At 32.0% G+C, this 122,735-nt stretch overlaps 4 protein-coding genes across 6 annotated transcripts; 3 read left to right on the top strand and 1 right to left on the bottom strand.

Moving 5' to 3' along the window:
* Positions 1-9,219: 9,219 nt before the first annotated feature.
* On the top strand, positions 9,220-35,762 carry LOC134711720 (dihydrolipoyllysine-residue succinyltransferase component of 2-oxoglutarate dehydrogenase complex, mitochondrial-like). The gene is made up of 13 exons (XM_063572536.1): positions 9,220-9,346; positions 24,918-24,954; positions 26,364-26,409; positions 27,095-27,165; positions 27,483-27,557; positions 28,051-28,106; positions 29,069-29,177; positions 30,127-30,371; positions 31,278-31,375; positions 32,659-32,857; positions 34,143-34,226; positions 34,832-34,999; positions 35,288-35,762. Exons 1-13 carry the CDS (start codon positions 9,263-9,265, stop codon positions 35,420-35,422), a joined length of 1,407 nt encoding a protein of 468 aa, XP_063428606.1. The 5' UTR covers positions 9,220-9,262; the 3' UTR covers positions 35,423-35,762.
* Positions 35,763-47,767: 12,005 nt separating this feature from the next.
* Positions 47,768-71,915, top strand: LOC134711719 (exportin-1-like). 3 transcript variants are annotated; one of them, XM_063572534.1, is made up of 25 exons: positions 47,807-47,900; positions 50,871-50,972; positions 51,735-51,887; positions 52,239-52,413; positions 52,920-53,026; positions 53,968-54,083; positions 54,441-54,555; positions 54,885-55,004; positions 55,532-55,586; positions 56,350-56,423; positions 56,811-56,969; positions 57,294-57,494; positions 57,885-58,023; positions 58,576-58,679; positions 59,060-59,137; positions 60,724-60,880; positions 61,236-61,399; positions 62,063-62,302; positions 62,912-63,097; positions 66,118-66,240; positions 66,513-66,660; positions 67,071-67,298; positions 67,803-67,965; positions 68,427-68,523; positions 69,016-71,915. In XM_063572534.1, the coding sequence occupies exons 3-25, from the start codon at positions 51,756-51,758 to the stop codon at positions 69,160-69,162; spliced, it is 3,228 nt and encodes a 1,075-aa protein (XP_063428604.1). In that variant the 5' UTR covers positions 47,807-47,900; positions 50,871-50,972; positions 51,735-51,755; the 3' UTR covers positions 69,163-71,915. The 3 variants fall into 3 exon arrangements, with proteins under 3 accessions (XP_063428603.1, XP_063428604.1, XP_063428605.1); XM_063572533.1 differs by lacking the exon at positions 50,871-50,972 and having other exon boundaries at positions 47,768-47,900; XM_063572535.1 differs by lacking the exons at positions 47,807-47,900; positions 50,871-50,972 and adding an exon at positions 50,420-50,801.
* Positions 71,916-75,686: 3,771 nt separating this feature from the next.
* LOC134711718 (dynein axonemal light chain 1-like) lies at positions 75,687-84,060 on the bottom strand. Its single transcript, XM_063572531.1, has 10 exons — positions 83,982-84,060; positions 82,143-82,184; positions 81,197-81,306; positions 80,610-80,665; positions 80,335-80,390; positions 79,863-79,952; positions 77,510-77,563; positions 76,937-76,973; positions 76,208-76,294; positions 75,687-75,788 (listed from the first exon to the last, which is right to left on the bottom strand). The coding sequence occupies exons 1-10, from the start codon at positions 83,982-83,984 to the stop codon at positions 75,751-75,753; spliced, it is 573 nt and encodes a 190-aa protein (XP_063428601.1). The 5' UTR covers positions 83,985-84,060; the 3' UTR covers positions 75,687-75,750.
* Positions 84,061-93,607: 9,547 nt separating this feature from the next.
* LOC134711715 (basement membrane-specific heparan sulfate proteoglycan core protein-like) lies at positions 93,608-113,259 on the top strand. Its single transcript, XM_063572527.1, has 12 exons — positions 93,608-93,700; positions 96,706-96,839; positions 98,140-98,439; positions 98,931-99,227; positions 99,912-100,214; positions 100,813-101,118; positions 102,063-102,365; positions 102,562-102,858; positions 103,254-103,559; positions 103,878-104,180; positions 104,676-104,981; positions 112,043-113,259. Exons 2-12 carry the CDS (start codon positions 96,782-96,784, stop codon positions 112,468-112,470), a joined length of 3,207 nt encoding a protein of 1,068 aa, XP_063428597.1. The 5' UTR covers positions 93,608-93,700; positions 96,706-96,781; the 3' UTR covers positions 112,471-113,259.
* Positions 113,260-122,735: the final 9,476 nt, after the last annotated feature.

Here is a 122,735-nt window from a genome sequence, read left to right as displayed (position 1 = left end):
TGTTGAAAGCCGTACGGTGACCTATGGTTGTAAATGTCTGTGTCATTTTGGTCTCTTGTGAAGATTTTGTCTCATTGGCAATCTTACCACATCTTCTTTCTTATATAATAAATAACCGGCCGCTGCTGTAATTTGAAATAACAGTATTTTTTTCTAAAAAAAAAAATTACTAAAAGGTAAATCAGTGTGCTTTGGTTTCGTAAAAAAAAATTATTTTTCAGTTGAAATGTATTTAAAGAAGCACTAGAGAAGTTATAAGGAAATCTTTTTAAGAGAAGTCAAGACCATACCAAAAAATAAAATGACCTAAAATATAATATTAATGAGGGCGGGTGGAGTATTCGCAGGGCGATGATCGGATTTGTTTTTAAAAGGAATTTCGTTTTCGTGAAGTTTTTTTTGCTTGATCATAAAAGGTCGTTAACTATACAAAGTGGAATGGCTTGATTGATTATGGATATTTTTGCCAAGAAATTCCTTAAAAAAAACCAGCTAACTGTTCACTTGGAACTTCCTCTAAGATGGGGCGGGGGTGGGGGTGGTGGCTCGGGGTTGAGTGGTCTAAGTAGTTACTACTACCTAGCTAGCCATTCAACACTAAGGTTGGGAGTTCGAACCCCACTCGTGTGAGAGCACTCGATTCCAACCTTAATTGACAATGATTGTCAGTTTTCCTATCGAAGATCGGTTGTTTCTGCAGGCACTCGGACTTCCTCCATCAATAAAAACTGACCGCCTCTTAATGGCCTCTTAAAATCCATGTTTCAAGTTCATTTCTCTGAATCTATAGTCATCGATAAAAATGATAGTTTAAGTGAAATACCAACTTAATTATTTGAGCTTTGTAGTTTCTTAGTATTTGTTTCGTACTAAAATACTAAAATCAGATCAAGAATCTTTCAGCTAACTGCTTGTTAATAGCTAAATACACAAAAAATACTTTTTAAAGTGATATTTATGTAGTGGAAAACATGTTGTTAAGTTTGATTGCAGTTGGAATGACGGATTCATGAATACAAGTTAAAATAAACTAGAGACTCTAAAGAGCCTGTGTCGGTCACCTTGGTATATGTGAATATTAAACGAAAGAAGCAGATGGATCTATGACAAAATTGTGTTTTGGTGATGATGATGTGTTTGTGCATCTTACTTTACTGAACATTCTTGCTGCTTACAATTATCTCTATCTATAATGAACTTGGCCCAGTAGTTTCTGTGCGGGAAAATGTTAGTAAAAATTTACAAATTTTATGAAATCTGTTAAAAGTTGACTATAAAGGACAATAACTCCTTAGGGGGTCAATTGACCATTTCAGTCAAGTTGACTTATTTGTAAATCTTACTTTGCTGAACCTTATTGCTGTTTACAGGTGATCTTTATCTATAATAGTATTCAAGATAATAACCAAAAACAGCAAAATTTCTTTAAAATTACCATTTAAGGACAGCAACCCAACAACGGGTTGTCCGATTCATCTGAAAATTTAAGGGCAGATAGATCTTGACCTGATATTTTTTTACCCGTTGTCAGATTTGCTCTTAATGGTTTGGTTTTTGAGTTATAAGCCAAAAAATGTAGTCTACCCCTATGTTCTATTTTTAGCCGTGGTGACCATCTTGGTTGGATGGCCGGGTCACCGGACACATTTTTAAACTAGATACCCCAATGATGATTGTGGCCAAGATGGTAAAATTTGGCCTGGTAGTTTCCGAGGAGAAGATTTTTGTAAAAGTTAACTACGACGGACGCAGAACGAAGGACGCAGGACGACGGACGCCAAGTGATAGGAAAAGCTCACTTGGCCTTTCGGGCAGGTGAGCTAAAAATGACACTAGGTAAAAAATGGAGTATATCTAAACTACTAGTATCGTAATAAAAGAAAGACAACTCCGAAATATTTAATTCAGAACGCATTCGGAAAAACTACACGAAACTATCAATATGTATACTATACAAATCCATGTTATCTTGTTTAAACCTAACAGTTTTTATATAGTTATACAAATTTTAAGATATCTTCTTCTAAAGGATATAAGATATCTTGTATTCTTCATGATATATAAAATTGAAAATGTAATGGGGAATGTGTCAAAAAGACAACAACCCGACCAAAGAGCAGACAACAATGGATCTTCAATGCAGCGAAAAACTCCCGCACCGGAGGTGTGCTTCAGCTTGCCCCCTAAACAAAATTGTATACTAGTTCAGTGATAATGGACTTCATACTAAACTCCGAAATATACACAAAAAACTAAAATTAGAGGCCATAGACTCCTGACTAGGGACAGGCGCAAAAATGCATATGTTATATCATTTATAAGATGTCATTTTAAACAAATACGGTGTGAGATATCTTGTATAGTTTATATGATATATATAGTTTTGAACTGTACAACATATCGTATTTACGTTATTTGATATCTTAATAATCTTATAAAGTAGCTTATATTAATCTTTTTTTTTACTTGAAAATCTTATTAATCTCATAAGATATCTCAATTCTCTAAAACATATCTCAATTAGTTTATGGAATATATCATTTAGGTTATAAAACATGAATATGCAAAATAGATGTCGTATATTTTTTGCCTCATCTGCAATACTAGTACCAAATACAAAACTTTTTATCAAAAGATAGTCAAACTTGTGCCTCTCTTTGTTCTTTTGTTGGTAGGATCAGAAATATCAGGATATGGTCTGTGTTTTTTTCTTCAAATAATGTGACGTGGTTTCATTGCCAATGAGACACCTACATCAAACTCCTTGGTATGTTCTGTCTCTTAATAATCGGAGGTTATCAAAACCAATCATATAAGAAGATTAACCAATCTGAGTCAAGATTGAGACTTTTATCGGCATTTCCTGAAATTAAAGAGACACTAGTCTGTGACTTTTTTGTCCCCTATATACATTAATATAACCGTAGACAACTGCATGTGTGCGATTGGCCGATAACTACGAAACCCTGTGTTTTTATTGAAACGTGCTCGAAAGGCACACGTTTACCAAAGGAAAATTATAAGATAACTGCAGAAGTCGTCATCTAGTTCGAGGAAAAGGAAATCGTACACGTTTGACACCTTAGATAAGGAATCATATCGACTTTATAGTGACGGAATAAGAAAAAAGTCGATTAATATAAGAGTTTAAAATCACCTATTATTACACGGTGAAACTTTTACAGTCATGGAAAAAATATTTTACTCTATTCATGGAAGTAATAAATAAATATTGCCTCCATGCTATATTTAAGAAAGGTCGTCATATGGTGCTGTTTTTTGTTAATATATTCTATTCAGTTAGCGTTTTTTGCTAGAAAAATTGGCAATATTTGTGAACAATGGGTGCCATGCTTCTCGATTTGCTATTGACAGTCTGTTAACAAATCTGTTTTGTGTTTTAATTTTTTATTCAAACCTTACGCATACTGCTTTATTCTTTAAGCGAAAAGGCTTATCAAAGAAACCTTTTGATAAAAAAAAATGTCAGTACATATAAATGTAAACGGGGAAATTTTATCGTTCCATCAGATTCCAATATCATACAATAAAGCTTGTGTAAAAATATTTTATCACAACTACTGTAAATCAAGAAAATAGCAATTTCTCTTTTGGACCCAAGTTTTCATGAAATAAGGTTATCTAAAACGATTTTTAAATACTTTCAAAATATCTGCATTTCATTCATTCCAAAATGTTGTGTCAGGTGCATGATTGAGCTTCATACTTAGTTTTCCCTTTATAGTCTATATCAGATCTTTACTAAATAAACTCAGACGCAGTAACTCCGCTACAGGAGCATCAATTATACATATAGTACATTAGTTTCTATGTCATTATTTCATTGGCGACAGCGGCGACGACGGCGTAAAGTATATAAAAATCTGTATATTTCAAAAGTTAAAGACATTGGTGCTTTTATATCATGATTAAATGCAGTTACCTTATGTTACATTTTTTTTTCTGCCATATGTCCCTTGTCATTGACCTCATTTCCATGGTCAAATGACCAATTGAAGAAATCTTCTTGCGGTATGAATGTGATTTACTCACTTTTTATCAAGTAATAAGATAACCAGTCTTTATAATACATTGGTTCCTTGCAATGTCCACATGTCTGTCATCAGAGTTAACCTGACACCGACCTCGTTTCATGGAGCAGTTATCAAGGTTATGTTTTCGTGGTCAAGTCCATACCTCAGATACTATAAGCAATAGATCAATTATAATGTGTACTATAATATATATGCAATGATTGTAAGGTGTACATGCCAAACTGGCGTGTTTCAATTAAACTCGATCTTAAAAACAAATTCCGATGATTAAACAATGTTTAGTTATTTTTTTATGATTTGGTATACTATAAACAATATGGCTACTATAGTTGGTGTATATGTAATGATCAATATATATAAGATGTACATGTCTGTCTGGCATGTTTCAAATGGCATTGACCTCATTTCCATGGTTCATTTCATTTAGTCAATGTTAATTTTTCATTTTCAATAGACCAATCATACATTTGTCAATTTGGTGTATATAATGATTGTTAGGTTTACGTGTCTGTCTGGCAGATTTCATGTTACCTTGACCTCATTTTCTTGTCACCCAATAACCCACATGTCATTTAGTAATAAAGGATATTATCAAACTAGAATGGCTGCTTAATAAATTGGCATTTCCTTTGACATTGACACATATAGAGGATTTAAATCAAAACCAATGACGAACGTCCTTACTGATTTCAACTTTCTTTCGAATTGACAAATTTCCAATTCTCAACAGAACCATATCCTCTATTCCATATCGTATGGACATTAAAGATATCTATTAATACCAAAGGTGGGTCCCGTAAGTTCAAAAGGGGGTTCCAAGTCCAGGATAAAGATAGGTTCAACTACATGTCCACATTCAAAAGCATGGTCGTCCAACCTCCCCTTTTTTGAACCCGCCATTGAATACGCTCGTTCAATATACTGACATAGTACCGACTTCAGTGATATGATGGGGTTCCTCGCACAATGCTGCTATACGAATCGGAAGATACCAAAGATATTCAAACTTATTTATAGTCGGAAGACAATCGCAAAATCGAGAACAACGCTAAGACGAACAAGTGAAACTGCGAGCTACTGTGACTACGAAACTATTGCTTTCTAATTGATCTGGCTTCATTTGTCATTTGTCCTACTACACAGATGCTCCCCCTCCCCCAAATCAGTGTAGACACTAAACCGATGGAGTTTGGCAAAAAACAGAGGCGGATTTTGGGGGCAGGGGCTTGGGCTCCCCCTTTTCTGGGAAAATTTGGTTGATTGTATATATAGGGAATCACTGAAGCGTGACCGGAGCGGGCCCAGTCAATGGGCCCCATTTATAAAAAAAAATGAATGCGCCACTGAAAACCGTATTCTGATATGAATGAACTCATCATAGATACCAGAACTAAATTTTGTATATACGCCAGACGCGCGTTTCGTCTACAAAAGACTCATCAGTGACGCTCGAATCCAAAACAGTTTAAAGACATGTCTTGCATTGTTATATGATGTTTTTCTGTATAGCGATTTACGCCTGTAGATGAAGCGGATGAAATTGAATTGCGGGTGCTGGACAAAAATCACGCTACGTGTTGTACACAAAAAAATAGCCATTACTCTTTTCCCCGGGCTGCACTAGTCAAATATCCGAAGCTGTACATTCTGAATCGCAATACTAGTATATTATTGTGCTTTGTGGGTTTAACCAGCTTGAAGCATTTTTTCGTGTTTCTCATCCACCATCGTGAAACTTTGGACCAATGTTGATACCTGTGATCTAACTATACAAGATAGTCAACCACCTCGTTGGCATCCCAACAAAACCATAGGCTTATTCCAATAGTGTTTCCACTCGAGGACATAACATATCAGATACCCCCAACCACACTGTCGAAGCATAGTATACCAAAATTCCTTCTTCCCGATTGCTATCCAAATTTTGAACTACCTGCCACAGCCACTTATCAGTTTGCCAAACCTCAATGGGTTTTCACTGATCGCTACATCCACCATCTCATAAATTGTAATTATTGGATTTTAAGTTTTTAACTGTAAATATTCGTTTGTTTACTGCCGGTATATGGAGGGGTGCTATGGTACGTATGTGTCAGTGTGAATATTCTCAAAATGAGTCCTACACTTAATCAGAAGAAAAAAGAAGATGTATGAAAAAGAAGATGTGGTATGAGACAACACAAGATACCAAACAAAAAAAGGAAAAGAAAAACAAATATGTAACACATCAACAAACCATGACCCCTGAATTAAAGGCTACTCAGTGACTTTGGACAGGCACATACATATATAATGTGTTCATATTGTGATTGTCATTTATTCCGGGAAACATCTGTATAATTATTTCATAAATATATGTATATCATATTTATATCCTTTTATATTTTCATTGAAATTGAATACACAATTTTCGGGTGAATGCCACTGTCACCCTAACTAAACCTTTGCCAGTTTATTGTCTCAATACTGTATGTCACATCCATTTCATGTAAAGAAATATTGTCTGTTGTCTATTTTTTCTATACATTTCGCCAGGAACATATATAGATATACTGTTCCCAGATTTCGCGGCATAATTTTGACGGATCCCGGTTGTATATTGATGATTTGTATAAATGTATAGGTATATCCCTAACTATTCAATTTATTAGTTGAACCTGGGACATAATATGTTATAATGGGGTCCTTGTAATAGTCACAGGTTGAAACTGGGACTACTAGTTTATAACACATACTAGTAGTAGTCTGAGGTTGTACTATATAATATCAGGGACGTATATAAGTCCTTGATAATATGGCTTACATGCTGCGATGATTTGAATTTGGTGGGAATTGGTTGGCGACCTTGGTCTTGTTTTCTGAAGAAAGAAAAAGGACCGGATAAATATGGTACATCCATGTAGTAATTCTTACGATTAATTGTAGGAAATTCACTGAATATTTGACTCTGGTGGAACATTAAATTTATCAGTTTGATTTCAGAGCGTTGCACTGGTGGTCCAAAACAAAAAGATTTCTGGCCAACAATCAAACCTTTTTTAACAAACAAGGGTAGTCATTTTGACAACAATATTGTTTTATGTAACAACGATGAAATAATTAATGACCAATCAAATGTTGCAGAAATTTTTAATAACTACTTTGTAAATGTAGCCAAAGATATCGGCAATGATAATTGTGAGGTAGATGATAATCATCCAAGCATAAAATCAATAAGGGAAAATTGTAATGTTGATGGTAGTTTATCTTTTATAGAAATTAAAGATGACTTTGTTGAAAAACAAATTAATAAGATCAATGTAAACAAAGCTACTGGCTTTGATGGTGTATCAGTAAAAATCTTGAAAATAGCCAAACCAGTAATTGTTAAACCTATTACTCAACTTATAAATATGTCTATTAAGAGTTCAGAATTTCCTGACGATCTTAAGGAAGCACAGGTAGTTCCACTGCATAAAAAGAACAGTCAGTTGGAGGCAGGAAACTACAGACCTGTTAGCATTCTTCCAGTGGTTTCAAAGTTCTTTGAAAGGGCCATATATCAGCAGCTAATAGAATATTTTAGTAAAATATTTCATCCTTCCTTGTCAGCTTTTAGACCTGGCTATGGCTGTAACACCGCCTTACTAAAAGTCATTGAGGACTGGAAAAAAGCAGTCGATCAAAATTTACATGTGGCTGCTGTGCTAATGGACCTTTCTAAGGCCTTTATAGCTGCTTACCCCATAATTTACTTCTTTTTTAAAATTGAAGGCATATGGCCTGTCAAATGAGGCACTTAATTTAATTGATAATTATTTATCAAATAGGAAACAGTGTGTAAAAGTCGGTGCATATTTTAGTACCTGGCAAAATATCTATAAAGGTGTACCGCAGGGCTCGATTTTGGGTCCTGTGCTTTTTAATATTTTTCTAAACGACATTTTCAATTTTGTGAAAGAAAATGAACTGTATAATTATGCAGACGATAATACATTGTCACGCTCAGGACCCTACCTAAATGGATTAGTTAAATCTTTGGAAAAGGAAAGTGTTGTTTTAATTGATTGGTTTGCTAATAACAAAATGAAAGCTAATCCAGATAAATTTCAGGCTATTGCTGTTGGGAATAAATAAAAAAGTGGGAATATTAAATTCAATTTGGATGGGAATTAAATTTTATGTGACACTGAGGTAAAGCTCCTGGGGGTGACAATAGATTATCAACTCAAGTTTAAAACTCATATCTCTGATATTTGTAAAAAAGCATCAAGGCAGTTAAATGATCTTAAATGTTCTTAAAAGAATTGGAAAACATCTATCTAAATTGGGAAGGTTAACTATTTATCATTCATATATTATGTCTAATTTCAATTATTGTCCTGTGGTTTGGCATTTTTTGTGGGGAGGGTACTGAATACTAAAAAGATGGAAAAAATACAAGAACGTGCCTTGAGGTTCATATATGAAGATTTTGATAGTGATTATGAAACTCTGTTGTTAAAATCTGGTTTACCTTCTTTAAAAATAAGACGCCTAAGAATGATGGCAATAGAAACTTTTAAAATATTACATAAAGAATCACCGGTGTATCTCCATGATATCACGGCATTAATTTTAAAAATGTATCTTATACTTTTAGAAAACAACAAACTGTTGAAATTCCACAGGTGAGAACCACACATTTTGGCCTTCATTCATTAAGATATGCTGGAGCTACACTATGGAATGAGTTGCCTGACACGATCCGTGCACAGACAAACCTAAACCAGTTTAAAAGTATGATCAACAACTGGAATGGCAACTCATGCAGGTGTGGCTCCTGCAGATCTTAATACCTTTATTTTATTTTGTGTTAAATGTTTGTTCCATGCAGCTTATAGAAATTAGTTTGCTTTATTTATTTCATTCTGCTTTGCATGTGCTTATGTTACAGTTTTAGTGCTTTGCTTGCATGTGCTATGCTTTTTATTTATGAACTTTTTACTTGCAATATAGCTATCATAATTTGTATGTCTCATATGTGTGTTTTATGTATCTTAATATGTGTGTTGTTATTGTTATTAATGTCGGCAAAAAGCTCTACAGAGCTTATGTTTGTATTTGATGTAACCCGACTTAAAATAAAATTTCTATATATAGTGGGGTACGGATTTACACGAGATTGAAACCGAAATTGTTTTTTTAAGTTGTGAACGGTACGCATGCGTAGTTGGTAAATCTGTTCAATGGCTCTGTTACTTTTTCAGCGGTGTTTACCGCGACTTTCATCACGATTTTCGACCCAAAATGTCAAGTATATTACAACAGAGGTAAATGGTCACAACAACTGTATCTATATTATTTCGATAAAACCGTTTGCTAAACAGATCTCCCTCAAATCTTTACAAAAACACCAACTTTTTGTCAAGGTCGTTTCGTTAGCTGAACATTGGCATAATTTGCAACATTTTACAATGTTTACAGAGTACATAATGTTTACTTTAACTTGTCTAGTTCTAGAGGAAGGATATTCCTTCCATGATCAGTTTGCATCACAGGCACTTGTTTCTATCCATTGGAAGAACCACTATCAACGTATATTTACGCGTAAATATACGTTGATAGTGGTTCTTTCAATGGATAGAAACAAGTGCCTGTGGTTTGCATGCTATTTATAAACTGGTTAGAATTAAACATATATGTATATCGTTCTCAACATTTAAATGTATCTACTTCAGTACTAGTCCAAATAATTATGACGTCTGGCAAGGCTATTTTATTTTTTTTCTGGGACGCCTTCCTACGACGTCATAACGCCTATAGTCGCCGTCAGCTAAAATTCGTAGCGGTTATCGGTAAAAATAATCTAAACTATCAACCGCGTTCTCTCGAGATATAGTTTTTCTCATTCCATTCATAAATCGCAAAAAGAAAAACCACTACTGACCTACCTTTTAAGTGATCGCACTGTAATAATCCTGACCTTCACATTTTCCAGAATGTTTTCCATTGTAATTCCGCCATCTTCGTTTCTATGAGGATCATTTGTTTACATGTGAAATTCGTCATTTACGCAGTTTCCTGAAATGTTCTTTTCATTGATGTGATACGGTTTCCCGCGCTTTATGCAAATGTTATGAAATTGAACTCCAGGAGAACACTTCCGGAAAAAACAATGGCGGATTCCACCATTGAAAATAGTCTTGGAAAATGTGAAGGTCAGGATTATCACAGTGCAATCACTTAAAAGGTAGGTCAGTAGTGGTTTTTCTTTTTGCGATTTATGAATGGAATGTGAAAAACTATATCTCGAGTGAACGTGGTTGATAGTTTAGATTATTTTAATTGATAACCGCTACGAATTTCAGCTGACGGCGACTATAAGCCATTTTTTACGTCTAGAGTTTGAGAGCAAATTTTGGGGGGAACTTTGAAACCTAATTTTGACAAGAAATTTTTATTGCCGGTTAGAAATTTTTCCGTAGTTACAAAGTCCTACCTTTTTTTGTGCTTATTGATGTAAAATATTTCCAGAAATATCCAAAAGAAAGGATAAAACAAGCTACAGTTCCATTTGAAGTGGGGGAATATTTATTTTGTTTGGCCAAGATTTCCCACAATTACCAAGGGCATGTGACTTCCGGTGAATATAAAATTTAAAATCCGTTAAAATTTGACAGACCCGAATTTCCGGATAATGTAAATCGAACATTCCGTAAATTCGGAGCCATTAAAATCTACCAGATTTTAAATTTTATATTCGTTCGCCCTGAGTTCGTTCGCCCAGAAAATTCATTCGCCCTACTAAAATATATTGATATTCAGGGTATTGAAGTTGAAAAAACTTATTCAAATATTTCTATGGTATATATTCTTGAAATTTAAGGAATGGAAATATTTAAAAGTTTATGGCTTGTTTAGGATTGTCAAAATAATTCAGATCACTGATTATTGTGATACTTATTAATAAAAATCAAATGTAAAAATAAACAAAATGATGTACATGTACGAACTGTAAATCATGAAACGGTCTTTAGTCTTTAGTCTTTAGAAGTGTCAACTTGACACTATAATCTCTATGTAATTTGAATCACAATAAATAATTAATTACCCAAAAAAAATAAATTAAAATTGAAGAAATAATTAACCCTCATAAAACCCTAACTATCTATTTTGTGAACCTTCCAGTATCTTTAATAAAGACCCCTAACAAATGTTGAATATCTTCTATGTGATGTTTGTAATTATCATTTTCTGTTGTTGCTAATAATACCTCAGATTCAAGTGTTAGTTTTGCTGTTATGAAGTAGAGTGCTGAGCGGAGTTTTTCTCTAGCCTCCTCATAATTTTCACAATCCAGTAGGTAATGATCAACTGTTTCTACTTGTCCACAGCTGCACTTGTCGATGAGTGTTGGGCAAATTGTTGATTTGTAAGAGTTTAAATTGAAATATCCTGTTCTTAAACTAGTAGTTATTCTATATGTATTTCAGTTGACAGCTTGTCTTTTGGAAGTATTTTTTTTTTTCATTTTGTTGAAAGGCATAATATCTTCTTTCTTTATCTCTGGTGTCCCATCGGTTTTGCCATTTTACCATAACACTCCCTTTTTGTATATATCTTGTTTTGTAAATATTGGAATGCTTTGTATTTTTTCTGCCTCCTGTGCTGCTTTTTTAGCTAGTTGGTCTGCTAGTTCATTACCTTGTATGTCAGCGTGTATTTCCATTGGGGTCCATTCAATGGAAACAATGATTCCTTCAGATTTAAGTGCCAATATACCAATTTTAATATCATGAATAGTTTTGCCATAATTATCTGATTTCCAATTTAAAGTTAAAATTCCAATTGCTGATTGGCTGTCTGAGAAAATTTGGATGGATTCAGTGTTTTTTCTGTTGTTTGGAATTATAAGAAAATCTATTTCTAGCTTGATAGCTACTAATTCCCCTAAAAAAATAAATCCTCTATTGGAAACTGGCTGGGTTAACTCCACATGTTCTGTGCTGTTTGATATTAAAATAGCTGCCCCAGCACCACATGGACCTGGATTTCCTTTGCAGGAGCCATCAGTGAAAGCTAATGTTGTATTCTTTTTAAGTTGATGTATTTTTTCCAAAATAACATTTTTTCCCTGAAATGCTTGTTCCTCTGATCTAGACTTTGAACTTCCGAGATTTTTCCAATACTCTGGTGGTGATGTTGAGGCTGCTAACCCTCGGAATTCAAATTGAGACTCTTATACAGTCAGAATCAATCTCTGTTGACCTTTTCATGTCTTCAGCCTGTAATACCATTCTTCCAATTGGTGAGATTATTTTTTCAGGTTCTTTTATATTTTTCCAATCTTCAAAAATTTGTTTAACATGTTTGATAGGGATAGTGATTTTATATGATTTTATTTTTGCAATTTGTCTGATACCAGCTTCTTCTCTTTTGAGGTCCAGTGGTATTATTCCTGCTACTTCTTCTAAGGCTTCTATACTAGCTGTTGCTGGTTGGTTGAGACATACAAATGTAAGGCTAGTCCTTTTCTTTGAATAGCATTTAATTTATTTATATGGCTGTTGTTGTTGATTTGCCATACACTGCTAGCATATAACATTGTAGATAGAACTATACTTTGATATATTTGTATTAAAATTTTTGTAGATACCTTTGCTATTTCCTTGATGTTTCTGATTATCCCTAAGGATTTTTGTGCTTTTTGCTCAACAGTGTCTATGTGTTTGTTGAAATTGCATTTTCCATCTAAAGTAAGGTCCAAAATTTTGGGGTTTGGATTGTATTTTAATTCCTTTCCTTGTAACATTATCTTAATGTTTTCCTTTGTCATACCATTTCTGGGAAATACACAAAATTCTGTTTTTTCTATACTATGGTTTATTCTCCATTTTGTTGACAATTCATTGATAGAGTTAATATCATTTTGTAACTCTTTACTAGTTCATATTTGTCTTTGCCTGTTTTCCAGATTGCCCCATCATCAGCAAATTTACATTTGTTAGAGGAAATTTTGGCAAAAATATCAATAATAAAGATGTTGAAAAGTAAGGGGGATATTACTGAACCATGTGGAAGCCCAATTTGAGTTTTAAACCATTGTCCCTGATGCTTGTTTATATTACATCTTGCTTCTCTATCTTTTAAAAATTTTCTATCCACATCCAGATTTTACCTTTTATTCCATATCCATGTAGTTTTGTTAAAAGTCCTCCTCTCCAAATACTATCATAGGCTTTTTCTAGGTCAATCATTAATGCGATAGTACTTTCATCTTTATTAAATCCATTAAAGATGTTTTGAACAAATGTTAATAAAGCATTGTCGGTGGAGCGGAAATGTCGAAAACCTTCTTGTTCTTTATCTAATATAAATTTTGACTCTACATAACCTTCTAACCTTGATGTTACTATTCTCTCCATTAGTTTACCTAGTATGCTTGTTAAGATAATTGGACGATATGATGAGGGATTGTAGTAGTTTGGTTTACCATTTTTGGGGAAAGACGGCTTCAAGCCGTCAATCCCCTATGGGGTTGACCAGAGTGACACTCCCTCACATCATTCATTTTGTTTTTATACATGTTATAGTGTGGAAAACCCCCCAAGTTGTGACAACAAATCTTACCTAGATTGAAGAGAAGGAGGCCCAGAAATGAATAGTTTAACTTTAAACACTTTTTTTTACACATTTCCCTTCTGTTTCTCACGAAATTATGAAATTATCGTATCTTGAACTCTCCTTTACACTATTTACGTTTATTTTATAATCCGGAAAAATTAGTATGACGAGATATTCTAAATATATCCAACCTACATTGTATTTTACAGTGACGTCATTCTTGGAAGAAGCAGGGATATCCTTCACCAGTTCACTGGTTATTTAAATCATTCTTAGAGATCATGCACTAATTACAAATTTGTATTTGTTAAATCTAAACATAATATTGTTTACTGTAGATGATTTAAACATCAACATGCAATACTTTAATTTGAAGGACAACAACTTTCAAAATAAACAAAGATCGTGGGGTTACATGAGACAGGGGAAAGAAACGATTTCATGACTTTTTTCGGGTCTCACTTATTAGAGACAAAAAGCGTTAAGAAGCGTCAAGAAGACTATTTATCGACAAGAAAAAAAATATTCTTCTTGTCGCTTCTTGTCGCTAAAATTCTTCTTGTCGCTAATTAGTGAAACCACTTTTTTTCTGTAAAAATTCTGAGAATCTTCCTCCAAATCAGGAGCACCTCAATTGATGAGTAATTAACCACTAAAATAAAAGTTAATGTATTTAAACACTTCAAATGTGACATTTCATTGGATAAGTAGTCTTCTATTAAAACTAAATTTTTGTTTACCTACATAATCATTGTAATGGTAAAAAAAAATTAATAAAAATTTGATTTTGTAGTTTAAACATTTATTATTTACAAATATTTCAAAATTAAGATTTGGAAACAAGCTTCTCACAGTTTACATCACTCATATTGTTTTTTTTATTAGTACCTGTTACTCTGTGATGAGAGTTGTAACTGGGAACTTTAACAATGGAAATTTAAAACTGAATAGATTTTTCAGTCCACACTTTCCAAAGAAAAAACTTAATGTCACAAAAAATGGAAAATGGCCCTAGCCTGCAGTTCAGTGGTACACAATCAAGATTTAAAAAAATATTGAAGTTGTTGTGAAATGACAGAATTCAGTTGAGTTTTAGATAATTAGCTATCAACTTTAATCAAATGTTTAGATTTAGAAGATGCAGATCTCTTCCATTGGTCCAAATTGAATCCTAAACTAAGGAAATGAAATTACATAAACAACAATTGATTATTGATTTCAATATTGTCAACCTTTCTACATGTCTTAGCTGTTATCTTTTTCATTCTTCATATGAACACTATCAAAAGATACCCCCCCCCCCCCCCCTTTTTTCAAAAACATAATTAAATAGAAACAAGGGCCGTCTTTCCCCTCAGAGCTATTCAGCTCTTTGATTTTTTATGAACTTGACATTTGCTTGTTTCCATGATTTTGGTAAGGAACCTTCATCCCATGATTTGTTCATTATATATAATAAAGTGCTATACAGATTATCAGGTCCTGGACAAGTTTCATTTTTTAGTCTGTAAACTGCACCAGCCAGCTCATCTTGTTCTATGGCAAAGTTAATATCAATATCATTGTCATCCTCTAAATGTTGTTCTTTATCTTCTGAGATTGAATGATATTTGTCCATAATTTCTGTATAAAATTCTGCATCAGGCCATAATAAATAATAGGTTTGTTTGCCCAAACGCTACCTACCCAGAAAAAAGCTGCCTACTCAAATTAATTTATTGTCCTGATTTGAAGAAGTTATTTTTTAATCAAATAGGCATGAAGACTAATAAACATCTGATACTTCAATTTCTTTTTTTGAAAAAAAAAGAAAATGCCTACCTACCTACCCACTGTCTCAACCTTGGGTAGGGTGTTGGCAAACCAAAATATTTTTAAGTGTGGCCTCAAAGGAAATGGGATTTAAGTGTTTTCCCTTGAAGAAAGTTGTTTCTAGTTGTTGACATTTCTCTTCTTCTTTAAAAGTTACATTTCCATTTCCGTCAACAAAAGGAAGTACCATGTTATTATTTTGCTTCTTTGTCATTTTTCTAAATACACTCCATTTGTTCTTGACATTAGATGCTTTTGATAGCTTTTCTGCTAGGTTGTTTCCCCATTCCTCTTGGGGCAAATCCTTTACTTTGTTGAAATTAATTTCTGCTTGTTTAAGATTTTCAAAATTATTTGGAGTACTTTTAACTTTGAATTTACGTTGTGCTTGATTAAGGCTTTTTTTACTATCTTTTACGGTGTCATCCCACCAAACCGGGTGCCTATGAGCAAAGAACTTTTTTTCTCTCAATTTTTGGAATTGACACTTCCATGCATTCCATAATTTCCTTTTCAAATCTGTTATACAAATCTAGTACCTTTTCCTCTCTATTAAATATAAAATGTTGGAATCTTTCTTTTGTTGATTCTTTCCATTTTTTCCAATCTGCTTTTTTTAAGTTCCAGGTTTCCTCCATTTCTTCTATTTCAACATTTTCTTCACTTTGGATGTTTAAGTATACAGCAATATGGTCTGATTGTACAGTTTCATGAGTAAGAGTTATGCAGTCTGAGACAGAATTGTATATTTCTTGTGAGACAAGTACTATGTCAATTACACTTGAACTATTTCTTCTAGTATATTGTCCATCATTTGTACATTATTGAAATATTTTTAATGTTTTTAAATACAGTGTTCCAGCTAGGCCGTTTTCAGAGGGTGTGGCGCCCTGTTCCCTTTTTACAGTTTCCAGGGCGCCCTGCCTTTTTTTGACGATCGATTGCATATTAATTTGTTCGTATATAATTAATATGATACGCTAATTACTAAATTTTACCTGGGGAAAAGTTTGACTTTGTTTACAACCCCAAGCTAATCAACGGTTACAACTGGTGTCATAATCTGTTGTTATAGGTGATCCGTTTATCGGATGGGTCATTAGTGATCATCAACATTAATTCATTCAAATAGAATTGGTCAGTCGGCAATTATCTTTGAAGAAATATGCGTACAACAACTTGGGCACAATTTGCGATGTTTGCCGTAGTTTCATGGAGGAAACGTAATGACAGAAAGTTGAAAACCATAATAAACTTGTTGAAGACATTGTTTTACTTGTTTTCCATGAAAAAACAAAAAAATCAGACGTATTTGTCATTGACTGCCTTCATTTTTGATACGAAAATAACAAAATTGGCCGCCATATTGTGATCATATTTACGTGCTGTTTATAATCCTCAAAAGAAGGAGCACACCCGAATAAAGAAAGATAACTCAATCTGATTTTTTTCCTAGCATTGAGTAACCCATTTACATATTCTAAAATATGTCTACATACTTCTTGCTTAAGAATATATATGTTAGGTATTTATTTTGAGTTATGGGAAAAGTTAAAGAGGGTCTTAGTAGCAGTGTTGGTAGGGTGTCTTGGTCATTTTTTTCTGTATTCTTTATTTTTTATGCAATTTTTCACTGTTGCTATATATCCTAAAGTTGTGCAATTTAGTGATCACAGCTGTTTTGTGCTGTATTGCCATTAAGCACAGCAGGGGTAGAAAGGTGAAACTGGTAAAATGTGGCAGACCATAGAAACAGTATGAAACAGGTCACCTTTCAAAACATACTGCATATAAAGCTCAACCATGCCAAGCAATGATAAAAAAACTTGTGTGACAAGCTGCTTGACAAGTTTTTCAGCCTTATAAGTAGAAAGATAGAGTTCTATATTGGCTAATGATGTTGTTCTTGTATAACCTGTGATTCAACAAATAAACACAATGTTTGATTGACATCTTTTATTAAAATATGCCCTTTTCATATTATCATAACGCGCGTTAAATGCCCTTTTCAGGATTGACACCCTGCCCTTTTGAAATCCTAGCTGGAACACTGAAATAGTTTACCATGTGAGTTTTCCTTAGGATTATTCCATTCCAATCTTTTTGCGTTTAAGTCACCTAATAAAATTAGATTTTTCAATTTTTCTTTTTTAACACATTAGAAAGTTCCTCCATTAATTTAGGTTTTTCTGGTGGAACATATGGGACCCAAATATTAAAAGGTTTTATTTGATCTATCTTTTACCTCTATACACACCATTTCTATTGAATCAAGTTCATATTCTTCTAGTAACAAAATTTAATGTTGGTTTGATGAAGATGGCAGATCCTCCTCCAGTTTTGTCTTTTCTTGGTGAAGAATAAACTTTCCAGTCTTTGAAATGTATTGGCGAGTTTGGTTTTTCAAAAGTTTCAATATTGTATTTTTCTACTATGTCATGTAATCCAAATGCAGTTTTAAATGACTGAGCGTTTATAAAGAGAATCTTCATTTTGTACTTAGTCTGACTGATTAAATCTGTTATCGTTAACACATTGGAGAAATTTTGGACACTTTGATGATGAAGGTTTATGATTTCCTGAGCAAGTTAGTATTATACTCAGAGACTAGTCTCAGTTATACTGCATACAGCTATGATTGACTGAATACAATTATTTTGTTACTGTGCTTATCCAGTGACCTTTGGGGTATCACATTTGCAAAGACCAAAACAGTTTACCAAATTGCAAAAAAAAAAAAAAAAATTATCAACCGACCCTGTTTTTGACACAGGCTTCTGATAGATGAAATAATATTTTTTCTCTCTTGCTTCCTCTTGCATAGAAAGCCAGTAAAACATTTTATTAATGTCAAAAGGTATTCCAAATAGGTTAAAATCTAAGAAATTTGCACAGCAGGTGCTTCAAAAACATTGCAGATGGCACACTTTCGGTTTTTATACGACCGCAAATTTTGAAAAAATTTTCGTCGTATATTGCTATCACGTTGGCGTTGTCGTCGTCGTCGTCGTCGTCGTCCGAATACTTTTAGTTTTCGCACTCTAACTTTAGTAAAAGTTAATAGAAATCTATGAAATTTTAACACAAGGTTTATGACCACAAAAGGAAGGTTGGTATTGATTTTGGGAGTTTTGGTCCCAACATTTTAGGAATTAGGGGCCAAAAAGGGCCCAAATAAGCATTTTCTTGGTTTTCGCACTATAACTTTAGTTTAAGTTAATAGAAATCTATGAAATTTAAACAGAATGTTTATGACCACAAAAGGAAGGTTGGTATTGATTTTGGGAGTTTAGGTCCCAACAGTTTAGGAATTAGGGGCCAAAAAGGGACCCAAATAAGCATTTTTCTTGGTTTTCGCACCATAACTTTAGTATAAGTAAATAGAAATCTTTGAAATTTAAACACAATGTTTATGACCATAAAAGGAAGGTTGGTATTGATTTTGGGAGTTTTGGTCCTAACAGTTTAGGAAAAAGGGGCCCAAAGGGTCCAAAATAAAACTTTGTTTGATTTCATCAAGAATTGAATAATTGGGGTTCTTTGATATGTGGAATCTAACTGTGTATGTAGATTCTTAATTTTTGGTCCCATTTTCAAATTGGTCTACATTAAGGTCCAAAGGGTCCAAAATTAAACTTAGTTTGATTTTGACAAAAAATTAATCCGTTGGGTTCTTTGATATGCTGAATCAAAAAATGTATTTAGATTCTTGATTATTGGCCCAGTTTTCAAGTTGGTCCAAATCGGGGTCTAAAATTGAACATTGTTTGATTTCATTAAAAATTGAATAAATGGGGTTCTTTGATATGCCAAATCTAACTGTGTATGTAGATTCTTCATTTTTGGTCCTGTTTTCAAATTGGTCTGCATTAAAGTCCAAAGGGTCCAAAATTAAACTTAGTTTGATTTTAACAAAAATTGAAATCTTGGGGTTCTTTGATATGCTGAATCCAAACATGTACTTAGATTTTTTATTATGGGCCCAGTTTTCAAGTTGGTCCAAATCAGGATCTAAAATATTATATTAAGTATTGTGCAATAGCAAGTCTTTTCAATTGCACAGTATTGCACAATGGCAAGAAATATCTAATTGCACAATATTGTGAAATAGTAATATTTTTTTTTAATTAGAGTTATCTTTCTTTGTCCAGAATAGTAAGCAAGAAATATCTAATTGCCCAATATTGTGAAATAGCAATATTATTTTTTAATTGGAGTTATCTTTCTTTGTCCAGAATCAACTCAAATCTTTGTTATATACAATGTATATTCACTTTTTACTACCAACTGATAAATTAAAATAATATTTACCATTCAGTGATAACAAGCAGTTTTTTTACATCTTAATATTTTATGATGTATTTAAATGAGTAGTTATTGTTGCAAACTCCATTAGAAATTTAATTGAGATTAATTTGAAATAAGGGAAAGGGGGATGTGATGAAAAAAATTGGGTTAAATTTTCTCATTTGAAATGAAAAATTTTGACATAAATTTTTTTTTGAGAGGATTAATATTCAACAGCATAGTGAATTGCTCTAAGAGAAAACAAAAATTTTAAGTTCATTAGAACACATTCATTCTGTGTCAGAAACCTATGCTGTGTCAACTATTTAATCACAATCCAAATTTAGAGCTGAATCCAGCTTGAATGTTGTGACCATACTTGCCCCAACTGTTCAGGGTTCAACCTCTGCGGTCGTATAAAGCTACGCCCTGCGGAGCATCTGGTTGAAACTAATTACGGATCCGGACTTGAAAAAACATGATAATTTTCCGGATTTCATTTACGGTCACGATGTCAAAACAAAAAAAAAAGAAAAAAGAATTCCGACCTACCGACCCTATTTTTAAAATGATGTTACCGGAAACACATATCTTTTTTTTTTAGGCCTGATTGACATTACATTAAAAAAAAAGCAATTTTAAACTTTACTTTCATATAAATTTGATGTTTGAATGTAAACTGTTAAATTGGCAGTGCATCATTCAAAATGTGCACATCAGCGTGCTCATATCTGCCTTAAGACTCTATTTGTGCAAAATGACATTGTCAAAAATTTGAATTTCGTTTTGAAAATGAAAATCACATTTCTAACAGGATGTTGACTTGAAAATGGTAAAACCTGGACCATAAATGGATACGTAAATTCCGTGTACGGTTTACAAAGCATGACTGAGTGAAGAAGCTCCTTCCACGCTATTTCTTCAATAAAATACTTGAAATGAACTTTAGATACAGGTATCAGTGATAATTTTAGCATTTTTGAAGAAATTTAGGATGCATAATTAAATTTCTCACATGCGCACACATGTTCTAGTTCAAACAACGTAGTTCTGACAATTTTTAATTTAAAACCTTTTTAGCTCACCTGGCCCGAAGGGCCAAGTGAGCTTTTCTCACCACTTGTCGTCTGTCGTCGTCGTAAACTTTTTACATTTTGAACTTCTTCTTAGAGAACCACTGAATGGAATGAAACCAAAAATTGCATGAATGTTCGTTATGAGGAGCTGACCAAGATTTGTTACTTTGTTGCCGATCCATCATCCAAGATGGACGCCAGCGTGGGACTTTGTTTAACATAGGACCCTATGGGAAATGCATACAAATGACTTCTTTTAAGGAACCACAGAATGGAATGAAACCAAACATGGCATGAATGCTCCTCATGAGGTGCTGATCAAGTGTTGTTACTTCGTAGCTGATCCAACATCCAAGATGGCTGCCAGCGGGGGACTTGGTTCAACATAGGACCCTATGGGAAATGCATACAAATGACTTCTCTAAGAGAACCACTGAATGGAATGAAACCAAACATGGCATGAATGTTCGTTATGAGGAGCTGACCAAGTTTTGTTACTTTGTTGCCGATCCATCATCCAAGATGGCCACCAGCGGGGGACTTAGTTTAACATAGGACCCTTTTGGAAATATATACAAATGTCCTTTAGAGAACCACTGAATGGAATGAAACCAAACATGGCATGAATGTTCTTAGGCAGCAACCATTTGATTTTCTGGGGGGGGGGGCTATGTTTTTTTTTCTGTGCAAACTTTTTTTTTTCGCCTTTGGCGAAGAACAATTTATTTTTTTAGCAACAAACCGAAAACAATTTTTTTCTTTCAATTTTAGCATTACATATAGTGGCAGCTGAGGGTGAAACAAACAAATTTTTTTTCTCAGGGTCCAAAACAAATTATTTTTTTCACCAAAACATGGAAACAAACCATCAGGTGAGCGATACAGGCTCTTGAGAGCCTCTAGTTTAATTTTTCATCAAATCATGTTGATAAACTAATTTCTTATAATTTTAATCTTTTGCCTGAAGTTTTGGACTAAATCAATTAAAAACAAACCGCTGAAATGTAAGAAAATAATTGTGAATAGACCGATCAATTTATACGATGTCCGGTACGGGAAATAGTTCACCTGTCACCTAAACAGGTAGATTTCAGCTGTTCAACTACTAATTAGCCTTGATTAAAATTAAAAAGTATTGAAGTAGGGGTTGTTTTGATAGTACAAAATGTAATTAATCATCATGTCACTCTTATATAGATATAGGAAGATGTGATGTGAGTGCCAATGAGACAACCATAATTATGACCGGAAATGTGTTGATGTTAAAAGGCAAAAGGTTGGGTCAAAAAGATCGTGAATTATGTTAAAATGACAGAAAAAACCTTGAAAACTAAAAAGTATATGACCGTTTCATGCTCTGCCCGGCCGGACTTTTATCGGACATTACACAAATGTCCGGAATATATGACAGTTTTGGAAGCCCTGATAGGAACAAATATTGATAGGTTCAAGAATTAAAACCTAAGCCAGCTGAGGTGTAATTTAGCCCTTATTCTTTGTTTTCTTTGGTGCAAACAAACAAAAAACTCACGTTCGCACCCACTCATGTTCGCCCCCTTTCACTTTCAAACCCTACATGCCCAACATGTTTGCACCCTATATGTTGGCGCCAAATTTTATTGGTTTTGTGTTTAATAACTTTGTAATCAAGTTTCGGCAAGTGTATTCCTATAAGTATATATATTTGTTGTCATTGTCTCATTATAAAGTGAGACAGAATTATTTTTTGTGTTGAATAAATCTTTTAATAATAAGTTTTACTGTTTAAGTGAATGGATCTCTATAAATTTTTATGCCCCACCTACAATAGTAGAGGAGCATTATGTTTTCTGGTCTGTCCGTTCGTTCTTCCGTCTGTTACACTTGAGGTTAAAGTTTTTGGTCAAGGTAGTTTTTAATGAAGTTTGAAGTCCAATCAACTTGAAACTTAGTATGCATGTTCCCTTTGATAAGATCATTCTAATTTTAATGCCAAATTATATAGAGAATTTATTCCAATTTCACGGTCCAGTAAACATAGAAAATGATAGTGCGAGTGGGGCATCTGTGTACTGTGGACACATTCTTGTTTTAAGATGGTTCAATACCTTAAAAGGAAGGATTGGATGATTTGGGGGATGATAGTCCCAACCGTTTAAAACGGCCATATATGCATTTTTTTAGTTCCAGGATAAGTTGTTTACAAAAGGTATTTCAATTGCTCTGAAATTGTTCCATAATGTTAAATATCACAAAGGAAAGACTGGGATTGATTTTGGTGGTAATGACCCCTAACGTGCAGGAGTTAGGGGCGAAAAAGGCCCAAAACACATTTTCATACATGTATGACCACAAACATTTTTGGATTACCTCCATTGCACTGCTTTAAAATTTTAAAATGGGTAATTATGGTTGTAAACTCCATTGACAATTTGAATTGAGATTTTGACCATATCTTGAGGGAAAGATTGCTCAAAATAAAAAGGTGGGGGTCAATTCACATCAGCATGTTGTTTTGCACAATAGCAAAACATTGAATATAAATTCAAATCAAATAACCAATTCTAAGTTCTTTGAATATACAGTTATTCTGTGTCAGAAACCTTTTATGTGTTAAGTTCAGACCTGTATCAAATGCGAATATCCAATATTGTGTCCATTTTTGCCCAACTGTTCAGGGTTGGACCTCTGCGGTTGTATCCAGCTGCCCTCGGCAAAGCAATTTATTCTAGTTTCTTGTCAATAACTTGAGTTTTAGTGTATGGATCTCTTTTAAATAAGACTACAAGGTTCCATACTAGAAAGGGAAGACTGGGGTTGAGTTTGGGGATAATCGCTGCCCAGGGCTGGAACTTGTATTAAGTGCAAAAATATTGTGTCCATTTTTGCCCAACTGTTAAGGGTTCGATCTTTGTCGTCGTATCAGGCTGCGCTTAGCAAAGCATTTTATTATATCTGTAAAAATGGAAGTCATTGTATGGGAGTCAGGCTGCTTATTTGGCACTTGGAAATGAGCATCATTCAATGGACTTAAAACTATTGCCTCGTCAGTTGTTAGATGGAATTTTCAAAAGTTAAAAAATCATTTAAATAAATGATAAAATCTGAATTAAATATTTCGGTGAAGGGCAGAATTATAATTTTGTTGAAGACTATAAACCCTAGATATCACACAGAATAAATAGGTATTCTTTTTTCTATGAATCTTTTTAAATGCACAGTTTGTTTTAGACATTGTCCACATATTTCATTATTCCGAATATTTGGAGTTTGTAGCACTACCAAGTTTTGACAGTATAAAGGCTCCTTCTTATGATGACATTACAATTATTGTAAATGGAATTTTCTCATTAAGTACACATGAAGATGTTTCATGATGTGCAGTTACTAGATTTAGGTTCTGTTTGTACTGAATGAATTGTGTAACAGACTTTTAAAGGTTGTAAATTTCTTATTTTTCATGAGTATCTACATTAGCGCTAACATATTGAAGAGAAAAGCATTTTCTTGTAATTTCTATATTCTTTTATTGAGAAGAACTCTTGGCAACTTCTATGACATTTATGACAAAACATTAAGAGTACTTTGAATGGATTTTCATGCCAATCTGAAGACAGTTTTGATTTTAATCATAGCTAAGTGTCTGTAGAAAAATGGATTTTTGACGGGAGAAATTACACTTATACATGATTAGCTGCTATTTGTCATCTGTTTAGCAAAATAATTCACTTTATTTCCTATAGTAAATATTAAATCTTAAGAGTTGTTTGGTATTGATTATTCATTACACAACAAGCGAGAAGGAAATCATCCCTAAGCGAACATTAAAGGTTTTTCAGATAAGGAAAAGTTAATGATTAGAGCATCCTGTTTTACTTAAGATTGTGGCTAATACTTTAATGTAAAACCAAAAAAACTGTTAACAATTGAATTTTGATGTCTCTAATTACTGTTGCTGTTGTGTTTGATGAGAAATGATGCATGTTACAAGTGATAGAAGTTTGTCTGTTTAATTTGTCTTTTGATTGGGATTTGTTTATACAATGTGCATTAAGTGACTGAACACAAAAACTTTTTTCTGCCTCATTAATGCTAATATTGCATGTCTTCTTTCTTCTTTCAGACAAGCCAGAGTTTAAGAGTAAAGAGTCATATCTGCTGTAAGTCTAAGAATTGATGTCATTACAACATGAAAGGTTAAAGAAAAACATCTCATCTTCCTCATAATTATGTACATTTCAATGGAGTTCATGCCAGCGATAAATGTTAATGGCTTTCTTTTTATTTTGGTCCATTTCCTATTGACTACCTTCTAGAATACCACCCTATTTCGTGACTCATTAACTTGGAAAGGTTTTACAGTGATTAATTACTATTTTCAGTCAAAAGACACTAAAATTACATAAGGGCATAATTAACTAGCATCCGTTCCCACACTTAATATTTTGTACTAGAGAAAATACACGAGAAGGGAAGATAAGATACTGCAACCTTTCAGTTGAGGTTACAAACTTAGAATAAGAAGGAGGTAAAATACAAATAAAAATTATATTTATTTTTCTGCGAAAATCATCAAGGACAATTTTCGGCCGACCCTTGAAAATGATACCTTGGGAAAAATGAAAAGAAATAAATATAAAACAGAAAAACTGGTCAACTAGAATTTTAAACTGTTGGGATATAACTAAATAATAGAAAAATTTGCATGACAGTATCAGATGCTTGTGGAAAATACTGACAGATTGTATTTGGCAAAAATGTTTTTGTATAGATAGCACCATATACATAATTAGAGGTTGAAAGTGTTTCATCATTTGAGAATCCTGCCATACATTCATATACAAAATGCTAAGTTATTTCCAATGTTTTGAAATATATATTTACAAAAATTTCTGCAGTTTCCTGCAACAGTAATGAAATATACATATATTTATGATTTACATTTTTAAGAAAATCTTTAAGAAGATGAATAATAATTTCTGCACAAAAAAATATATGGCCATATACATGATATATGTAAAGGAAAATATGATTTTTCTTATATTTGTATACAAGTAACAACATGTTAAAAAAAAAAATTGTAGTAACTAAAAATTGCTGTATATATTTACATATTGATCAGTAAAAATTTCATCAAATCAGATTAAAGATAAGTTTTTGGACAATGTTTAAAGAAATGAATTTTATTTGAAAAGATAAAATGGGAATTTCTAAGTGTTGAACCACTTGACCTCTGAATGATTGTTACTTCAAGTTATCAATGTGATCGCTGATCAGTGACAAAATATGTTTTAAACATTTTAATAACTGAAGAATAGGGAAGGCCATTTTAAATTGTTAAAATTAAAATTCTAACAATAGTTTACCGGTACATTTAAAAAAAATAATCTTATTATGTAGGTTATTTTACCTTTAAATATTTTGTTGTCAAACATCTTGTTCTTCAAATTTTTGAAAGGAGAAAAAAAGCAACCAGACAGGGTTTACATTGTTTCAAAGCTTTATAGCTGTTAAATGGTACAGATATATGTATTTTGATTAATAAGAGAAAAAATATTTCTTATTTTAGGTTTATCACAATGTAACAAGAATACAGATATATTAAATTTTGACAAGTGAGTAATCTGTATTATATACCTAGGTCTTCTTCTTTTTCTGAAAGTTATAGATCTCTAGCTATAGTTTTCATTTCACATTGACTATTCCATGAGAACACTGTTTTACACTATTACAAAATCAATTGAATAATTCTTATGTCGAATTCAGCCTGTATGAATAGACAACTTTCAAGTTTGATGCATTTCCGTCAAAAACTTTGGTTTTAGTGAACGTCACTCGTGCAATTGAGTTGAGTGAATGGTTGAAAAACTATAAAGTTATATTGCACGAATAATTCGGCAAATCAAACTCTCATAATTGACAATCTGCACTGCTGTCATTCTGGAATTGTGATTAGTTACTTACAGAACAAATATTATTTCTAGTTTATCCTGCACAATGACGAGCACTTAGATGCTTGATGAACGTTTATAGTGCAGGGATGCAGACGAGCCCCTCTGTCTGGTAAATGACTTCACATAGGCTCGTATATTTGACGAGTTTTCTCCGGTGATGAATGAACTCGAAAGTGGTCTATTAACATTGATAAGACAGCAACACAACAACACAACAAAACTGGAAAGACCTACAGAGAAGCCATAACTCAGCAACTCTCTTATGATAAATAATTGAAGTTTGGTAAAATATGTTTCATATTTTACTATAAATATGAATTTCATGTATTAAATGATTTATTTACAGAATATCAAAGTCATGTTGCAACCACAGTCAGTTTATTTTTACAAGGAAATTCCATGTGTCTAATAATTATTGTAAGTATAACAAAATTAATGCACTACCTTAAAAGTAATAACCAATGTGTAGTGCCTTTCTTTTAAATGTAATATATTTGAATAGAAAACTCATCCTAGATTGGAGCTAGGATAGTTTAAGAATGTCTGATTAAAAACTGTGGAACCCAAGGGAGGCTCTCACAATTTGAATCAATTGATAGAATTCTAGATAGTTAACATTTAAAAGAAACACAATGAGTACCCGTAATTTCTTTATTATTTTATGGCATGCTTCAATATCTTTATTTTGTATTACCTGGATAGAACTGTCATAATAAGATTTGAATCTCTTTCAGATAATGAAGTTGTGGTAGTAAATACACCTAGCTTTGCTGACTCTATATCTGATGGAGATGTTAAACTTGAAAAAGGTAGAAAACTCATTTAAGGATTTCATGGTTTACTACAGCCAAAGATTTGATTGTCAGAATTCTGAATAATGGTGACATTGTATTATAGGGTTTAGCTCAATTGAACTCGTTGAAATTTATCATTATATAATGAAGTTTTATAAATAACAGATTTTTGCCAGTGACAAAATATTGTTATTATACAATCATGACCATTAGCTTTTTCAATTTGTGTCCTTGTAGATTTTATTCCAGGCAACACATGTTACCTCAATCCAATTTGATAAAATAATACAGGCTAGCAAAGTATAGAAATATATGCTTTTTACCCCCAAAAATTCTGATTGACTCATTTGACAAGTTCTCTTGGTCTTAAGGATTTTTTTATCTTATTAGAAGAACACATTTAATAAATTTGAATTCTCTTGAAAAATGAAAAGCACATATTCCAGCTGTTATATTGATTTGAGAGAGTTGTTTATTGGTATACTAACTTTATTTTATCTTGTTTTAGCGGTTGGTGACTTTGTAAAAGAAGATGATGTTGTATGTGAAATAGAAACAGATAAGGTATTCATTTGTAAAATATATATATCAGGTTTAAAGTTGTTCATTAAAATGGTTCTGTAAAAGAATTTAGGGAAATGAAAAATGCTGTTCAATATAATATTATACTTATCTTACTTTTTAATGAAACCGTTTACTCATAAAATAGCTCTAATATACACTGAATTGAATCTTTGCCAAATGTGTTTTTCAACCACCATTTATTCTTTTCTTTTTTTACCCTTTTCCACAAAGAAATTTTAACATGATCCTTATATTTTCAACATATGCCAGAGCATAGTTAGACTTGTTTGATCTCTACCACTCCGCAGCTATAGAACGATGAGGAGTAGCATTATCAACCTAAAATCTTCATTTCATGACAAATGGCAACAAATTTTCCTTCATAACTTAATATATTTTTGTGAATTTATACATACTAGAACTGGTACAAATGTTCATCATAGGGGATCATCACCAAAACATGAGACAAAAGTCCTACTATTAAAAAAAGAGACAGGGTCAGAGTGTTCACAAACACATTAGGGCAGCAATTTTAATTGTCTCTTTATATTTTTATATTGCAAAATATAAACTGCAAAAGTCAATAGTTATTATTAATACTCAGTAATACCAAAGGTCATTTTAATTCAAATTTGAAGCCCAGTAGTCAGCTGATATTGTTATATTTATAAATTAGCTGTTTACAAAATTTTGAAATACTAAGGCTTTTCTACCTCAGGCATAGATTACCTTAGCTGTATTTGGCAACACTTTTAGGAAATTTGGATCTCAATGCTCTTCAACTTCGTACTGTATTTGGCTTTTTCAAACTTTTTTGGATTCGAGCGTCACTGATGAGTCTTTAATAGACGAAAAGCGCATCTGGTGTATATATAAAATTTAGTCCTGGTATCTATGATGAGTTTTTTAAACTGATTATGAATTCATTTTCTTTTTATATTTTTTCTATTTATAATTTTCAGACATCAGTACCAGTTCCCTCCCCTAAAAGTGGAATAGTAGAAGAATATCTAGTTGAAGATGGACAAACTGTTACAGCAGGGACACCTCTTTTTAAATTAAAAATAACAGGTAAAAATTACCATGATAACACATAAAAACTACATTTTGCTGAAAGCAAAAATAAAAGAAGAGAACTTCAAAGAGACTATTGTTATGCTGACATAAAAATAACAGATAAGGAATACCCAAATTGCAGATCAGATTTATAATCATTTTGTCTGGCGTATATACTTAATTTAGTCCTGGTATCTGTGATGAGTTTATTTGTCATTAAAAATGATATAAAAATTGTGAAAATTACCACAAAAAGAAACATTTGAAAAAAAAATTATGGTGACAAAATTTAATTTAATTTAATTTAAGTGATTTTTTACAAAATATATGATTGATATGAATATATATTTATATCTGTTGACCATTCTTTCCGTATGAAACAAAGTTTTACTCATTCTTTTAATCTGTCAACAAAGAGGGATACTTATCTACTATGCTGTCAGAGCACAAGATGAAAGGTTAGAAAATCCAGCCTGACCACCCTCCAAAAAATGGATGAAACTACCATACCAAACCCTTCCATTAGTAACCAATTAGAATGATGCTGTAAAAAAAATTTAAATGATAATGTATGAATATATTCATTTATACTCTAACATATGATAGATATGAATATTTCTTTCTTTTAATCTTTGCAAAAAGGATTCTTATATTGTTTAAATTTTGCGACAATAAATTAGTAATTAGTGAATGTACAGTATGTATATAGAGAATATCATATGGCGTTTTCAATATCGCATCCGTATCAACCCGAGACACCAATATAATCCCAAGAGCGCTGCTTATATTGGTGACTGCAATTGACGACTTGACGTCATACAGATTAAAGGTGTGATAAAGCTTTTGCAACCGTGCTGATATCGATATCATCATGAGTGGCTGATACAGCAGGTTTGCCAATGATTGTATTAAACATACAATTTATCTGTATTTACTGCTAAGTATGTATATGTGTTTATTTCAGATGCTCCTGCCGATTCAGCACCAAAATCAGCTCCTGCTGCAGAAGCACCAACACCTACACAACAGCCACCAAAAGCAGAGGTAGCACCAGCATCATCAACAAGTGGTCCTATACCAACTACACCTCCACCTGCCCAACCCCTCCCTAAAGATCCAATCAGTACTAAACCCCTAGACTCAATTAAACCAAAGTCTGCACCTGCATCACAGAATGTTCCACTTTCAGGATCTAGATCAGAAACAAAAGTAAGCATTTAAAATAACAATAATCAATAAAAAATATGGAGGTGGAATTTTATTGAATCTTTTTAAATGATACCAAGACTTTAGCACAGAAAAAACAAACTTCAAAACATACAATTCTTCAGGGTGCTTATCAGAAAAAGGGCAATTTTATGCATAATGTCATTGAAAAAGGGCAATTATTCAAACTTCATAATTAATTAGCATATAAATCGGGCACTATGGTAAAATAAAAAAAAGTTTCAGTTAAAATGGAGAATTAAATTCATTACTTGTGGCACAATATTTAATATTTGACTTGGAAAATCTCCTATCATACTGCACACACACTCTTACACAGCTGAATTTTAGAATTAAGGGGACTTTTGCTTCTGTTGTATATGATACTGTTTCCTCAGCAAATTTAGAAGGTAGAGGTATTCTTCTTTTGAAAGCTTTAAATTATCACTTCAATGCACTTGGTAGATCAATTTATATATAATAAAGGATGTGAACTCATTTTATTTTTCTGAGTTATGGAGTTTTATTTATTAAATAAGGGGGATTTTTTCCAGTTTTCAGACAATAACTCAAAATTGCTTTTAGCAGTTTTCATGAAACCTTTGGTAGGTTGATATCTATTAAAAAAACCTCCCTGTAGTTTTTAAGAATTTTTTATATGACATTAAGGAGTTACGGAACATCAGTCTTTGTAAAAGCAAAGGGTGTATCATGTGTTCATGGAACAGCTAATAAATAGGGCTTGGAAAAACAAAACTATGTACAGGAAAGTGGCTTCTTCACACTATTTGCCCCTTAGAATGAACCGGTTACCCTGTACTTTAAATGAAATAATGTATGCTTTTACTAGAGATTTCAAGACATTTAAAAAGACAGTTTAAATTAAAACAATAAATGATTTGTTTTCAGGTTAATATGTCTAGAATACGATTGAGAACTGCTCAAAGGCTAAAACAAGCACAGAATGAATGTGCTATGTTAACAACATTTAATGAAATAGATATGAGGTATGTTAAACTTCTATCTGTAACAATATGATATATAAACTTAGAAATAAAGGTTTCTTTAGATTCAAGTATTAGTGCTATTCAAGATCAGTTCAGTCAATCTAACTAAGAACAATCAGAACTAAGATTAAGGGATAGGTGTCAGGCCTTACTATAGCAGTCGGGGTTAATTAGAGGTATAGTACAGGGCTGTATTTTATTGATTTTATTTTGTTTTGTGTGATAAAGAAAATTCTTGGGGAGCTGTTTTGTTGGTTTCTTTTCCTTTTCCCTGATGGTTGATTAATTAATTTATATGGGAATGGTTAAAAACTTTCTGTTACAGTGTACATTGTATATTTAAAAAGTTTGTCACTCAAGCTCAGTGTAGACTAAGAAAGTAAAAACAATGGTGGTCACTTTTATCAAACCAGCTTGTTTCCTTCAATTGTCATACTTACACCTTCGATGTTTTTTGTAGCATATCAAAAGTAAGTTATAAAATTGAGAATTACCTTCATGTATTTGGCTATTGACAATCATCTCTTACTTGGATATGACCAAATACAACTTTAGGGGTCAAAATAAAACAGACACTAGAAAATGTAAAAAACATAACAACTATTAAATGTGTTTAAATGATTTTTATTTGCGTATAACGTTACAAATCATACACAAGAAGGTACAAGCATACATTTTAAACATAACAACAATCAATTAGCTTTGCAACGGAAATATTTTCTTCCTGACCACCTGGCTGAGTTTTGTTCCTGAAAAAAATGTTTGTATGCACAATACAGACCCCTACACAGAAATCTATCCAAGGGTAAAAAATATGTGTACTACACTTAAAAACGCTATAAACAGTCGAGGTAAATGACTGAGAATTTTGTTGTTTCTTACAAAACACACTTGAATTAACAATACAAATAGTGAAAAAAACAGTACCTTTTAATATCTAGTGAGAACAACAAAAAAATATTATTTTCTTGACTAGAATTGCACAGAATATACTACATACAATAATAAGTTACTGCATGACATTAAAAATAACAAATCTATTAATTTTCTTGTATTGAGGAAAGTTTACATTTTTTTGGGAGAGTTGATTTCATGGTTTTTGACAAAGTTCCTATACAATATTTGTATTTCAATGAGCATTTAAATATTTGGTTCTACTGTACCCAAGATATCCACAAGAATTGATAACCAAAACAAAAATATTTCACAATATATTATAAAAAAAAAGTATGATAGTTTTGATCAGAAACAATTAGTTAAAATTGTCAAATTGTATTTTTCAGTAATGTAATAGACCTGAGAAAGCAGTATAAAGATGCCTTTCTAAAGAAATTTGGACTTAAACTAGGATTCATGTCAGCTTTTGTGAAAGCCTCAGCTTATGCTCTGACTGATCAACCCGTTGTTAATGCTGTGATAGACAATAAAGAAATTTCATATAGAGACTACATTGACATTTCTGTAGCAGTATCAACGCCAAAGGTACTCCGGAAAACTGTGGATTACGGTTGATTTATTTCTTGTGTAACTTCTTTCAACGAAGTTTAAATAACATCGGCAAAGAAGATGGTCATGAACATAAACTTAGTTGACCATGATTAATGATCTGGTTTCTTTTTAAGAACTATATCAGTAGATACTTTATAATCACATGGTTTGTATATCAAGGTGATAAATACTAGGTCAGTATTCAGAACTTTTCCCTTTCCTATATAATATTAGGGAACTCAATTTTTGTACAAAATATTTGTATAATCTTTTGAATTTTGATAACTTTTGTTGCTAAATTCAGAAAACTAAACCAAGCATGTGAATATTTCGTTGTGTGACTAAGGATTGAGGGAAGTTATACTATTAGAATCAACTTAAATGACGTGATTAATAAACAAAGACTATTTGTTAAACAAACTAAGAGTAAGAGTATTATAGGAAAATTGGTTAGATGAACCCGCAGTAACCCACAAGTTTAAAGGCATGATAAATTATGCTATCCTATTTTGTACTAAATCTTTCTTAAATTCCTTATCATTCTGTATACTTTTTCTATTCTTATCATTTAAAACATCATGTCATGACTTATTTAGTTTGATTGAGATTTAGGATTTATTAGTATGCAGTTATTTAATTAACACTTCAAAACCTTTTGTATTCCATTATCAATATTATAAAATGTTACCTATAGGGACATCTAAAAGATTTAACCTAAATAAGAGTTTATTTTTACACTTTCTGCAGGAACAATAAAAATGCCCATCAAAATCCAGGGAAGGTACCGTAGTTTTAGTCTTTTAAAGGTTTTATTATTGTGCATAGGTATGAATGTACTCAGAGTAGATTATGTGGTGTAATTTTGTTTTTGTTTGTGTAAAATAGTTCAGATGAACCATAACAGAGTACTATTGTTAGTCTCATATAGGATAGAGGAAATTTAGTCACTTTAGCCTAACTAGTAGAAACTTCACATTACATTGAATATTGCTGTCAAAAACTTCCAATTCATTTTTGCAACAATGCAATTCAATAACAAGAAATGTTTGCTATACCATGTTTTGCTGGAGAGAAGGATAAATCACTTCTGGGGCCCTGCTTAATAATTCTATAATTGAAGTGAATGATCTTATGTTTGTCAGTTAACAGCAATATCTGTTGTACTTGGTTACACAATGATTTATAAGTTGGCCATCTAAATCATGAGAAATATAGAAACCTGATTTATATTTGTATTTTTTATGCACATATTTGTAACATATTCACATATATTTTTCAGGGTTTGGTGGTGCCTGTTATACGAAGTGTAGAAAAAATGAATTATGCAGATATAGAAAAAGAAATAGCATCATTAGGTGAAAAGGTAAAAAGGACTATTTGCATTAAAGGTGTTTTTTTTTTTTATCAAAATATGGCACAAAGATATCCCAGTAGTCAGTAGACAAGATAATATTACAATGCCATTACCGGTATGTTAAGTTATGGTAAGAAAACATTCTTTATCATAAGGTAGGCAGGCAACAAAGAAAGAACAATCAAAGTAGCAAATATTGAACTTCAAAAGAATGTGGATTAGTTTTTTGTTCATTTTAGGTTAATTTTTTTTTTTTTTTTTTGTATGTGTCTTCGGGAATAATGTTGTATTATATTTATATCAAAGAAGTTACAGATAGGTTCAAATTTTGTTCTGGTTGAGGTATTATTGTGGATGTTGATTAAGTTTGAGTGAGTGTTTTATTTTTAGGGTTGAGCAATTTATGGTGACAATTTTAGCTCCAGGATATTGAAAATTACTTAAAAATATGAGTACAATGTATCAACAGAAACTAAAATGTTAAAATTTTAACCAAAGTTGACATGAATGATTCTTTGTTTGTGCAGATTTAAGTTTGAGAATTATATTCCCATCTAACTTCAGCTGCAAGAAATTTATCAAAGGGAAGTAATTCCAGTTCCTTTATTTTTCAGGCAAGGACAGGAAGTTTAGCAATAGAAGATATGGAAGGTGGAACATTTACAATTAGTAATGGCGGTGTATTTGGTTCTCTGTTTGGAACACCTATAATTAATCCACCACAATCAGCTATTTTAGGAATGCATGCTATAAATGATAAACCTGTCGCAATTAATGGAAAGGTAATATGCTACATTTGAGGGTGTTAAATTTTGCGATTTTCATTGAATAAAGTATTTAAAATATTTTGGCGGATTCAATGTTTTTTCAATCCCTTTGCATGTGCACTTTCATATTTGCACAATTTATTTTGCGAAAATTTACACCCCAGGAAAAATAACCTGCTATACAGTAATATATGAAACCAATCGATAGGTCAGTAATGAGTGTACATTGATACATTTATTTCAATCTTGAAATACACAAAGGAAAATTAACAAGTAATGTGATCTTAAATTTAATTTTTACAGGTTGAAATTCGACCGATTATGGTTGTAGCCTTGACTTATGATCATCGACTTATTGATGGCAGAGAAGCTGTTACTTTCCTAAAGAAAATCAAATCAGCAGTTGAAGATCCCAGAGTGATATTGTTAGACATATAGTATAAACATTAAATTATATAATTTTATTTATTAAATGATTAAGGTATTAGCTCCTTGATGTGGTGCATTATATAATAATAATTTAAAAACTAAATCTTCTTTGATGAAAAACAGATCTGAAAATATTGGACATGTTTATTATTAGAACAACAGGTATATATCAGACATCAGGAAAACATTTATGCATTTGTAGTTCTTTTATTATTAATAAGCAAATTGGCATTGTCACTTATCCTATCAACAAGACTTCATAGTTATTATGTAAAATGGATATTTTTCTGTTCTACTGTCTGATTGAGTTTTTTATAAAAATAGTAATAAAGATATATGCTTTGTTGTACATTTATTTAAATCTGTCTTTTATATCCTAACTTTCTTAATTAGACAATTTCATTCTTAACCAATACAAGAAGTGATATATATAGTCCCTTGTAGACTTTTGTCTAGCAAGTTCCCTATTGATGAAGAGGAAGAGGACTTTAGGTTTGCATCCTGTCCGTCTGTCCATCTATCTGTCAGTCCAGCACATCTGTTTTCAACACTTTCTTCATGCTTGAAGATATCTATTTGATGATTGCTATTTTGTTGAACCATGACGAGTTACAAATCAAGTTCAAATTTTGTTCTGGTCTGATGATTTTGTGCAAAGTTATGGTCCTTGGACTTAAAAAAATCACTAAAATAATCAATTTTCCTCACTCTTTTGGTTATGCTTGAAGATATTGATTTGATAATTGGTATATTGAATTATCATGGCAGGTTAAAGTTCAAGTTTGAATTATGTTCCAGTATGATGATTTTGTACAGAGTTATGGTCTTTAGACTTAAGAAATTCATACAAATAATTAGTTTTTCTCACTTTTTTTCGTCATGGTTGAAGATATTGCCTTCTTATTTGTTATGTAGATCACACCATCACAAGTTACAATTTTTTCCGACACAATAAATATTTAACTGTAGGGTACTCATAGAATGCTTGTTTCAGATTCAGTAAGGCAGAGTAATGACATTTGTGTTGTATTATATTTCAATGGAATAGTGCATATAGAAGAACTAATTTTAAATTTCTATGTAAAAGCAAAGTCATAATAAAGATTGTTATGAAATTTTATAAAAATGGGTATGACCCTAAAAATTAAATATTGATTTGTGATAGAAAGATTTTCAACAATTGTAACTTACTAGTCATTTAACCTCCTTAAAATGCACCATTTATTTTGATTGCAATAGCATTATAGTGGTAATTTATAAGGTCTCATTTTGTCCACTTGGAAACCTATGATCACCTGTGGTATGTTGGTCTGTCAAAGGAACATTTTAGCCAAATTGACCTGGTGAGCGGTAGTATTAATTTGGCATCTGTTGTTTATATATTATCATCTATTTCTGACATACCTTCTGTAAATTCAGAAATTATTGCTGTCATATGATATTGTGATTGTTCACCAAAAGACACAAATCTTTGTTTTAATTATTTGGGCTTGGGGAAATGATGCATCTAAATGATTCAACCAAAATAAAAAAATGTCAGTTTTGTTGTATGACATTCTAGCTCGGTTAATTATTAGGACTTGAGAAAATGCTGCATCAAAACGATTTAAAGCTAAAAGGAAAAATGCTTTGAACTATAGGGGATTGAATGATTCTCTACACCTTGTACTCAATTAATGTTGATCACATTGGCAAACAGCAGCATTGATGACACATTGTTTCGAGGGGGGAATTGGTAGGAAATGCAATCAAAATCCTATGGTACTGATTTGATATTCAAATCTTCAAGGTTTCCATGAACTTTTTCATACATATATCCATGAAATAAAAGCTCAGATATTCAAGTTACATAATAATGTTATACTTTTGAGAAAATTTCATAACTTGTGCAAAATGCAGGAAACTAACATCTGTTCTAAAAATATCCTTTGTCTATAAACACTTGTTGTGCCCTGTGGCATTGGCATGTGTTTTTTTTTTTTTTCAAGTTAAGTGATCTGAGAGATATATTTGTAAAGTGAGTTTTCTATCAAATGTCCAGGGTACTAAATTGTGGAAAGATGGCACTTCTTCCTGTTCAAACTTGTAAACAGAGGTCCTTACCTTACTTATTTTCTCCTTAGAAGTGGTTTTATGGAATTTTTATTTTTTTATGGGAAAAAAAGGAGTCTGTACAGCTTCATTGCATGACTTCTTTTCAAAATTATGTTCTCACTGGAAAACGTTGAGGGATATAATAATACCAGGCTGTATCCACTCAGTCTTATTTTTTATGAAACTCAAATTGTAGGTTTATATCAGCAGTTAGGTATGATTGTCTATTTTTTTTTTTTAAAGAAATTTGCCCCTTGGAAACATTAACGATATAGAAAATTCCATTGCTATAACTCTCATGTGTACAATTCTTGACAGATCCGATGTATCATGGATAGATAATATATTTGCAATGTGGTAGACATTGGAATTCTGTTTTTTTATAAAAGTTTGTTTCTCTCTACCTATTATAATTTTCAAGATGATATGAAATAATTTTAAAAATGGTAAAATGTGTCATTCCAGGGCAATAACTCCTAATATGTTGTCTGACAGATCTCAGCCTTCTGACCATTTGAGCCACTGTCTAGCAGTTTTCAAGATATATAAACAAAACATGTGTTTTGTATTCTATTTTAGTCATTTTGGTTGATATGGAGGTTACATTGTCCGAAGATAGATGGTTTCCAGATAATAACTTTAGTATAAGTAAATAGAAATCAATAAAATTTAAACACAAGGTTAATAACCACTAAAGGAATGTTGGGATTGATTTTGGGGGTTATGGTCCCAATTTTAAAATTGAGAATTGAAATGTGTAGAAATAAGGACCCAAATAAGCATTTTTGTAGTTTCCAAACAATTACTTGTGTTAAATGGTATGAATCTCTGAAATTATACCACAAGTTTCCATATTACAAAGGGATGGTTAGGATTTCCTTTTGAGGTTATGGCTCAAACCATTAAGAATAAGAGGCAAAAAAAAGGAGGAAACAAGTTTTTTGGGGGCTAATGGACAATTGAGACAATTTAAAAGCAGTGTAACAGAGGTAATCCTTTATCAATTTAAAGAATAATATTTGATTATCTACCTTACACTGCTGTGTATTAAGAAATGGTGATTGTCTTGAGGTCAGATTATCTGTCAATTTATTTTTAGCAGTTACTTTTGATTAATATTAATTTTAGTCATGACTATGTATACATGTCATTTTATATTTTAAAAGTTCTATGATATATTTAAATGGGTGATTTTGGATGCAAACTCCATTAGAAATTTGAATTGAGATACTGACCATATCTTGAGGGAAATAATTATTTTTTTTGGAATAAGGGAAAGGGGTAGGTGAAACAAAATTGAGGGGGACATTTTTTCTCATTTCAGATTTCAGAAATCAAGAGTTCTTCAAATATGTTTTGGGGGGTTTATATTCAACAGCATATAGTGTATTGCACAAATGCAAAAAAACGGGGTATTTTTTTCGGGGGAGGGGAGGGGATCAAACCGAAACAGCATTGTGTATTGCACAAAATCAAAAAAATGAATGTAAATTCAAATCATATAACCAATTTGAAGTTCTTTAACTACAGTTATTATGTGTCAGAAACCTATCATGTGTCATAAAAATTGCAATCCAAATTTAGACCTGAATTAAGCGTAAATATTGTGTGAATTTGTGTCCATTTTCATGGTTGGACATCTGCGGTCGTATTCAGCTGCACTCAGCAAAGCAATTTATTTGTATACATTTTCGTAGTATGATTGTAGCAAAATTGGGTCAATGTCAAACAAACTTTTTCTGACATTGGCCTAGTATTGTATATATATCGCCGCCAGTTCACTGACATACCGTAATACACATAGGGAATTGTAACAATTACTGACACTAGAATACATAGTACATGTACAGAAAACGAAATGTGTAGATGTATACTTCAGTAATGTTTTTAATCCAATATTATGCAATAGAGAATGTAGAAGACTTGTCATATGGGAAAAGCTAATGACATACAATACAATATACATTACACGTCAAATTCGATACAAGTGCTCAGTAAACGTAATACATGTTTATGTAATCTCTGATAGAAGTCGGTTAAATGTTGCTCGAGTTATATCAATAATACATAACAAGTAGTTCACGAATAATCTAATCAGGCGAATTTTGTTATACGTTATGCTATAATTAATAAACTACTTTTAAAAAAACTCAAATTTTTGATGCAATATCCGAAAAAAAATCTCTTAAGTTTTGACCCACTTTTAAAGTGCTTTAAGGGGGGGGGGGGGGGGGGGGGGGGGTCGTTTTTATTATCTCCCATCGGCTGTAACCAGGTCATAAGGTTAGTAGGTGTGACCGTTACAAATATCATGACTTGAATTATGACAACAACTTTAGTGATCAGAATACGCTTCACTATAAACTACCGTTGTATTTGCTGAGCCTGTCATGGAAGATTGGTTGTTGGTTGCATAAAGTCCAGTGGCAAATATTTCCTGCATGTTCAGGAAGACTGAGCCTGTCACGATTGATTGATTGTTGGTTGCTTAACGTCCAGTCGCAAATATTTCCTGCATGTTCAGGAAGATTGAGCCTGTCATGATTGATCGTTGGTTGCTTAACGTCCAGTGGCAAATATTTCCTGCATGTTCAGGACGATCGAGCCTGTCATAATTGATTGATTGTTGGTTGCTTACCGTCCAGTGGCAAATATTTCCTGTTTGTTCAGGACGATTGAGCCTGTCATGGTTGATAACCGTCCAGTGGCAAATATTTTCTGCATGTTCAGGAAGATTGAGCCTGTCATGATGGATTGATTATTGGTTGCTTACCGTCCAGTGGCAAATATTTCTTGTATGTTCAGGAAGATTGAGCCTGTCATGGTTGATTACCGTCCAGTGGCAAATATTTCCTGTATGTTCAGGAAGATTGAGCCTGTCATGATTGATTGATTATTGGTTACTCAACGTCCAGTGGCAAATATTTCCTGCATGTTCAGGACGATTGAGCCTGTCATGATTGATTGATTGTTGGTTGTTTAAAGTCCAGTGGCAAATATTTCCTGCATGTTCAGGACGATTGAGCCTATCATGGTTGATTACCGTCCAGTGGCAAATATTTCCTGCATGTTCAGGATGATTGAGTCTGTCATGATGTCCAGACTTTTTTTTTTATTACATACCTTAAAGGCGATTCCGAAACTTTTAAAGGTGTCGGGGCGTAATTCTCTTAAAATATTTACAAAATGGTTTTTTTTTAAACGATTTTATGCTACAAAAATGATAAATTTTTCAATCAAAGGTATCGTAAAGGGCGTATATTCCCTTTTGAGAGTTGGAAAATTGTAAACATTTTCATTTAATATGCAACTGTATCCTGCATTCAAAGTTTGGGGCTATACATTATTCATAACAAACTAACATCACCATATAAAAGTGTTTTTTTTTTTATTATGGTCTGAGTTTCTCAAAAATTATGCCCCTTTCATCTTTTAAAGCCGTTTACAGAAACGACCTTATTGCAACTTTCTTGTGGTTTGTCGCATCGCATCTATACGAATTCTAAATTGTAAGATACTAATATTCATGTGATCCGAACATCAAGTTGATAGGCGGTTTTCGTGCACTGGTTTGCACCCCTTTCAATTTAAGACATGTTAGCCCTCTGCAGCAACGACCTTGTCATTGCAGCTCCGTCGAACCGATGAGAGTCCGTCGGAAGGGGACGATAAATGGCTGACCGTGTTAAGAGAGAGCCATATCTCTTGCACGTAAAAGAGATTTTAAAAAAAGAGTAGACTAATGCCGCTACAAGGCAGCACTCGCACCCGCAAAGTGGAAAGGGATTAATATAAGTTGCAAAACTTGTTTCCTAATCCACTGTAAAAAAAAAATAGGTTTAAACTAATCGCAGCTCCTCTCGTATATAAACTTGGAATATAAGGTCCGGCAACTCAAAAACAAATAGTTTCCTAGTGTGCCTCAGTCATCCCCTAAATAAAAATGTGTACCAATTCAGTGAAAATGGACGTCTTACAAAACTCCTAAACCATGATAGATGACCTGTAAATTAAAACATACAAGACTTACAAAGTCCACAAGCTCCTGACTTTGTGACAGGGGCAAAACAAGAGTCGGGTTGAAGATGTTTTGTGATATTTCAATCAATTGTATGGATTAGAGCAAGACAAAATATCAGAGAAAAAAAATGCTAAATAAAATCCCTCCCCCCCCCCCCCCTACCATCCCCCCTAGAAAACACAAAGATGAAGTATATGGGGTAGATGTTATTTTTCAGCTCTTATCCATACAATATTACAATGATAGTAACTTATATATATTCTGCTGTTCCATCTAAAAGCTCCGTTAGTGTAGCGATAAGTGAACATAACAACAACAACACCCGTCCAGTTTATACTGGTATATGCTGCCACAGAGACTCTATTCTAAGGTCATTCGTCAATCTGCAGTAAAAAGCGCTATTAATATCTCGAAGGATTTAATATTTAACAGTTCGATAAATATGATAAAAAATATTGGCTCTTTGAGCATATTTTGATTTAAAAGGGAAAAAATAGAAATGATAATATTTTTACAAAATTATTCTCTATTCAAAGATTTTACTATTTTCATTATTAGCTCACCTGACCCGAAGGGCCAAGTGTGCTTTTCTCGTCTCTTTGCGTCCGGCGTCGTCCGTCGTCGTCGTCGTTCGTCGTTGGCTTTTACAAAAATCTTCTCCTCTGATTAAATCAAACTTGGCCGCAATCATCATTGGGGTTTCTAATTTAAAAATTGTGTGACGTGACCCGGCCAACCAACCAAGATGGCCGCCATGGCTAAAAATAGAACATAGGTTTAAATGTAGATTTTGGCTGTGGTTAAAAAAGTTTTGTATTAATTTGTCTCCTAATGTGAATTCAAAATTGATAAGCATTGCTGTGTATCTTTCCAGTTTGTTTTGTGTCTTTTTTTGGACATCTGTGGCCTAGCTTCATTTATACAGAGATGGTGCGTGTTCGTTAGACCAAGGAAGAATGCTAGTTATTCGTCCAAGGGCGGATGCTAGTTATTCGACCAAGGACAAATGCTAGCTATTCGTCCTTGGTATGACAAATACAGTCGCTTGTCGAATAAATTTAGCGGTTTAAAGTTATGCAAGTGACATACATATACGGAAATACTCACAACCATGCATTATACTGACATAAGAAATGAATTTGAATAAATTTTAATTCGGTTGTATGCCTTCCTATTTACTAACAGACACTTAAATCGAGGAGTTATACACTGTGTAAAACTATTTTAAACTATTCAGATATCAATGTGTCTGTCCTAAGTCAGTTATCACGTCTGTACCTGTCTATATTTATTATATAATTAATTATTAGTGTACTGGGTGTTGGAGGCAAATCTTCTATTATTTTTTTCTTTAATATATCCATTAATTATCATCCGAGACTCGGTATAATTGTGAACTTGACATATTGTTCATATTATACAAACATGCACCTGTTCATTGTTGAAAGCTGCTCGTTGTCCTTGATGGGTATATTTGTGTTACTGTTGTCGTTGGGTTGTCGCATTGACATTACTTTGTATATAGATGCCTTATGTCATGAAGCTTCAGTCTGCCATATGTCCATTGACCTAAAACCTTATTTTCAAGGTTGAAAAAAAGTTAAGATTTTTAGTATTCTAAATTTTTCTCTTATTATGAGTAATATAGCCATTAGGATAACTATATTTGTGCGTACCTTCCACGGTCAATTCCATATCTCAGATACTATAGAACCAATAGGTCTACTTTATTATGGCGCATTGCATTTGCGCCATTTTTGCAAAATCCAACCTTTCATTTGCGCTACAAGATTATATTTCATTTGCGCAAACAAAATAAACTACATTTGCGCCATTTTACAGGCAACATATAACGGATTTTTTTTTAATTTGCATTGCTACATTGTGAATAAGTTCTCCATGGGTAACTAAGTAAGTTCATACTCATTTCTTTTATAAATGTGAGAGTTACTTCAACTTTAAACTATATATATATATATATAGTCTTTACATGTTATAGGTGTCGGGGGTGTTTATGGTCGTCTACGGTCTCAACATTTGCCTGTTAATAATAGATATATTGTTGTGCCTTTTTTATGTGTGTGGCTCTGATCTGGCTGTGGATTAACATCTAAGAATTGAAATAGTTAAATTCATATTTATGACTTATTACAACATTATTGTAACAATTATAGAAAGCATTGTAATAAATTAATTTGCTCTTCATGGGCCCTTTAATTGGAATAAAAATATCTTATCGTATCTTATCTTATGTTTACCTTACAATGTCCAACAGACAGGTATCGTCTTACCTTGACCTCATTTTAATGGTTCAGTGGTTATACTGTAGCTATTTTAGTCTTTTTTTCCAGTACTGTATGCAATAGGTGAACTTTATTTTGTGTATGGAAACATTTGACTATGTATAAATGTGGTTCATCAGACCTTGACCTCACTTTCTTGGATCCTGTTAAGTTTGTGTTTATATTGAAACACTTTATAATAAGTCTATCAACATAAACTCAATGTATGGTTAGTAAAGCAGGCTATACATTTCAGCGCATGCACTCTTGTTAACATTGGCAAACCAATTTTAGTTCTATTTATACCATAGATGCAGCCTAGAAGCTGGATTTATAAAGACTTTCAAGGAAGACCATTAAAGGAAATATAATTCGTCCAAACATCAGCCCAACAATGTTAAAGCTGTAAATTTGCTTTCACATTTTTTTCCCTCGCCGGAATTCAAACTAATTCTACTGAGATATCGTGGCACCAAATCGCCTTGCACTATGCCTGACACGCTAGGCCACTCGATCACCTAGGCTCTACAATAATAAAGCTTTCGGTGGCCGGGTGTTTCCTTTCCTCGTCAGTTTTTTTATCTAGCGTCATGACACAGTACATGATAATCATATATAAGGCATGAAGATGGAACTTTTACAGATCAGCTGAATGATCTATCCTAAAGAATCTTACAAATTAATACAGGATCCAGTCACAGAAATAATTATATTATAAGTTCGTCTGAACTAGTAACAAAACTCTGCGACAGATTTTATAAAATTTATCACCAAGCTGTTTTTTGTTAAATTATCTGTAAGTTTTCTTTAAAAATAAGTATCCTATAAATTTATGAAATATTTGTTTAGAATTAACTAAAGTTTATTAAATTTTCATTAATGCGGAAAAAAAACATAATTTTTTGCTGTATATTTATCAAATTTAAAAAAAATGCATCATTGACTTTTTCATGAAAGGGGTAGGTTCAGTAAGACCCCTGTTTGACCCCAAAATATAGCAGTTTAAAAAAAATGTGAAAATGTAATGTTTTGGATATTTGTTAGAAAGTACAATACTTCTGCTACACGAATATGGGCTGTTTTTTGACAATACAATGTACATAGTTCGGGTACTAACATCATTTAGTCAGGCTAAATTACGAAAATCTTCACAATGTTAGCATTTTAGTTAAATTTTAGACGGTTTCCGTCTTAAATGAAAGTGGCCGCATTCGTGTTCATTCGTGATATTGAAATGTAACTTGTATTTTAATGATAAATATATATAAAGGTTGAGGATGAACACGGATGCGGCCACTTTCATTTTTAACAATACCCATCAAAAGAGTGACGATTTTTTGCATACTTAATAGATTTTTCTGGAATCGGAGCGTTTTTAATGACTTAATCAGTTAAAATCTTTCACATAAACTAATTGAGTCAATTGAAATAGACACTTAAAGTGTTTAAAAAGTGTCCAAGATATTTCGTTAGATAAACATGAAATTTGAGGCCAACAATCGGCCTACTCCAAAGTTTGTCACAAATAATCTTCAAACATAATCAAACCAAATGTCATTTTAAAAAAGAGGAGACCATGAACGCGTTTAAAAGTTATATCAGTTTGAATGATAAAAATCAGTCGAAAAAATGCATCTTTTCTCGATATGTTACAGTTTGGCGTCTTGAAAATAACATTTTACGTTAGCAACAACATTGATCATCATTAGCTCCCCTGTAACTGTAACATATGCCTTAAACATTCAAGTTTTGGATTCGAGCGTCACTGATGAGTCTTGTGAAGACGATACGCGCGTCTGGCGTAAATTTAAAGTTTTAATCCTGGTATCTACGAGTTTATTTGTTCATTTAGACAAATGGTAAACTGATGACGCTTTCCTGCATCTTTCTTACTGAATACATTTTAAACTTAAAAACGCATATATACGGGGTTACACTCTGGTCGAGGGGTGGTCAAACCGAGTGAATTGACTGTTCGTGTACACTGTTTATTAAAAAAAAAAAAACACTGTGATACTACAATTTAATCTATACCCAATTCGAGTTTCAGAGCGAAACCGCGTAGGTATAAATTTCAAAAGTTCAATCACTGAAATAGACATGAAAAAATCTAGGTAGTAGTAGGTAATTCATGTGTAAGAACTTCCACTTCGATATAGAAAATGACATGTCTTATCATATTTATGGTTGTATTTTACAAAATACAGAAAACATTTGTTTAAACATTTTTTTCCCAAATTTGCACCATAAGGGGAGGCAATTCAGATGCAAGGGCAGATAATTCAGATTAAGGTACTTTTACAATAGGAATTAAGCAAATTTTAAAATGTAGCAAGAAAACGGGTCCGGTGACCCCATTTTTTCTTTTTCTAAACTGAAAGCATACTATTTAAGCCATATTCTCGTATGTTATCTCAAAATTCTATGGTGTAGATTATGCTTTATTGCAGAAAATTGGGTTTTCCATGCATAATCTATACAAAATTTCTCAATTTTGAACACCGTGTAGCGTGAGAATAAGCCCGGTGACTCAATCTTTTTATCATTTAAAAAAAAAGCATGATGTAAACTTCATTTTTGCAAATTATTAAAAAAATCTATGGATTATAATTTAGACACCCCATCTACCTTAAGGAATGATTTGTCCCGGTTCGAAACGACAGTCAATACTGAATAGTTAAAACTCTTGCATTCAACTCTTCTGTGTGTGTGTGTGTACCCGTATGTTCGTCTATTATATACAATTCTAAGGAAAATTGGACAGAACACAGGACTGTTGAGAAACTGAAAACTTTACAACACAGTGTCAGTATGTGCTTAATATCCAGCAGAGCTTCCCAGTTAGGGGAATGGATTTCGTCTCAGATCAGGGCGCTGTTCAAACGTGTTGGCACATTTTTTTATTAACCTACCTACGACCTGCCATAAGAATAGAAGGGCATCAAAATAATTAGAAAGCTAGAGCACGTTACATCATTGAAGTGAAAATTGGTAAGAATATTTACAAAAAAAGCAAGAGAAATATTTAGAAAAAGAGTCCATTTCAGACAGACAGTCGTTTGTTTATTCTGGTACAAAATTAGTTGCTCGGAAAGAAGAAAAAACCGCTACAGTCATACTGAACATTCTACTTTTTGACAATGTTTTATAACAATTATATCTTACATGGAATCCCGCGCTATGATGATTAATTTTTTTAAGTCAGTAATTATTTCATTATTATTTTTTTTAATTTCAACAATTTTGAAGTACTTGATTGTCCATTAGATCTATGATCATTAGTTACTTATAAAAATGCCTGTACCAAGTCAGGAATATGACAGTTCTTGTCTATTCGTTTTAGATGCGTTTTGTTATTTGATTTTGCCATGTGATTATGGACTTTCCGTATTGATTTTCCTCTGAGTTCAGTATTTTTGTGATTTTACTTTTTACTAGAAATTGCAAAGCTGTCTCAAATATAACCTGAACTTGGCTTGGATAAAAAAAATGGGACAGCAATCTTCAGTCTAGCTCCTTACAAAAGCTATTACTTGCATTTTGATTGAGTGACCGATTTTTAAAATCGAAAGTAAAAGTAGGTCAAATATTGCGTTTGAGAAACTGTATTTGATTGGATATACGATAAAAAATTTCCATTTGAAAATATCGACGTATTTTGCTAATAAGTGGAAACAAGAAATTTCTTTTAGATAGATTAACTGTCTAACTTTTTAAAATATATATCTATTGACTTACAAATATGTGTTATTTCTTAATGAAAATGTTAAATGTATTTTATCCCTGCGAGAGCACAAACCAATCAAAAAGTTGCTATCAAAATATATTTTTACGTTAATTAATGAGTTAATGAAGTTTTTAATTTGCCACTAAAAAAATATTTAATTATAATTTTTTCTTATATACTATTGAATAATTGCCAGTTTACTATTATTTCGTTGTTTTTATTGTAGAAATTATTTAAAGTTAGAAAACGGATTTTCCCGAAGGCCATACAGAATGGCGGTTCCTTGCCAGTTTCAACCGGTTAGTCAATTTTTGATGCTTTCTCACAAGAAGTTGGGTTTGGCCAGAAGAAGAATTAGAAGAGGTAAAATTGGCTATAAGGGGAAGTTTTTGTATTTCGTTGTTTCATTGTCATGATCTAAACATTGTCATAGTTTCGTTAAACACGTTTGAAATTTCTCACATGGAGGCAGCCATATTTGAAGATACAAACAAAAACAAACGGAAGCCTGTTTAGTCATGTGATTTGCGACGTAAAATTCAAACTGTTCAGCGCCAGTGTGGTGGAAAATTCCACTATCAATATGCTCATAAAATTAAGTTTAATTATGTTTTTCTTGACTAAAAGTTTATTTCTTAAAATATAGAAAGGAAATTATTCATATCGTTTTCTTATTAGCATTGTTTTTCATCATCCAAAAAGTTTCCTATGGACATGTTTTCATAGCTTCTATACTATTAAACGAGAAGACCTCATTTTGGGTGTCGCTTCTCTTCTTTCCACAATAAATTAATCAACATGCCTCTGTGTCCTATGGGTACAGTGCATAATCGCATTTGTCATCCATTCAGTTGATTATTCAGATTGAGTTATTTTGGGTGAAAAACGAGAAAAAAGACGTCCGGATATGTTTCCGTCATTGGGCGAAATTTTGAGTCAGATTAGACTTCCGGTTTGTGTTTTTCTGTATACTTTGAACATACATTATAAACATACTACGAATACAGTGTATTTTCTGTCTGATATCCGTCATTGGACGAAATTTAAGTCAGATTAGATCCTCCGGTTTGCGTTTTTTGTTTACTTTGAAACAAATACATATATACTACGAATAAAGTGTATTTTCTGTCTGATATCATTTTCAAGTTTACTATCCACGGCAGTCACAGGGTTTATTAAATAGAGAGGGTCTGAATAATATATCAATGACCGCTGGTGAATCAATTATTAAACTGAGAATTTAAGTCAGATTAGATCCTCCGGTTTGCGTTTTTCTTTTTACTTTGAAACAAATACATATATACTACGAATAAAAAAAAGTGTATTTTCTGTCTGATATCATTTTCAAGTTCACTATCCACGGCAGTCACAGGGTTTATTTAATAGAGAGGGTCTAAAATATATATCAATGACCGCTGTGGATCAATAATTAAACTGAATATTGACTGTAAAAAAAAATTACACTTTCGGGACGTCTGGAACGGGTGTTTTTAAGATCGAAATTTCAGGATTGACCATTTCGGGATCCGGGATTTCTTTTTTCGAATTTCGGGATGCCGAGATATTTAATTTGTATAATATATTCAGAACCTCGGGATTTCATGTTTTAAAGCCTGAGATATTGGGATCAGGGCCCCTCGGCAGTGGCAGATTCAGAAATTTTCATACGCAGGGGCCCGTTGACTGCCTAAGAGGGGCCCACTCTGGTCATGCCTCAGTGCTTCCCTATATAAGCAACCAATTATTTTCCAGAAGGGGGGGGGGGGGGGGCGGGCCCCCTAAATCCGCCTCTGCCCCGACCCCCCCCCCTTTATGAATGTTTATAATATACAGATAAGCAATAAAATTATTCATGTGTCATTAAAATTAAAAGAGAACAAACAAAAAAAAAGGGATTTTTTTATGGAATAGGAGAAGCCGGGCTAGAAAAACAATTATCCTGTCCCAAATTACCTATGACTTTTGATACCTTTTCTGAAATTCAAGTCACTAACTGTTTTACAAAAAAAAGAAGATGTGGTATGAATGCCAATGAGACAGCTCTCCACAAGAGACCAAAATGACACCGAAGTTAATATTTAAAGGTCACCTTACGGCCTTCAACAATAAGCAAAAGCCGATACTGCATAGTCTGATATAAAAGGCCCCGAAATGACAATGTAAAACAATTCAAATGAGAAAACTAACAGCCTTATTTATGTACAAAAAATGTATGAAAAACAAATATCACTGAACCACTGAATTACTGGCTCCTGACTGGAATGTTCATAATACATGTACACTAAATGTATGTTCATAATGAAATTAATAGAAAACAAAAAATGGGAATTTTGGAAATAAAGGAGGAGGGTTTAAAAACATTTTCCTGTCCCCAAGTACCTATGACTTTTGATACTTTTCCTGAAATTCTCAAGTCATTAAATCTTTTACAAAATTCTTCCTACAACACTTTACATCCTTTCAAATACGCGCTGAATGCCCGCGATTTCGCGGGTGTGTTCTAGTAGTCTTTTAAAAGAATATATTTAAATAGTTTGTTTTTCAAAAAAGGATTTATGTCGGGAGTGAATCGGTCACATACAAATAATTTTTGATGGTGATGTTGCAGAGAAATTAAATATAATCCAATGAATGTATTTACACTGTTGGTATTTTACCTCCGAATGACCGTATATCACCTCCGAATATAAACCTTTTGGCGTCAAGTAACAATCACTTTTGAGTTGTGACATCAAATGTTTTGAATTGTGATGTAAAAGTTTACAGGAACCTGTGTGATGTTATGTAATGGCGGACAAATTTGCATACAAGTGTAAATACTTCTATTGTTCTTATACACCTTATCACTATTTGTCCGCCATTACTGGATATCACACAGGTTCCCGTAAAATTCTGACGTCATAAAACAAAATTCTGACGCTACAATGGAAAAGTGATTGTTGTATGCATCAAAAGGTCAAGCGGCTGAGTAAGCTATTAGCGATAAGGTGTATTGTTTTCTGCTTCACACTCGCAGGCTGATTCAGTAATTAATGTTGACTGCCACAGGCTGAATTTCTGCTGAGGTTTTTTTCCTTGCTACCTAGGATATAATAGTGTACAACAGTGACATAGGAACAAGTGTTCTTTTGTGCCCCTGGGAAAATTCATCCATATAAACTGAACACTGCTTACACTTTGAATACAGAGTAACCAATTGATGCACTCTAAAATGTTTTTAGACAAGAGATGAACTACTCTAGATAAAGACATTTAAAACGTCTGGTATACATTTAAAATGCATTTACAATTCAGAATATTAAAAGCTTATTTTGATTTTGGATTCCTTTTTAGCACACTTGACCACAATCATCTGTTGGGCATCTGGTTTTAAAAATGTGTCCTGTGATCCAGTTTGACCAACAAGGTCAAGATGGCTAAAAATAGAACATAGGGGTAATTTGCAAGTATTGTCTTGTAATTAAAAATAAAATGTGAAATGATTGTTGGTGAGAAAAATATCCACAATAGTTAAAATCAAATTAAATATGCAATACTACTAAACAGGCCTCCACATGACCTTCAACAATGAGGGAAAACCCACATTGTATAGTCCGTTATAAAAGGCCTGAACATGAAATAATGAAAAGAGAAAACAAACAGCCTGATTTGACATACTACAGACAACCACTGTACTTTAGTTGGGAATATAAGCTAAGATATATAGTTATTTACTGTTACAGATGGAGAAAAATAGCCTGGGGCAGAAAAAAAAAGTTCATCTTTTTAGATTTTTGTATAGATCAAGGTGACCAAAACTAATTACTCTCCGCTGAATTTAGAATTGTCTAAATTGAGTATTAGAATTTTTTTTAAAATTTTGCTATGTATCTTGTAAACTTAGATGAAGAGCCTGAGAGAGACACTTTAAAAAAACCAAGCAAAAGTGATCAATCAGACAAAATTTACAAATAAAGCAACTTGACCAAAGGTAACATAAGGTGATTTTTTACACCTGATAATTATGCGAAAAATGCTATTGGGTTAGTCAGCATAACAAGAACCTGATAGTTTAAATACATCCTTATACAGCTTTACCATTAATCACAATAATTATTCTTGCATTTTTGTTATTCTTCCAACTTCACAATTATAAATGCAGATAATAATTTCTAAATCAACAGTCCAACTATACTTGTAGAACTATTTTTATTTTAGGTCAAGATAAAAAAATTGTGAATGCCGCCCATAGTTATGAACTCGGCTAATTTATCCGATGAGGTGTCCAAGCTTCTGGACTTTAGCCAGAAGCTCGATATCAACCTTCTGGACAATGTGGTTTCCTTAATGTACACTGGCAATGGCACTCAGGTATAAAGTTTATTTATTTATTTCTCTTATATATGTTATTTGTCATCAAATACACAACATCTAATCAGATAATAGAATAAGTTGATGGTAATCTGCATTCTTGTTTTAGATAAAAAGTCACTTAGATTTTAATGAAGTAATAGAATTCAGAAGGAAGTCATCATCAAATGATTAAACCAATATATTGTTGTTTACATGTATTCAAGATTTATCTTATCAAAACCAAAAATATTCTTTAGACTTTGATAGGTCTGTTTCTATTCTATGATATGTCACACTTATTAGTTGTGCAATGTATGTTTTTCCATTGCTAACTATCTATATGTCTCTATTTAAAAAAAATATTTTTAGCAAAAAATGGCACAACAAGTTTTGACAGCATTAAAAGAACACCCTGATGCATGGACCAGAGTGGATACAATTTTAGAATATTCTAGTAATCAACAGACTAAATATTACGCACTACAAATATTAGAGAATGTTATTAAAACACGATGGAAGGTTCTTCCTAGAGCTCAATGTGAAGGTATGTTGATAAAAGTGCTAGTGAATTAAGAATTTAGGGTTTCATTTATATTAAAAAAAATGTTAGGTAGATGCATTTTGTGTTCATAAAAGCGTTATAGTTTATAGAATTGTGCAAGGTTTTCTTCTGCAGTGAAATGTATGTTTATGTTTACCCACTGACCCCAACTTATATTCACTGAAAAAATAAGCACATTAATTAACCTTTTAATCTTCTTGACAGCCATGTTAAACACAAAAAATCCATATCTGACTGACAAATATAACTTTAAGAAAATGCTGCTAACCAGATATATAGTTAATGCAAAACTGGGTCTGTAACCTGATAAGGCTATTTCTCAATTACTGACCTAATAAAACCAAAAAAAAAATTAGATTTGCTGACCTTATGACCTTATTTTTTTTCAGCAGATTGACAGTTGATGCACATATTATTATTTTTTGTTCTTACAATTTCAAGAAAACATGTGGTGTTAAAATGAAATCTGAAAATGTTGTATTTTGTAGGAATAAAGAAATATATTGTTGGTCTCATCATAAAAACATCATCAGATAGTGCTTCACTAGAAAAGGAAAAGGTTTACTTAGGCAAACTTAATATGATTCTTGTGCAAGTAAGTATTAATTGTCCAATAAAACATTTTAAAATAAACTGATATAACTAGCTATAGTCTAGAGAATATATATACAAATCACTGTTTGTCAATTCAAGTTAAGAAATTTTGTCATAGACTTTTACCAATAAATTTCCAAAAAAACTAAGTTGGTTGGAAAAAAACAAAGAAAAGTTGAACATGTATGACCATGTCAAATGAATTTATAGAAACCAAATGCACAATGTTGTGTAAAAACATCAAATATTTACTGATGCAACACCACAAAAACTTAACTTCTTACCAGAGAGAACCACATTATAGATATAGGAAGATGTGGTGTGAGTGCCAATGAGACAATTCTCCATCCAAATAACAATTGAAAAAAAGTAAACCTTTATAGGTCAATGTACGGCCTTCAACACGGAGCCTTGGCTCACACTGAACAACAAGCTATAAAAGGGCACCAAAATTACAAGTGTAAAACCATTCAAACGGGAAAACCAACGGTATAATCTATATAAAAAAACAAGAAACGAGAAACATGTATAAATAACATAAACAAATGACAACTACTGTACATCAGATTCCTGACTTTATATGCCGACATCAGTGATTGTTCTTTTATTTTATGATTTGTGTCAAATTAAAATCTGGAACTTTCAACCATGATTCTTGCTTTTAAGGAAAAGTTATGAAGGGAGCTAAAAATGCTAGACACCACCAGTTATTTGATTCTTTAGAAAAAATTCTGTCTAGGGAATTTCAGCAGATTTACCCTTAATGATTTGGGAGTTGTTACACAAAACTTGAATACCAGTCACTTTACATTGTCTAGGACAGTACTTAATCCATACTCCCTTTTGCAAGCTTTATTTGTTTTGTTTTTTCAAAGCATAGCCCTTTATTTTTCAACTTTATAATCTATTTAACACCGCTAACCAATGTTTTTCTTTTTGCAGATATTAAAATACGAGTGGCCAAGAAATTGGCCTTCTTTTATCAGTGACATTGTTGGTGCTAGTAAAACAAATGAATCGCTTTGTCAGAATAATCTTACAATCATGAAATTATTAAGGTTAGTATTTTAAATAACTTCTGGTAATAATTGTTAAGCTCAGCCTACAATAGTCATTATTTTATTTTTTAGGTTTCTGTACTTAGTTCATCCTTCACATTTCAAGTGAAAGTTTTGTAATTTTATCTTTAAAATCAGTATTTCTTTGAATTTATGAAAATTTAATAAAAAAAAATAACAAAGAATCTCACTCCTAACTTGAAATCAGTAGTATCCATGTCAATTTTTTTTTGATATTTTTTTTTGTTGATAATCTTTAAATATTAAGTGGTGGAGCATTTATCACACAAAGTTTATGGTTAACTTAAGATATCTTTAGTTGGATTAGTTAATAACAATGTTGTGTATTTTTTCCAGTGAAGAAGTATTTGACTTCAGTAGTGGTCAGATGACACAAGCTAAGGCAAAACATTTAAAAGACAGTATGTGCAGTGAATTTTCATCAGTTTTTCAACTGTGTCAGTTTGTTATGGTAAGTAGACTTTGGCTCATCCGTGAGTACCATATAAGTAAGTTCTGTTATAAATAACAATTTCACTGATAAGCAATACATTTTCATTGTCAGAAAGTTTGTTGAAAATTTAACATCAGGAGGGGTAAGCTGCTTATAGACATGATAGAGGGTACAGATAAATTTGTATAATTCAGCAATGGTTGATTTATTGGATTTACATTCTCACATACATGATAAACAGGAAAGGCTTTTCAGAATGACAAAGAAAAATTATTTAGTCTTCTATAAATTGTAAATGTTTTGATGTACATAAAACTTGCTGTAACTTATGTCATTTTAATTTGTAGGAAAACTCCCAGAATGCTCCATTAGTAGGATCAACATTAGAAACATTACTAAGATTTCTTAATTGGATTCCATTAGGTTATATTTTTGAAACAAAACTGATAACAACTCTTATTTATAAGGTAAGCATTTATTTCTCATGCACATAATAAAAAGGGAGACAGTATGGTTTGCTCTGTCAGAAGAGAACATTTTTTCTCAACAAAATCCATAACATTATTATGTGACATAACTTGTGAGCTAGAGCAATATATGACAGAATATATTTGGTTTCTTTCCTATATGCCATGGAAGAAGGAAGAAAAGTGTTTTTGTGTCAAATATCAAACACAAACAATCAATAAGAAATAAGAGTACAGGGAAAACAATATAAGTAAAACTGATTGACCTTTTTAATGCTAGTTGGTATGTAGTCTGTATAAAATATCAATGCCCTTTGGTGTGTACCCACAACAGTCACATGATGTTCTTTGAAATCTGAAGTGAGGCTACTTTACTGTAGTTTCTAGTATCTCTTTTGTGTTGATTGTTTTACCTTTTAGTTAAGAGTACACTTGTTCTTCCAAATTTATCACTGGAAGTACGGTTGAAGTAGATATGACAATTAATTACATAGTATGATGCATTATTATTATATTTTTTATTTCAGTTCTTGTCTGTGCCAATGTTTAGAAATGTCACTTTAAAATGTCTCACAGAAATAGGTAAGATAGGAGTTTGTTTTGCTTTTATTGTATATATACTATAAAGTAGTAAAATAGTAATTTAATAACTGAGCCTGAAGAATATGTATGTCAGAGGCAGTATTTGAATGTAGCCCAAGTTCCCCATTACATATGTGAAACAGAATATAAGTAGAATTTTCCATTTTTATGAAAGACTCCTGTTGCACTTGAGTTAACATAAATCATTAATCTTTTTTCATAACCATTGATTAGTATTGGATGCTGAACATTCTGAGGGAAATTTTTCATGCCCATCTAGATCATATATCAGGAGGATGTTTGATCTAGATATAAGGGACATAGCTTTTTTTTTACAGTTACTATGAAACATGGTTCTTTGTAAGAATATCCCATACCATTCATAAAAGTGTTTTATTTTTGGGGTGTAGGGAAGTCCAAAAGCAAAATTATGCAATTTTGACATTTGACAAATGGATTTGTAAGTTATAAACTTCTAATTTATTGTCATTTGTTGCTAAAACAGTATGTTGGTTTTTTTTTTATCAAAAAGTAACAACATTTGAATTATTTTTTGTCTTTTGAAATCATTCGTTTTGAAGAATAGAGTTTCAGATGATGTTAATGTAAATAAAGTTAACTCTCATTTCATATTAAATTGTGGGAAACTGTTTGAAGTTGAAGTTTTCAATTTCTGTGGTTTTGTGTATGTTATATATATTAATGTGTGATACTTTGCATATCATGACAATATGAAAGAAAAAAAGATTCATTTTTTTTGCAGCTGCTGTACAAGTATCGCAATATGATGAACAGTTTATCCAGTTATTTACTCTTGCCATGACACAACTCAAACAGGTAAGTCAAAAGTCAATTACTATGTTCAAGAGATTTAAGCATGTAGGCACCTTCAAACTCAAGCATTGGATCCAGTCCTTATCAAACCATGCCTTATGCTTGGCCATTGATCAAATTAAATGCTGGTTGAATTTCACAAATATTTGCAACATTATTTAAAAAAACAATAGATCGATGTCACTGTGCAGTTCCAGTTGTGTTTAATCTTATATGATATCAAGATAATGGTTGACTGAATTCATTGGAAAATAGTTATTTACATATTACAATATTTTGTGTTTAAATTGTTTACTTATGTGTTTTACTATGAGAAAGATGAGAATGTTGTTATTTTGTTATTATTTCAACGTGTTTAAAGAAGAGTGAAAACAAATATATATTTTGCAGGTTTTACCTTTACAAACAAATTTGAAAGATGCCTACCAGAAAGGAACAGATGATGAACAGAAGTTTATTCAAAATCTCAGTCTTTTCTTGTGTACGTTTTTAAAAGAACATGGCATGTTGATAGAGAGAAAAACAGAATTACATGAAGAATTGTTGGAGGTGAGTGTTCTGATTATCCCTTATACAAAGCAGTTTAATAACCTTTATTTGTACAATTGCCGACCAATCATTGTGTCTTATAAATTAATTAATTTGGGGCTGCTTATATCAGAATATATCAGTTGTTGATCAATCCTTTTATCAACCTCTTCAAATTTCAACAATTGTTTAACATTTTTCAAAGTTGTGCAATTTAGATTAGTGTCATTTCATTCTGTGTTCAAGTTAGCGATTGAATGTTAACTTGAAATAAATGGAAGAAATAAACTTTGAAAAAAATTGTAATTAAAGTAAAAATATATGAAAATATTTATTTTTTTGTAGGCATTACATTATCTCATCCTCATCTCTGAAGTAAAGGATGTCGAAATCTTCAAAATAGTTTTAGAGTATTGGAATACTTTAGCATCAGATTTGTATAGGGAAAGTCCATTCACAACATCTACATCCCCATTATTAATTGGAAAGTCTCATCATAATGAAATGCCAGCTAGAAGGCAGTTGTATAATCAAGTTTTATCTAGGGTTTGTATTTAAGTTATTGAGTTTTAACTGGTTCATACTGGACATTTCTTGTTGATAAGTGATACAAACAGTTTTATAAATCAAAGTGAACACAACAGATGTCATTCAAGCTAATAAACATACAATTATTTCAAACAGTAAATTACTGTATCATAAAATTTCATCTATAGTAATAAATATTCCTAGCAAGACATATTATTGGATCAGATTTTATTCATTTTGTCTCATTGAATTTAAAAAAAGCGAGATTCTTGTTATTGGAAAAAAAATCTGTTTAGAAAGCTTCAAAATATACTTCATCTCTTACATGTTGCAAAAAGATTCCTTCTCAACTTTTCTACTGGTTATTTTGTTTTGCTTTATTATTATAACACTATATTATTTTAACAGGTAAGGAGAGTTATGATATCTAGAATGGCTAAACCTGAAGAAGTATTGGTTGTGGAAACTGACCAAGGAGAGGTTGTCAGAGAATTTTTAAAAGACACAGACTCTATTAACTTATATAAAAACATGAGGGAAACATTAGGTATGCTTAGACATCATTAATAAGAATTTATATTATGTTAATTTTTCTAGGTAATTTGTGGAAAGGCATATTTTAGTCCTGTCTGGCAATTACTAGGTCACCACTTTGTAATGAAGCCCCTTTTATTTTATTTTTTTATAAGGATTTTAGGTTATTGTATTGGACCCAAGCTCGAAAGAAACAAGTGTAGTCTATAGTTTATACCTTGAACAGATTGGTGTATGGGTTTTCCAATAGCAAGACATGGACCCTGCATACAAATTTGTCAACACAAACTCATGCAAGTTTCATTTGGTTGATTGGAATGAAGATATAAAGCTTGAATGAATTGATTCATCAATGATGTTTTGTGCAGATCATACAAATTTCTATAAGTTGTATTTATTTTGGTAATTTGGGACGAAAGAAAATCGAGACATAAAGGTGAGTCATGAAACAAACTTTTAATTGGGTACATGTTTTAACATAAATTTGATTTGGTACATTTGTGAATTAACAAAAAATCAAAGCACTTTTGTTTTCAAGAGAGTAAATGTATGTTTTGTTTTACAGTATACTTGACTCATCTTGACTACGCAGACACAGAATCAATAATGACAGAAAAATTACATAATCAGGTCAATGGTACAGAATGGTCGTGGCAAAACTTGAACACAGTAAGTTGCTAAAATATTATCTCAACAAATGTAGCGAGAAAAGGTGTTAATTTCTATTGTATTTTTATGTAACAGTTATGTTTTCATTGGCAAAGATTTAATGTTGAATACCCAATGATCACGTTGTAACTAGATTGAATTGCCTGAATCAACAAATGCACGACTACTATGAACATTTATTACAACATTTACCTCAATAACACCTTTTATATGTGATAATATCAAATTTTAAGTTTTATTGGAGTGACATCATGTAAAGCCTTGAGAGTTACGTGCCAATATCATTATGTTCACAGCATTAATTTAATTTTAATATGTTTTAGTTACATGAAAATACAAACTTTGACATCTAAATAAGTTTTGAAAAATTTCTTTTCTAGTTATGTTGGGCAATAGGCTCAATAAGTGGGGCTATGCATGAAGATGATGAAAAAAGATTCTTAGTAACCGTTATAAAGGTAAGAATAAAACCAGGTGTTTGTCAGATTTATATATCTACATGAACATTGTTTACAAGACACATTTGATTGTTATTTATGTTAACAGAATGGAATCTAGTGTTGGATATCTTTTCATGAAAACACTGAATTCTAAATGTATATTATATCTCCTTGGGTGGATGGAAATATAGGGGGGAAAATGTTTTGTTTACAGTGTTCATGGTACTGGTTAGGCCAGATTATTTAATTCCTTTATTCTCATATCATTCCTTCCATTTTTATCTGCAGATTCAATCTCTTGTTATTATTGATAGATGAAAGAAAAGCATACATTTTAATATGTTAATTGTTCTTTCCAATACCAGAAAAAATGAAACAAATCTGCATGACTAAAAATTGAAATGAGAATCATTGAATTATTTTGTTTGGCCTTATTTCTGTTGACTATAATTGGTGCTATCAGTTCATAAGAAATCCATATTGTAGTTGTGACATCTTTTTAGCAGACCAGTGAGTACCTGTCTGGTATATAATATCTTGATTAACTAGATTAACTTATATACTTTTATGATAAAGTTTTCACAAAAAAAAGTAATATACAATTCAGAATAAAACTAACTTGAGGTTTGAAGATCTGATTGCACCAATAATGTACTTTATATGGCATGTATATATTTTTCTTAAACTATACTTCATCACTTGTAAACTACGCAAAATTCAAGAGAGATAAACTATAACTTCAAACATATTAATAACAAATAGTTTACAAGAGGTGAAATAGTGACACTGCTACTGTTTCTTGCAGGGTGACTGGCTTTTTAACTGACTGTGATGGAATGGTTTCTGCTAATTAGTAAATATATTACATGTCATCATGTTCAGTAAATTAGAATTAACAATATAAAACGAACATATTATATGGGAAAGACATTTTGAGATTTTATGTATGGGTTGGTTCTCCTTTAGAACATTTTCATAGTACCTTCCCTGCGGCCAATAGATTAATGGTACAATAAGGCCGAGATTTTTTTTTAATTTGTGGTTTACAGTTCAATTTGAAATCTTCAAGACATCTGCTTTAGGCGGAATTGGATTAGACAAACGTAAACAGCTTAATAGTGAAACATGACAAGAAAAAGAAAATGACCAATTTATAAAGGTTTCTTATGTTCAATGGATAAAAAGCTTTAAACTTTTGATTTTTCTTTTCTGAAAAGTAGAAAATTGGCAGATCTGTAAACCAACAAATAAATGCCTTGCATTAAATTTGTTTTTATGTGTGAAATATTTATGCATACACAGAGGTTTTCTGAATTGACGACATTTTCTATATAAAAGAAAGCATGAATTTAATGAGTGCAATTTGTATTATATAGGTTGCTGTTCCGAAAAATATAAATGTTTTGGTTTTCAATATTCTTTTGTTTTAAAGTAAAATTTCTTCACTGATTATATATTTCATGTTAAAAGATAGTTTGATTTATTTTAATAAAGATAATGGAGAAATTTATGTTCTTTTTGTTGGTATGATTGTCATGATTTTCAGTGTTTTGAGTTTATATGCATGGTTCCAAACTTTGACTAATATATATTATGCATTGTAGGACTTGTTAGGGTTGTGTGAACAAAAAAGAGGAAAAGACAATAAAGCTATAATAGCTAGTAATATTATGTATGTGGTGGGACAGTATCCAAGATTCCTTCGTGCTCATTGGAAATTCCTGAAAACAGTAGTTAACAAATTGTTTGAATTCATGCATGGTAAGTTACTATTTTGTATAATATTAATGTGGATAACTGTAATACACTATCTCTTTCAATCTCACCTAGTCCTTTATCCATGTGAGCTATTGTTATCATTTAGCATTTGTGATCTTAAATTTCTCGGAAATCTCCTTGGAAACCATAGAATCTTTCAAACTTGTGATAAATAATTCTTAGAATATCTTATTCAAAGTTTTGTGTTTTTGTCTTATTGGAATGTGATAGTGCAAGGCCATCTTGTGATCCTTTGGAAATGACTGCACTGTGTGGCCATGGCAATGCTGTTATTTGAATTTGTACATGTTGAATGTTTTGTCACGAGTAATTGAAGTTGTATTGACATTTATTTCAGAGACACATGACGGTGTGCAGGATATGGCATGTGATACATTCATCAAAATAGCACAAAAATGTAGAAGACATTTTGTACAGGTTCAGGTTGGAGAAGTGATGCCATTCATTGAGGAAATATTAAATGGAATTAATACAATTATTTGTGATCTCCAGCCACAACAAGTAAGTTGTTTGGTAATGATAAAAATTATGAAAAAAAACAAGTATAATTTTCAACTGAAAATATGTTTTAACAAAAAACATGTTGGAATCAATAAGTTGACTCAAATGTCATTGTTGTTCTTTTATTCAGTATGTATTGCTACCCATAAGTCTATTAAAAACTGCCTTTCATAATATCATGATAAAATAATTTCTAGATAACTTGTATCCGTATTTTTGCTTAAACTAAAAGGGTCATATTTTTATGCCACGTCCTGGCGGAAGTGGTATAAAGTTTTACTCTTGTCCAGCAATACAAAACTTTTACCATTCTAAAGTAATGCCCTTTACAAATGGAAAATGGCGAAATTTGTAGTCTATTCTCTAAACTTTTGATAAATGAATTTTCCAAATTCACATTAAACATAAACACAAATTCAATATGTTGTGCACAACCTTGTTTTATTTGGCAAGTTTTAAAGTGCATACATGTTACATCAGATGTGTAAAGCACTAATTTAACTCTTTATTTGAAAGACTATTTGCATGCATAAATTTAAAACACAAAATAAAAACTGATGGGAACAAACACCTAGCTAAAATTTCATAAAAATAAAGACTGCAAATTAATGAACTGCAGCTTTTTAGATAAACAAGTAGGTGATTTTTTCTTCTCAATTTTAGGTGCATACGTTCTATGAGGCAGTAGGTATGATGATAAGTGCTCAGACTGATCAAACAGCTCAAGAACACTTGATAGAACGTTATATGTTGTTACCTAACCAAGTGTGGGATGGTATCATTAACCAAGCAACACATAATGTGGAAGTACTGAAAGATCCTGATGCAGTCAAACAGTTAGGAAATATCTTAAAGACAAATGTCAGAGCTTGTAAAGCTTTAGGACATCCATATGTTGCACAAGTAGGTTTATTTAGTTGATATGTCAAAAAATAAGTTGTGATTTTTGAATTTATTTAATGAAGAATACTCAAAATAAAAAAATTTAAAGCAAAGAATATATGAATGCTTGGAAAGCTATATGACCAAAAAGGAGATACAAGTATAGCAAAATACATGTTCAACATATGTCAGCTTTGCCTGTGGGAGTTAGCTTAGTTTCTTTTATACTTAAATCAAATTGAAGGTGTTCCAGTAGCCCAATGATGTAGAACTTTAAAGCAGAGACTGTATCAGTATGTGTTAATTACAACAAATCTACCAAAAAATAAATTTTTTGTTTTCATTATTCATTCTTAAATTTTACCATACTGTTTCTTTTGATATTCCAGATTTGTTGTAGTTATACATCACTGTTGGTCAGTGACAAGTGATTATGAGAGCTGAGGGCTTTGATTTAACAAGGAAAATGAAAAAGCACATCTTTTTTGGGGGTGAAATCAAACAAGGAATACCTTTCACAAAGCACAGTAGTTAGTTGATGAGCCATTTAATATGAGAGTATGCTTAATTACATGTATAGAATAATTTTGCACATTTCTATCTCTATTAATAAAATTGTGTATATTTCAGCTTGGAAGAGTTTACTTAGATATGCTGAACGTTTATAAAGTAATGAGTGAGAACATTAGTAGTGCAATAGCCAGCAATGGTGAAAGTGTAACCAAACAACCTCTCATTAGAAGTATGAGAACAGTAAAGAAAGAAGCGTTAAAATTGATCTCTGGATGGGTTAGCAGATCAAACGATCCTCAAATGGTATGATATACATGTAGTGTAAAGTTGATAAAGGGTTTCTAGGGTATATGATTGAAAAGGATGACATAATGACATTTTGACTTAACTTGTAATAATAAGAACTGGTCTGCATCTATCATCCTTAATTTATTTGTTGACTAAATATGTTGTTGGGTGATATAGTTGATAGGGTTCTGTAGATACATTATATTTCCCAGCTTGTGGCAAAAATGGAAAACAAATCTTATCTACCAACCTACCTTATAACATCTACAATGGTACCAAAGAAATATTGCTTTCTGTTTGGGATATTTTGAGCACAATGTTCATTCAGCTTCTCATTCTATCAATGTATTGTTTATTTAAGCATAACCATTGTGCAATATAACATACCAATATGTTAACTTAAAAGTTTTGATATTTGTTGGTAAAGAACCTGAAATTAAAAATTCTGTCTAATAAAAATTTAGGGAAGAGAGGAAAATTTTGTAAGCCCAATGATGTAGAAATTCAAATTGGAGACTGTATCAGAATGCTTAATTGCAACAAATCTACCAAAAATTATTTCCATTAAAGTTATTTATTATTTTTTAGTTTCTAGCAAAATTACTTGCTGTTTTAGATTTGTTGTAGTTTGACATCTCTGTTGGTCAGTGATCATGTGATTATGAGAGCTGAGGGCTTTGACATTCTTTTCTAAAATTTGACAAGTTCTGTATCCTACATAAAACAGTTATGGTTGCTTTTATAGTTGACCTACTGTTCTATTGAATGTGCACGAAAAGGATACTGAAGCAACAGTGTGAGACTCTTTGAACCCTTTGAAAGTTGTCCCCAAACCAATTAGGATTATTTTGCATGATGCTTACAAATTGTTGCTAAATAAAATTCCCAAATTAGCTCTTATAACTAGATCTTTAGATCCCTTTTAAATACTTCATTGGTATTCATTATGATTTAAATCTTGATGAAAAACAATTGGTTAGTTTTTATGGCCAATGTGATTCGAAAGGGAACATGTATGAAAAAACTCCAGAATTACATAGTGTTTGTCCATTGTGATATAGTTACCACAATGTTGCATGCAACTTCACATGCTGTCATATATAATACAGATTTACAGATGATTGCATTGAGTGTGTAGACGGTTGGTTATTAGGACGACTTCAGTGACTGGTTACCGTTAATTTTATGAAGAAGTGGAACCAGTTTTGTTTTCTTTTCGAAAGTCTACACATAATTTTGATCACAAACATCGTTTGATATACATGGCTTCACTGTCGGAAAGTGCGAGACCATGAAAGGCATTAAAAAGGCTGTCTCGCAAGTCTCACCAAGTTACGGAGGCTAAAAAAATACGAGGATAAACGGGTCCGAGAATTTATAACTCATTGGACGGACAGTCGTCCCTGACCATGGCTCCAGTACGAGAATCTAGTTATGTTGTGAAGCTACTGTAAGGAGCAGGGAAAAGAAGGCAAATTTGTATCTGTATTTGTTTTTGAACAGTAGTTGTTTAGCAAATTGAAAAATAAATATGAAAAATCATGAAGAATAAAATTTTAACTGATTGATTTTTTTGGATATTTTTCTTTTCTTGGCCTGCATTAGAAAGGATGATCTCTTTAACTTCCAAAGTCAAACTTGAATGAGAAATTGATTTAAACAAAATGTGATGGCAAGGGGTATACATTTATTTTACATGTATGTCTTAAATTCTTGTCAACAGTTTTGAGGGTTTTTTTTAAGGAAAGTAGAATTTTTTATATTACATGGAGAAAAAACTCTATATTTTTGAAAAGTTATATACACTTCCAGATACAAAAATGTAACCTCAGAATGCAGGATTTTACATCTAATATTCCAAAATAATGACTTTTTGGTTCAGCGAGCAAGCAAGCAACCAAAGGTATTACCTTCACCTACACACTCAATGCAATCGGCTTTATCATTGCCAATAAATAGATATTTTCTGCTCAGTAGAAATAGTAATCATGAAAATTTGTTGTAGAATTTGAAATAAGTGCTCTGTTATATGGAAAACTAGGGAATAGAGAAAAAAAACTATATAAGCCCAATGATGTAGAAATTCAAATCAGAGACTGTATCAGTATGTTATAATCACAACAAATCTACAAAATTAGTTTCTTCAATTTCTTATTTAATTTATTTCTGACTTCTTTTTTTCGAAAAAGACAGCTTGCTGTTTTAGATTTGTTGTAGTTATACATCACTGTTGGTCAGTGACAAGTGATTATGAGAGCTGAGGGCTTTGACATTAAGGAATATTCATAAGTATGAATCTTCTTAACTTTATCTCACATGAAAATGATCATTGTGCTTAATTCTAAATTTATTTCAAACTGGTTTATGAGAAATAAGTCTAAGTTTTGTTCAATATTTCATGCAGTGTATTATTTGTCAGCTATAGAATGATCTATGCTAAATTTTTGATTAATGATGCATACATGATTCCAACAAGGCATTCACTGTTCAAGCTAGAATCTGTTTATTAGCAGAACTGACTAGTTACAGTCTTTGATTGTGGAATTATAATTTATAGTACTATGGGGAAATAAGAGGATAAAAGGAAATATATACATGTAACAGTTGAGTCTAAATAGCTCAGGCATATGTATGGTTTTTTTTAAAAACCTTAAAGACAACCGTTATCATGTGTGAAGGAAACCTAAACATATATACATTGTTTTTTGTTGTTGCTGTTTCTGTACTTTAGAAAATTGGGGTAAAAGGAAAAACTTTGTAAGCCCAATGATGTAGAAATTTAAATCAAGAGACTGTATCAGTATGTTATAATTACAACAAATCTCTCAAAAAATTGACTTACTTTATTTTTCCACTTTTTGTTACTAGAAAAAAAACAGCTTGCTGTTTTAGATTTGTTTTAGTTATACATCACTGTTGGTCAGTGATCATGTGATTATGAGAGCTGAGGGCTTTGTAATTATTTTTAGAAGAATGTTGTGTGTTTTCCTATAAACTGCACTTTAGGCATTCACTTAATATTGTTGTATTTACAGGTTGCTGTTAATTTCATCCCACCATTACTAGATGCTGTATTGTTAGATTACCAGAGAAATGTTCCAGCAGCCAGAGAACCAGAAGTACTCAGTACAATGGCCTCAATTGTTAACAGATTAGAGGTGGGTAGAAATTTATTTTCTAGTCAGTAGGTATAAAATCTGAAGTTTTCAAAACAATGTCCTCAGTTGTAAATATTATAGTGTTGTTATTTGACAACATTTGAATAGTTAATTGAGTGAGTTCCTCTTTATACACAGTAATATAACATGATATTCCTCAGGTATTTGATGCAATATTGAATGGCTTGATATTTGTATTTTCAGGGTAACATAACTAATGATATTCCTCAGATTTGTTTCAATATTGAATGGTTTGATATTTTTATTTTCAGGGTAATATAACAAATGATATTCCTCAGATATTTGATGCAGTATTTGAATGTACATTAGAAATGATCAACAAAGATTTTGAAGAGTTCCCAGAACACAGAACAAATTTCTTTCTGTTGTTACAGGCAGTCAATACACATTGTTTCCAAGGTAATTTTCAGAAGTCCTAAAATCAAAGACAGAACTTCTTTTTAAGTGCTGATTGTACATTCACACACTTGACAAAGCACACGACAAAGGAACTGATTTGATTGCTGTTCTCAATCTTTAGGTCATTGTTCGGCCACAAATATAGAGCTAACTAAAAATGATGTAATTGTTCTTTATTACTTGAAACTATTTTTAAAGATAGTTTAAGAAGAAAAAAAACAGTATGCAAACTGTCCTTTTATGTTTTGTGAAATAGACTTCCTAGATACGAGTAAATATCCTGATGATTGCTTTTTTTCTTCTTCTTTTTTTAACGTTTTCACTTGATATAAGTATCTTAATATGTTTAAGTATGATGGCCATCTTATAATTATTTAACTGAAGATATAAACTCACACTTTCTTTTTCAGCCTTCCTAAATATTCCACCAGCACAGTTCAAATTAGTGTTAGACTCTATAATATGGGCATTCAAACATACAATGAGGAATGTAGCAGATACAGGCCTTGACATTCTCTATCAGTTATTACAAAATGTGGCACAAAAGGAAGAGGCAGCTCAGAGTTTTTATCAAACTTATTTCAAAGACATCTTACAACATGTTTTCTCCGTTGTAACTGATAGTTCTCACACAGCAGGTAAATTTACATGTAACTTGGCTAACTTTGGCAAACTTACTTTAAAGACATCTTTCAACATGTTTTCTCCATTGTAACTGATAGTTCTCACACAGCAGGTAAATAACATGTAACTAATCTATCAGATGATCTTGGGCAAACTTACTTCAAAGATATCTTACAACATGTTTTCTCCGTTGTAACAAATTATTCTTACACAGGAGGTAACTTTACATGTAACTCAACTGTCAGAGTGGGTTTGATTCCAGACTTAATTCACTGAGATCATAAAGATTGGCAGTTTTCTCCTGAAGTTCTGTTGTTCTCTTGAGACACTTTGTCTATCTCTACCAATAGAAACTGACTAGAAAAATGATACTTAAGTGCTGTTTAACAACAAAAAATCAATCAATGATTTAAAACTCTAATTACACAACAGGATAATTTCCCCAGTTTCATGTTAGTATAAAAAAAAAAAAAAATTGCCTTTTAAGAATAAATATAAGTTTGTTCTTTGCATTTCAGGGTTAACCACACAGGCTACAATATTAGCATATATGTTTTGTTTGGTTGAAAACGGTAAAATTACTGTGGCTTTGGCAGGCAGTGGTGACAATTCACAGAATGTTCAGCATATTATGCAGTTCCTGTTAGAATTACTCAAGCATGCCTTTCCACATCTAAATGAGTAAGTAAATAGTTTTTGCACAGATGTAATATATTTTATATCCTTTTATTGAAAAGAGGATGCAATTCCAAATTGGTTTTAATTCACACAAGAGTTGTTTCTAGTCAAATTACTATGTATTCTTGAAAGTGCTTTATTTTGTGTTGTCAGCAAAGTTTTTTCGCCACATTTGTACACAATGTATTAATTGCTTAAAAGAAACCAAACTTACCATAGCTACATATTAATGAAAATTAAAAAGAAAAAAATATGTAAACTAATTAATGAGAAATTTCTAGTCTTAAAAAATGCTTTATAAATCATTGTCAATTATTCAATAACAGCTTTCAAAAGACCAAAGGTAAATGGTTTTAATACAGAGCCATCTTGATTTTTATTGACAAATTATGTGTTGAATTCAGTTTTGCTTTATTCAAAAGAAGTAGTATAATGTGTAAAAATCATTTAATATATTCTTGTAGGCCACAAATCAAAGTATTTATTGAAGGACTGTTTAGTTTTGACCAAGATATTCCTTCTTTCAAAGAACATCTGCGAGATTTCTTGGTTCAGATCAGGGTAAGTACTTTTGTTGATTAATGAATGAATGTAAGAAACTGCATGGAAATAAAATTTTATAGGAAATAGAGCAGTTCTTCCTTTAAAGGTCTTACAAAAAAAATAATTCTGTTTCAAAACCGCATATTTCATTAAAGATCAATATCATTACATAATCTAACTCACATGTCACCCCTAGCTAATCTGCTTGGATCAATATTCTAACTTTTAAGTGTTTGACAGGTGACAGTAAGATACCTTTTGAATTATCCCAGAGTAATGTAAAAGTCAAATTTAGATCAATTTTTATTTGCCTATAGATGTCTTCCAGCAAGCTTTTCTGTGGGGTAAATTTTCTATACATTGATTTATTGCTTTCTACATTGTTCCATTTTATTCTTGCAATATATATACAACTTGTGTATCTCATGCTCCTAGTGGAAGTGTTTATGGTTTAATATTTTGTTTTCTTTAAGTAAATTAAGCATTTAAATTTGGAATTTATGATTTTAGGAATATGCAGGGGAAGATAATGCTGATCTGTTTTTGGAAGAACGAGAGACAGCAATCAAAAGTGCACAAGAAGAAAAACGTAAACAGCAGCTAGCTGTTCCTGGTATCATTGGACCACATGAAATCCCAGAAGAAATGCAAGATTGACATTTTATTGATTATTTCACCCCATGAAATAATATTTTAAATAAACATTTACTTTTGAAACCTTTAGATATCTTCTTTCAACTTGTATGCATGCCACATATACATGCACTTTGAAAATAACTGTTTGATATACATATAACTTTTTACCTGAGTTACCTGAGTACACATATTTCATTTTGCCTTTTTTTAATCAAGAGGTAAATTATTTTATCAATTGAGATAGATCATGTTTATCTCCTGTTAATATTTTTTTTGAAAGACTTTGTTCCTTTCAAATATATAATAATACTTCATAATGAAGTTCAATTATCAATGATCATTTTTGTTAGTGCCATTTTGTGATATGAAATATCTGTACATCATGGTAGTATATTTCCATTTGTTTATATTCTAAAACATGAGATGTTTCAGTGCTTTCATTGTGTATTTAATGGCATGTACATTTTTTGTGTAAATTTGTAAATACATAAACAAGTAGTATATATGTATATAAGTGTTCATTCTTCATGTAGGGTCTGAATTGGCAATGCTTGTGTCTCATAAAACATGTCCCTGGTTATCTAGCCTTCTCTAGATGTCATATCATTAGATAAAGCTCTCACAATACATAACATTAAAAACTGCATAGCAATGTCATTTCAGTTGGTATTTAACCTATAAGATGTAGCAGATCTTGATAAAGACACTTTTTTTTGTTATTTTTTTCCCTCCATTATAAACAACTGCCAAATTTAAGTTCCTTTAGTAGTTTCTTAAATATCTATAAAAAGATATAGTTATCTGTGGTCTGCATTAATTAGTTAGCTAAATTTGAAGAAAAATGAATCCTTTTAAAGTATATAAAGTAAGCTTGAAAAATGTTTATAAATAGAAGCTTATTTATCAGATTATAGATTAGGTGTCAGATTAGTATGTGATGATGAAGATAATTATTGTTTAATCTGTATCAAATGTTTGACCTGTTTATATGGAAAGGTCAGTTTTCATGATGTCTGAAGTAAGGTTGTATATGACAGTAAAAAGTTAGCCTCCATTTCAATCTATTTAGTCTGGTTTGTTTATATGCAATTTCTGTTTAGCTGAAACAATATCCAAAAACATGTTCTTCAGTTAATTTTTTTGAATCCAATCTATCAAATCAAATCTTTGCTTAATAAGCAAATTTATGAAATGTGTTAAACGTTTGGTAAATAGCTATTAAAGCATTCTTTTTATAAATATTTATATTTAAAATGCAATGTTTAAAAGATTTGAACTTGTATATCTGTTTTGGAGGGGTAATTTGCATACATTTTGGTCTAGTTTTAATTACCGTATTTAGGAGAAATCATGTACACTATAAATGTTCTTGTGAAAAAGTCCTAGATATTATTATATGATGATGCATATTAACCTGAAAGTTGTCATTTTTACTCATCATTTTATTCATAGTATAGTTTTCCAATAGCATAAGACATTACTTATAATATACCTGTTACAGTAGGTTATACTGTATATGTACTTTTTTTCATGTGTATTTGATATTTGCGGTTTTCTAAAAAAAAAAGGGTCTTTAAATTAAACAAAACGAAAGAAACAGAGATTATTCAATCATCAAAACAGTCCTCAGTTGGATAGAGGTTATCTGAATAAGTTATTTATAGTAACACATTTAATTGTCATATTTGGATTTTGGCATAATTACGTTTAATCCTTCTATCCTTTACCCTTTTACCTACAGATGACGATTAGTCATTGTTTTCTGGGATCAAAACTCATTTTATACTTCCTGTTGAAAAAACATTGCAAACAAGTCTTCTTTGTTTATTTGTTGTCCATAATAAAAGTGTAAACATGGCACTTCTTATGGTTGAAAATGATGGGAATTTACAACCTTGTAAAAAAATCAAACTTTTGGGTTAAAAACTATTTTGTGTCCAATGGACAAATTTACTGTGAATTTTATTTATTGCAATGCTGAAAATTTTATCAAAACATAAAGAAAACAAAGTCCATGATGTAAGTGAATAAAAAATGAAATAAATGAAAAGTTTAAAAAAAAAAGTTCTTCCACTTACAACCAAGGAAGCCATCGTCTCAGAATAACTACTGTCAGGGCAGCTATCAGTGAAAGGGTTAATTGATTTTTTTATGGATCACTGTTATATCATAATCACAGTTGAAGTAATATAAACAAATTAAACATGCATGTACAATTGGTTATTCCGGTGTTATTTATTTAATCAATTGTATATGCATGCAAGCTGTTTTTGTATTCACATGTACATAATTTTGCAAAATTCAGGAAAATAATGCACAGCGGAAAATAGTACACATACAGAATAACATCTCTAAAAGAAATGCTTGACAGTTGAATATTTGTTTAAAATCTTGGTTTCTTTTCACACAAAATCTTGTGACAAAAATTGATAGTTTGTTATACTAAAATGTTCATGACAGTCAAGTATTATTTCTTATTAGATGTTTTGTGAAATAAGTCACTGGTCTCAATGAAAAAAAATAGAAAATAAGCCAACAAGATGTTTTTATTACAGTTTATGATGAAAGAAATTACAGTAGTGTAGTAAATATAAGAAATTATTGTCAAGATTTAGGATGGTGTATATTTGTGATTATGTCCCAGGTTATAATTTTTGTGGTCATATTTATAGTACATGTAGTCATACACTTTTGTTCATCATGTGTTAGTTATCTACATTTTCTAATAGATCTGTGAAAATTACAGACAATAAAGTATTGAAAACCCTTTAAAATCAGAATTGTTATTCCTTGAGTACTGTCGTCAAATAGTCATTACATTTCAAGCTTTGAAGGAATCAGTTTACAAGAAAAAAAAACCTAGTGCTCTGTAAAGAAAGACTGTTTTCCTGTTCAGGTTAGACATGTAATGGGGTTCAATGAAAACATAAAAGACACATGGACACTTTTAAATCTCAGACTATGGGTGGTGTCTAATACTTTTTTGTAAAAGGGGAAAAGCAGGTGAAATTCTTGGCCCACAACTGGTCAGGGTTCGACCTCTGCGATTGTATTAAGCTGCGCCCTGTGGAGCACCTGGTTGCAATTTGGTCTGATTTTCTTCATCTGTATACAAGAAGTCAACCATATTTGATTGTAAGGTGTACATATCTGACTGACAGGTGTCATCTTTTCTTGACCTCATTTTAATGGCTCAGTGGTCTTAGTTAAGTTTTTGAGTTTTAGTATTTTTTTCTAAAACAAGATCAAAAGGTCAACTGTTTGGTGTATGGAAATATTTTATAATGAACATGTTAGTCTCACCGGTTTTATTTGACCTTGACCTCATTGTCATGGTTCAATGCTCATTGTTAAGTTTTTATACGACCGCGAATTTTGAAAAAATTTTCGTCGTATATTGCTATCACGTTGGCTGCGTCGTCGTTGTCGTCCTCCGAATACTTTTAGTTTTCGCACTCTAATTTAAGTAAAAGTGAATAGAAATCTATGAAATTTTAACACAAGGTTTATGACCATAAAAGGAAGGTTGGTATTGATTTTGGGAGTTTTGGTCCCAACATTTTAGGAATTAGGGGCCAAATAGGGCCCAAATAAGCATTTTCTTGGTTTTCGCACTATAACTTTAGTTTAAGTTAATAGAAATCTATGAAATTTTGACACAAGGTTTATGACCACTAAAGAAAGGTTGGGATTGATTTTGGGAGTTTTGGTTTCAACAGTTTAGGAATTAGGGGCCAAAAAAGGGCCCAAATAAGCATTATTCTTGGTTTTTGCACAATAACTTTAGGTTAAGTAAATAGAAATCAATGAAATTTAAACACAATGTTTATGACCACAAAAGGAAGATTGGTATTGATTTTGGGAGTTTAGGTCCCAACAGTTTAGGAATTGGGGGCCAAAAAGGGACCCAAATAAGCATTTTTCTTGGTTTTCGCACCATAACGTTAGTATAAGTAAATAGAAATCTATGAAATTTAAACACAAGGTTTATGACCATAAAAGGAAGGTTGGTATTGATTTTGGGAGTTTTGGTCCCAACAGTTTAGGAAAAAGGGGCCCAAAGGGTCCAAAATTAAACTTTGTTTGATTTCATCAAAATTGAATAATTGGGGTTCTTTGATATGCCGAATCTAACTGTGTATGTAGATTCTTAACTTTTGGTCATGTTTTCAAATTGGTCTACATTAAGGTCCAAAGGGTCCAAAATTAAACTTAGTTTGATTTTGACAAAAAATGAATCGGTTGGGTTCTTTGATATGTTGAATCTAAAAATGTACTTAGATTCTTGATTATTGGCCCAGTTTTCAAGTTGGTCCAAATCTGGGTCCAAAATTAAACTTTATTTGATTTCATCAAAAATTGAATAAATGGGGTTATTTGATATGCCAAATTTAACTGTGTATGTAGATTCTTCATTTTTGGTCCCGTTTTCAAATTGGCCTACATTAAGGTCCAAAGGGTCCAAAATTAAACTAAATTAAATTCTTGGGCCTCTTTGATATGCTGAATCTAAACATGTACTTAAATTTTTTATTATGGGCCCAGTTTTCAAGTTGGTCCAAATCAGGATATAAAATTATTATATTAAGTATTGTGCAATAGCAAGTCTTTTCAATTGCACAGTATTGTGCAATGGCAAGAAATATCTAATTTCACAATATTGTGAAATAGCAAATTTTTTTTTAATTAGAGTTATCTTTCTTTGTCCAGAATAGTAAGCAAGAAATATCTTATTGCAAGATTTTTTTTTATTTGGAGTTATCTTTCTTTGTCCAGAATCAACTTAAATCTTTGTTATATACAATATACAATGTATATTCACTTTTTACTACCAACTGATTAATTTAAATAATCTTTACCATTCAGTGATAACAAGCACTTTTTTTTACATTTTAATATTTTATGATGTATTTAAATGAGTAGATATTGTTGCAAACTCCATTAGAATATTTTAATTGAGATTAGTTTTGGAATAAGGGAAAGGGGGATGTGATTAAAAAATTGGGTTCCATTTTTCTCTTTTGAAATTTCATAAATAAAAAGAAAATTTCTTCTAACATTTTTTTGAGAGGATTAATATTCAACAGCATAGTGAATTGCTCTAAGAGAAAACAAAAATTTTAAGTTCATTAGAACACATGCATTCTGTGTCAGAAACCTATGCTGTGTCAACTATTAAATCACAATCCAAATTTAGAGCTGAATCCAGCTTGAATGTTGTGTCCATACTTGCCCCAACCGTTCAGGGTTCAACCTCTGTGGTCGTATAAAGCTACGCCCTGTGGAGCATCTGGTTGTGTTTTGGTATGTTTTTCTTAAACTATAGCAATAGGTCAACTGAAAAATTTTTGTATAGAAGGATTGTTAGCTGTAAATGTCTGCCTGACATGGTTCATCTGACCATGACCTTTATTTCATGTTTAATTGGTCAATGATAAGTTTTCTTGGTTAAGTATTTTTTTAGAAACTATAAGCAGTATGTCAACTATATTTAGTGCATTGGAGGTGTAAGGTGTACATGTATCTTGTTTGTTTTATATGACCATTACCTCATTTTCTTTGATTATATTAAGTTTATGTGATAGTTATAGTAAAGCTTGATATATAGGACTATCAACATAATACCAGTTGTTAGTAAATAAGGCAAGACATTTCAGGCATAAAAGTGATGGCAAGAGCTCATAATGGCCTTTTGGGCCAAGGTGAGCTAAAATCCAAACACATATTTCCAAAATCCAACAAATATTCTTCATGGTCAAATAAGAATGATAGGAAAGAAAACAATATAACAGATGGAATGTTTTATTCTTTCTCTTCAACAAATAAATATCAATACAAGAATATAAGAAATTCTGGAACTGCTTCCTTTGTAAAATAAACAGCATTTGTTTCATACCTATGAATAATATAATATAACATTCATAATTTGACTTGAAAATCTTAAATATGTTATACATGTAATATTTAAACATTATATTTGATAATGAAAAAATTATCTGGTACATTTGTAATGATAATAAATTTTAAAAAAACGAATACCTTTACTAATTGACTTTCAAGTGTTAATTTTCCTGAAATGGTTCATTTAGTCAACTATTGTAGGATTTCACAATCTGTTAGCAACAGGACAGATTCATATAAAAACTTATGAAAATAAAAAAAGTTAATATTGAAAAAGTAATTGAATGATGCTTATTAACATCATCAACTATATCTGAATAATTAATAACAAAAAAAATTATGAACAGAACAGAAACATGAATATAATTAAAATGTTTTGTCTAGCTTAAAATGCATCTTAGAAAAATAACATAAAATAAACATAGTTTGTCTGTAAAAAGAAGACAAGCAACTGAAAAGAAATCCATGAAAGGCAATGGAATAAAAAAACCCACATCATTTCTCAGTCCTAAATGTCTAAATGTCACATGATATGTTCAGCACTTATTCTTGTCAGATAGTCTCCAAACTTTATTTTTTTATCACATCTATGATGATCAGTCTTAAGAATTCCCTAAATTTTAACATATATAATTTCATCAAAATTGGTTGATAAAAATAGGCACATTATGTTATCAATGACAAGTTCAATCAGGTAAACAAAGATCTTTAATCTTCATCATCTTCTTCTCTAATTACTGGTACACCTGTAAGATACAATTATATGTATGAACAAAAGAAATGTATGTGCAAATTCAAATTTTATAATAAGAATATTTTTTTCCAATAGCTATATACAAAGTTACATTTTTACAATATAACATAATAGTATAGTCTTTGCAATGATCCATTTGGGATGGATTAATCCCCTTTATTGTAAAGAGTAAGGCGAGATAAACAGATAATATGAAAACACAGAACCCCCCACAATCCATCTCATGCTAAAATATTGAAATGTACATAACTGTACCATTGCACCAATTTCTAGAATCAGTTATGTTCTTAGTTACTTATCTTTAATTATATATTTATGTATCCATGTAATCTATAAATAGCATAATGAGGTTAAAATGATTAAATAATAATACAACTAGATTTTTGCTAACATGAAGTGTACTGAACTCACCATCTAATTTTTTCAACTTTGGAAGTTTATTAGCCACATCAGTTCTGTAAGTTCCTTCAGCGGTCAATCTTTCTTCTAGAGGATTACCTGTAAAAACATAATTATTAGTTCCTTTTGTCTCAATGTCTATTGTTAATGTACAGGTCACTAGGTAAGGCCTAAAATAAATATTGTTCATTTTCCCAATCCCGACCGACCCTGCAAAAATGGTGCTACTCATAAAATTTTATTGTCAAATCTAAGTCGAATATTATTTTATTCATTTCTGATTTTTAGGCTTGCTGGATCATCTGATATTGTTCCAGCTTTTGGAAAAATAAAATTATTTTCCTAACCTACATTTACCTACCCACACCTGGCTTGGCAGGATTGGGATTGGGGAAACAAACAATATATTAATTTAGGCCTAATACAATTATGGTACATGGTATTTATATTTATGGTAAATAAAGTTAAATGTATTACAAATCTATATTTATATCCCTTCTGTAGATGTTATTCACTTATGAAAATTTCAAGTTCATTGAAATCTTGTGACTTCACTGCAAATATGTGCATATTTAACGAATCGAGATATGTACATTTCATAAATAAGACCTCACAGAACATCACCATCAAAGGAAAAGTCTCCCCCTTATTTGTTACATGATTCTTAATCAATGTATGAAATTTTCCTTATCTATGTTTCAAAAAAGATCTATCAAATGAGAAATAATAAAATAATCTTACCTGTGAATACAAGTTCCTCAAGGCATGGTAAATCAGCCTGTATTAATAAAAATTAAATAAGCATGAAACTTCTCATTTTTATATTAATAACTCATTATAAAATTTAAATAATTTGCAATCTCAAATTTAACAAGTGAGTTTTCTTTTCCTTTGCAGAAGATAAAAAAGATTTGACAGGACACACTAACTTGCATTAGACAAAATTAACATGAATTTGAAAATGTTGCTTGTGATTCTTTTTCGAATAGTCCATTTGCCAATTCCCATAATTGACCCTGTAATTAGAGGTTCCTTTCTTTATTGTCTGCCATATGAGGGACATAAATTTGCATTGACAATGGAGAGCTAGGGAAAAGAGCATATTTACCTGTGCGTAATGTGAGTAACCTTTAAGTTTTTCAAATCTTTAAATTACATCAATTTGTTGTTTAGCTAAATACTTTTGTCACCATAAGTTATTTTACATGTAAAATTTGTAAAACAGCTGGTACATCACTTTTAATTTATCATGCTTTGCTAATTGGCAAATGGACTGATCACCCATAGAAACAAATACATGCAATATATACTCACCAATTTTGAAAATTCAGCCATATCTTTTACACTGTTGTTGGACATATATAAAACCTTCAAAAGTTAAGACATCATTGAAACAAAATATTTCATTTTTGATTATACAATTATTAACAATCATTGAAGAATGGTTCTAATTTTAAACATCAATTAATCCTAGGTAAAATGCCACCAGATACAAGGCTTATAACTCTCATTGGTTAATAAATGGTTCTTGACAATTAAAGTAGTCAAAGTAGTAGGTCCGGTAAGGGCCGATTTTGGCCTCAAATTTCAGGTTCATCTAATAAAAGATTTTGACCACTTTTTAAACACTGAAGTAGATATAGGAAGATGTGGTGTGAGTGCCAATGAGACAACTCTCCATCCAAATAACAATTTAAAAATTAAACCATTATAGGTTAAAGTACAGCCTTCAACACGGAGCCTTGGCTCACACCGAACAACAAGCTATAAAGGGCCCAAAATTACTAGTGTAAAACCATTCAAACGGGAAAACCAACGGTAAGTGTCTATTTTATTTGAATCAATTAATTTATGTGAAAGATTTTAACTGATTTTGTCTTAAAAAACGTACAGATTCAAGCTGAAATATGAAAAATCTACCAAATATGCCAAAAAACGTCACTTTTCAGATGGTTTTTGTCAAAAATGAAAGTGGCCGCATCCGTGTTCATCCTCAACCTTTATATATGTAATGTATTATCATAAAATACAACTTTCATTTCAATATTAAGGATGAACATGAATGCGGCCACTTTCGTTTTACACGCAAACCGTCTAAAATCTAACTAAAATGCTAGAATTATGAAGATTTCAGTACTTTAGCACGACTGAGTGGTGCTAGTACCCACTATATGTGCATTGTATCGTCAAAAACAGCCCATATTTATTTAGCAGAAGCATTTTACTGTCCAATAAATAACTAAAAGTTTACATTTTAACAATTTTGTAAAACTGCTATATTTTGGGGCCAAAAAGGGGTCTTACTGAACCTACTCCTTTAAAAAAGAGATGATTTCAGCATTCCAATTGTGAACTTTCCATTTTTAAGTAGCAACATTCCAGCAGCACCTGCATACGGGGAATATATCTCCCAATTGATACGATATTCCCGTGCTTGCATTTCCTATCATGATTTTCTTGATAGAGGGTTACTGCTCACAAGGAAGCTATTAAACCAAGAGTTCCAAATGGTGAAGTTGAAATTATCCCTACGTAAATTTTACGGACGCCATCACGAGTTGGTTGACCGTTATGGAACAACCGTTTCACAAATGATATCGGATATGTTCCTTACGTCGTAACTACAATCCCCTTCCCTTTCATGAATTTGACCTACCGAATTACTTTTTACCGGATTTGTAATCACATAAGCAACACGACGGGTGCCGCATGTGGAGCAGGATCTGCTTACCCTTCCGGAGCACCTGAGATCACCCCTAGTTTTTGGTGGGGTTTGTGTTGTTTATTCTTTAGTTTTCTATGTTGTGTCATGTGTACTATTGTTTTTCTGTTTGTCTTTTTCATTTTAAGCCATGGTGTTGTCAGTTTGTTTTAGATTTACGAGTTTGACTGTCCCTTTGGTATCTTTGGTCCCTCTTTTAAATAACATAATCAAAATAAACAAACAAGAAGCTATCAGTTGTTTAACTCAAAAATATAATGATTCATAGATTTTATAGTAATTTAAATATTTCAGCATACAAATTTACACTTTTCACTCACTCACTTTGATCAATGAACCATGAAATAAAGGTCACACCATCCTTCTGACATATGAGTGATTGAATGAATTTGTTTGTCAGCTAATGAATATTCAAAGATTTTGTCTGATATACCATGAAAGTGTGGTGTAGATAAAAACCAAAGATGTATATATATACATTCTTACATTGATACCAGTGAATTATCGGATTTATCCAATCGAGATAGTTAAATTATCAATTTTAAAGTCCGAGCCGCCTCGGCTAGGACTTTAAAATTTATAATTTAACTATCGAGATTGGATATATCCGATAATCCACGAGTAACTATGTAAGAATCAGTTTCTCTAATGATAAAAAAGACATTTTCTTTTTTTGTTAACCAAAAATCCCCTTCGAGTGCCTTTCACATTGCACGAAGTTGTCAATTTCATTAACACCTGTTATCATATTTTGATTCATTCAGTTGGCTAAAAAGGTCATGACCCTTAAAATCATCCAATGATCTTTTGAGATCACTAGCAACCACACGTTGATTAATTTTTTTTATACAATGGGTTTCGGAAAGGGATAAATTTCCATAGAGTTAGAGAAATTGCTTTAGCAAACACATGTGGTGTAATTTGAATTTTCTTTACAATACTTACCTTTAGTTTTTTAAGAACGTTGATGCCTTTCAGTTTTTCAATCAAATTATATGAGATCCATAGCTGTTCCAAAGTGTCCCCTACAGCTTCCTGTAAAATGTTTCCATTCAGTTCCAATATTATCTTACATTTAATGTTTTTACAATCATTTTTTTAAAGTTTAAACAATTGAAAGTTTGACAAGATGATAGCCTCAAATCATTTAGGTAAGTACAGAATCTACATTCACTTAATTTATCTCTAAGGCCTGGGAACAGTTATTTTGTAGTGTATTTTTTTTTTTTTTTTAGACAAAAACACATATTAAAAAAATTGGGAGCTGCTCTATACCAAAATGATTAAAAAAGGAAATTTGTATAACACTATTTCACTTAGCCAATTTTTTAAATGAATATATTTTTTTTAAGCATAAAAATAAATTTTTGAAAGAAACATTTATAATTTTATAATAAAAATTATATAAAAAACCTACCAGTCCTGTTAACGACTTTATACTGTTTCTTCCCAACGACAAAATTTTCAAATGTTCTGAAAATAAATAAGCAGAGTTGTTTTTCAACAATTTCTTTCAGACTCTGTAATATAGAGTTGTCTTTTTTTTTAACAATTCTAACAGCTTAATTGTTTATTGGAAAGTATTTCAAAAAGATTCCAATTACCACAAGTTAGTATATGTGACATCAATCAATGTATGTTCATTCTCTTTTAAGGTCAAATACAAAAAATTATAAATATATAATAACTTACTTAAACCATTCAGATTGGCAATCTTTTCAATAGTATTTGTTGAAATTGACAGCTGTCTGAAAAAGATCAAAGAAAAAAACACATTAGTTCAGTGCATTTGTGTGATTGGTATATATACCCCTTACAATAGACATACAGAGCAAATATAGTTGACCTATTGATTGTAGCAACTGATTTACAGACATTATCATGAACATAAGGTTTAGGACTAAAATGATGTGATGTTAAATGTCAAGTACGGTTGATCTTATTGCAGCTAGTAACAGTCTAGTTAAATCTGCAATTCAAATTTCTGACAAAAATATTTGCTTATGAAAAAATGGAGCAAATTGTAAAGTCATTTGGAAAAGGAAAAATGAAGTCCAACAAAAATGTTAAGCCATGAAGAAACTTATAGGCGCTATAAAACAAGGGGATTTAAGTCATAGACTTTTAACTTTTTTTGCAATTGATTCCTTAGGTTAAAATTAAATTTAAACGAAAAGAAACCATCTGATTGAACATAAAAGTCAATGTTTTGATGTAAATAATAATGACTTGTGGTGGTTTCAATATTTAAAAATTTAGTGCAAAAAGATAACACCTACTCGCAGCATGTTAGTGTGGACAGAGAGGCATCCATCTTTTCTATTGGTGGAATCTGACCCAACAGTTTGACAATCTTTGCTTCCTCTGCCTTACATTCACTCTTTTCAGCCTAAAATGTAAGAGTCATATCATTTAAAATTCACTTCATAACTATAAGTATTATTTAAATAAACCACTCACTTCTCTGTGTTGCATTATTATAATGCATCTCAAAATATATAAAATAAAACATTTATATTTATGTCTGCCCACTTGCTCATCCAATGAGTAATAAACTACATGTATAATGGGGTCAGTTATCTGTTTGTCAACTCCAGATGTGTGTCCTATGATCTGTGAAAGATTCTTTGTATGCCTCATCTAAGAGCATGACATGTATATATGTTTTTCAGTCTGTAAATCCATTTGTTCGTCTGTCCTTATAGTTCCTGAATTACATGAACAGTTTACCAAAAATGTATATAGACACAAAGATGATCAAAATCATCAGTCAACAAACACAATCTGTTGTCCTAAAATTGGAAAGTAACTTTAAGTAAAAGGTGTTTTTTTGCTGTCTCATTACACTTTAACTCATTGGTTGAAACACTATCTATAAATCAGTCCTTTACTGGTACTTATACTCTGGTAATTGAAGATAATATGGTATAATGGAGGTCAAATTTCAGAAATCACAATTTTTACTAAATTTTTTTTGTAATTGTAAAATTTAAGTACATGTAAATTCCTGCAAACATTCATTTACGTAGAAAAAACGATTCTGAATATATATGATAGCAGATACTTAAATTAAATCAGTATTAACAATTTCCTCAGATTTCGCTATAATCGATCCCTAATGTTTGACCATTTTTCAAAAATAGCAATGATTTTCTGAATTCATATTTTGCCATCTTTATCACTAATAGAGGACACTCTGTATCAAAATATAACTTGTTTAATTACCCATTTGGCCAAGGCTTCCTTGATTGTTGTTGCTTTTGCGGCCTGTAAAGGAAAATATCAAATGATTAAAAACGTTTCGTTTATTTTGTGCTTTAGCATTTCTCAGCTCACATACTTGTAGTGCCAAACTGGTATCAAACATCCTATCATGTAGATCCAAACTAATGTCTTATGAAGAAAATTCAGAAGAACATTTAAAATTTATGATAATGAAGGAATGAAAATATGTGAATTCAAAATGATTTAAGGCTTTAAGTTTCTGTATTCTTTTTTACAGTACATAATAAGTCTGTCATACCATATGATTAAGTTTTTAAAAAGTGTAAGTTCTTTGTTCTTTGAGCTATCTATTGAGTTATATTGGGATTATATTGAAACAGGCAAATAAGGTATAACATTACAATGTAGTTGTTTTCAAACATAAATGGAAATGTATTATTTCACAAAAACACTCAATTGCAAAAAAAAAAAAAATGTGAAAGCTCCATGTACAAATGTATGACCAGTACAAAGACGTGTTTTTTCTAATTCCATCCTGCAGAACACAAATAAGACAACAAGCATTTTTCCCATGCACAATTAAAATCTGGAACAGCCTTCCCCTGAGTATTGTAATGAGTGACTCTATAGAGTCGTTCAAACAAGTCGTCTCAAACTACACCTAAAGTCAGTAAATTTCATCATGTGTAAATAGTTTTATTATATACTTAGTAGTAAATACAGATAAATTGTATGTGTAATAAATCATTGGCAAGCATGCTGTGTCAGCCACCAGTGATGATATCTATATCAGCACGGTTGCATAGGCTTTATCATACCTTTAATCTGTATGACGTCACATCATCAAATGTAGTCACTACTGCAAAGGCTTTATCAAACCCTTATCTGTATGACGTCATGTCAAACCTATAATCTGTATGACGTCATGTCACATAAAGAAATCTACGTGAAGTATATATGTATATAATAAAGTGTATATGATATGGCTTTTTCAATCTCACACACCATATCAACCCTCAACCAATATATTCCCTCGCGCAGAGCTCTTTGGATTATATTGGTGTCTCAGGTTGATACGGATGTGATATTGAAAAAGCCATATGATATTCTCTATTTAATTTATCTTAATATATTTTTAAAAATAATAAATTAAAAATATGCACTACCATTATGTAAAATTTGGTTTGTTTGTTTATAATCACAAATTTGTTATATTTCACTGTATATATGTCTTCACAATGCAAATTATGTGCAGTACAAGTGATGTAAACTTCAACATGTTGAAGGCGGTCATTATATAGTAGAAGAACTTAGAAGTAGAAGTATTTCTAAGCCCTTAAATTTGTTGCATCTCCAAATGCACGTAATCATCAATGTTTAAAAGTCACCAATATGTGCTAAAATTAAAAGTTCAAGTTTTATTCGGATAAGTTATTCTGTCAATCGTGTTTCCCATTAGGTTCATCATGATCAACATGATCAACTCAATGCCAATGGTAAAAAAAAAGCATTTTTATCTGGGTATGTTTTACGAATTTAACATCATGATAAACGTGTAGATTAATTTTATTGATCTTGCAATTACAATTTTACCAGAGGCAGATTGAAAAACTTTAATTTTAACAAGGGTACTTGTTCTAACATAAATGATAAAGCATATCAATGCACATGGGATACGTCATTTTAGTACTCAACTGTGACCCTTTCAGCAAAACACACATTTTATCAAATAAAATACGAAATTCATTTTGTCCCCGAAATAATCACACAAGCAACAGCTGGCGGATTTATATGATACTGCGAAGTACCCCGTTGTAATAAAACAATAATAATACCCACCATTTTGAAGCGTTGTTGTCGTCAAGATGACTGGTACCTGTTGATACGTCATATTGTACGCGGAAAAACACAAAAATAAATAGAAACCAGTAAAGTTGTCAAGGGCACAAATTTTAATACATTTTTATCGAAATGTCCTTAATTTTAACACATTATTTTGAGTGTCTATCTACAAAGATTAATATTAAAAGATTGATAATTAATTTAAATATTTACCAAAAATAATTTAAAAAAAAGAAGACAACCACGACCCGTATTCCACACATTTTATTCAATAAAATATCAAGCATATAAATTGATTATTACAATACACAATATATACTATACATACGAAAGCTCCAAAGCTGGTTTCCAATGGGGTCCCTTTATGTAAACGGCTTATAGTTTCGACATACAAAAATTATCAGTTTAATTAGTTATCAAAGGTACCAGGATTATAATTTTTTACGCCAGACGTGCGTTTCGACTTCATAAGACTAATCAGTGACGCTCATATCAAAATATTTATAAAGCCAAACAAGTACAAAGTTGAAGAGCATTGAGGATCCAAAATTCCAAAAATATGTGCCAATTTAACAGTGTGCACCACATTTTTTTTTAATATTATTTCAAATAAACTGACAAAATATTACAGTTATTTTTCATAATTTCATTCTTAAGGTGGTATGGGTGTCTTCCGCCATCTTGGATTGTAAAAAACAGAGAATCTAAGGTCCAGATTTTCTATTAAGTTAGCAAAATTAAATCCAGGACTGTAGATATTTAAATTAAATATGAATTATCATTTAAAAGAACTAATTTATAAGAATATAACTTATAAATATTAATGTTTTTACAAGTGTTGATATTTTTTCGTTGTTTTTAAATGTTTACAAAGTGGCCATTTTAAGGGGAGGTAACTCTAAAACAGTGCATTTTCTGAAGGATTGTACATGGAATTTTTCTATTTTGTATTTTAGCCGGGAAAAAACTCACGGTGACCCTACCTTTTCTTTTGATATTTTCAAAGCATTGTATGAAAGCTATCTTTTCCTCATTTATTTTACAATTCTATCATTTTGTTTAGTTTCTAATTACAAAATGGTGTTTTTTCCTGTATAATCCATACAAAATGTGTCATTTTGTCACCACCTGTAGCTTGAGAAAATGCGCTGTGACCTATCATTCTTATTATATTTTTGGACATATATCAATAGATACTAAGTTTTGACAAAGAATGAACAAATATGATAGAATTTGTTCATACTTTGCCAAAATGTAGTATCTATTGATACATGTTGAAAAATATTATAAAAATGATAGGTCACCGTGCATTTTTTCAAGCTACGGGTCGTGACAAAATGACACATTTTGTATGGATTATACAGGAAAAAAACACCATTTTGTGAATAGAAACTAAACGAAATGATAGAATTGTAAAATAAATTAGGAAAATATAGCTTTCAAACAATGCTTTGATAATATCAAAAGAAAAGATAGGGTCACCGTGCGTTTTTCCCGGCTAAAATACAAAGTAGGAAAATTCCATGAACAATCCAACAGAAAATGCACTATTTTAGAGTTACCTCCCCTTAAAATGACAATTTCAAAATATTTAAAAACAAACAAAAATAATCTACACTTGTACATATATTTATATTTATAAGTTATATTCTTATAAATTGGATCTTTTAAATGTAAAAACACATGAAAAATCTGCATACTTGCATCAAATTTTGCTAATTTGATAGAAAATATGGACCTTAGATTCTCTGTTTTTTACAATCCAAGATGGCGAAAGACACCCATACCACCTTAATTGCATTTTAAACCGGCGTAAATCATGCAAAAACGTTGATCACAAAATTGTGTCTATGATATGATAAACAAAACGACGTCAGCCAATCAGAAGACGCGTTACATTCACAGTTATAAATTATATAAAAATAAATCTAATAATATAAAAAGGAGTCTGATGAAGTCGCACAATAACTTTTGGTCAAGTACTCCTTAAGCTAATTTCGAGTTCCTTTATTTTCTTTATTTTTTTTAACATTTATTGGAAACATATTCCATTAAAGGGGCACTAGCTACGAGATATATAAAAAAATCTAAAGTTTGATTTTTTTTTGTTTAATCAATAATGAATTCTTATACGGTTAAAAGCAATGAGAAACACCTAGTTTTTTTAATCTATAAAATAAAACCAAACAGACCTATAAAAATCCAATTGGACGTGTTGGTTTAATCTATTCATATCTTTATTTATGTTTACATCACTTATATGGTCATCTGAGGTCAAATCGATAGTTAATTAGATGGCGTCTAGACTGAAATACACACGAAACGAACCTATATTTTATCTACCCCATGCTCTGTAAACTGTTTATTTTAGACTTTTGATAGTTTGGATAAATGTTTTACATTGTTATAAATCAAATACGAATATGAGAATTTGAGTCAAATCAGTGACCATGAATTTGACAGCTAGTGCCCCTTTAAAATAAAATGTATCTTTTTGTTGACTCTTTTCTGTTGGAACCCAGATGTTATATTCACTATTCCGTGTGAATTGATGATGTAAATGTCTCACCTTTGTAAAATATGTATACATATAATTATGACAATGTTGATAATAAATATTATGAACATGGTTTAATCTCAATTGTTTAATACGATTTTCAATATTAACATAATCAATACTGTTCATTACATTATGGTAAACTTTTGATCTATATCCAGTTTTTTTTTTATTAATCTAACACATTTCGTGACAGCACATGGGCTCGAAAATATGTAGCATCATTCGTGTGTATTTAAGTCTGGACGCCATCTAGTTAACTATCGAGTTGATCTCCGTACAACTCCGATGAACATATAAGCGATGTAAACATACATATAAATATAAATAGATAAAGCGAAATTGTATATTTGAATTTTTCTAGGTGCGTTTAATTTCATATTGTAGAATAAAAATACATGTTAGACATCGTTTTTACCTGTATAAGAATGATTTTAATTGTAGATTGAATCAGTCAATCAAATGATTTACATTTGTTTAACTTTTAATGTTGACATTATTTCCCTTTAAATAACTTGTCACGTGCAATTCATGCGTTATCCATCTCTAGCTGGGGAGTTAAATTAAAGTTCACATGCATACAGATTCAATGAGGTCGAATTATTCACCTTTAAAGCTTGCTGTTCGGTGTGAGCCAAGCACAATAGATATAGTGTCCTGCTAGGATCGTGGTTTTTCGAGTGATTCGGTCCGTTTTTTGGAGTATAGTTCGGGCTTTTTTGAATGATAAACAAACATGCGATAAGGTCAATTAACTGCTGTTTCGTACTGCTGTTTCGTAATTACAATAGTTTTTTTCATGACTACCCAACTTATTTTGATTACAATACATGTTTTGATCAACAATGAAGCACAATTTCCTGGTATCTAACAATTAATTAGTGTTTATTATTGTCTGGGCTTTTTCGAGAGCAACTGTGAAATCATTCGGGTTTTTATAACAAAAGGTCCGGGCTTTAATCAAGAAAATTGTGATAAAAAAGGTATTCTTGACTTGAAAAAAAAACACCTTTTTTTAGTTTATAACTGTAATCAAACAAAAGAGGGATGAAAGATACCAAAGGGACAGTCAAACTCATAAATCTAAAACAAACTGACAGCGCCATGGCTAAAAATGAAAAAAAAAACCAGACAAACAATAGTACATATGACACAACATAAAAAACTAAAGAATAAGCAACACGAACCCCCAGGACAATATCATACCGGTATCTTCCCAACAAATCACAAAACCATATTACTACGATGATTAAAATTAACCTTTTTCAATTCAATACTGAACGGAAAACGTTCTACGACAACGTTCAAGTATTAAATTAGAAATTATTATTGGATCCTTTATAAAAAGTCTTTAGAACATAGTACAGGAGACTCATTATCTTTTGAACATTATTTCATGTTTTTTTTGTTATTTTGGTATTATGGAATACCGTTGTCCGTCCGTCGCCAGCAAGTCGGGAAACAACTCAAAAACACTGTAACCAATTTACATGAAACTTCAGAGAATTGATAATATCTATTGAGGTATACACCCATTTCGGATTTCATAAATTTTAGATTTGATTAAAAACGAGATTAAAATTTTACACGAAACTTTGGTGACCGATAAACATAGAACCTCCCTTATGTTTTTGTTAAATTTTTGATATGACATTCAGATATTATTGATAGGTTTCATAACCAGTGAGAACAGATATCGCTTGATATCAACTCTAGTTATTTAACGGGGAGTTCATTCTATTTGATTTGGGTAAGCAAATCAAATTTACGCAGATTTTCGTATCACTTTTTCGTATCACACTCTGTGCAGTGTGCTACGAGAAATGTCTATTCATGTAAGATATAGCTAATAAGCCACAACCATAAGAGAATGAACTTTATTTTTGAAAACGCTACGGACGTTGCATGCGCTCATGGCGCAGCTGTTTTTCAAAAACACAATGCTATATATTTTTGTCGTAAGGAAAATACACTTAAATTGTACTAATAATTGTTTTGTCATTTGACAAAGTTTCGTGCAAAACCGCGGAGATGTATACGTCAATGCTGCTTTAAATCTTTATAGGGGATTTCTTTTTTATTTTGCAAATCCATGATATTAAATAAAAAACAAATTACGGAAATTTATTTTAACAATATTTCAGCAATTTTTACAGATCTTACATTGCTTTATTCAGTGTGCACCAATTTTTTTTAAGGTTATTTCTTCATAGACAGAAAAAATACTGCAGTCATTCCTTAAATGTAAATAATGTAAACACAAAATATTTTTTACATTGTATACATCACGATGTCAACGATAAAAACTATATATAAGAGTTAAGGCAATGTAAACGATGTTGACACAACATTGTGTTAACATTGTAAACATCGCGATGTTAAAAAGGTCAACGAAGTAAACAATATATAAGAGTTGAGACAACGTAGACGATGTTAACACAACATCGTGTTAACATTGTATGCATCGCGATGTTAACGGTGTCAACAATGTAAAAATATATAAGGGTTCAAACAATGTGTACGATGTTGAAACAACATCGTGTAAACATTGTTTACATCGCGATGTTAACGATGTAAACAATATATAAGGATTGAACCAATGTATACGATGTTGACACAACATCGTGTTAACATTGTATACATCTCGATGTTAACGATGTCAACAATGTAAACAATATATAAGGGTTCAAACAATGTGTACGATGTTGAAACAACATCGTGTAAACATTGTTTACATCGCGATGTTGACGATGTAAACAATATATAAGGGTTGAATCAATGTATACGATGTTGACACAACATCGTGTTAACATTGTATAGATCTCGATGTTAACGATGTCAACAATGTAAACAATATATAAGGGTTCAAACAATGTGTACGATGTTGAAACAACATCGTGTAAACATTGTTTACATCGCGATGTTAACGATGTAAACAATATATAAGGGTTGAAACAATGTATACGATGTTGACACAACATTATATTAACATTGTATACATCGCGATGTCAACAATGTAAACACAATATATTTTCTAGATTGTATACATAGCGATGTTAACGATGTCAACGATGTCAACAATATATAAGGGTTCAAACAATGTAAACAATGTTAGCATTGTAGATATTGCGATGTCTACAATATTGATTAATCATCGCGCACTGGACATGAATGATTAACTTAGCTGGATTTGGCAACACTTTCAGGAATTTTTGTCCTCAATGCTCTTCATCTTCGTACTTTATTTGGCCTTTTAACTTTTTTGGATTCGAGCGTCACTGATGAGTCATTTGTAGACGAAACGGGCGTCTGGCGTATATACCAAATTTAGTCCTGGTATCTATGATGAGTTTATTTACAACCACTGGGTCGATGCCACTGCTGGTGGAGATTTACTTCCCTGAGGGTTTTACCAGTCCAGTAGTCAGCACTTTTTGTGCTGACATGAATTATCAATGATATGGTTATATTCATAAATTAACGGTTTACAAAATATAGAATTTTTGAAATACTAAGGTTTTTCTACCTCAGGCATATATTAACTTAGCTGGATTTTGCAAAACTTCAAGGAATTTTGGTCCTCAATGCTCTTCATCTTCGTACTTTATTTGGCCTTTTAACTTTTTTGGATTCGAGCGTCACTGCTGAGTATTTTGTAGACGAAAAGCGCGTCTGGCGTGTATACACAATTTAGTCCTGGTATCTATGATGAGTTTAATTACCACCATTTCGTCCAATGCAAATACAAACAAGGGGCCACAAACAAGTACAGTGGTTCTACTACATCTGTACCATCACTGTTCATATCAAGTACAGTGGTTCTACTACATCTGTACCACTACTGTTCATATCAAGTACAGTGGTTCTACTACATCTGTACCACCACTGTTCATATCAAGTACAGTGGTTCTACTACATCTGTACCACTACTGTTCATATCAAATACACAGTAAGGACCATGAAACTTGCCATTGTTTTGCAACTAATGCCTTTGGAACAGGAAAAAATTAGCATTGTATTGGGTGTAAATAGTAGGTGTCATTTATTAATATTTAGGATTGAGTGTTCATGATAAAGGTAAATTGAGAGAAAAAAAATGCTCTGTAACTAAATTATTAGCGTGTTGTTTGATTTCATAATTGATTTTTTTTTCAATTTTAGCATTTAGTCCGTTAGGAAACACTTTAGTTGAAACGATGAATATTGATTTATTTTCCCCGAGGGTATCACCAGCCCAGTAGTCAACACTTCGGTGTTGACATGATTATCAATAATGTGGTATTTTTTTTTTTTAATTTCCTGTTTTCCAAACTTTGCATTCACCGAAAAACTAAGGATTTTCTTACCCCAGGCATAAATTACCTTAGCCGTATTTGGCACAACTTTTTGGAATTTGGGATCCGCAATGCTCTTCGACTTTTTACTAGTTTGGCTTTATAAATATTTTGATATGAGCGTCACTGATGAGTCTTATGTAGACGAAACGCGCGTCTGGCGTACTAAATTACATATTATAACTATTGAGATCCTAAAAAATGCTACCGCTTTTGAATTCTAGTACTATACGTCTCACAATAAAAAGCAATCTGACTGAGAGAACTACAGAAGCTAACATTATTTCGAGTGATTGACGCTCTTGTATATAGCGACTTTTGTTAAAAACAAACAAAGCTTTCTGTCTTGTTGGTTCTAGTTTGTTCTCAGGAGTTTAGATCACCATCCCAAATGATCTATTTCAAATCCAAAAAAACAACAACAAGAATTTGATAGAACCAGCGGTTTTTTTCATATGCTAGAGGAATATCTAATTCCTTAAAACCAGGCCAAACTTTTCATTATCAATTTACAGTACTGTACAGTGTTCCTGTCTAACCTGCTATTACCAATCATCAAGGGATTCAGTTTATGAATTGTAAAAAACAGCACATCGATGACAACAAGCCAGTTTTACAAAGAGTAAATTTAATGACAAAAGGCCCATTTGTAGGCATTAAGACTGTTTAAATTAGATACTGTCCCTAAAATAAAATCAAATTAGACAATCGTCGGGACGACGACTTAGTAACATAAAGGTGGAAAGGATATCTATCTTCGCAATATTGGCATTTTACCTAGTTAACTTTTGTTTCTAGTACTTTATTAAATCAGGATAAATTGGCAGTGGAATTTCTCTATCAATAGAAGTATAAACACTTTTGTCGAAAGGATGGGACAGATGTTAATTGAGTCGCTAACCACTAGATGAAAGCTTCTTAATAAGTCAGTTTGTAGTAAGGGATTCCCCTTTTTCATTGATATGGTCATAATTATAAGTAACTGTTTAACAAACTTTGATTTCTTGAAATAGTGAGGCTTATCTGCCTTAGAAATAGATTACCTTAGCTATATTTGGCAAAACCTTAAGGAATATTCGGTCCTCAATGCTCTTCAACTTCGTACATTATTTGGCTTTTAAACTGTTTTGGATTCGAGCGTCACTAGAGAGTCTATTGTAGACAAAACGCGCATCTGGAGCATAGCCAAAAGTTCACTCCTGGTATTTATGATGAGTTTATTAAAAAAAATGGCAGCAATTCTGATTAACTGTACTTCCTTCAATTCTTTTTCTCCAGTAAATGATATTCATATCCATGATCATCAGGTAGACTTTTACAATTTGATGACAGTCATTTGCCCTCATAGTTTAGTTTTTTTACCGAATTCAAAACCATTATAAACAATTTTGTATCGTGTCTTTTCAGAAAAAAAATCGTACAAGTCATTTAAATTTGTCGATATTACTTATTATTTTTTAATATACGTAACTAGATTGTTTTATATCTCTATTGACATCCGTTCTATTAGTGTTGCCGTCAACTGTTAAGCCTTTTTTTCAAAGCAACATATTCTTTTGAAAATTATATAAAAATTTGAAGAGACGAAATGACAACCGCTTGCAGTATGATGTCCGCTACATTTTATGCATTTATTTGCGCACCGACAATAGAGATTTACGCATTTCTCTTTGTCATTGCATTCATATCATTTTTCATATCCAGGTTTAAATTCTAAAAAATCAACGATGCTGCACGGACAAGTAGGACATATCCAGCTCTTTTTAATCTTTACTGTTGGTCAGAATCTCTTCAGCCAATATCATGCCATTAACTAGCTTTCGATCTAACAGTAAACATATATTTTAATACACCTGACGTAATCGGTGGATGTTCAGAACAATACATGGTTGTGTATGTAAGAAATGTGCCAATCCACATATCAATGCTAATTATATTCTTTACAGATTTATCTTTCATTATCAATTGACCATTTGTATCAACAGACAAAGGATTAAAATAATCAGTACTTCATTTTTCAAGTATTGATTACAAATCAAAGTTTTCCCCGTTGATTCTGTTCTTTAATCTGTTGTGATACTGTGACACTAAGATCGTCAGTAATGATTATAATATTTGCAACCTCAGGTCGAGTAGCAATTGTGGTAAATGAAAAAAAAAGTTGTACCTGAGGCTTTTCTTGTTCTTGTATGTGATCTGATGATCCCCTGTCAAAGTTCAGAGACTATCTGTTCTATTTCTGTGTTGTAACATGATTATATCAGATGGGACCAAGGTCAAAGCTCACAAAAAGACTTTAAAACTGATAGAATAATTACCAGAAAAGCTTATGATTATATCTGTCTTTACTTAGTGGTTCAGTTTTAAAGTAAAATGTTTATCAAAACTTATCAAATATCAAACAGATTTCGTTTCGAAAACGCCATTTGAAGTTATATAACATTACACGGATACTCAGGCACTTTAAAGAAGATTCTTTCTAAACTCATTTTGGTTCAGTTCAAAAAGAGATTTTTTAAACTTTTTTTTATTTCAATAATACTACAAAATAGAGACTGAATGATGACAAACTTCTATAATTGACAACATTGAATTTTAAATATTGCACGCAAAAAGGTATTTAAAAACATCTATAAATAAATATATTTTAGATTTAAAGCGAGAATGAAAACTATTTTAAAACTAAAGTTTCTTTTGAAAACTGGTATTGTATCTAGATACTATATATAGACATTTGACACATTTTTTGATAGAGTTAATGGGGTGTACATAGTCAATTTCAGGTATACAGGTTTTTTTAGATAGAAGTCGCCTAGATCTAACCAGTAAGTTTTGTCTAGATTTATGCAATATTTGTTTTACAACGAAATTGTATTTTAAGCTCAACTGGCCATTGGGCCAAGTTAATTTTTCTCATCACTTGCCACCCGTCGTTCGTCATCCGAAGTCCGTTCACTTTTACAAAAATCTATTCCTCTGAAACTACTGGGCCAAATTTTATCAAACATGGCCTCAATCGTCATTGGGGTATTTAGTTTAAAAAAGGTGTCTAATGACCCGTCCAACCAACCAAGATGGACGCCATGACTGAAAATAAAACATAGGGGTAAAATTTTGATTTTGGCTTTTATCTCTGCCCTGAAAATTTCAGGCAAATCAGACAACCCGTTGTTAGTTTGCTACCCTGAATTTTCCATCAGGTTAAGATCTATCTGTCGTGAATTTTTCAGACGAATCAGACAATCCGTTGTTGAGTTGCTGACCCTGAGTTAGTAGTTCAAAGGATTTTTTTGCAGTTTTTTGTTATTATCTTGAAATTATTATAAATAGAGATAAACTGCAAATGGCAATAATGTTCAGCAAAGTAAGATCTACAAATAAGTCACAAGACCAAAATGGTCAATTGACCCATAAGGAGTTATTGACCTTTAAAGTCAAATTTAACATTTTTTCGTAAATTTTCGTTATCTTTTACAAAAGTCTTCTCCTGAATTAATTAAGACAAATTTAATCTAACTTTGCCACACTCAGCATTGTATCTAGTTTAAAATATGTGTCCGATAAACCTGCCTGCCAACCAAAAAATAGCAGACATGGCTAAAACTAGAACATAGGAGAAAATGCAGTTTTTTTCTTATAGCTCTGAAAATAAAGCTTAAATTTAACCGTTGCATTATTTCATACATCAATTATAAAAACAAATATCATGTGAGCGACACAGGCTCGTTGGAGCCTGTAGTTTATACATCAGTATCTGAAAGAGGAAATAAGTATTGCATTATTCAATTGTCAGGGATAAAAACAGAAAAGGACCATGAAAAAGTGGTCTCTTGCAACCTCATTATGTATCAATGTGTTACACTCCGAAATATGGACCAAGCTGGCATTGATATTGTGTTGCAAAAATATTGCAGACAAGTTAGAAATAAAACTCTACAACAGGGAGATATAGCCGAATAAGACACATAACTTAAGTTTCTTACTCTGAGTAAACCTTTAAACGGATAGTCCGTAATTAACGTCTGCGCGAATTTGAAAAAAATCCAAAAACTATAACTTTAAAAACCTATACCAATATCAAATAATTGATTTTACAAGTTTGATTGTCTTCTTTATGAGAAGAAAAATTATAAATGAGCTGATATACAAGTAATTTGCCATCTTTTTATGACTGGAAATTTTGTTTCTAAAGTATTGTGATATTTGTACCAATGAAATGGTGAAGCAGTTAAATGTTGGCATTTTTTTTTTAAAGACGAGCATCGCAGAATATAATTTGTTTAAAAACCAAGCCATTTTGTTTTCAAGTTAATTATGATATTCTCTCAAAGACTGTAGAAATATCTGCTTAATCTTCTGAACGTTTAAAGAGAAATTCCGCGATTTTTTACTTATCATCTAAATAAGGCTGAAATTTCATAGGAATTGAAACCAATGAAGTTGAACAATTATAATTTGAATAGCTAAAAGCTGAAACAAAGCGTCACAGTAACAACGAGCAACATTGTAGATGTGGAATTTGGTGTTGGAATTTTCGAAAATGTCTGCCGTCTCCATGGAAACAATGCAAAAATTGTCAAAATGCTGCATAAACTTTAAAGTTGCATTTACCTTCTTAAAATGGTAGGTCAAATCCATTGAAACTATGATAGTATGATGCCTCCCACTAACCGAAGTGGTATATTCCATTACATTTTGGGAATGGTCTCTGTTACCATAAAAAACAGTCAAAATGTCAAAAAAATTTAAGATTTCAAAATGCTCCAAAATTGAAAAAGACTGTCGACTGGCAAGTCTGGATGAGACTTTGATTTTGGAATTTCCAAAATGGCCACTGTTGCCATGGAAACTGTAAAATTTCAAAGTGCTTTGAACTTGATGAAACTTGGTATTATTGTTAACTGGTAAGTATAGATGAGACTTTTGACTTTGAAATTTGAAAACTACAAAAATTTTCAAAATACTCCAAATACTGTGAAGATTTGCAGAGAGTATTGCCATGCATATAGTGCATACACTGTTTATTACATTTTAAACGGCTGCCACTTAGTGGCAATGGGAAGAAGGGTGACATCTGCTATTGCTTGCAATGGCAAATCTAGTTATTTTTTCTTTCTTTTTAAACATGTGGTGCCTCATGTGGAACCAGGGACTTTTCGTTATAAATTTTCGTTGTGGAACGGTATTTTTGTTTTTGTTATTTAACTGTTTGTAGAACTGGTTATGAAAGTAATTATGGGTGTTGATGAAAAAAGTAAGAAATAGTTTTATTCTTTATACAAGAAGAAGGATTTTAACATAATTCATTTGACAGCATCAGCATAGATCTATTTATTGGCATTTCATGTAAGAATTACTTTAATTCACTCATATTCAAAAGTAGCAACATCTGATCATAAAAAGGGCACATTGATGCTTGAAATAAGCTTGTCTTTCGCCGATTTTAAGTTTATGTTCATGTTTAATGAACGACATCAACAAACGACAACTACTGAACATCAGATTCCTAACTTTAGGTGTAATCAATGCAGCGGGTTTAAACTTTTGAATATATACAAACTTTCATTCTGATCTGAATAGTGTAACATCACATTGAAAGACACACTATGAAATATTAATTGAATGGCTAAACTCAATCAAAAGACATATTAACACAAGTGAACATAGACTGAACAAATAAATTAAGTTATGACACATTGCAAATACAAAATCAATAAAATGAAGAGCGAATAAATAAAGTCAACAGTAGTATACCGCTTTCAGTTACAACCCTGATAAAAAAAAAAGCCGCAAAATTAGTATGAATATATTATTATTTTTCTATTTCTAGATAAACGTGCTGCCACATGAAGACAATAAGAAATTGTAGGTTTTGGTAGTCTGACAAAATGGTTTGAACACCAAAGATGGTGCTGCTACTGGTGATCTTAATAGGAATCTTCTTACAGCCATCATATGCCCAAGGTTAGTAAGTCTAACACAGGGTTTGTGTGTTTGTGTGTTTTTATGTTAATATATAGTAAGAAGGCAAACTTGATATTTTGTGTTGGCAACGATTTTTATAATTTGTATTGATAACATGTTTAATGGCTTTTCAACGAAAAAAATTAAGTCATGAAGTGGCCAGTTTTTATTACCAGCGGTAGCATGAATGCCCGCTTAGAACGATCGACCATAGGCTATCCTAGTTGAATGAGATTGGAGTCGAACGCACTTGTCACATGTGGCATTCGAACTCACAAACCTTGTGTTTACACTCTAGTGATACAAACTGGATATTAGAAATTTTTTCACTTGACAAAATACCAGTTAAAATCGCATTTTATTTCTTATCTTCATTTGTGACTCATCTGACTATTTACATCACAGTTACACCAGGCGTAGTCCTGACGACAGTATCATTCAATGACATACAAATCTATTTCAAATTGATAACAATTTTAAGAACAACTTAAATGGAATTAGATTTAACATTTTTAAAGCAAAGAAACATACTATATTAGAGGGACTAATAAGCTATTGATTCCTGAATGATTCAAAACAACCAAATGGCATGTTCCTAAACGCCCTATTCAACATTAATTCTCAATGTTTGCGAGGGATATGAACATAAGGGTCTTACAAAAGAAGTCATGTTTTTATAACGGCGGTTTAGTTGTTGACAAAAAAAGAGAGCACACCAATGGACCAGAGTGATAGCGTATTTTTGTTAATATCCACTACGAAACGGTTCAAATCATCATCGCTCATACCACATCTTCTAACATTAATGTGGTAGATGTTTTCTATTCCAATTTCAATTGACTTAATGATTGATAGTTTTCCTGCCAAATGTTATTATTCTCTCTGCGAACTCTAGTTTCTCCAACAATTAAACTGACCACCAATTGTACTGAAAGTGGCTTTTAAAACCAGCAATCTATCCCAATCAATCATTTAGTAATCTAATTTTTATCAATTATAAGACATTCACAATAATAGAGGGGCTAAAGGGATAGAAGTTTTATTATTGTTATTGGATATAACATTTTCTGTATGCAAAATGTTTGGAAATGGGATAAGTCAGACTTGGTCCTAACAACTGGAAAACAAAGGTTTCTAATGGTAAAAGGAGAGGGGTTATTTAATGTTTACTCCTTGATAGGTAAGCACTATAATTTCTGGTGTATTAACTGTTCTTATATTGTGTAAGCTTGGCATCCATGTACTATGGACACATTCTTGTTTACTGATACTATTAAATCACTGCATATTTTTTTTCCAGATACCCCAGTAGTAACTGTTCTGAGCAACCAGTACTCTGTGAATATTGGGGCCAGTAGAACACTTGAATGTACTGTAACAGCATCACCCACTCATAATAATGTATATTGGCAGAGAAACATCAATGGGGTATCTACCACAATTACTGTCAATAACAATAAATACAGCGGTTCCACAGTTAGCAATCCTTCACTGACCATTAATAATGCTGATAATAATGATGAAGGATTTTACATTTGTTTCGCTACCAACAGTGTAGGACTTGGACAGAGTGCCAACACATTCCTGGATGTTCTTGGAAGTAAGTTTATATACAATTATAACCAAAACAATACATATTTTAACCAATCTTAATGCACTCATCTTAGACGGGAAACAAAGTGTATGTCAGTATGATAACTCAAATATCATTCACTTTTTGCAAAGCTGCTTATTTTTTTCTTCATTCCATCACTACCGACCATCAGTTGTAATTTGGAAGACAGTAGATGTTGAAATCAGATGAAAATGATTTTTTGTATGAAGTCACATGAAGTAAGGTGTTCTTGCATCAGCAATTATTTTAGAAGATATTTAATTTCACAATTTCTATGATGATATCTCTTTGCAAGGTTTTATATTTGTCTTTTCTTGCTCATGATTCTTATCTCATTTAAACAATAAATTCACACAAGAAGAAAAATTCAAAATTTTATATTCAATTAAGAATTGAATGCTTCTTTTTGTAAATTTATAGCCGTGTAAAGTGCATATGTAGGGTATTATTTAACAACGTTTAAATGTTTTTTCCAGGTACACCTTCTGTCGTCGTACCTCAGCCTACATACTCAGTTAATTTCGGAGGAACTGTAACTCTTACCTGTACAATATCAGCCAATCCTGCACATAGCAGTGTATATTGGCAGAAGGTCGTTAATGGTGTTTCTCAACCAGTCACTATTGGTAACAGATATACTGGATCAACAGTTTCAAGTCCTTCTCTAACTATCTCCAATGCTGTCCAGAATAATGAAGGATTCTATGTTTGCTATGCCATAAACAGTGTTGGTACAGGAAACAGTCAACAGACCTTTTTGGATGTTCAAGGAAGTAAGTAAAATATCATGTAATCTGTGTTGAATATACCCAGTATCTCTTAATGTGTTAACTGGAATAATTCAGTCCCTACCTGTTATCAATCTCTCCGACTTGTGAGGGCCTGAATTCCTAAAATGATAAAAACTCTTCATGAATTCTCTATTTTGAATGGTGCCCTGTAGAAGAGGTGACCGATCAGCAATCATCACAATTTTATCAAGATAGGTAAATCCTGAGCTAATTCCAAATGATAGATTGAAGATTTTTCTTTGTCTATGCATTCAAGTGTTAATGTCAGAAGTAATCGTGGATCAGTGGAATATAATGAAAGAATTATTCAGGTTATAAATGTGTATAAAACTTTGTTTAGTGCCGGTATACTGTGAATTCGTTTATTTTCTTTTATTTAAATTTTCATGGATTAAGACAAAATTTATATTTTGAGGGTCTTGAATTACATGGGTTGAATCATAAAATATTTGGTTCTAGTAATGTAGCTAAAATTGTATTTTTTTGAGTTTTTGAATACATGCATATGGTTTCCCCTATCACACAAATATTTTTGAATCCACAGTATACAACGTAAAAACACTTAATTGTGTACTTCGTTCTTAATTAATTTTTTTAAGAGTTGTGTCTTTTTCTTAATTGATAACCAAAAAAGAGAGCTAACAATGGATTTTATTATATTTGTAGATATACCTGTTGTTCAAGTGCTCCAAAACACATACACCGTTCAAGTTGGAAACGTTGTGACCTTACAATGTACAGTGACTGCAAACCCTACACACACTTCAGTACAATGGCAGAGATTGGTTAACGGTCAAACAACAACCATCAACCTTGGCAGTGTTGGCAAATACTCCGGATCTTCTGTCAACACACCATCTCTTACTATAAACAATGCTGCTAACTCGGATGAAGGCTATTATATCTGTCAGGCTACTAACTCTGTTGGTACAGGTCAAAGTTCACAGACCTACCTTGATGTAACTGGCAGTAAGTATTGAATGTATTTGAAATTTGTGAGAAATGCTATACATTTTGTATTGGTAATCCAAACCATCAGTTCAATAAATAGACATGTTATCTGATGATATTCACACTGAGTTATTGAAACTTTGTTAGAGGTGACCAATTATGTGACTGGTGTTTAACTCCATGAGTCAGACATTTTTTTTTAATAAATGAAGAATATATCTTTAAATGAGAAAAAAACCAGCTAACCCTTTCCTCCATAACAACGCCTCTATGTGGTACAAAAATGTATTATAATTCAAAAGTTCGAAATATTTTAAGTGTACTGTAAGGTTACCGTTAGTTGCTAATATCTTTGTCATTTAGTCTCTAGGTTAATAGTTGTCTAATTGGCAATCATACCACATCTCCTTGTCATATAATTATAAAATTTGAAGCTAATAAAAAAGGATATAATTGTTGTGTTACAATTTACAACAATTTACTGTTTTTAAAGAAAGTTGCATTACAATTACCAATAAATTGATTCTTTTTAAAAGTGTATTACAATAACCAAAAAATTGTTTCTTTTTAAAAGTGTATTACAATTTTTATACTAATTACTTTTTTCTATTCAAAGGTGTATTAACAGTTGTTGTTGCTCAACTACAGTACAGTGTTAACTATGGAAACGCCATTACCCTTGTATGTTCTGTCAGTGGTTCACCATCGGCTACATCTGTGTACTGGCAGAAACTGAAAAATGGACAAACAACTACCATTAATTCTAACACAAATACAAACAAATACTCAGGATCAAGTACACAAAATCCATCACTGACGATTAATAATGCTGATGATACCGATTCTGCTACGTATACCTGCTTTGCTGTTAATTCTATTGGTCTTGCAAACAGCCAGCAGACATCCCTCTCAGTTGTTGGAAGTAAGTATTATTAAAACTTATACATTTTATTTTATTTAGGTTAATTTACTTTATATGAATTCTCCATTACTGAATCTGATGTATTAACAAAATCATACTCAAATTTATTTGTTTTGATGGGTTAAGGAAGCTGGCTTGTCATGTTTTGAATTTTTTGTCAGATTTTCGGAGTCCTCTGGTTTTATCCATTTGAATGCCTTGAAAAAAATTGCCCGGTGACCCCCATTTTTCTTTTTGAAAATCTTTTACATGTATAATGATTAGTCATCTGTAAAAGACTTATAAAATTTTAATTATTTTTTAAATAGTTTTTTAGAACTTCAACTTGTCAATGATAAAGCTATGAAAAGTCAAGAGAGAATATTTTCCCGCCAAAATTTCAATGGCGTATATCTCGAAAACAAGCACGGTGACCTATATATTTTTTTTGCTTTTTGGATTCCTTCATGAGTCCTCTATCAATATAATCTAGTGATTTGAAAAGTTAATTACTTTGAAACCGAGGAGCGAGCTCCCTTAACAATAGTATATAATGTTTTACAAATGTTTACAGTAGAATGCATTGCGTGTGTCGGTAAAGTTAGAACCTTTGGTTAGTTTGCTTGTATTTTTTACATTTTTTAAAACCTTTTGATGTTTTTTTTTGGATTGTTACGAAACTTGGACAGAATCTCATCTTCAACTTCAAGTTCAAAATTAAGTATCTTAAAAAATGTTTGAGTTTTATTTAAAATGTACAGTCAACATTCCACTTTAAACACTGAAACAGCGGAACCCTTTACCGATTTTTGAGAAAAGTTAGATCAGGAATGGAGGTTATAGTTTGACCTACTGTATGATGAAAAGGGGTTACAAACACCTTAAACTGTTTTCTGGAACACATACAAAAATTATGTAAAGAAAGATCTCTTCTATTAACATACATATCTCATTTATCTTCACAGATCTGCCAATAGCCACAATTGGTTCAAATCAATACGCTATCATTGTTGGAGGATCTGTAACACTAGGATGTAGTGTTAGTGGCAACCCTGCTGTCACATCTGTACAATGGACAAGGGAAGTTAATGGACAGAATCAGAATATAGTCATAAGTAGTAATAACAGATATAGTGGTGGTTCCGTCAACTCACCATCCCTGGTCATCTCAAACGTTGCCAATAGTGATGAAGGATATTATAGGTGCTCAGCTACAAACATTGTTGGAACAGGTGTATCTCAGCAAACATTCTTAGACATAACTGGAAGTAAGTCAACAATTATACACTGTTAATTCAGAAATTATTGAGGCTTTTTATCATTTTGCATAATGATACTTAAATATTCACCCAGTATAGTTTTTAGCTGCCATTCATATAATAGTTGTGTGTTTTTATTGTGATTTTATGTTAAGGAAGAAAGACTTCAAGGTAATAATTATAATATTTTTTTTATCCTTTTAAGGCATACCAATTGTCACTGTTCAACAAAGCCAGTATAGTGTTACTGTTGGAAACAGTGTGACCTTGACTTGCACAGTGACCTCTAACCCTACACATACCAGTGTTAAATGGGTAAAAACATTGAACAATGCCAACAATGACGTAGAAGTGACCGGCAGGTTCAGTGGCGCTACAGTCAATGGACCATCTCTGACCATTAGTAACTCTGTCAATTCTGATGGTGGATATTATACATGTTATGCTACAAATAGTATCGGAACAGGACAGTCTCAGAGTACTTTCTTGAATGTCATAGGAAGTAAGTCTTTTTTTTTATTACTTACATTTAAAACTTCCTTCCTTATTTTGATCTTTTTGCAGTGGTTACAGAAAATGGAACCATTTCTTTATAAAAATATGAAATTTATTTGTACATCCAAGGCTTAGAATAGAATATATAATTCTGCTGAGAATATCATTTCTGTTTCAAGAACTGGTTCAAATAAAATTTGTTTTGAGACAAAACATATGGCTATTCTCATTTAACTGTAATTCTTAACATCTTTTAAAGTAAAATACTTTTAGTTAAAACCATCATTTTTTAATTGATTTGGAAACAAGAGCAGTGCTCCTATATAAATCCCATTTCTCTTTCATTTCCCAAGTCCAAAAATAGATATACAAAACTATAATGATACTCTTACATATTTGCAGATGCTCCACAGGTTAATATTCTTGCTCCCACATACAGTGTTAATGTAGGAAGTTCCGTTACACTCCAATGTTCTGTATCAGCCAACCCTATACACACATCAGTCTACTGGAAGAAGATAGTTAATGGTGTTGCTCAAGATATAAATGTGGGCACATCTAACAATAAATACGGTGGATCAACAGTAAGCTCACCATCACTGACCATTAGCAATGCCGTTGTTGCAGATGAAGGATTCTATGTATGCTATGCTGAGAATTATGTAGGAACTGGCCAGAGCTCTCAGACTTTCTTAGATGTCATTGGAAGTAAGTTGTTCTAAAAAATTAGAGCATTTCGACAATATACATGTCTCTCTAGTGATGCTTGTGGCCAAAATTTTTGAAATCCAAAGCTTATATAAAAGCTGTTCTGGATTTTCTATGAAGTTGGAAGCAGATAAACATTTAATTTGATCAGAGTTTTTGAAAGGACCACTGGAAATACTTTATAGCAGTAATAGGTTACAAAGTTTTGTGGAATCTTGGAATAAAAAAATAAAAAATTCACAACTAAATAAATGTTAAAACTCATAATTTAATAATCTATATACTTGTACTACATGTGTATTTCTATTTGTATTTCAGATGCACCTATTGCCAATGTTCTTCAAATATCCTATTCTATCAACATTGGAAGTGCCATTACATTGGGATGTACAGTCACATCCAATCCTGCTCATACAAGGGTATTCTGGCAGAGAATTATAAACGGAGCTGCACAAGAGATTACTGTGACCAACACCAATAAATACAGTGGATCAACACTGAATACACCATCTCTCACTATAACTGGTACCACAGCAGCTGATGCTGGCAGTTACAGATGTTTGGCTGAAAACAGTGTTGGTACAGGACAGAGTCAGATAACTGTTCTCAATGTAGCAGGAAGTAAGTTCTAACAGTTACTATGGATTCATTTTTATTCGTTGGATACTGATCAATTGATTTCATTGGTAGATGCGAACAACAAATTTAGATTTTTTAAACAAAGTACAAATTTTCTATAGGCTTGATGGCAGACTTTGACAAAACCACTGAATTGGTACCCATGCAGTGCGGCTTAGTCATTATTGTCCTATGTACTCTTTCCAGTTTTGAAAAAAAAAAAATTTTGGATTCACACTTAAATTTAAGAAAGAAATACTTTTCGACATAGAAATCAGGGATATTTAGGAATTTTACACTTTTAATATTTTACATGTGTTGAATGATCAATGGAATTGTGATGATTTTGGGGTTTTAAATGTTTCATACTTCAGTCAATTTGAAGAAAATTAAATTATTCCATGTGAAGTGTCCTGATACTTACAGTAAATTGTATCATTTAATTAGTTCCCTGTATTACAAGTGAAACTAACAGAACATTATTTTTAACATTTTCAGATGTTCCAACTGTTGTACTTACTCAGACATCTTACACTGTTGGTTATGGTGACACTCTGGTAATTGGATGTACTGTTACATCATCTCCTGCTCATACCAGTGTATACTGGCAGAGAATAAGTGGTAATGGTGTTACACAGACCATCACTGTACAAAACAACAACAAATACTCTGGTTCTACCGTACAGACACCATCCCTGACTATCTTAACCGCTGATGGTAATGATGTCGGAGAATACATTTGTTTTGCAACCAACTCTGTTGGAACAGGTCAAAGTTCAAGAGGAGCTGTAGCTGTTACAGGAGGTTAGTACTGTTGTTTTGTTGTTGTTTTTTTTTTTCACTATTTATTCCTCGTGAGTCAGTTCACATATATCATTCTATTGTCTTTTCATGGTGATTCAGTTCTTATATATCATCGCACTATTTAATACGGGATAATTTAGTTCTAGATATAACCCCACTATTTATTCCTGCAGAGTCAGTTCTAGATGTTACCTCACTCTCTTTTCCTGTAGAGTCAGTTCTCGTATATCATCATATTGTCTTTTCATAGTAAGTCTTCAGAAAACTATGTCTCTTGTTCTGCCTGCTATCACAATTCAGTCATCAGATATCTTTATCTGTTTATACGAGTGTTTATTTGTAAAACTTAATAAAGTTATGACTCTTCTTTTGCCAGTTATCCATAGTTAGTCATAAGAAAAATGTCTGTTACTTAATACAAGTGGATATCTGATCTGAGAACCTTCGCTGGCAACATGTTTCAATGTTATTAGGGGAAGACCATTTGATATTCTGAGGGGGGGGGGGGGGGGTGCTGGAAAATTTGAAAATATATAACTCAGTCTTGACAATCACAAAAATAAATGGTTTGTTCTGTGGTAGTTTGAAAATAAAGTACCTGACTTGCAATGGATTGAAAACGACTAACTCAGCAGGTATAATCGAAAGTATGAGGTGGCACCAAATTTTCATAATTCATATTTTTTTCAAAAACAAAAATCGAGAAACACTTCCCAACTCTTCTAAAAATAAAAGTATAAATATTATCAAAATATACTAGAAATGTCAGAAAAAAGGTTTCATTTAACTTGAGATATATTTTCTCAGGAACACTTACCTCACTCTTACTTAGTAAGAGTGAGATAAGTGTTCCTGAGAAAATATATCTCAAGTCAGGCAAATGCCTCATGTAGATAATTTCGAAACCAAGCGCTGGTCTCCATATCAATTGGTGTTCACGGCGAGTGCCTTGCAAGAAGCAAGCTCTTTTCTCCCTCAGACATAGCCCATGATTTGTCAGGATCAATGTTTTTTTCATTTTTTTGTCTTTTGTCGATTGATTGCCCTTCTGTTAGTTTGGCATTCTTTTTGAAATTTAGTAATTTTGTTATTAACTTGAGCATGAGTTAAAAAAACAGGAGTCACAGAATTAACTATGTGATTCACATTTTTGTTTTATCATGCATATTGGTCTTTTGAAGTTGTCCCTTGAAATTTAAGTCGTACACTGAATCTATACATTTTGCTTTGATACCAAAATATTGTCAAAAATTATTAAAACTGAAAATGCATTTTCAGATTAATCCTGAATAACGGATTAATTTTGTTAAACTTAATTCCAAATCGTTAAAATAAGGTGTAACAACAATGTATATAAATAGATAAACAGAAATCATATCACAAATGTTATTTTACAATATAGACCGCAAAACTTTTCTAAGTCGATTTTTTCGTTCAAGTAAACTAACGTTCTACAAATCCCATTTTACAAAATTTAACCGTACGATTTTGTGACAACAAATCAAAATGTTAAGTTTAACCTTTGCACAACCAAATACTTTGATTTATAGCCGTATAGTCCGAATGACATTTAAACTCCTTAAATAAGCGACTTTTTCTTTCTCGGTTATCGTACTAATCGTATCGGTCATCGTTTTCGTGATGATGACGGCTAAATTATGTAGTATTTATTCAAATCGTTTTTTTTCATAAATCTGTGAGAGCAGTTTTTGTGTAAGTAGCACTTTCCAGTTACTTAAGTCCGTGAAACTTGCACTAGCGTATCATAATGAGCCGGCACTAAGCCGGTCCATTATATGATATTGGTTTGAGGTTGTTAAATGAGTTTTTGCGGATCTACATTATTATTTTCTGCGGTATATGAACATAAAAGATTTTAGGTTATTGAAATTGAAATATGCCAAATATCTATACCAATAATGTTCAAAAATGCACAAAATGCGTGACCGTATTTGGGGATTTCACAAAGAAATATAAACGAGGCACCATGTTATTACAACAACTCGTCGTCGGAACATGGGAAATGATTTATAGATTGCGCTATTTTTTCACTTTATATTCTATTGTGATTATGGTAAATACAGTTTTCATCATTTAGAAAATAATAAAGATATCTTAACTTTCAACGTAAACGATCTCGGGAGTTTTTATAGATAACATGTTTCAGTAACCGAACGTGATTTTCAAACCTCTAAAATATCCACTTGGTGTTTGTTAATACTTTGCAATCGTATTGCAACCAAACAGATTGAAATGAAAAACTTTTGTCTCTTGGATTTGTCAGATGATACGAAAAGAATAATTTGCTATACTGTCGGAAGCTTTCTGATTTTGAGCTGTAGTATGGGTCATTGTTTTTAGACTGTCATATATAAAACTAAATATGGAGGGGATATGAAGTTAATATACATGAGATAATATCAATATCAATACATGGTAAAACCCAAATATGAAACGTTTTTTATTGACACGGGTCGGCCATATATCGTTCCCTCTAGACGGACTTTCAACGTTTCTCAAGACCACACTCGCAAATGGTTTCAAGGGAGAGCCGAAACGATGATCAACCAGTAACCTTTGTTTTAGTAGTCAGATGTCCTAACCAACACACCGCGACACCCCATCTATCTGTGTTATAGTTATAGTTCATAAGATTTGTTTATGACATTTTGTTCATAGATAAGAAGAACCAAGGGGTCCTGGTAAAAATAAGGTTATCTTGACCTACATTTCAGATATGAGTAACGGATTTAAATTTGGGTTAGAGTGCATATCTGAGATACAACTCGTGGAAAAATTAAATTTTGTCAGTAGATGCGACTGTAATAGTCGGAATCGAGGGTCGTAAAGATATGCTATCTTAACATAAAAGTCATTGATAAGGAAATGAGGTGAAAGTCTGTGTGTAAGTATATATCTGAGATTAGATATACAAATATTTTGTAGGTAGATGCAAATTTGATAGTCACGAGTTTCAAAATCAATTCTTGAAAATGAATTAGATGATATCCGATTTCATCAACTGCACAATAATGTTATACGTTATAGCATTATCATAATTAATTGGATTGAACAAATTCTGTCAAATGAGGATTAAAGTCAACTCGATACAAAGATTGTATAAAGTATTTTGCACCTTTTTTAAACCAAAAACCTCCATATTTCCGATCCAAGAAAGTTGGTGCGTGCACCACTTAACTCTCTTGTATCAATTAGGATATGCAAATGCAAAGCGATGAGACAGAAGTTGTGTTACTGATGAAAATTGAAAACAGTTGTTGAGATAAAATCATTAAATGTGTGATTGATTCTAGAAATAGTTATTAATCTGTTTTATTATCTAGGAAAAGATCAGGATAACAAGCGGATATATAAACCAAAATTGCCAGAATATTATGCTACTCCTTAGTATTCAAATTCTGAAGATCAAAAGAGTATGACAAATATTTTTAAATAACACTCTACCTATGATCACAAACAATTAGCCTCTCAGATATTAGTAATTCTAAGTGCGTTTTATTAGTCTTACATATGTTATGTAGGACTGATTAAAATTCGTGTGTGTTTAGAAGACAATCTTAATTGTATCTTGCTCATCAATATTACAATGAAAATTACCAACCACATTAGCAAACAGATATCGCCATCTCAATCGTCTTATATTACAAATCTGTTGATATGGGCAAATATATTTCTTATTTATGACGTTTTACGTTTTGCTTGATATGGGTCGTGGGCTGATACCATGGACCATATGGAAAATGACATGTAATAATCTATTTATCACATATTTTCAAGCAGGAGAAAACAAATAGCTTACACCAAATTATGTTTGATATTTCATCAGAAATCAAAAAGATATTTAACGAAAAAAATAAATAAATATATCACTGTGAGTTAAAAATCACAGTAGGTTAACAGCGTTTTGTGAAAAGTTTCAGAAATAATTAACAATAAATATAATAATTCTAAGAATTGCAAATATTAAACGACGTTACACAAATGTTAAAAAATGCTTAGGAAGAATCCTATATCGATACTCATTGCAGTGTGGCGTCAATACTCATATGTTTTCTAAATTCTTCATGACGTTAAAATTTTACGGGAACTTATGTGATTTTCACTGTTGACTCCTACGTTTTTCTTCTACAGCACATTTGTAACTTTCTAAATTTCTTTTCATTGTGTTCAACTTATTTACAAATAGCCTTTGATTGACAGGTTACAGGAAGTTAAACTTTGGGGCTTGATATGGATTTCGAGGGCTGATATCAATATCTGCCCCGAGGGCTGATAACCAACCTTGACTTCCGGCTATTATGGCCATGCAAAAACGTACATATCAGTACAAAATATGTGATAAATATAGATTCTTACATTGATACCAGTGGATTATCGGATTTATCCAATCGAGATAGTTAAATTATCAATTTTAAAGTTCGAGCCGCCTCGGCGAGTACTTTAAAATTTATAATTTAACTATCGAGATTGGATAAATCCGATAATCCACGAGTAACTATGTAAGAATCTGTTTCTCTAATGATTAAAAAGACATTTTCTTTTTTTGTTTACCGAAAATCCCCTTCGGGTGCCTTTCACATTGCACGAAGTTGTCAATTTCATTAACACCTGTTATCATATTTTGGTTCATCCAGTCAGCCAAAAGGTCATGACCCTTAAAATCATCCAATGATCTTCTGAGATCACCAGCAACCACACGTTGATTAAAATTTTTTATACAATGGGTTCGAAAAGGGATAAATTTCCATAGAATTAGAGAAATATATTTATCATATATACTTAGACTAAATAACATATGATTTTTACTGTACGATAATAGCATTAAATTAACGTAAATTTCATATTTTTCGAATTGGTGCTTAGCGGGCTGATATGAAAAGTTTATCACATTCTTCGATTGTTATCACATGCCTTTCCGTAACGTTATATCAAGGCATTCCGGTGATACTCGGCAAATTCCGGTAAATACACCTCAATGCTACGTTTTCAGTGAAAAACATTACATAAGTAGTATACCAAACAATTATTTTGATACTGGAAAGTATGATTGTGTAAAATAATAGAAAACAAAAACAAATTTTAATTATTAAAATGCATTTTTAAAAGTTTCAAACATAATTTAGAAAGTTACTGCAGAACTTTTCTAAACAGAGTTCATTATGTATATTGTTGAATTATCTATTTTGTTGAATCGTCCATATCAAAATATTTTTCTGTTGAGTCATATGATAGAAAGATATCATATCGAATGTACTAAATATGGGTTCCGACGTCCGTGAACTAACACTATTTGAACTTCTATTTTGGAACCACGTAAAAGGACCAATATACGAATCTGTTATTCTTTTCCATTGTTGAAGCACATGATAAACAGATCATAACATGTCATTGTTCATATCGCATGTATTATCAGCCCTCGGTCAATACCAGCCCTCGAGCCATGCAGCTATTGGGCTGATATTGAACCTAGGGCTGATAATACATACGATATGAAAAATGCCATGTAATAATCTGATAATATACGAGTCTACATTGAAAACTACGTTCAAATCTATGATTGCGTTGGATAAAAACCGCAATTTTTATACGTGTGCATGTCAAACAAATTTCGTTGTAGAAGGGTCTAAAAACCGCACAAACAACATTTTCCAAAAGACCACAAAAGTGAAAAAATTATATTTAAACAAAACGCATTTGACTAACAGGTCGAACAACTGATGTTCTTTAACCCTGCTGACTGCCATTGGCGATTGCCAAATAAAATTGATCACAAGATGTAACAAAATGGATCTTAATATAAATTTGATACTAAACAGAAATTTTTTTTGTTAACTTGTGGCCACGATGTTGTGCCACAAACATACGGTGTCAATATTTCTTTAGTACACCAGATCCAGATTTCGACAATAAATGTCTCTTCAGTGATGTTAGGGATCGGAACGGTATTTGGAAGGCCATATAAAAAGTACCCTCATTTTTAGAAAAAGTACCCTCATTTTTAGATAAACTCTTGAATTTTAAGAGTCAATATAGGATGAACGGATCATATATACAACTCGTCTAAACATCAACCCAACAATGTTAGATCTGTAAATGTCTAGCGGGACGGCAGCAGTGCAGGCGATTTGGTGTCACGATATCACAGTAGCATGGGTTCGAATCCCGGCGAGGGAAGAACCAAAAATTTGCGAAAGCAAATTTACAGATCTAACATTGTTGGGTTGATGTTTAGACGAGTTGTATATACATTATGTACACAGCCATGTATCACCATCATTGATGGCGATTCGATGGGTACATCTGTTGTAGAGTTGTCACTGACTCAGACGTACTTATAAATATAATTATTTTCTGTGACTGTATCTTACATTAATTTGAAGAATCCTTTACTAAAGATAATTTAGCTGATCTGTAACAATAACATCTCCATGCCTTATATATCATGTACTGCAGTACGCCGCTAGATTAAAACTGACGTGGAAAGGTAACACACGGCCAGCGAAAGCTCTATTATTGTAGAGCCCAGGTGGTCGTGTGGTCTAGCGGGACGGCTGCAGTGCAGGCGATTTGGTGTCCACGATATCACAGTAGCATGGATTCGAATCCCGGCGAGGGAAGAACCAAATATTTGCGAAAGCAAATTAACAGATCTAAGATTGTTGGGTTGATGTCTAGCCGAGTTGTATATACATTATGTACACAGCCATGTGTCACCATCATTGATGGAGATCAGATGGATACATCTGTTGTTGAGTTGTCACTGACTCAGACGTACTTATATATATAATACTTAATTTACATCTGGCAGTTAACATAAATTCTGACGTGACAAAACTTGTTCAATATCAGAATTACAAGGAAAGCGGAAAATGTTTAGAATAGTTATCAAAAAGTCTGTTGTTAATTATGTATGATCATTTTCATAATCGGTAATTCTAACAGTTATAAGTTTATATGAAAACATATCAAAATACAATCACATTCATAACCTTGTATATTGCTTGTCATTTCAAACCTTTAAAACTATTTTCTTCTTCCAGGGAAAGAAGATGACAATCAGATCGTACTCTATGTTGGAGCAGTTGGTTTATTAGTTATGGCTATTGGTTTTGGTATACTTCTATATGTATTCAAAAATAAATATTGTTCACGAAGTAAAGTTCCTAAACAGGAAGGTGATGACAGACACCAGCGAACGGAAGGATCACAAGAATTGTATAATTATGCATACATTGATGAACAACAGATAACAGATCAAAATCCATTCACTGTTCCTCCTAGTTTGCCAGTTCCACGAAATGTTGAACAAAATCAATTAAATGAATCTTCTGAAAATAATCACAGAGGTTTTCTTAATCATTATCAACCGATAAAAGTGGCAAACATATATGAACATGAATATAAAACAATAAGTGTTGAAATTACAACAGATAATCAAATCCATGAATATTTACAACTCCCTGAGTAAACTAGACTTGCCTAATAAACTTATGAGTACAAAGACTTCAGAGATGAAACATCAAATTGGACTTGGAATCCTGTGAAAGTAAAAAAAATGAGTCTTTTGTGTAAAACCAACAAGAATAACATCACGACGAAATTGTGTTTGTTCCATGTTATAATTTTGAAAATATGTCTAAAATTTCCCCTGGAGAAGTCATTCTTAATAACATACTGAACCGGTAAAAATTTAGTTCATTCTGCACCGATTTTTTCAAAGGTCCCGTCTTACTTTAAACTGAAAACTTGATATATTTATGGGTGCAGTAAAATTGGAAAATAATTTTGAAATTACCTCATCAGTACTTGCACGAGAACAAAATATACAACACACCGAAAGCAAATCAAAAGCACTTAAGTCTGTCTATACCTCATACCTATACGAGTCTTCCATTTTTTCTATAAGAACTCCATAGAACGTACTCCTTTTTTATCAAGCAAAATGATAAAAAGTGAAAATATACTGTCAGTATTTCAAAAATGAGATATTTAGGAAAAGCCATACGAAATTGAAATGTTGTTAGTTTAAACATTTTATATTGTTCAAATGACAAATGAATGACACAAGTTTTTCAGCTTAGTTACATTTTCTCAAATTCATATATAAACATACACATGAATGAACATTATATATACCTGTCTTTAACCAGTTATACATTTTAGCATGAAGATATAAAATTGACATATAAATTTATCAAAAAGGAAAATAGTTACGATACTGTTGTCAGGTCATTAAAGATTGCATATTTTGTCTTTACTATTGATTCACTTATATAGTCTTTGCCTATAACATATAACCTACTTTAACCTATAATGGTTTACTTTTTAACTTGTTATTTGGATGGAGAGTTGTCTCATTGGCACTCACACCACATCTTCCTATATCTATTTGCATCGGAACTAAACACATTTATTTAAAAAAAAAAACAGTTGTTGGCATGACACGGGTTATTTCTTCTCATATATTTTATGATAGTATGATACTAAAACTCTAACGGGATGGATTGTGTCTAATAGTCACATGATGAAGTACATAATCTTTCAATCAGTTAAATTGAGGTCTGGAACTGGCATGTCAGTTAACTGCTAGTAGTTTGTTGTTATTTATGTATAACTATTGTCATTTTGTTTATTTTCTCTTGTTACATCTTCTGACATCGGACTCAGACTTCTCTTGAACTGAATGTTAGTGTGCGTATTGTTGAGCGTTTACGTTTCTTCATTGGCTAGAGGTATAGGGGAAGGGTTGAGATCTCATAAATATATTTAACCCTGCCACAATTTTGCGCCTGTCCCAAGTCAGGAGCCTCTGGCCTTTGTTAGTCTTGTATGATTTTAAATTTTAGTTTCTTGGCTATAATTCGGAGTTTAATATGACGTCTATTATCACTGTACTAGTATACATTTTAAGGGGCCAGCTGAAGGACGCCTACGGGTGCGGGAGTTTCTCGCTACATTGAAGACCCATTGGTGGCCTTCGGCAGTTGTCTGCTCTATGGTCGGGTTGTTGTCTATTTGACACATTCCCCATTTCCTTTCTCAATTTTACAATACAATTAATAATTTTTTGCATCTTCATTGATAAAACCACATAAACAATTTGCATCTTGTGTCAATTTTGCATTAAACAAATCAGATTGAAGAGTGCTACAACGGTTTAGCAACCTTTCATGTGATACAGATAGTTATCGGTGTCCAGAGTAAGAATGTCTCAGAAGTGTTTTTATTCTTATAATATAACATATGCATTTTGTTTTTAAATGAATATGTAGGAATATGTCTAATAATAATATCTAAAGTGGTGGAGTTGATAATATTAATAAATTAACTGTTTACAAAACTTTAAAATTTTGAAATACTAAGGCAAGAATAGATTACCATAGCTGTATTTGACAAACTTTTAGGAATTTTGGTGTTTTAATGCTATTTAACTTCGTACTTTGTTTGGACCTTTTAACGTTTTTTAGATTCGAATGTCACTGATGAGTCTTTTGTACACGAAAAGCGCGTATAGAGTAAATACAAAATTTATTCCTGGTATCTATGATGAGTTTATTTCGGTGCATTACGTTTGCGTGCATTACCATTACATTTGCGCGCAAAAATCATTACTTAAGCGCGCAGCTTTTGATTACATTTGCGCAATTTTCTTTGACAGGTAAACTCAGGTAAACGTAGATAAAAACAGGTAAACATATTTATTTATTTATTAATTGTTCAATTATTTACAAGTATAAGTCTTCATATCTTTTTCAATAAGTGTTTCTCCTTCTATATTCATCGATTGACAACGGAATAATTTGAAAGGTCTAGCAGTTATATTTTTTGTCGCTTCTTTCTTGACCACTATGCGGATAATCTGCCTCTCGAGTTTTCTAGCATCGGACTCGTGTTTATGTTCACAGGTATCATTACGAATAACTGTTGAAATGTTTTTATTCTGTGTTTGCAATCAGTAGCAGTGCGTCCCCAAGATATATCCACAGACTTCAGTTATCTACAACCACTGGTCGATGCCACTACTGGAGTTTTAATTCCCCGGGGGTATCACATGCCCAGTAATCAGCACTTCTGTGCTTTCATGAATTATCATTGATATGATCTTATTTATTAATTAACTGTTTACAAAACTATTTAATTTTTGATAGACAAAGGCTTTTCTTCCTCAGTAATAGATTACCTTAGATGTATTTTGAAAAACTTTCAGGAATTTTGATCCTCAATATTGTTCAACTTCGTACTTTATTTGGACTTTATTAGATTCAAGCGTCACTGATCAGTCTTTTGTAGACGAAAAATGCGTCTAGCGTAAATACAAAATTCAATCCTGGTATTAATGATCAGTTTATTTCTCAATGTTATGGATGCTGCGAAATAAGACTGTTGATAAACCGACAAACGATTCACCGGAATAGTTATATTGTATCTGTTTCGTAAATTGTAATAAGTGATATCAAATACACATTCTGGAACCAAGTTATGTAGATAATCTGGTGCCTGATTGTTAATAATTTTATAAAACATAGCCACCTGTTTTACCTCACCACTTATGCTTAGTTTTTCCCATCCCGTCTCCCTGTAAATAGCATTGCGGCTACCAAAACTTGATAATCCAGTAACTATGCGAGCAGCATCGATTTGAAAATTTCTATCCGATCAGAATTTATGTTTCCACAATTATTCCAAACTTCTAATGAATACTCAAGAACCGGACGAATAAAAATCAAATATTTTTTTTCCAAATATTCCCTTTTTAATCTAGTTTGCGTCATACATTTAGCTCCTTCGTGGTTTTCTCAATCAGTTTTTCAACATGCTTACTTCATTTACAATCATTACTATGAAACCTTGATGTTTGTGCGCACTAACTAGTTTGAATGTAGCACCACCAAAATCAAAGGTACTACTGTATATTTTTACAAACTGAATTTCATTATTATAATATCAATTTTATCATTTTTCTGACCACTTACTTAAATAATCAAGACCTCTACTAATTGAATTTTTCGAAGTGAATTCATCAGGTGCAGTATGGCCTATTGAAGTATAATCTGCAAAAAGCCTTCCAAATCCAGACATACCACCAGCTATATCATTTATGTATATAAAAAACAACAAGGGTCATAATACTGAACCCTGAGGCACACCAGCGTTAAGTTTTTACAATGTTTGCGAATTAATCTTTTGTCACAATTCTCTGGGATCGTCTATGATAAGTAAATTTTCAACCAACATAGAAAGTCTCCTTTTGTACCATATTTTTCAAGTGTATGTAATAAAACCTTAATCTAAACAGTAATGAATGCGTTGCTTATATCAGCAAATGTAATGCTTGTTAAAAGCTTTTCAAATAGTACAGTCAAATTTTGTTATACGATACTATCAACTGATGCGAAGTTGAGTATCTTGGAATAAATCCGGATTGATACTTGTATAATATAATATTTTTGAAATACATTTTTTTTCTAATACTTTTCTCACACATGATCTGTAGTTAAAAGGTAATTACTTGTCACCACTTTTTAATAAGGGGAACACATTTGCAATCTTCAATTGGTCTGGTAATATTCTATCATTTAATGATTTGTTAAAAAAGTAGACATAATGGACTGGAAATTTCATTTCTCACAGCAAGTAGAATTATGTTGCTAACGATATCTGGTCCAACAGCTTTATTAACATCGAGCATTGAATGAATATCAAGTACATCTTATTCACTGATTACACTTTCATTTTGTGAAATAAACTCAAAAGATCGGACTTGAAATTCCAGCAAAACTTTACTAGCGCCATTTAAATTTCAAATTGGACAAAAATATTTATTCAAAATGTTGGTGCCCTCATATGGAAGTTAAAAGACGAACCAATCTGAATATATTTAACTTAAAAATACACTATAGGTAGGTGCTGATATAAGAAAGTGTTGTCATATTTTGATGCTTTTTGTGTCAATTAAACATGCTGTCATTTTTGTATATTTGTGATTTTTCTCAGTTTTAAGAACAAAATGTATATTATTACAACTTTTTTGTTATAAATGATTGAACAATACATATTGTGGTGCTGAACACCAATATACAGTACTGCACTAGTCCATGTATTATATGTGCCTTATCATGTATCCGTGACGTAGTACACAGAGCACATGATTCCGAACTATTCACCTTTAACAGGTCGAGAACTCTAGCTTTTCTGACGTCAGAATATATTTGCATAGTAATTTGCAAAACACAAGGCTAATATGGCCTTGAAAAACTGACCAATCGACTCAATGAACTACAATGCATTGTGGGCTACTACTAGTAAACTACTACTTAAAACACGTGGAATTAGTGGGAAAACAGTCAACTAATATATTGTCTGGCACTCTCATTACCAATGTTTTTATTCTGCAAATATATTTAATGTAAAATATATAACGTAATCTTCAATTTGCATGCTCAGATTAAAAAAATATTGTTTACTGGCTTCACGATTCGACTTTCTTTTTCGCCTTGCAAAAGTAGTTGAACTGGTTTTGTGCATTGTTGTGAATTGAACCTGCATTAATTTCACGACATGAAACAGTGAAATATCAAATGAAGTGACCACTGTTCAATAAGAAAATCATTTGAGCTCTTTTTAACAGGTATAATGTCATTCCAAAATAATTTCTGCCTAGAAAAACACGAAAACTTTCATTGAAACACTTCTTTCTTTACATGAATGTGTATTTTTTTTTTACCAGGAACTGAACTAAAAGTAAGAACATCATAATATTCAGTAGGCTAAAAAAAATGTTATGAATGCGGCAGGGAGGGAGGGTCCTAAACCTTGACAAAGTTGGAGGGGGTTCCAACTACATGTCCCCATTCAAATGCACTGATCGTCCAAAAAAAGGGGATCCATCCCCTCCGGAACCACCGCCCTCCTGGAGCGGGTACGGTATATAGCTAAATTCATTTTTTATTGTTTCATTCATCGATAATATCCGTTTGTTGCTAATTTTATCACAAAATATACCTCAGAGGTTTTTTATCGTTCGGCTGCTATCCTGTTGACATATGTAAAATATCTTCAATATTAAAAGTATCTGGATCATAGTGGGTGCCATATTACCATTTCTTTCTTTCTTTCTAAAACGTGCTTTGTATATAGAAATAAGAAGATGAGGCATAAGTGCCAAATGAGACTTCTTTCCAACAAAGAGATAATTCAGTAAAGAAAGTAGGCATAGGTTCAATGCTGAAAAGTAAGCTATAAATGACCCAAAAATTTATTTTACTTGTGTAAAACAATCCAAGCAACCAACAAAAAGAAAACCCGGCCCAATTAGATATATCAAAGGAGAAGAAATCTATCCAATCAAAATATATATATATATATATATATTGTATAGGAGCCGGTAATTCAGTGGTTAACGTTTGTTTAAATATGTGTTACTTATTTGTTTTTCGTTCATTTTTTAATATAATTAAAGCCGTTAGTTTTCTTGTTTGAATTGTTTTATATTGTCATATCGGGGCCTTTTAAAGCTGACTATGCGGTATGGGCTTTGCTCATTGTTGAAGGCCGTACGGTGATCTAAAAATGTTAATTTCTGTGTCATTTTGGTGTCTTGTGGACAGCTGTCTCATTGGCAATCATACCACATCTTCTTTTTCTATTATAGGTCCAACACTGCAATTTTCACAAAACATATCAAATTTTCCACCCTGTCGCACATACATATGGATAACATTATTACAGCTTATTTCCTAATGCATGTAGAGCAAAACTTTGGTTAGCTTGCTTGCTTTGTTTGTATATTGTACAAAATATAAAATATACAAGTTAAACTATGCCTATATATATATATATATTGTTTAAAGATGTCAATCTTATTTTCAAAGTTTGTATAAACAACTATACAAACAAAGCATGCAAGCCAACCAAAGTTTTACTTTGCAGGTTTAAGAAATCAGCTGTAATGATGTATTCAGTTTGGCAAAAGTACGAGCCTGTTAAAGAACGAGAAAACTGAAACTACAGTTGCTGACTTCACTACCTTAAAAAAGGGAGCTTTTTGGAAGTCCCATATACTGAAATGTGACAAAAATAATTACTTATGGATTTTGTTAACACTGCCATGTATGTAAATATTTCTTCGCCTTTTTTACGAACACAAAATTCAAGGATCACGCATTTGCCTTTAATTATCTATAATACGAAAATTGCTGTACTCGTGAATATAAACACTGGCTGTTATCGACGGCTTATTCTTACACTAGTAAGTTTGTCTCATGGGTAATTGTGTTTTTCGTTGTTGTTTCGTTGCTGTCTGGTAGACGAATACATAAAATCTCTGTGCCATCATCAAACATGTTAATGACTATATATCGGGTAATTCAAACCCTGTTTTCTTCGCATAGGAACAACTCTTCGTTAATCTGAGCATGGAAGTAATACTTTAGATAACGAACTATAAATGAGGATACACAAAATGAAAAACTATACGAAATTGTGAATCCCGCATTGCACGAAAAAATGTGTTGTATTTCAGTAAATAACACGTGTTCTTGGTTGATTGTAAACGCGTAGTAGTCCATCATGCATTGTGACTCATTTAGTGGATTGGTAAAAAACCTAGGTAAAAATAAATTGCGTCACATGTAAATAAACAATTACATGCGCGAGAACATAGGTATGCGAATTTATGCATTTCCATATAAGGTAGTGGTCCCGACCTGTTTAACCACATGTATTGACATTATTGATTGCACTGATTATTTCTATTATTACTGTATTTTATGTATATTTGCTGTATCACCTGAATAAACCCTGGTGAGTTTCATATATATTTTTCTTATATTATTAAGTATATGCTCGGATCATAACATTGGCGTCGCCGACAGCTCGAATCTTTTGATTTTGAAACTACCGCTCTGCGCGGTACGTTTCACAAGATTTGCTTTCAATTACTGCAAATATATAGCCTCCGCTATATTTTAAATTAAAACCTCCATCAATTTTGGAAAGTTTTAGTACCTTTTTGTTTCAAATAACAACCACTACAAACCATACAATTTAACAAAACTTTTTAGAATGTCAAAACCTATAATACTTATGGATGCAACTTTAGATCACCTTCCATCAGTAGACAATGGAATGGCTATACAGATACTTGAGGTAAAGGATTCTTCACATTTCATACACTTTAATACAGTATTTGGCATTACTGGTGTGCCCAAATCAATTTTGTAGAAAAAATTTGTTTGAACTTTATTCTTTGAATGAACTTTATTCTTTGAATGAACTTTATTCTTTGAATGAACTTTATTCTTTGAATGCACTTTATTCTTTGAATGAACTTTATTCTTTGAAAATGCTACGGACGTTGCATGTGTTCATGGCATATCATTTTATAAAAAACACAATAAGAAACCTACTAGACAGCAAAGAAGAATCAGAAAAATGCTATATTTATTTTTTTCGTAAGGAAAAGACACTTCAATTGTACTAATAATTGTTTTGTCTCAAAACCGCGAAGACTTATACGTCAATGACGCTCTAAATCTGTATAGGGAATCCATTTTTTTTTTGCAAATCCATCATACTAAATTAAAAAAAAAAATACGGAAATTTATTTTAACAATATTCCAGAAATTTCACTTAAAACAGAAAATCATTGTACATTCTGTTAATATCATTCGAAGAAGTACCCCATATAAATGTCTTATGGATCTTTGAAATGGGTGGAACATTTATATTCAACAGTCAACGTCTTTTTTTCTACATGCGCAATGTTGTCTTGTCTCATATGATAGAAATACATTTGACAATTGAATAAAAATCATTAGCTTGAGTTGCTTTTATCCAGACCAAGGTGAACACTATCACTTGTGTTTCTGGCATTAAAGTAAGCACACAACTTGACTATGGAGGATCCAACTTCATTGTTAAATTATGCAAGAAATTCTACGTACTGTGCCGTTTTGCAACAAAACATGATAGAAAGCTAGTACAGTGAAACATGTGAAACATGTGAAACCTGTGTTATCCGACACACTGGGGGATCAGAAAATATGCAAAATATTTCATCACCAATTTACAGCACAGTGTTCCTTCCTAACCTGCGAATAAAAATCATCAAGGGAATCAGTTTATGAATTGAATAAAACAGCACATTGACGAGAATCAGCGAGTTTTATAAAGAGTAAATTTAATGCTTAAAGGCTCATTTGTAGGCATTAAGACTGTTGAAATTATATACTGTCCCTTAATTAAAATTGATTAAGATAATCGTCGGGATGACGAATTAGTAACCTAAAGGTGGACAGGATATCCATCTTCGCAATATTTGCATTTTACCTAGTTTGCTTTTGTTTCTAGTACTTTATTAAATCAAGATAAATTGACAGTGGCATTTCTCTATCAATAGAAGTATAAACACTTTTGTCGAAAGGATGGGACAGATGTTAAATGAGTCGCTTATCACTAGATGATAGCTTCTTAATAAGTCAGTTAGGGAGTACCCTTTTTCATTGATATGGTCATAATTATAAGTAACTGTTTAACAAACTTTGATTTCTTGAAATAGTAAGACTTATCTGCCTCAGGAATAGATTACCTTAGCTATATTTGGCAAAACCTTAAGTAATATTTGGTCCCCAATGCTCTTCATCTTCGTACCTTATTTGGCTTTTAAACTGTTTTGAATTCGAGCGTCACTAGAGAGTGTATTTTAGACAAAACGCGCGTCTGGAGCATAGCCAAAAGTTCACTCCTGGTATCTATGATGAGTTTATTAAAAAAAAAATGGCAGCATTCTGATTAAATCTACTTTCTTCAATTCTTTTTATCCAGTAAATGATATTCATATCCATGATCATATGGTAGACTTTTTTCAATTTGATGACAATCATTTGCCCTCATAGTTTAGTTTTCGACCGAATTCAAAACCATTATAAAACAATTTTGTATCGTTTCTTTTCAGAAAAAATCGTGTAATGCGGGGTTTACACATTACTGATTATTGCCCCCGTTTGATATCAGACAGCGATACGACACGAAAATTGAAAAAGTCGGATCATTATCATCAATTATCTGGAATGTCATATCATTGTCTGAATGCAGTCGTTTAAGTTCGTAACAGATTCCTACGGGCGAGAAGAGTCCGAATAGTTCGTCGAAGCACTCCGACAGTTAGGTGCGTCCCGTAACATTCGGGGAACTCAGCTGATTTTGTCTAGTCGGATTACTATCCTGCCTATATCGTGACAGATTCTGTTGTATCAGACCAAATCCTGCCTATATCGTGACAGTTTCTGTTGTATCGGATCAAAATCCTAACAATGTTCTGTGTATTCTGGATGGTGTCCTGTGAAACAGGAATTATCTGCAGAAATTATTCATTGCTGTTTTTCTGCCGATTGAGTCCAGATTGCATCCAGATCTTGTCTATTGCGAACAGTTTTTGCCGAAAGCGATCCGGAACACTCCCGTTATAAATACGAAATTCGTCAATGATACCCACGTCAGGGTCCCGACAAATGCAGAATACAATACGACTGAGACCAAATAAAGCATTTTGCAATGCGATAGAGCGGACCGTGATAGGATTACGTTCCGACAGTAACTGATCATCCCGAGTATGCCGACCGGATAACTACCGTCAGCGTCGGTTCAGTGTCTGGTCACTGTCTGATCTCTATCGGATTACATTTGGTAAAATTGGGACGCAGTCGTAACAGACTCGGTCAAATTTTACCAGGC

Source organism: Mytilus trossulus, chromosome 3 (genome assembly GCF_036588685.1).
Source record: "Mytilus trossulus isolate FHL-02 chromosome 3, PNRI_Mtr1.1.1.hap1, whole genome shotgun sequence".
Classification (NCBI taxonomy): Eukaryota; Metazoa; Mollusca; class Bivalvia; order Mytilida; family Mytilidae; genus Mytilus; species Mytilus trossulus.
Note: the sequence above shows the minus strand (reverse complement) of the source record. Positions and strands in the feature narration are given on the sequence as shown.

What these genes read in the sequence shown, in the direction of transcription:
- LOC134711719 (XM_063572533.1), top strand. Translation starts at nt 51,756, where the DNA reads ATGCCGCCCATAGTTATGAACTCGGCTAATTTATCCGATGAGGTGTCC. An exon ending in TACATGAAGAATTGTTGGAG is followed by an intron (nt 56,970 to 57,293) that starts GTGAGTGTTCTG and finishes ATTTTTTTGTAG; the next exon opens with GCATTACATTATCTCATCCT. An exon ending in ATTTCTTGGTTCAGATCAGG is followed by an intron (nt 68,524 to 69,015) that starts GTAAGTACTTTT and finishes TTATGATTTTAG; the next exon opens with GAATATGCAGGGGAAGATAA.
- LOC134711715 (XM_063572527.1), top strand. Translation starts at nt 96,782, where the DNA reads ATGGTGCTGCTACTGGTGATCTTAATAGGAATCTTCTTACAGCCATCA. An exon ending in ACAGCCATCATATGCCCAAG is followed by an intron (nt 96,840 to 98,139) that starts GTTAGTAAGTCT and finishes TTTTTTTTCCAG; the next exon opens with ATACCCCAGTAGTAACTGTT. An exon ending in ATTCTTAGACATAACTGGAA is followed by an intron (nt 102,366 to 102,561) that starts GTAAGTCAACAA and finishes TATCCTTTTAAG; the next exon opens with GCATACCAATTGTCACTGTT.
- LOC134711718 (XM_063572531.1), bottom strand. An exon ending in AGGAAGCCTTGGCCAAATGG is followed by an intron (nt 81,307 to 82,142) that starts GTAATTAAACAA and finishes CTTACATTTTAG; the next exon opens with GCTGAAAAGAGTGAATGTAA. An exon ending in ACGTTCTTAAAAAACTAAAG is followed by an intron (nt 77,564 to 79,862) that starts GTAAGTATTGTA and finishes TAACTTTTGAAG; the next exon opens with GTTTTATATATGTCCAACAA.
- LOC134711720 (XM_063572536.1), top strand. Translation starts at nt 9,263, where the DNA reads ATGGCTCTGTTACTTTTTCAGCGGTGTTTACCGCGACTTTCATCACGA. An exon ending in AGATGTTAAACTTGAAAAAG is followed by an intron (nt 27,558 to 28,050) that starts GTAGAAAACTCA and finishes ATCTTGTTTTAG; the next exon opens with CGGTTGGTGACTTTGTAAAA. An exon ending in TAGCATCATTAGGTGAAAAG is followed by an intron (nt 34,227 to 34,831) that starts GTAAAAAGGACT and finishes TTTATTTTTCAG; the next exon opens with GCAAGGACAGGAAGTTTAGC.